This window comes from Tursiops truncatus, chromosome 11, assembly GCF_011762595.2.
Source record: "Tursiops truncatus isolate mTurTru1 chromosome 11, mTurTru1.mat.Y, whole genome shotgun sequence".
Taxonomy (NCBI): domain Eukaryota; kingdom Metazoa; phylum Chordata; class Mammalia; order Artiodactyla; family Delphinidae; genus Tursiops; species Tursiops truncatus.
In genome coordinates, this window is record NC_047044.1 from 91,556,135 (window position 1) to 91,687,831 (window position 131,697).

Consider the following 131,697-nt stretch of genomic DNA (forward strand, 5'->3'; position numbering starts at 1 on the left):
GTTTTCCTCTAGGAATTTTATAGTATCCAGTCTTACATTTAGGTCTTTAATCTATTTTGAGTTTATTTTTGTATATGTTGTTAGGGAATGATCTAATGTCATTCTTTTACATGTAGCTGTCTCCAGTTTTCCCAGCACCACTTACTGAAGAGGCTGTCTTTTCTCCATTGTATATTCTTGCCTCCTTTGTTGTAAATTAATTCACCGTAGGTGCGTGGGTTTATTTCTGGGCTTTCTATCCTGTTCCATTGATCTTTATGTCTGTTTTTGTGCCAGTACCATACTGTTTTGATTACTATAGCCTTGTACTATAGTCTGAATTCAGGGAGCCTGATTCCTCCAGCTCCATTTTTCTTTCTCAAGATTGCTTTGGCTATTTGGGATCTTTTGTGTTTCCATACAAGTTGTAAAATTTTTTTTCTATTTCTGTGAAAAATGCCATTGGTAATTTGATAGGGATTGCATTGAATCTGTAGATTGCCTTGCGTGGTATAGTCATTTTCACAATATTTATTTTTCCAATCCAAGAACACGGTATATCTTTCCATCTGTTTGTGTTGTCTTCAGTTTTTTTTATCAGTGTCTTATAGTTTTCAGAGTACAGGTTTTAGCCTCCTTAGGTAGGTTTATTCCTAGGTATTTTATTCTTTTTGATGTGATGGTAAATGGGATTGTTTCCTTAATTTCTCTTTCTGATCTTTCATTGTTAGTGTATAGATATGCAACAGATTTCTGTGCATTAATTTTGTCTCCTGCAACTTTATTGAATTTGTTGATGAGCTCTAGTAGTTTTCTGGTAGTGTCTTTAGGATTTTCTATGTATAGTATCATGTCATATGCAAACAGTGACAGTTATACTTCTTTTCCAATTTGAGTTCCTTTTATTTCTTTTTCTTCTCTGATTTCTGTGGCTAGGACTTGCAAAACTATGTTGACTAAAAGTGGTGAGAGTGGACATCCTTGTCTTGCTCCTGATCTCAGAGGAAATGCTTTCAGCTTTACACTGTTGAGTATGATGTTAGCTGTGGGTTTGTTGTATATGGCCTTTATTATGTTGAGGTATGTTCCCACTATGCCCACTTTCTGGAGAGTTTTTATTGTGAATGGATATTGAATTTTTATCAAAGCTTTTTCTGCATCTCTTGAGATGACCATATGGTTTTTATTCTTCAATTTGTTACTGTGGTGGATCACACTGATTAATTTCAGATATTGAAAAATCCTTGCATCCCTGGGGTAAGTCCCATTTGATCATGGTATATGATCCTTTTAATTATTGTTGGATTTGGTTTGCTAGTACTTTGTTGAGCATTTTTGTGTCTGTGTTCATCAGTGATATTGGCCTGTAGTATTCTTTTGTGTGTGTGTGTTGTCTTTGTCTGGTTTTGGTATCAGGGTAATGGTGGCCTCATAGAATGAGTTAGGAAGTGTTCCTTCCTTTGCAATTTTTTGGAATAGTTTCAAAAGGGTAGGTGTTTTAACACTTCTCTAAGTGTGTGGTGGAATTAGCCTGTGAAGCCATCTGGTCCTGGACTTTTGTTTGTTGGGAGTTTTTAAATCACAAATTCATTTTCAATGCTTGTAATTGGTCAGTTCATATTTTCTATTTCTTCCTGGTTCCGTCTTGGAAGATTGTATCTTTCTAAGAATTTGTTCATTTCTTCTAGGTTGTCCATTTTATTGGAATGTAGTTGCTTGAAGTAGTTGCTTATGGTCCTTTGTATTTCCGTGGTGCTGGTTGTAACTGCTCATTTTTCATTTCTAATTTTATTGACTTGAGTTCTCTCTCTTTTTTTTCCTTTTTTTTTTTTGCGGTACACGGGCCTTTCACTGTTGTGGCCTCTCCTGTTGCGGAGCACAGGCTCCGGACGTGCAGGCTCAGCGGCCATGGCTCATGGGCTCAGCCACTCCGTGGCATGTGGGATCCTCCCAGACTGGGGCACGAACACGTGTCCCCTGCATCGGCAGGTGGACTCTCAACCACTGCGCCACCAGGGAAGCCCCACATGTTTCTATTTTTTGCAGTTTTTTTTCCTTGTAGTTAATTTTTAATCTCATAGCATTGTGGTCGCAAAAGATGCTTTATATGATTTCAATTGTTTTAGATTTACCAAGGCTTGCTTTCTGGACCAGCATGTGATCTACCCTGGAGAATGTTCCACGTGCACTTCAAAAGAATGTGTGTTCTGCTGCTTTAGGATGGAATGCTCTATAAATATCAATTAAGTCTATCTGATCTAATATGTCATTTAAGGTCTGTGTTTCCTTATTGATTTTCTGTCTGCATGATCTGTCCATTGGTGAAAGTGGGGTGTTAAAGTCCCCCACTATTACTGTGTTACTGTCAATTTCTCCTTTTATGTCTGTTAACATTTGCCTTATATATTGAGGTGCTCCTATGTTGGGTGCATGTGTATTTACAATTATTATATCTTCTTCTTAGATCGGTCCCTTGATCATTATATAGTGTCCTTCTTTGTCTACTGTAACAGTCTTTATTTTGAAGTCTGTTTTGTCTGATACAAGTATTGCTACTCCAGCTTTTTTTTGATATCCATTTGCATGGAATGCCTTTTCTCATCTCCTTACTTTCAGTCTGTATGTGTCTCTAGATCTGAAGTGGGTCTCCTGTAGACAGAATTTATACAGGTCTTGTTTTCGTATACATTCAGCTAGTCTGTGTCTTTTGGTTGGGGCATTTAATTCGCTTACATTTAAGGTAATTATCGATATGTATGTTCTTATTGCCATTTTGTTAATTGTTTAGATTTGTTTTTCTAGGTCTTTTATTTTATTTTATTTCCTTACCTCTTTTGTTCTCTTCTCTTGTGATTTGATGACTATCTCTAGAGTTGTGTTTGGATTCCTTTTTCTTTTTTGTGTGTATATCTATCATAGATTTTTGTTTTGTGGTTACCCTGAGGTTTTGGTATAGCAGTCTCTCTCTATATATATTTATTTTAAGTTGCTGATCTCCTAACTTCAGATGCGTTTTAAATATTCTACATTTGTCCTCTCCTTCTCTCACGATCACTGGTTTTGATATCATATTTGTTGTGTGTGGATGATTTCCTATCTTTACTGTATGTTTGCCTTTACCGGTGAGTTTTCCTATTTCATAATTTTCTTGTTTCTAGTTGTGGCCTTTTCTTTTCCCCCTAGGGAAGTTCCTTTAGCATTTGTTGTAAAACTGGTTTGGTGGTGCCGAATTCTTTTAGCTTTTGCTTGTCTGTAAAGCTTTTGATTTCTCCATCAAATCTGAATTCTTGGCTGTAGGTTTTTCCCTTTCATTACTTTAAATATATTGTGCCACTCCCTTCTGGCCTGAAGAGTTTCTGTGGAAAAATCAGCTGATAGCCTTATGCGGATTCTCTTGTATGTTATTTGTTGCTTTTCCCTTGTTGCTTTTAATATTTTCTCTTTATCTTTAATTTTTGTGAGTTTGATTAGAGTGTGTCTTGGCATGTTCTTCCTTGGGTTAATCCTGTATGGGATGCTCTGTGCTTCCTGGACTTGGGTGACTGTTTCCTTTCCCATGTTAGGGAAGTTTCCAGTGGTTATCTCTTCAAATATCTTTTCAGGCCCTTTCTCTCTCTCTTCTCCTTCTGGGATCCCTATAATGTGAATGCTGGTGCATTTAATGTTGTCCCAGAAGTCTCTTAAACTGTCATCATTTCTTTTCATTCTTTTTTCTTTATTCTGTTCTGTGGCACTGATTTCCACCACTCTGTCTTCCAGCTCACTGATTCGTTGTTCTGCCTCATTTATTCTGCTGTTGATTCTTTCTAGTGTATTCTTCATTTCAGTTATTTTCTTCAACCCTGTTTGGTTGTTCTTTATATTTTCTAACTCTTTGTCAAAAACTTCTTGTAACTTCCCACTCTGTGCACCCATTCTTTTCCTGAATTCTTGGGTCATCTTTACGATCATTACTCTGAACTCTTTCTTGGGTAGATTGCATATCTCTACCTCACTTAATTGTTCTTCTGGGGTTTTGTCCGGTTCCCTCATCTGGAACATATTCCTTCGCCATCTCATTTTGCTTAAATTTCTGTTTGTACTTTTGTGTATGTGGTAGGTTAGTTACATTTCTTGACCTTGGAGAAGGGGCCCTCTGTAGGGGTGTCCTGTGTTTTCCAGCAGTACACTATCCTCTTGTCACCAAAGGGCCAGAGATAAGCTGGTCCCAGGGTAGGTTCTGACCTGTGTCTGCAAACTCAGTTCTGCAGGCTGTGGAATAGTAATTTTCTTGTTTCTGGTGTCTGCCTCCTGGCGGATGAGGCTGGTCTAGAGGCTCGTGCAGGCTTCCTGGTAGGAGGGGCTGACGCCTGACCACTGGTGGGTGGAGCTGGGCCTTTGCCCTCTAGTGGGCAGGGCCATGTCAGGGAGTGTGTCTAGAGGTGGCTGTGGGCTCCTCTTTTTAGGAACATTTTAGGCAGCCTGTCTGCTGATGGGTGGAGCTGTGTTCCCGCCCTGTTGGTTGTTTGGCCTGAGGCATCCCAGCACTGGCGCCTACAGGCTGTTGGTGGGGACAGGTCTTGGTGCTAATGACCCAAGCAAGATGTCTGCTGCTAGCAAGAGTTCACGTAGATGAACACTCCCTGATATCCTCACCACCAGTGTCTGCATCCCCAAGGTGAGCCACAGTTGTCCCGTCTCCCCAGGAGATTCTCTGAGACCAGCAAGTAGGCCTGGCCCAGGCTCCTGTGAAGTCACTGCTTTTGCCTGCGGTCCTCGTGCATGGGAGAACTTGTGTGTACCCTCCTCAAGTAGAGTCTCTGTTTCCACCAGTCCTGTGGTGCTCCTGCAGTCGAGATCCACTGGCTTTCAAAGCCAAATGCTCTCGGGGCCTCTTCCTCCTGACCCTGGACCCCTAGGCTGGGGAGCCTGACATGGGGCACAGAGCTCTCTTTCCTGTGGGAGCAATTCTGCAATATATTTATTCTCCAGCTTGTGGATCATCCACCCATATGGTATGGGATTTGATTATATCGTCAGTACGCCCCTCCTACCATTGTGTTGTGGTTTCATCTTTATGTCTTTAGATGTAGAATAACTTCCAGTCTGTTTTATCAATGGTTGTTCAACAGTTAATTGTGATTTTGGTGTGCTCGTGAGAGGAGGTGAGGTCAAGGTCCTTCTTCTCTGCCATCTTGTCTCCCTATCCTCAAGTTTTTGATGGTAGCAATAATCTCTGATGTTCCCCCCAGGGAGGTTCAAAATATAATAAGAAAAACAATTAGTTGGAAATGATTATGTATAGTATAGTAATAATTTACTTTTTTTTAAACTTTTTTTTTGGGGGGGGCTGCTGAGCTGCACAGCCTGTGGGATCCTAGTTCCCTGACCAGGGATTGAACCCAGGCCCCCCGGCAGTGAAAGCGCCAAGTCCCAACCACTGGACTGCCAGGGAATTCCCAATAACAATTTAAAATTAATTTTTTTTTTTTTTTTTTTTTTTTTTTGCGGTACGCGGGCCTCTCACCGTTGTGGCCTCTCCCGCTGCGGAGCACAGGCTCCGGATGCGCAGGGTCAGCGGCCATGGCTCACGGGCCCAGCCGCTCCGCGGCATGTGGGATCCTCCCGGACCGGGGCACGAACCCGTGTCCCCTGCATCAGCAGGCGGACTCCCAACCACTGCGCCACCAGGGAAGCCCTAAAAGTAATTTAAATATATGTAGGTTCCTATGCATATAATATGCATACAAATATATATTACACTATTGAAATGGTTATTGCCTGGTTGTGTAATTATGGGTAATTTTTTTTTTTTTACTTTTTCACTTTTTAATATTTTTTTATTACTTACAATGAAAATATATTCCCTTATGGTCAGAAAAAAAGAGAATTTGCTTTTGTATGGATCACAAAACTGTTAATGTCAGAATACTAATTTATCTAAATGAGATATATGAACCAAATCCTGAGAATAGTTGCTACCAGAGCTAACCTTAGCAGATGAAAATATTTGAGTCATGAATCACTGTACCAATTTCACAACAATTTCAATTAACTCATTAGTCTTATTTTATTATTTAATTAAATATTTCATTTAACATACATCCCGTATTTATTATCGTACATATATTTACAAAGAGTTTTAAAAGCTCTAACTTTCAAATAAAAGAAAATTAGTTAATGGAACCTATTTGTAAATGCTTTCCAAACTACTTTTGTGATGTGTGAACTATGTAATGCTAAACTAACTGGACAATTCAGTAATGCTGTGTTCAGCCACTGTGCTGTAAATGAAGACGGTTTATCACTGTCTTGCTGTGGTGAGGCAGAGTGTGTGCGACTGCACAGTCACCACTGTAGACCGAGACACCCCTCTCAGCGCTACCACTAAATATTTAGAGTTAATTGGAGAAAGAGCAGAAAAAGATAATTACTATTTGTTTTTCTCCTTTAAAGTTTCCTTAAGTTTTCCTCTACCTTCTGATCCTTTAAAATTCTAGGCTTGTAAATCATGGCTTATTCCTGGAGTCCCAGTGATTTTATTGCTGGTCAACGTAATGAATATAAAGCCAAGAGTGTAAAGACTTCTAACATGTGCTTTCTTCAGGAGTGCCTTTCTAGGCTCTTCGTGCTTGGGCATACTGGTGCTCAGTGGGAATGAAAGCGAGCTATTGTCATCGAGGATAAGTTCAGGGAAAGATTTTGACCCCCTGCAGCTGACAAGGCCTTAGATCATTAGACGAGTTATCTGAAGTGGGAAAACCCTTCCAGACGCCTTAGGTTTGGGGGAGAAAGTGAATAGAAGCAGGAAGGGAGCCCCAGGCTGGGCTTAAGAGTTCTTGGGTTTAGTCAGACTTTACTAATAAGTAGGTGTGTGACCTTGAGTTATCACTTAACTTCTTTTTGCATCAGCTTCTCAATATTCAAACGATATGATGTATTATATACTCTTGAGGGTCTTTCAGCTCTTCTATTCTCTGGCATCCCTCTTCCGAACTCCTACCTGGGCTTACCTCTAACAATAACCTTGCTGTATTCTAGTTACTGATATACTGTTTGTCACTCACACCTCGCCCTCCCTGCCTGTTCACCAGCCTGTAAGCTGCTTGAGATCAGGACCATGTCTTATTCAACTTCGTATTCTCAGCATCCAGTAACTGACATGAGCAGGGCATGTGAAAACACAATCTATATGTGATCAATTTGTGAAACTGTGGTCTGTGGAGACGCTAGTCATAGGCTCCATCGTCCTGAGTAGTGGGTGTAATTAGGATAAGAGGAATAAAGAGCAGATATCCACTAAGCCATTAAATGTTTTTATTTAGTATATTTAGGATGTGGTATAATTATGGCAATTTTGCAGTGCATGGAATGTTTAATTTACCTCAGGAAGTGGCCAACTCTGAAGGTGAACCCCAGGTTTCTCTTAACTTCATAACTCAGGCTCCTTTCACTCTAACATGCCTTTAGTGGCAATAATTGGTGGCATGGCCTCTGGAGAATAAGCTGATTGCTACAAATTTAGGAAAATAGACCATAGGAGTGTTTGGACTGGAAAGATCTTTTTTGAGATCCCATCTATGTAAAACGCACTTCAGCAGCGTCCTTATTTCTATTATTCACGCAAACAGCTTCAGAAGGAGGACTGGTACAGTGTATTTTATCAGATTTTTCTTTGTTCCTTGCATCTTTCCCCAGTATGCCTCCTCCTCAATTCCTCCGTGATCCTGCTTTTGCAATCTTGTGGTACTCAGTCTATACCACTCACAGAGCAATGCCATCCTGCCTGATATTGTAAATGTTTATGTACCTGACCTGACTCTAGCTCTGTACCTTCTACACCTTTGTACAATAACTGGTTCTGACACTGTGTACCAAGTAGAAGTTCAAAAAATGCTTTTTGAGTAAGTCTATCATCTATCTATCTCTTTTGAATTTATTCTGAAATTTACTTTAAAATATTTGTGGGATTTTTCTTTCCTCCAAGTAGAGAGGGATAATATGAGGGAGACCTAAAAAGATATGGTGATATTTTGTGGAAGCATAGTGGGCATGGTGATGTGTTGCCCAGACCCCCTTTCACTGAAGGATTGTTGCCACAACTACTGGGAGTGTTGTCAGTGGACAGCTTCCCTGGCAGTGTCTTCAGGATTACTTCAGCTCTAAAGAACTGATGCAGCCAAGGTCACACCCTTCCCAGGACAGCCCACATCCAGTGACTGACCAATCTGAGGGTATAAAGGCCTGGCCTTTTAAGCCCAATTTGGGACAGCTCTGATGGGCCATTTTAGCTTCTACTTGAGAAACAAAGCTAGGATTTTTAATTTAATTATTTTGTCTTTTTAAAAATGCAAGCACATTCATTAAAATTTTATGAGTAATCTAATTCAAAAAGACACATGCACCCCGATGTTCATTGCAGCACTATTTACAATAGCCAGGTCATGGAAGCAACCTCAATGCCCATCGACAGACGAATGGATAAAGAAGATGTGGTACATATATACAATGGAATATTACTCGGCCATGAAAAGGAACGAAATTGGGTCATTTGTAGAGACGTGGATGGATCTAGAGACTGTCATACAGAGTGAAGTTAAGTCAGAAAGAGAAAAACAAATATCGTATATCAATGCATATATGTGGAACCTAGAAAAATGGTACAGATGAACCGGTTTGCAGGGCAGAAATTGAGACACAGATGTAGAGAACAAATGTATGGACACCAAGGGGTGGGGGGAAGTGGCAGGGGGTGGTGGTGGTGGTGGAATGAATTGGGAGATTGGGATTGACATGTATACACTAATAAGTATAAAATAGATAACTAATAAGAACCTGCTGTATAAAAAAATAAATAAAATTCAAAAATTCAAAAAAGAATTTTATGAGTAATTATTACTAATCTACAAAGTATTTTTGATCATTATCTTGCTCACATAATTGGGTTGAAAACTATTTTCTTTAGGAAACTCGATCTAGAAAGAATTTCCTTTTTCTTCCTTCCGTTCCTTATGTTATATCAAAATTTAGTATATAATAAAAGTGTCTCGATGGGATGCTGAGCATTTGATCCTTCTCATGTTTAAAAATTGGATTCATGTAATACTTGCTGAAGGTACGTGATAGAACAGAAAGAATATGGGTGTTGGAGTCAGACTGAGGGTTAACCTACCAGCTAGTATATTGATACATAAAACACCTAGAACATAGCAAATAGTTAATGTTAGTTTACTTTTCTTTTCTATATTATATTTTATTAACTCTGCTGGCACCTTCACAATATTATCTCTTTGTACTCTTTTCAGCCAACATCTCTCTCCCTCCCCAGCCACTATTTCCAAACTTTAGTCAAAACAATCTTTTTAAAATGAAAATCTGGTAAGTCTCTTCTCTGCTTAAAATCCTAAGGCTTCCTATTGCTCTTAAGATAAAGAACAAAATTCTCACCTTGGCCTCTAACGTCCTGAATGTTCTGGCCCTGTCTGCCTCTCCAGATACGTCTCTCATTAGGCCGCTTTCCTTCATTCTCTCTAGTATAGCCTCTTTTACATCCTTCCAGGCCCTGCGTATTTTTTTTTTTTTCTTCATCTCTCTCTGCTGTTCCCACTGCCTGGAATTCTCTATTCCTGCTGATCCCTCCCCTTTGGTTAGCTAGCTTCTTCTCATCCTTTAGATCTCTGACCTTCCTTCCCTCCCTCCAATTTAAATCATTGGTCTACACTCTCGTACAACCATGTTCCTTCACTTTGGGGCACTTATGTAAATTTGTAATTAAGCATCAGTGTGATTAATGAATTGATTTCTGTCTTTCCCACAAGACTAAGTTCTACGAGAGCAGGAAGCTTGTTTACTGAATTCTCATAGTGAGTATGGTGATTGGATCATAGTAGATAGCAAGTAAATATTTCATGATTTAATCAACAGAACACAGCAAGGTATGTGTATGTGCATAATTTTTATTAGTATTTTTTAATAAATGGGGAAACTGATGCTCATTTAAGTCCAAAGTCATACCACTTGTGGGACTTCCCTGGTGGCGCAGTGGTTAAGAATCCACCTGCCAACGCAGGGGACACAGGTTTGATCCCTAGTCTGGGAAGATCCTATGTGCCGTGGAGCAACTAAGCCTGTGCGCCACAACTACTGAGCCTGTGCGCCACAACTGCTGAGCCCACACACCGCAACTACTGAAGTCTGCGCACCTAGAGCCCATGCTTCGCAACAAGAGAAGCCACCGCAACGAAAAGCCTGCACGTTGCAATGAAGAGTAGCCCCCGCTCACCACAACTAGAGAAAGCCCACGCACAGCAACGAAGACCCAACGCAGATTAAAAAAAAAATGAAAAACAAAGTTATACCACTCGTAGGTCCAGAGTACCTTACAAGTTTTAAAAAGCATATTTGTTTTTAAGAATATTTAAATACATTTCTCTTTCTCTTTTGTATTATCCATGTATTAAAATATTCTCATTGTTCTTGATCTAATGTCTCATTTTCTTCTCAATTGCTTAGAACTCAGAAGACTCTAATATACCTCTAAAATTCACATATGCCTTCTGACTTGTAGAAGACAAAGAGCTACAGTGACCCTGAAATATCAGTATAATTGTTCAGCCTGTTGACTATGGCCCTGGGAATGTAAGCTGATCCCAAACTGACATTCCGATCAATTCATCAAACATTTCAGCCACATCAGATAGTTTATGCCAACAATGAGATTTATGGTTGGGGCCTTGGGCCATGCTGAGTCATTTTGACCTTTGGAGGGACTGGGGACTGAGTAAGGTCAGTCATGTGGGCAATCTATGCTGACGTGACCAATCCCTACCAGGAACCCTGGATGCCAAGGCTCAGGTGAGCTTACCTGGTCAGCAGTCTTCTTTATTGACACACATTGTTGCTGGGAGAAGCAGCTGTCTGTAAGTGCTGTCCATATGACTCCACTGCAAAAAGAAAACTCGAAGCTTTTCCTGGTTTCCCTTGGACTCCTTCCACTCCTTTTACCTTTGCTAGTTGTAATCTGTATCCTTTCACTGTAGTAAACAGTAACCATGAGTGTAACAGCTCTTCCGAGTTATTGTGTGAGTCCTTCTAGTGAAATATTGAGCCTGAGGGTGGTCTTGAGGACCCTGGTCACAGCTGCTTAGCAAAGATGTATTCTTTGAGACTGGGTGGGTTTCAAAGTTGACTTTACCGCTTGCTATGTGATCTCGATCAAGTCAGTTAACCAAACTGCTCTATTTTTGCATAATTAAAACAAGCATGGTAACATCTATGTTACAGTGTTGGTGTGAGGATTAAATGAGATAATGTAAGAAATGTGCCTGGCATGTGTTTAGTTAAAGGTAGCTATTATTATCACGTTGGGCTAAGGGGGTATAGGAATGCAGATTATTAAGACATACTCTCCACTAGCTAGTAATTTAGTAAGGAGGAAATCCTAGTCATGGGGACTGTGGGAAAATTAGGTTATTTCCCACTTGGTCCACTCTTTGTAGACTGATAACTGGTTGAGTCAGCCACACAAACTCCCTCCTACTCAAAGGCACGGCTGTCCTGGGGTACGGACAGGACAGGCAAAGAAGGAAAGGGCTTTTCCATCTGGTTCCGAAGATATATCTAAGATTCATACACATGCATTTAGCCTATATACATCTCTTTTATCACACCAGTATTAGGAGATGGAACCTCAACAGGGTACAGTTGGTCTTTTTTTTTTTTTTTTTTTTGGCGGTATGCGGGCCTCTCACTATTGTGGCCTCTCCCATTGCGGAGCACAGGCTCCGGACGCGCAGGCTCAGCGGCCATGGCTCACGGGCCCAGCCACTCCACGGCATGTGGGATCTTCCCGGACTGGGGCACAAACTCATGTCCCCTGCATCGGCAGGTGGACTCTCAACCACTGCGCCACCAGGGAAGCCCCAGTTGGTCTTTTTGATTCTCTGACTTTTCAAGACAGCTCTGAATGTTCCTTTTAACCTTATTTTGCCTGATGACAACACTGGAGTGTAGGGAGAAACCATGAGATTGGCCTCTGCTTCTTCTCCTTTCCAGCCCCTCGCCTCACGTGCACACACACATGCCCACTGGGCCAAGTGAAGCCCTGACTTGTGGCATGGAGTCAAATCTGTGTTTCCTCTCATCCCTGATATTAGGATAAAAATCTCCAAACATCTAGGTCAGGCCAGGTTATTCCTCGTTTAAGGATTTCAAGGAAAACTAGAACCATATACAGTCTTAAATTTACCATAGGTTATATTCTGTAAATCAGTTGTCTCAATCTGAAAATCCATTTTCCATGGAAACCATGTCATATAATAATAACTCTTAAAAGTTTGTTTCGTTAGTACTGTACTTGACATATATATAGTCTTGCACTCTTTCTACTATAGCTGAACTTGGCTTTCATGTGTGGCACTGTGTCCCCTGATGTAGGCTTAGGACTCTGCTTTATATCCTGTTTTATCTCTGGGGACATAGTAAGAGACCCTCTCCCATTCTAACTCTCTGGGGGTAGCTCTTATGGATAAAACAGGTCAGGAGGTGGGTGTGGTGAGAGTTCCAGGAGATTATGAGAAGGGAGCATATATCTAGAAGGATGCTTTCAGAGATCTTAAATATTGAAAAAAAATTTTATTATCACACATAACAGTAGTTCCAGGGAAGGGCTACCCCAAGTGGCTTAATTATGTTAACAAAGACACAGACTTTCAATTTTTATACTCTGCTATTCCAGGTAGTGACTTCATTTCCTAGCTGGTAGCAAGACAATGGAAAGATTTCCCAGAATTCCCACAACAAACCTCCCTTCATGTCTCATTGGCCAGAATTTGGTCATTGGTTCATTTCCAAACCAAGCAGTAGCAAAGAGGATGGGATTACCATGATTTATAATATTATAACCTGATAGACAATGGCTGCTGGGCAGTCAATCCCAGTGCCCATTTTGGGCCACTTGCTGGTGTAGCCGGTGATAACTTTCAGTCTTTCTTCTGAGGCCTCAGGACTGACCCACTTGCTTTCCTCTTCCACTGGCATTGCTTCTTTCACTTGCTCACTGCTGTACAGAAAGGGACAGGACCAAAACCAAACATCTAAAAATTTTACCCCACTCACCTGATCTGAAACACTTTGGGGATTTTTATTTTAATTTTGTATTGTTTTTATCTTATTTAAGTCTAATAACAATGACAATCATGTGGTAAATTAAAACAGCTCGCTTCTCTCCCTTCCCCAAACACACACACACACACATACACACACCCACACACCCCACACCCCCACACACATGCACACACATTTTCTCCTGTATTCTCACTTCCTTCTTTTTTTACTTAGGTTGAGTATGGGAGTTTTAAGAGTGAATTTTTGGGTAAAGAAAGACTTCAATAGCATTTATTTGCATTTAGAGAAGAGCCAGACCTAGGGCTTTCCCTGGGTATTTCAGAGCCAGGCACACAGAGAACACTGTGGTTAGGAAACAGAGTGGGGATTTATGTTTTATTTTTAATATTTATTTATTTGGCTGTGTTGGGTCTTAGTTGTGTCATGCGGGAACTTTCATTGCGGCACGCAGGCTTCTCTCTAGTTGTGGCACCCAGGCTCTAGAGCGCGCGGGCTTAGTTGCCCCGTGGCATGTGGGATCTTAGTTCCCTTACCAGGGATGGAACCCACGTCCCCTGCATTGGAAGGTGGATTCTTAACCACTGGACCACCAGGGAAGTCCCCCAGAGTAGGGATTTAGTTTGAGGTAGATGTGGGTCTGGAGTTAGGAGGAAGGTCTTGGTCACACATTCCTCCTCCCTCCCATTTCCTATTGTTCCCACTAGTTTCTAAATAGCAAATCCTGCTCTGGGGCCGTGTAAGAAGCAGGGCAGGGTTTTGGCCTCACTGACGTGGAAGTAAAAGGAGTAAGCAGGGAATTCTCTGGCAAGGGAAGCTGAAAGAAAGGAGTTCCTGGGATAGAAATCAGAGGCTGCCGTATGAGAAGCCAAATAGCTTTTTGACAGGCTGGACTGAGGTCACTGGGAAACTGAGAAGCAACTTGCCTCCTCCCTGAGAATGAAGACCTGTACTGACCCCGTGTAACGCCACTTACCCCGATTTTCCCGTTCACATCTAGACTCACATCCGTGTTAGTTCCCCACAAACACACACCCATGCTCCCAGCACAAAGCAATGTGATTGTAGATATTTACAAATTCACACCTGCAGTAGAGCTCCGCTTCCATTAACACCCAATTAAATACACAAAGTACACGTTTTATTGTCACAAATGCCCAGAAAAGACAAAGCCCTTTAGTCGGCCTTGATTCAAAAGTATGTAAATGGAAAAAGTAATCTTTAGCCAATACCTGGAAACAATTTGGGAAAGACTGCACATATACACAAATTCAAGGATTATTGAAATTTTCACTCAAAAAAAGTCTAGATCTAATGATATGTGATCTCAGATGGAACCTAATTTTATGTGTTAATATTTTCAGTGTAAACCTACTGCTAATTGTTGAACAGCTGCCTCTTTAAGGAAGAGAAAAAGATGGGTTTATGCTGATTCTCTATTGCCTAAAATCAAGAGTCTGGTCTATATACAGTCAATGATGAGAAGGAGTATGGCTAAGACGAAAAAGAACTGAACCAACCCTCAGAAGAAATGAGGGTCAGTGATCCAAAACCTGGCCTCCCTTGTTATTTATTATGAGTTTGGACAAGAGTTTTGAAAAGTCCTAAAGAACAAATGTTCTGAAGCATCAAGTTTGTTTTCTAATATTTTCAACAATACAAAGTGAAACTGAATTCTACTGTGGACAAGGAAACTTACTCTCTATTTCCTTGGTGGTGCACTGAGGACTGTTGGCAAGGTAGTGGGGAGAGGAGAATGGGAGGAGAGGGTAAAGAAACAGGTATGGAAAGTGTAATCTGATTTTTTTTTTTCTCCATGTTGATTTATTCTGAGATACGTGGCTAGAGAGAAATGAAGGGAAGAAATAAACTGCTGGCAGGTGAACGGTTGTAACAACGAATTCTCCCTGCCTTTCCTGTCCCCACTGGGGATTCTTTCTCAAGCTTTGACAACAAAGGTATCCAACATCCATTCTCCCTTCTTCCTCCCTAACAAATTCTTGATTATGTTCGGACAACCATCCTTTCCCCTTCTAACTTCAGGAGAAGACAACCATATCTTCATTTCTGGGGGTAGATCTTCATTAGTTTAAGCCAATTAACAGATGACATTCTTATGCCTATTACTGGTCCCGGGGTAAGCATGGTGACCCAAGTTGGCCTAAAGAGATTGACGTGGGGGGTCTTGTATTCCATATATTCCATACTTGGTGGAGAGGTTATATTTTTCTATTGTCAAACTTAAAAAGAGAGTTTATAATCCCAATTGCCATTGGCAGTCATCTTTCAGCTACAAGGGGAACCAGGCTTAGGATGAACCTGAAGCCAAGAGGAACAGAACAGGGACAATACCTGAGACCTTGATTATGTCATTAAGCTGTACCTGGAGGCTACATTAAGAGCACTTCCTGTTGTATAAGGTGTTATGGGCCGAATTCTGTTCCCCCCAAATTCATATGTTGAAGTCCTAAACCCCAGTATCTTAGAATGTGACTGTATTTGGAGTTAGGGGCTTTAAAGAGATAATTAAGCTTAAATGAGGTCATAAGGGTAGTCCTTATGACTTGTGTCCTTACGAGAAGAGGGAGAGACATCAGAGATACATGAACAGGACACAGAGAGAAGACAGCCATCTGCACACCAAGGAGAGAGGCCTCAAGAGGAACCAAACCTGCCAACCCCTTGGTCTTGGCTTCCAGCCTCAAGAACTATCAGAAATAAACTTCTGTGGTTTTAGTCATCCAGTTTGTGGTATGTTTAAGAAGGGTTGAGCTGGAATTTTCTAATACTTGCATCATCATGTTGACACAGGATTCTCATGATCTCTGTCCCTGCTTCTTTCTGCAAGTCTACTTTATGCTGCTGTCCCACTTGCTTTCTCTGTTTCTCAGGACACAGAAGCCAGTTATTTCTGTTGCAGCCTTGGCTTTATATGGAATTTCTAGTAAAATAAATAAAAAAGACTGATTTGGGTCCATAAGTGCCTGTCCCAGAATACCAGAAGAGAAAATCAGATTGGTGCAGCCTGGGTCCATTTGGCACCCTTGCACCAATCAGCTGAGGCCTAGAGGACAGGAAACATAGCAGCTGAACGCTGAAGAAGGGCTTAGGGAAGTAGACTCTTCGAGAAGGGGAATGGGCACGTTCTCTTACAGGAGATATGGAGGCAGGGAGGAAATAATTGGCATTGAGAATATAGAGATCTTATTCATCATTATATTCCTGGTGCCAAGCACGTATAATGGACCTGAGTAAAGCTGAATTAAGCTAAGAAATAAAAGATGTCCAATTGCAGGTATGTAGAATAAATAGGAAATCTGTCTTTGTTTAGAGACACTGATTCTCCCCGGTCTGTGTGGTGTGTAGTCCAGATACCTGTGCCAAACCCAGGTCAGAAAAACTGCTTCCCTCAGCTGCTGGGAGTGTTGGCAGCTCTCAGCTCTCAGCTGAGTCTCTCTCAGAGAATCTTCCTTGGCTAAAGAGGAAGATTTAGGCAGTCTATATTTGCCTAGTCCAAGGTCACACCTTCTTCCTAGAGACAATTCGCACACCCAAACTGGTTGATGCAGGTGTGTAAAGTCCTAACCTCACTGCTTCAATTTGGGCAATTCTGGACGACCATCCCAACTCCAGAGCTCTGTTGGATAGCCATGGTCTTTGTTTTGACTGACTCACCGTTCAACTCTTCTCTCTACACAATCTTGTTTCTTTGTTTCCCCACAGGAGTTGATTCCAAGAGCAACTCCCAGTAAAGCCCCTGCATACAAATCTCTGTCTCAGAATTTGGTTCGTGGTGAATCCAACCTATAACAGTTGGTACCAAGAGTGTCTGAGAAAGCAGACTGTAAGAAAGGACTTTGGAAATGGATCTCTCACAGCCCAAATATCAACGAGAGCCCCATTAATGCTGGTAGAAATAGTGGATAGCCCAGGGCATGCAGTAGCAGTACAGTTTTAAAAACTTTCACCAGTGGTGAACTTTGTATAGCAGTGGACGGAATGTACTGTCTGTCAGGTGCAGTGTATCACTCATTTGAGAACAACAGAGGAAGCAGTAAATATAACCATTATGAAACTGGATGACTATTGCCAAGGGCCATGGAAGCTCTGTAGAGAGACAATGAAAGGGTAATTAATTATCAATTAAAGGATAAATATGAAAGCAAGAGGTCTCCTTTGTAGCATAAAAGAGACTCTCATCTCCTGGAGGCCCCCAAAAAGCTGAGGATGACAAGAGTAGCGAAGTTCCAGAGAGAGTTACATTCTCAACCACAGCAAGACAGGATTGGTTCCACTAACCATCACTCCCCAGTAAGCCACTGGGGAAGTTGTGTTCTCCATCTCTGAAAACACTGCAGATCTCAGAGGGATCACTTCCACTAGGGGACACAGCAAGTGTTTCATTTCAACCACAAGCTATGGCTGTCACTCAGTTACTCATTCTCCCCAGAGATCAGCCGTCAAGGAAAGGACTCACTATCCTGGGAGAAGTTATTAACTCTGATCGTTAGGAAAGGATATATTTGGCGCCCACCGGATCCACTTGGCCTCTTTATACTCCCTTGCCCAATTTTGACTGTAAATGACAAGTAAAATAGGGGATATCTCAAAATCCTGAGAAGGGGATATTGACCATGGTCTGAGACTCCTCAGGGATGAGGTTCTGGGTAAGCCACCTAAGGCCAGAAGAGTAAAGGGAATCTAGAAGCAGTAGTTGAGGAGAAAGATGATGAGTATCGGTTACGGTCTTGAGACTAGCTGCACAGTGGGTACTCGAGTTCATTTCAGTAATCTTTCTCTTACAAGGCTCTCCCCAACCCCTTGCCACCCAAAGGTCCTTTAAAATACTAGAGGAGCTGCTCTTAAAACTGACACGAAGCAAGTGGATCCAAGAGGCTCAGGGATAGACTGCGAATGCTGTATTGCACCACTCAGAGTCCCCCCAACTGCAGGACTGGAGCCCTCATTCCTCCAGCCCTCATTCCTCCAGCTGCTGGGAGTGTTGTCAGCCGACAGTCTTCAGCTGAGTCTTCCTCTGGGACTTGGCCTTGGTTGAAGAGAGCCACCTTGCCCGAGGTCTTGACCTGGTCCAGGAGTAGCTCGTATCCAATGGCTGGTTGTTGTGAAGGTATAAAGGCCTGGTCTTCTCGCCCCAATTTGGAGCAACTCTGGAGTGTCATCCTGTCCCTAGAGTTCCCTTTAGGATTAGCTGAGGGCTTTGTTGTGACTGCCTGAACTTACAGCCTGATACACAGGATCTGTGACATTTGGCTGGAAACTTTGCAGTGAAGTTGAGTATGTATGTTGGTATGATGTGCTGTTTACAAGTCCCACGCCCATATTCAAATAAGTTACTAACAAGGAGGTAGGCATTATGTAATTACATTGTTCCTAGAACTAAGTACAGGTAGCATTGGAACAATATTTTCTCTAAGACAGACTGGCTCACCAGCTATCAGCACGAGCAATCTTTAGCTAATCAGGAATTCAAAGGGAACATAAACATTTAAATGTAATGGAATTATACCTGGGTGGAGGCATAGAGGATATTTCTCTCCCCCAGTAACTCTCATAGTTAGTTAGAGAGCTAGCATTGTTAAGATTCAATTTTCATTTCTTCAGAAAATAAATCAAATAGAATGTTTCCAAGTAGGATCCAAGAGATTCTTTGTGTCAATCTGGGCTTCCCCGCTGCCTCACTCAACCCAGACATTGCTGTACACAGAAAATATCCTTCTGTCTTAAAATTAAATTTTGTCGGAAACACTAACAGAATTTTTGCTACATACGGTCTCTTAAAAAATGGGCAAGCATTATTAAAGTGACACATTATAACGTGTAGGCTGAAGATCTGATTTTTTTCTCTCCAAACAACGAAAACAGTAAGTACCTAAATAAAAGAAGTAACATAGTTATGCATAGTGTGGTACTAATCCGGCATTTAGGCTGCAATTATAGTTCTTCTTTTTTCCAAGTTTCAAAACCACTACAATTAAAAAAAATTTTTTTCATCTTTATTAGATTATAATTGCTTTAAAATGTTGTGTTAGTTTCTGCTGTACAACAAAGTGAATCAGCTGTATGTATACTTATATCCCCTCCCTCTTGGGCCTCCCTCCCACCCTCCCCATCCCACCATCATCACAGCACCGAGCTGAGCTCCCTGTGCTATAGGGCAGCTTCCCACTAGCTATCTATTGTATGCATGGTAGTGTATATGTGTCAATGCTACTCTCTCAATTCATCTCACCCTTCCCTTCCCCCCTGTGTCCACAAGTCCATTCTCTCCGTCTGTGTCTCTATTCCTGCCCTGCCACTAGGTTCATCAGTACCATTTTTCTGGATTCCATATATATGCATTAATGTACGGTATTTGTTTTTCTCTTTCTGACTTACTTCACTCTGTATGAGAGACTCTAGGTCCATCCACATCACTACAAATGCCTCAATTTCGTTTTTTTTACGGCTGAGTAATATTCCATTGTATATACGTACCATATCTTCTTTATCATTCATCTGTCGATGGACATTTAGGTTGCTTCCATGTCCTGGCTATTGTAAATAGTGCTGCAATGAACATTGGGGTGCAGGTGTCTTTTTGAATTATGTCAAAACCACTACAATATATTAGAGGAAAATTAGGCAGGAAAAAGAAAATTTCTTCTTTTCCTCAGAGGATTGAGGGAAGAGATGAGGAAAGGGGAAAATATGTGAGTAAATGTGGTCAGCCGAAATTGGAGTTAATATATCTCCATATCTAGAATTACTTATTACTTACCCAGACTGCTTTTTTTTTTTTGAGGTATGCGGGCCTCTCACTGCTGTGACCTCTCCCGTTGCGGACCACAGGCTCCGGACGCACAGGCTCAGCGGTCATGGCTCACGGACCCAGCCGCTCCGTGGCATGTGGGATCTTCCCGGACTGGGGCTCGAACCCATGTCCCCCGCATCGGCAGGCAGACTCTCAACCACTGCGCCACTAGGGAAGACCCCAGACTGCTTTTTTGATGAAGAACTCCAATAATTATCAGTATTTGGCAGCAGGGATTACAGATTGTGTGAGGTTAATATTTAATTTTCCTTAGATATGACTTCCAATGGAATGTCAATTTGTGTGTTCTTAAGAGTATTGTACTGGGCTTCCCTGGTGGCGCAGTGGTTGGGAGTCCGCCTGCCGACTCAGGGGACGCGGGTTCGTGCCCCGGTCCGGGAAGATCCCACATGCCGCGGAGCGGCTGGGCCCGTAAGGCATGGCCGCTGAGCTTGCGCGTCTGGATGACTGTGCTCTGCAACTGGAGAGGCCACAACAGTGAAAGGCCCGCGTACCGCAAAAAAAAAAAAAAAAAAAAAAAGAGTATTGTACTGGCTCATTTCTTTGTTATAACTTTTTTTGTTTGTGGGGAAACCAGGAATTTCTCTTATTTGTTTTATTTTCATTTCTTTGCTTGGTGAATTTGATTGTGCGGCATTTGGTAATTCCATTGTTCTGTTAAAATAACAATAATAATAAGCAGATTTTTCACGATGGAAATCTTTTGAGTTCAGTGGGAGGTGTTCTTTGGGCTACTTTTTATTTAGCGGGATATTCTGAGAGCCAGCTATGATGAATACATAAATAGAGGGCTACAGGTCATGGAAATATATCAAAATCCAGTGGCTTGAGGAAAACAAAATTTAATTGGTTTAAAAATCTTTATAATGAAGTTCCAGTGGTTGATTTCAACCTGTCAGTATGGGTTGGTCAATGAAATAATTACAGAGTTTTTTTTGTGTGTTTGTTTTTGTTTTGTTTTTTTGGCCATGCCATGCAGCATGCAGGATCGTCCCTGACCAGGGATTGAACCCAAGCCCCCTGTATTGGGAGCGTGGAGTCTTAACCACTGGACCGCCAGGGAAGCCCCAATTCCAGGTTTTTTAAAATAGTAAAAGTGATTTGCATTTTTAAAGAGAGCCAACTAAACTTGGCTGCTTCATAACAACATTTTTTGCTTAGAAAACAATAATGTTTTCTTAACTTCTACTTTGTTAGCTAAGTCTTAACTAATAAACTGTTTCTGAGCTCTGTTTTTTTCTCATTCATTCTATTTCAGCTCCCTGGAATCCCAGAAATTATGGTCTTTCTCCTTTCTGTCATTTTACCCCCACAAGACGTTTGGCATTTATGAGGCCAATCTCATCAGCTCTCAAAGCTATTTGGGATTTTAAAGTCATAATCTCAGATCCTACAAGGCTGTCTGTCCTGATTCCTTAGGAGGTTGCCAGCCTTCCTCAAGACATGAAGAAATGTATCTGGCACATAGTAGATGCTACATTTAATTTTTTGAGTAATTAATAAACTCACGTGGTTTAGAAACAAAAACGTATAAAAAGATTTACAGTGAAAAGTCCCCTTCCGGTTCCCCTTCCCCAGTACCCTCATCTACTTTTCCACAATCTCCCACAGATAATTCCTATTATTAGTTTTTGTTCCTTCTAGAGTTTCCTTACGTATATTCCAGTGCCACAGAGATCAACTGAGTGATTTCCAGCTTTTAACACCCAAATTTCTTATACTCTAAATGTGGTTCATAGGACTTCCCTGGCGGTCCAGTGGATAAGACTGCACTTCCACTGCAGGGGGCATGGGTTTGATCCCCGGTTAGGGAACTAAGATCCCACATGCTGCCCAGCATGGCCAAAAGAAAATGTGTTCACCATCTCCATCTTATTATCCCCTATTTACTCTTTTTTTCAAACAGACTTTATTTTATAGAGCATTTTATGTTCACAGCAAAATTGAGCAGATGGCACAGAGGCTTCCCACATACCCACCCTGCCCAGCTGCCTACAGCACACCCTCTCCCACTATCGAAATCTCACACGAGAGGTACGTTTGTTATAAATGATGAACCACATTGACAGATTATCACCCAAAGTCCATAGTTTACATTAGGGTCCATTCTTGCTGTTGTACGTTTTATGGGTTTTGACAAATGTATAATAACGTATCCACCACTGTAGTACCATACAGAATAGTGTCAATGCCCTAATAATCCTCTGTACTCTGCCAGTTTATCCTCCCTGCCTCCCTAACCCAAGGCAACCACTCATCCTTTCAGTGTCTCCATAGTTTTGCTTTTTCCAGAATGTCATATAGTTGGAATCATACAGTGTGTAGCCTTTTCAGATCGGTGTCTCTCACTTAGTAATATACATCTAAGGTTTCTCCATGTCTTTTCATGGTTTGAAAGTTCATTTCTTTTTAACACTGAATAATATCTCATTGTCCGGCTGTACCAATTTATCCACTTACTGAAGGACACCTTGGTTGCTTCCAAGTTTTGGTGATTATGAATAAAGCTGGTTTAACATCCATGTGCCTGTTTATGTGTGGACATCAGTTTCCAACTCCTTTGGGTAAATACCAAGGAGCATGATTGCTGGATCTATGATAAGAATGTTTAATTTTGTAAGAAACAGCTAAACTGTCTTCCTTTTTGCATTCCCACCAGCAACAAATGAAAATTTCTCATTTACTTTTGAACAAACTGCAGCCACTTTTCCACTTTCACCGCCTCACCAAGCTTCTTTTATTAGGATCATTAATGGTTTCCTAGTTGCTATCAATGGGCATTTTTTAGGCCTTATTTTACTTGACCTATCTGGTGATCGCTCACATCCACTTATCTCTCCCACCCCTTGATCTCGGATGCTAGTCTTTCTTGGTTTCCCTTTTACCTTTTAGATAGCTCCTTCTATTCTGTCTCTTTTGTGGGTTTCTTTTGTCTCTATTTATCCCTCAGTTGTTGGTATTTTAGAAGTTTTTCCTTTACTCACTTTTCTATCTCTGCATTCTTCAAAATTTCTAACATCAATTCAGGGAGTCTTGACTGAATTTCAGATACACATTTTCAACTGCTTCTTGGTAATCTTCACTTAGATATCTCTTAAACTGCAAAAATTCAGCATATCACTTCTATTTGTGGCCACCAAAAATACGCAAATCTCTGTTCTTCATTTCCAGCCCTGGTTAATGGTCCCTACCTGCTCACATCTGAAACCTGAGACCCTCTTAGATGCCTCCTTCTTGTTTAGACCTCCACATTCAAGACAACTGATTTTACTTCCTATGAATCTTTCCAGTCTGCCCTTTCTTTGCACTGCCCCAGCCGCTGCCTTAGACCAGCCCCGCATCATTCTTTCCTTGTACTTATACAATAGCCTCCTAATTGTTCTCCTTACTTCCTGTCTCACTCTCTTCCTTTCTCTCCTCCACACCAGTGTCTGGGTGATCTTTTTACAATGTAATCCTTGATTACATTGTTCCTCTTCAATTCTCACGGCCTTGAGAAAAAGGTGAGGTCTCCAGTGTGGTATGCAAGGTCCTTCATGATCTGACCCTGCCCATTCTTTGACCTCATTCTCAACTAAGTTCCTGAGACTTCACGTGCTTTCTCAGGCCTCCAGGGAATGTCACATCTCTGCCTTTGCCCCAGATGCCCTTCTCTTGTCTGCCTGGGCATTATCTCTAGTTGAAAGGCTCTCTTTTATTTGGGGCTTTTCCCCCTTTTACTTCAAACTCCCACTCCAGCTGAGTTAAACGCTCCTTTCTTTCTGTACCGTAATCCCTTATAAATGTCTCTGCAACAAGTTCTGGTCGTAATATTTTGTACTTCTTTTTTATTTCTCCAGGTGGACTTTTTATGGGCATAATGATTACTTTAACACTTATAAATGGCTTTCCCATATTCCCATTTCACTTAATTTCATGACACTCCCCCCTTTTTTTTTTTTTTTGTGGCCGTGCTGCGCGGCTTGCAGGATCTTAGTTCCCCGACCAGGGATTGAACCCAGGCCCACGGCAGTGAAAGCACCGAGTTCTAACCACCGGACCACAAGGGAATTCCCCATGGCACTCTTTTTGTCTTTAAATTGCATAGAAAAGAGCCTGAGACAAGGTTGATAATATTAATGCTTTATTTGGAGTGGAATCCCAGGGTAGCAAGAGTGAGGGAAGAAGGGAAGTAAAACAGGGAAGGAGGATAAGAAAGTATAAGTTGGTGTGTTATCAAGCTGGCCACTGCTTCACTAAGAGACATGGCCAGTGCTCTTCACACGGAGCATCTCCTGAGAGGTAGTATAGGTCCACTGTGCCTCAGAACAGACTGTTAGGTTTGGGAAGGAGGGGGAGTAAGGGATGCATTTGTCAGTGACTTCTTATTTCCTGCTTTTCATTGGCCAAAATCCATCCAATTATTTTAAAATTTGCCTGACTTCTAGATGGTGTTACCTGGCCCCTCTGAGTAGCTGCTGGGGATGCCCGAGGCATGGCATGTCTCACGGAGGGTGAGACAGCGGGTGGTGTGAGGAGAGGAAGCAAACAGGAGCTGGGCGGCGGCTCTCACTTGAGCAAGGAACCGAGGAGTGTGGGAGGGAGACGCAAGAGGGAGGAGCTATGGGGATGTATTATATGTATAGCTCATTCACTTTATTATACAGCAGAAACTAACACACCATTGTAAAGCAATTATACTCCAATAAAGATGTTAAAAACAAAAGCAAAAAATGAGGAGTTGGGGCAGGTTGCATCAGACCTATCTGGTACAGCACGGAAACTGGATCGAGTTCATCTGTGATGTTAGCAAAACCGGATTTTCATATTATTGATCAGGAGACTGAGATGAGAGAAACAAAGTATACTGTACAAAGTCACATAGCTATTATGGTTGAGCTCGAAGGTGTTTCAAAGTGTTTCCCCCTGTACATTTTGTGCTGCTTTGCACTAAACAAATGTACTTCTCAAGTTTCTATCTTTTCCTTTCTTATTTTTTCTCCTTCCTCCTATTTCAGTCCCCAGTTCGTAAGAGGAAGAAGCAAAGCAGTATACCCACATCTCATTTTTATAGAAATATAAAAATTGGGCAGAAATTGTTGAGGGTTATAGAAATTGTTGTTGAAGTATTCAGATAAACACCCAACATTATTTTTTGATGTGGAGGTTTAACTGCCTAGGCTTAAAAAGTTGGGCAGAAACTTTCCTTAGGATGGAACTTTTCAGTAGTGGAAGCAACAATTCTTTTCATTTACACATCCAAGCTAAATCTTTTTTGATCTCCTCAGGTGGAACAATTCTACCAAGCAAAGCAGACAGTACCACTTAATTCAGAATGTGTTTTTTGGAAGGAATAAATTTATGATGCTGATAGCAAAAAGTTTTCTCTCCTCTTCCAACTAACACCATTTTTTATACAAATATATTTTTTTTAAATGAATATTTCAGCTGGCCAGTTCTAAATATCCTTAGTCTTAAATTTATTTGGTAGTATGAAAGAAGGATATATTTTTAATTTTAACTTTGTCCTGTGTTTATTGCATTGGGTACGAAGAATAAAAAGCCATAGATTAGAGCTTTGAATAAATCACGGCCATTCTTAATTGACAGATTTTTATCCAGCTTGGAAGAAGGCGTCACTTTTTTCCTGAGGTCAAACAATATTTGCCTTGCTTTTCCATATGTTATCTCCCAGGCCTTCCAATCTAATAATGGGAAGGTTTGAACATTTATTCTCTATTATATAGACAGTATGAAAAGAAGTGGGAATGGTTTCAATGTTCAACACACAATCTGAATTTATTTTCCTTGTGCTATCTTTTCTTTCTTTCCTTTTTCTTTTCTTTCTTTTTTTAAATATTTACTTATTTATTTATTTTGGCTGCACCGGGTCTTAGCTGCGGCACGAGGGATCTTTAGTTATGGCATGCATGCAGGCTCCTTAGTTGTGGCATGCAGACTCTTAGTTGCGGTATGCGCAGAATTAGTTCCCCGACCAGGGATTGAACCCGGGCCCCCTGCATTGGGAGCGCAGAGTCTTACCCACTGGACCACCAAGGAAGTCCCTTTCTTTCCTTTTTCAAACACTGTTGACTTCTGATTTAGTCAGTAATTACAAGTCCAGCCTGGTCTGTCCAAATGAATAAAGCAGAATGGTTCAATAGTAGGAAATCACAAAAGGCAGAATTTTTAGAATGAACTACTCACTTGGTGTGATGTCCCTCTCCAAAACACTTATCTGTAACCCAAGTTCTAGAGCCCAATTTATTGCTGCAAAGGCCTCTGGAGGACAGTTTAAAGTAGACTTTACATCTTCCTTGCTCAGAACTCCTGAGAAATGGCTGGGGACTGAGGTAGTGATGGTGAGGCCGGTACGCGGGCCTCTCACTGTTGTGGCCTCTCCCATTGTGGAGCACAGGCTCCGGATGCACAGGCTCAGCGGCCATGGCCCACGGGCCCAGCCGCTCTGTGGCATGTGGGATCTTCCCGGACCGGGGCACGAACCCGTGTCCCCTGCATCGGCAGGCGGACTCTCAACCACTGCGCCACCAGGGAAGCCCGGCCTACCTGATTCTTAATTACCTAGCCTGAAAGTCCTCAGGTATATAAGCAATCCATCTAGGACCAAGGTGACACTGTTGCTTTATCTCAATTAGCTCTTGGTTTATCTTGGTTAGTTCATGATTGACAAAAAGGCAGAGGAAGCGCAAATTACCTCTTGCTTGAGCTGGGACATCCATCTTCAGCCCTTGGACATCAGCACTCTTGGTTCTCGGGCCTTCGGACACGGATTAAGTCTCTCCTGGTGTTCAGGCCTTTGGGTCTGAACTGGGACTACATCACTGGCTCCCTGGGGTCTTCAGTTCGCAGACAGCAGATTGTGGGACTTCTCGGCCTCCATAATTGCGTGAGCCAACCCCTCATTAAAAACCTCTTTCTGTGTATCTATATATATCTTATTGGTCTTGTTTGTCTGGAGAGCCCTGACTAATACAACATGGTAGGGAGGCTCTTATTAGAAGGAAGTTGGAGGCGGGGCAAACCTCAGGTGAACCCTATTCTAACTGAGGGCAAGAACCCATTAACCATTAGCAACAGCTGAGCAAGACCAAGGGCCATAGACCCTGTCTTCTTGCTGCCTCAGCTTGGTGGGTATGGAAATTCCAAGTGTTGGCAGTTGTAAGGTAGAGAAAGACTCTAGAGCCCTGGTGTCTACGGCAAAGAAAGGAAAGAAGTGGAACCAGCTAGCCTGAAAGGGGTAAGCAATGGTTAGCTTTATGAAGGGTTTCCTGATGCCAGTTAACTCTCTTCATTTTTCTCTCTCTTCTTTCCCCCAAAATAACTGTGCTCAATATAAAATTCTCTTGCATTGAGCCAGGTCTAGTTGTAGGTTCGGGAGAGTTGGAACCGGCCCCCATTCTATTATATATATTTTTCTTACTCATCTCCTCTTACTTCAGGCCAGAAAGCCTGTATAGTACCGGGAAATAAAATAATAAAAGCCAGTCTTTGCTGCTGGCTCTGCGCCTGTGGCCAAGTGATTATTTGCAAGACCACTGTTAGGGTGCCAGTAGGGATCCCTACTGGCACCTGCTAATAACATAATCACACAGGGTGATTTTATTATTTTTTTTTTTTGCGGTTCGCGGGCCTCTCACTGCTGTGGCCTCTCCCGTTGAGGAGCACAGGCTCCGGACTCGCAGGCTCAGCGGCCATGGCTCACGGGCCCAGCCGCTCCGTGGCATCTTCCCAGACCGGGGCACAAACCGGTGTCCCCTGCATCGGCAGGCGGACTCTCAACCACTGCGCCACCAGGGAAGCCCACACAGGGTGATTTTAGGGTGGCTGCAGGCTGCAAAGCTCTTTCTGACGTCAAAAGCAATTCCATTCTCCTTTAAGGTTGGTTTCTGCCTTTCTTGTCCTGTCTTCCTCTCACCCCAGTCTGTCCTAGGTCCCACCCAGTGTTATTATAAAGAAACAACAGATGATGATATATGGAGATCACCTGCCCAGCCAAGGGAAGTATCTGGGCGCCAGATAACAACTACTGAAGGGGCAGCCCATCTGTGGGATGCCCATGCCCTTTAAAAGCTGAGCTTAACGTCTCGGCTCCGTCTTCCAACAGGGTCTGGTTAAAGTGTGTAGAAACTTTTAAAGCCATTTAAGAGTAATTCTATGTCTGTTGAATCTAATAAAAAACGTGGGCTTGTATTTCTGTTTCAACTTATTTTATTTTTCACTTCCTTTTTCTATTGACTTATTCTTAGTTTATTTTGTAAATGTACCAGGGCTGAATGGAAAAAAACAAACAATAAAAATCAGTTGGTCCACAAGCATTCAGAGGAACAGTGCTCCAAGTCATGCTGGCGCCTACTTCTTCCCCAAGTTGATGCAGGGCTGCTCCTCCCAGAGCCCCAAATGAGGAGTGGTGCAAAGACCCCGCAGTTCCCAGTGTTCTCCCTCAGCCTGTCCAACACACCTCCAGGGAACTAGAAACGCAGCAGGGTGTGGAGGGGGGAGCTGCCATCCACCCCCTCCCTCCCTCCCCCTTCCAGTCCTACAGTCCCCTGGGTCAGGAAAGAATGTTTCTTTAACCTCTACTCTACTTAAATGTGATACAGTCTATCAGGTCTAGCCCTTGATATATTTAGTGAGAGTTAAACTTTACAGAATCCTTTCTTTCTCAATTGTGCATTTCCTAGCCTATTGTTATGCTGCAAAATTCTCTTGAGTGTGACAAGTTGAATAATAACTTCTGCTCTCTTCCTTCCTTCTTTGACAGCCTTGATCCAATCTGCACCTCCTTCTCCCCCAGGATACTTTGGGTTTACTAGGAAGAAGCCATGTTTCCAAAAAGGTGAAAGGGAAAATCACATTTGTCTTTTTTCAAAATACAGTTTCCTCTTCCACAGTGTTATGAATTAAGTTCCGGCAACAGCATCACTTCTGCCTTCACATAACTACCACTGACCCCAAACAGCACTCTAATAACATCAGATTTATTCTCAATACATAGCTTGATGATTTTTATAGCATCACCTGCGGTAAACACAGGCAGCCTCTCATTCTCACCTTTCAAGTCTCAGCCTAAATGCCGCCACCTCAGAAATACCTTTCTTGATGAGTGTCATTCCTTAGTTTCTACCTCATCATTCTGTTTATTTTATTCATAACTTTCATTACAATGTATTATGTTGCTTTTCAGTTTTAAGTAAACTCCAATTTTTTATTTTATTTTTTCTTAAGCATTTTTCCCAGCTTTATTGAGATACAAGTAACATATATTGTGTAAATTTAAGGTGTACACCATGTTAATTTGATATATTTATATGTTGCAAAATAATATATTAGCATCAGCTAACACCTCCATCACATCACATAATTACTGTTTCTTTTTTTGTGGTGAAAACATTTAAGATCTATTCTCTTAGCAACAACATGTAACACAGTATTATTAACTATAATCACCATGCTGTACATTAGATCCTCAGAGCTTATTCACCCTATAACTGGAGGTTTGTACCCTTTGACTAATACCTTCCTATTTTCCCCTGCCCTCCTAACCCCGGGTCACCACCACTCTACTCTTTTTCTATGAGTTTGGCTTTTTTAGATTCCACGTATAAGTGATATCACACAGTATTTGTCTTTCTGTCACTTAGCATAAAGTCCCCAAGCTTCATCCATGTTGTCCCAAATGGTAGGATTTCCTTCTTTGTTACGGTTGAATAATATTCCAGTGTGTGTGTGTGTGTGTGTGTGTGTGTGTGTGTGTGTGTGTGTGGCACATCTTTTCTATCTATTCACCTGTAGATGAACACTTACGTTTTCCATATCTTGGCTATTGGGAGTAATGCTTTAATAAACATGGGAGCACAAATATCCCTTTGAGATCCTGTTTTCATTTGCTTTGCATATAAATATACACAGAAGTGGGATTGCTGGATCATATGGTAATTCTACTTTTATATTATGTTGCTTATTTATGTGTTTACTTACTAATTGTTTTCCCTATAAAAATATAAGATCTAAAAGGCCAGGAACCTTTTACTTTAATTCATTATTGTATTCCCATTGCCTAGATAGAAAATGGCACTTAGCAGTGGTTTTTTTTTTTTTTTTTTTTTTGGCGGTACGTGTGCCTCTCACTGTTGTGGCCTCTCCTGTTGGTGGGGCACAGGCTCCGGACGCGCAGGCTCAGCGGCCATGGCTCACGGGCCCAGCCGCTCCGCGGCATACGGGATCTTCCCCGACCGGGACACGAACCCGTGTCCCCTGCATCGGCAGGTGGACTCTCAACCACTGCGCCACCAGGGAAGCCCAGCAGTGTTTGTTAAACCTTTGTTGAATAGGTGAAAGGGCACAAGAGAGCCCCTTGTGGACGCTAAGATGGTGAACCCCTACTGAGGCAGGGATGCATTGCAACATCGCTCCCATTCGGCTTTCTGTACTTGGAAGATTCAAGTCCTATAGGTGTGATTGCATCTTGCTGTTCAGGAAGCAGAGCTAGTTTCAGCTTGAGATGGTCAAGTTTCATAAAAGGAGAAGCTGCTAGGTGGTGGGGCCTCCCCAGGAGAATTCAGGTAGCTAAGGGGTGAGGGGTAGGATTGTTACAGCAGATAGTTCCTTCTTCCAAGAAGGGGATGAGTCACACACCCTTTTGTGCTTGAAAACACAAAAAGAGAATTAATGGGACCCTGAGAGAAGGTAGGGAAAGGGAAAATGGTTATGTGCCAGAGGTCCTCACTTTCTCTATTGTGTCTGTTGCCTAATTTGAGGATTATTATTATTATTTTTTTATTAAATCATTGATTTTTAATGAAGTTAAAATAATTAATTGCATTTTGTTTTCATAGCTCTCCAAGTTATAATAGTACATAAATATCACCCAGAGTAGACTTTCTTTTTTTTTTAAATTTTATTTATTTTACAGCAAGTTCTTATTAGTTATCTATTTTATACATATTAGTGTATATATGTCAACCCCAATCTCCCAATTCATCCCGCCACCACCACCCCCACACCCCTGCTTTCCCCCCTTGGTGTCCATATGTTTCTTCTCTGCATCTGTGTCTCAATTTCTGCCCTGCAAACCAGTTCATCTGTACCATTTTTCTAGATTCCACATATATGTGTTAATATACGATATTTGTTTTTCTCTTTCTGACTTACTTCACTCTGTATGACAGTCTCTAGTTCCATCCACATCTCAACAAATGACCCAATTTCATTCCTTTTTATGGCTGAGTAATATTCCATTGTGTATATGTACCACATCTTCTTTATCCATTCGTCTGTTGATAGGCACGTCGTTAGGTTGCTTCCATGACCTGGCTATTGTAAATAGTGCTGCAGTGGACATTGGGGTGCATGTGTCTTTTTGAATTATGGTTTTCTCTGGGTATATGCCCAGTAGCGGGATTGCTGGATCATATGGTAATTCTATTTTTAATTTTTTAAGGAACCTGAGGATTATTTTTGTGGCCCAGGAGGTGTCTGGGCAAGTGACCAAGGGAAATGATTGTTGCAAATGAGCATCATGCCAGTGCCCAGGGCAGTGGCTGGAGCAGAGGACCGAGTAAGTACCATATTCCAAGGTAAAGTGGCCCAGGCAGGCTGCCACTCTCCTGACAGCATGCCACTTTATGGTCACAGCTAAAGATGACACCTGCTCTTTCCCTGGGGTATTTGTGACTCAGAGAATCAAGCCAACACAGCTGCTACCCTGCAGGGCATTACCATTCACTGCTGCAGCCAGAAATCTGAGAGCAACCCTGATCTCTGCCCTTTCCCTTATTTTCCACATTTGTCAATAGTCAGTTATATTGATTCCATCTCCAAACCATCTCTTGACTCTGTTTTCCTTTTCTCCTTCTCCTTTGCCCAAGACCAAACTATCATCTTTTTCGCCTAAATGATTGCAAGGGCCTCCTGAGAGGTTATTCCAAACCAAATTTGCTTTCTTCTATTTTACTTTTCAGATTTCAGCCAACATAATCTCAATCGGGTCCCTCCCCAGATTAAATTCTTCAGTGGATCCTTCTGTTGTTCAGTGATCCCCACCTTTCTCCTTGGCCTCATCTTATTATATTTTCTGTTCTCCTCTCAGTACTTAAGATTTTCCCCTATATTTTTCCAGTTCCTAGAACTTACTGTGATTTTTGTTTTTTAAACTTTAGTGCTTTTGCACTGCAGTTTCACTTTGTCTAGAACGCATCCCTATGCTTCCTGCTGCCCGACACACCCAACAGGCAGTATCCAGCCAGCTCCTCTTCATTGTTCTGATCTTAGCTTTTATAAAAATATGTTTTATTTATAAAAATAGTTTTTCCCCAGCACACTTCTCAAAGAGTTATATGTGAGCAGGAGCTTAAGCTCCATGTAACTCATTGATGAGGGAGTCAGCAGGAATAATGCTCGTTCTAAGATGTGATGAAGAACAGGGGTTTGTATATTCTGATAAGAAAGAAATGTCAAAATAACAATGTTAAGTTGTATGCAAAACTAGTTAATATCCTATGAGTATTAACAACATGGTTTACTATAAAACCATGACACCTTACCAGGTTAATCTGTATTCTTTCAGGTCTGTCTTTTTTTTTTTTTTTTGTGGTACACGGGCCTCTCACTGTTGTGGCCTCTCCCGTGTCCCCTGCATCGGCAGGCAGACTCTCAACCACTGCGCCACCAGGGAAGCCCCAGGTCTGTCTTTAAAAATGTCCCTTGTCAGCAGTGAGTTATTTTTTTAAGTGATATTTTCTGAGAGACTCACATGAAAGTCAAATAGGCTTATTAAAAATATTCTTTGGTATGATATAAAAGTATGAAGTAATCATCATTGTGCCTTATTTCCAAGTTTGGAATCAATTATTCTTAATTTCAGAAAAGTCTTTCCTCCTTCCTCAGCCTAGATTAGACTCTCCTCCTGATATATGCTCCCAGAGTACCTATATGTATGCTGTGTAACCCTTATCACAATCATAATTATAGGCACCACTTCTATATTCTCTGTTAGGAATTGGCTCACGTGATTATGGAGACTGAGAAATCCTAAGATCTGCAGTTGGCCAGCTGGAGACTCAGGAGAGCCGATGGTGTAGTTCCAGGAGAGCCAATGGTACAAATTCCAGTCCAAAAGCCAGCAGCTTAAGACCCAAGAAGAGTCTAAAGGCAGGAAGAAGACCAGTGTCCCAGCTCAAGGTAGCCAAGCAGGAGGAGTTCCCTCTTACTCAGCCTTTTTGTTCTTTTCATGTCTTCACTTGATTGGATGAGACCCACCCACTTCAGGGAGGGCGCTCTGTCTTAATAAGTCTACAGATTCAAATGTTAAGCTCATCTAAGACACACTCACAAGCACACACAGAATAATGTTTGACCAAATGTCAGGTTAACACATAAAATTGACCATCGCGGATTATAAGCCCCATGGGAGCAGGGACCTCCAGATTTGTATCTGCAGCTGCCTTCAGCAGCTTCCATATGATGTCTTATTGGCATCTTAAACTTGAAGAAGGCTGAAATTGAACTCCTGATTTTTCCATCTATTCACATATAGCTCCATATTCCACCCAAATGTTCAATTCAAAGACCTATGTGATATTCTTGATTCCTCTCTTTCCCATCTCGCTTAACCATGTACCAGCAAGTTCATTTGGTCCTACTGCTAGAATATATTACGAATTCGTCTACTTTTTTCTGTCTCTACTGCTACCACTCTCATCTTCTGCCTGGTCCATTGTGGTAGTTTATTTGTTAGTCTCCTGATTAAATTTTGGATTCTAAGATTTCAAGAATTCAATTCTCAGTTTCCAGAACTTTTTCATCATTCCGAACAGAAACTCTGTACCTATTAAACAATAATTTCCATTTCTCCTCCCCATTCTCTATTCTATTTTCTGTCTCTATGAATTTATCTATTCTAGGTATCTCGTATAAATGAGTCCATACCATATTTGTCATCTTGTGCATGATTTCTTTCACTTAGCATAATGTTTTCAAGGTTCCTCCATGTTGTAGCGTATATCGGAATTTTATTCCTTTTTAAGGGTGAATAACGTTTCAATGTATGTATATAGCAAAATTTTTAAATCCATTCATTTGTTGATGGGTACTTGGGTTGTTTCCATGTTTTGGCTCTTGTGAATAATGCTACTATGAACATTGGGGTAAATCTGTTTGAGTCCCTGCTTTCAATTTTTTTGTATATATATGTAAAAGTGGGATTGCTGGATCATAATAATTTCATGTTTAACTTTTTGAGGAACCATCTTCAGGTTCACTTTTTCATATGGATAGCCAACTTTTCCAGCACCATTTGTTGAAAGGATCATCATTCCCCATTGCATTATCTTGGTATTCTTTTGAAAATTAATTGACCATAAATGCGTGTCTTTTTCTGTATCTCTATTCTGTTGCATTGGTCTGTGTGTCTACCCTTATGTCAATACACATGGTCTCGATCACTGTAACTTTATTTTAAATCTTGAAATCAGGTAATGTAAGACTTACAGACTTGTTCTTATTTTAAAAACTATTTTGGTTCTTCTAGATCCTTTGTATTTCCCTATACATTTTAAGTATCAGCATGTTAATTTCTAAAAAGCCTGTGGAGATTTTTGATTGGGATTGAAATTGAATCTGTCTTTCAATCTGGGGAAAATCGACGTCTTCACAATACTGGGCCTTCTAATCCATAAGCATGGCATTCTTTCTACTTACTTGAGTCTTCTTTACTTCTTCTCAGTAATGCTTTATAGGTTTCAGTGTATCGGTCTTACACATATTTACTTATTTGTCCCTAAATATTTCATATTTTTAATGTTATAACAAATGTTACTTCAGAAAATTTTAATTTTCAATTGTTTGTTGTTGACATATAAAAATAGAATTAATTTATGTATAGTGGCTTTCTATTCTGAGACATTGTTAAACTCACTTTTATTTAATTCCATGAGACTTTTCATATAGATAATCATGTTGTCTGCAAATAAGGACAGTTCTACTTCCTTTCCAAAGTGTATTCATTTTCCTTCTTTTTCTTGCTTTATTCCTCTAGCTAGAATCTTCAGCACAGTGTTAAATGAAGGTGGAGAGAGTGGACATGCTTCCTGATTTTAGGGGGAAGGGATTCAATCTTTCTCCTTTAAGTGATATTAGCTTAGCTGTATGTTTTTCAAGACACCCTTTATCAGGTTGTGAAAATTCTGTTCTATTCTTAGTTTGTTGAAAGCTTTTTTTTGTTTGTTTGTTTGTTTTATCATGAATGGGTATTGAATTTTGTCTAATGCTTTACTGCCACTATTAAGATAATCATATGGTTTTACTTTTTTTAATTTATTTTATTTTTTTACATCTTTATTGGAGTATAATTGCTTTACAATGGTGTGTTAGTTTCTGCTTTATAACAAAGTGAATCAGTTATACATATACATATGTTCCCATATCTCTTCCCTCTTGCGTCTCCCTCCCTCCCACCCTCCCCATCCCACCCCTCCAGGCGGTCACAAAGCACCGAGCTGATCTCCCTGTGCTATGCAGCTGCTTCCCACTAGCTATCTACCTTACATTTGGTAGTATATATATGTCCATGCCTCTCTCTCGCTTTGTCACAGCTTACCCTTCCCCCTCCCTATATCCTCAAGTCCATTCTCTAGTAGGTCTGTCTTTATTCCTGTCTTACCCCTAGGTTCTTCATGACATTTTTTTCCCTTAAATTCCATATATAGGTGTTAGCATACGGTATTTGTCTTTCTCTTTCTGACTTACTTTACTCTGTATGACAGACTCTAGGTCTATCCACCTCATTACAAATAGCTCAATTTTGTTTCTTTTTATGGCTGAGTAATATTCCATTGTATATATGTGCCACATCTTTATCCATTCATCCGATGATGGACACTTAGGTTGTTTCCATCTCCGGGTTATTGTAAATAGAGCTGCAATGAACATTTTGGTACATGACTCTTTTTGAATTTTGGTTTTCTCAGGGTATATGCCCAGTAGTGGGATTGCTGGGTCATATGGTAGTTCTATTTGTAGTATTTTAAGGAACCTCCATACAGTTCTCCAGAGTGGCTGTACCAATTCACATTCCCACCAACAGTGCAAGTGTTCCCTTTTCTCCACACCCTCTCCGGCATTTATTGTTTCTAGATTTTTTGATGATGGCCATTCTGACCGGTGTGAGATGATATCTCATTGTAGTTTTGATTTGCATTTCTCTACTGATTAATGATGCTGAGCACTCTTTCATGTGTTTGTTGGCAATCTGTATATCTTCTTTGGAGAAATGTCTATTTAGGTCTTCTGCCCATTTTTGGATTGGGTTGTTTGTTTTTTCGTTATTGAGCTGCATGAGCTGCTTATAAATTTTGGAGATTAATCCTTTGTCAGTTGCTTCATTTGAAAATATTTTCTCCCATTCTGAGGGTTATCTTTTGGTCTTATTTATGGTTTCCTTTGCTGTGAAAAAGCTTTGAAATTTCATTAGGTCCCATTGGTTTATTTTTGTTTTTATTTCCATTTCTCTAGGAGGTGGGTCAAAAAGGATCTTGCTGTGATTTGTGTCATAGAGTGTTCTGCCTATGTTTTCCTCTAAGAGTTTGATAGTTTCTGGCCTTACATTTAGGTCTTTAATCCACTTTGAGCTTATTTTTGTGTATGGTGTTAGGGAGTGATCTAATCTCATACTTTTACATGTACCTGTCCAGTTTTCACAGCACCACTTATTGAAGAGGCTGTCCTTTCTCCACTGTACATTCCTGCCTCCTTTATCAAAGATAAGGTGACTGTATGTGCATGGGTTTATCTCTGGGCTTTCTATCCTGTTCCATTGATCTATGTTTCTGTTTTTGTGCCACTACCATACTGTCTTGATTACTGTAGCTTTGTAGTATAGTCTGAAGTCAGGGAGCCTGATTCCTCCAGCTCCGTTTTTCGTTCTCAAGATTGCTTTGGCTATTCGGGGTCTTTTGTGTTTCCATACAAATTGTGAAATTTTTGGTTCTAGTTCTGTGAAAAATGCCAGTCGTAGTTTGATAGGGATTGCATTGAATCTGTAGATTGCTTTGGGTAGTAGAGTCATTTTCACAATGTTGATTCTTCCAATCCAAGAACATGGTATATCTCTCCATCTATTTGTATCATCTTTAATTTCTTTCATTAGTGTCTTATAATTTTCTGCATACAGGTCTTTTGTCTCCTTAGGTAGGTTTATTCCTAGATATTTTATTCTTTTTGTTGCAATGGTAAATGGGAGTGTTTTCTTGATTTCACTTTCAGATTTTTCATCATTAGTGTATAGGAATGCCAGAGATTTCTGTGCATTAATTTTGTATCCTGCATCTTTACCAAATTCATTGATTAGCTCTAGTAGTTTTCTGGTAGCATTGTTAGGATTCTCTATGTATAGTATCATGTTATCTGCAAACAGTGACAGCTTTACTTCTTCTTTTCTGATTTGGATTCCTTTTATTTCCTTTTCTTCTCTGATTGCTGTGGCTAAAACTTCCAAAACTATGTTGAATAAGCGTGGTAAGAGTGGGCAACCTTGTCTTGTTCCTGATCTTAGTGGAAATGCTTTCAGTTTTTCACCATTGAAGATGATGTGGGCTGTGGGTTTGTTGTATATGGCTTTCATTATGTTGAGGAAATTTCCCTCTATGCCTACTTTCTGCAGGGTTTTTATCATAAATGGGTGTTGAATTTTGCCAAAAGCTTTTTCTATATCTATTGAGATGATCATATGGTTTTTCTCCTTCAGTTTGTTAATATGCTGTATCACGTTGATTGATTTGCACATATTGAAGATTCCTTGCATTCCTGGAATAAACCCCACTTGATCATGGTGTATGATCCGTTTAATGTGCTGTTGGATTCTGTTTGCTAGTATTTTGTTGAGAATTTTTGCATCTATGTGCATCAGTGATATTGGCCTGTAGTTTTCTTTCTTTGTGACATCCTTGTCTGGTTTTGGTATCAAGGTGATGGTGGCCTTGTAGAATGAGTTTGGGAGTGTTCCTCCCTCTGCTATATTTTAGAAGAGTTTGAGAAGGATAGGTGTTAGTTCTTCTCTAAATGTTTGATAGAATTCGCCTGTGAAGCCATCTGGTCCTGGGCTTCTGTCTGTTGGAAGATTTTTAATCACAGTTTCAATTTCAGTGCTTGTGATTGGTCTGTTCATATTTCTTCCTGATTTAGTCTTGGCAGGTTGTGCATTTCTAAGAATTTGTCCATTTCTTCCAGGTTGTCCATTTTATTGGCATAGAGTTGCTTGTAGTAATCTCTCATGATCTTTTGTATTTCTGCAGTGTCAGTTGTTACTTCTCCTTTTTCATTTCTAATTCTATTGATTTGAGTCTTCCCCCTTTTTTTCTTGATGAGTCTGGCTAATGGTTTATCAATTTTGTTTATCTTCTCAAAGAACCAGCTTTTAGTTTTATTGATCTTTGCTATCATTTCCTTCATTTCTTTTTCATTTATTTCTGATCTGGTTTTTATGATTTCTTTCCTTCTGCTAACTTTGGGGTTTTTTTGTTCTTCTTTCTCTAATTGCTTTAGGTGCAAGGTTAGGTTGTTTATTCGAGATGTTTCCTGTTTCGTAAGGTAGGATTGTATTGCTATAAACTTCCCTCTGAGAACTGCTTTTGCTGCATCCCATAGGTTTGGGCTCTTCGTGTCTCCACTGTCATTTGTTTCTAGGTATTTTTTAATTTCCTCTTTGATTTCTTCAGTGATCACTTCGTTATTAAGTGCTGTATTGTTTAGCCTCCATGTGTTTGTATTTTTTACAGATTTCTTCCTGTAATTGATATCTAGTCTCATAGCATTGTGGTCGGAAAAGATACTTGATACAATTTCAATTTTCTTAAATTTACCAAGGCTTGATTTGTGACCCAAGATATGATCTATCCTGGAGAATGTTCCGTGAGCACTTGAGAAAAATGTGTATTCTGTTGTGTTTGGATGGAATGTCCTATAAATATCAATTAAGTCCATCTTGTTTAATGTATCATTTAAAGCTTGTGTTTACTTATTTGTTTTCATTTTGGATGATCTGTCCATTGGTGAAAGTGGGGTGTTAAAGTCCCCTACTATGAATGTGTTACTGTCGATTTCTCCTTTTATGGCTGTTAGTATTTGCCTTATGTATTGAGGTGCTCCTATGTTGGGTGCATAAATATTTACAATTGTTATATATTCTTCTTGGATTGATCCCTTGATCATTATGTAGTGTCCTTCTTTGTCTCTTCCAATAATCTTTATTTTAAAGTCTATTTTGTCTGATATGAGAATTGCTACTCCAACTTTCTTTTGGTTTCCATTCGCATGGAGTATCTTTTTCCATCCCCTCACTTTCAGTCTGTATGTGTCTCTAGGTCTGAAGTGGGTCTCTTGTAGACAGCATATATATGGGTCTTATTTTTGTATCCATTCAGCCAATCTGTGTCTTTTGGTGGGAGCATTTAGTCCATTTACATTTAAGGTAATTATCGATATGTATGTTCCTATTCCCACTGTCTTAATTGTTTTGGGTTCGTTACTGTAGGTCTTTTCCTTCTCTTGTGTTTCTTGCCTAGAGAAGTTCCTTTAGCATTTGTTGTAAAGCTGGTTTGGTGGTGCTGAACTCTCTCAGCTTTTGCTCGTCTGTAAAGGTTTTAATTTCTCCATCAAATCTGAATGAGATCCTTGCCGGGTAGAGTAATCTTGGTTGCAGGTTTTTCTCCTTCATCACTTTAAATATGTCCTGCCCAGTCCCTTCTGGTTTGCAGAGTTTCTGCTGAAAGATCAGCTGTTAACCTTATGGGGATTCCCTTGTGTGTTATTTGTTGTTTTTCCCTTGCTGCTTTTAATATGTTTTCTTTGTATTTAATTTTTGGCAGTTTCATTAATATGTGTCTTGGCATATTTCTCCTTGGATTTATCTTGTGTGGGACTCTCTGTGCTTCCTAGACTTGATTAACTATTTCCTTTCCCATATTAGGGAAGTTTTCAACTATAATCTCTTCAAATATTTTCTCAGTCCCTTTCTTTTTCTCTTCTTCTTCTGGAACCCCTATAATTCGAATGTTGGTCCATTTAATGTTGTCCCAGAGGTCTCTGAGACTGTCCTCAGTTCTTTTCATTCTTTTTTCTTTATTCTGCTCTGCATTAGTTATTTCCACTATTTTATCTTCAAGGTGACTTACCCATTCTTCTGCCTCTGTTATTCTGCTATTGATCCCATCTAGAGTATTTTTCATTTCATTTATTCTGTTGTTCATCGTTGTCTGTTCCATCTTTAGTTCTTCTAGGTCCTTGTTAAATGTTTCTTGCATTTTGTCTATTCTGTTCCCAAGATTTTGGATCATCTTTACTATCATTATTCTGAATCCTTTTTCTGGTAGACTGCCTATTTCCTCTTCATTTGTTAGGTCTGGTGGGTTTTTATCTTGCTCCTTCATCTGCTGTGTGTTTTTCTGTCTTCTCATTTTGCTTATCTTACTGTGTTTGGGGTCTCCTTTTTGCAGGCTGCAGGTTCGTAGTTCCCGTTGTTTTTGGTGTCTGTCCCCAGTGGCTAAGGTTGGTCCAGTGGGTTGTGTAGGCTTCCTGGTGGAGGGGACTAGTGCCTGTGTTGTGCTGGATGAGGCTGGATCTTGTCTTTCTGGTGGGAAGGTCCACGTCTGGTGGTGTGTTTTGGGGTGTCTGTGGACTTATTATGATTTTAGGCAGCCTCTCTGCTAATGGGTGGGGTTGTGTTCCTGTTTTGCTAGTTGTTTGGCATAGGGTGTCCAGCACTGTAGCTTGCTGGTCGTTGAGTGAAGCTGGGTGCTTGTGTTGAGATGGAGATCTCTGTGAGATTTTCACCGTTCGATATTATGTGGAGCTGGGAGGTCTCTTGTGGACCAGTGTCCTGAAGTTGGCTCTCCCACCTCAGAGGCACAGCAGTGACTCCTGGCTGCAGTACCAAGAGCCTTTCATCCACATGGCTCAGAATAAAAGGGAGAAAAAGTAGAAAGAAAGAAAGAAAGAGAGAGAGAGAGAGAGAGAGAGGGAGGGAGGGAGGGAGGGAGGGAGGAAGGGAGGAGGGAAGAAAGGAGGGAAGGAAGGAAAGAAAGAAGATAAAATAAAATAAAGTAAGATAAAATATATTAAAATAAAAAGTAATTATGAAGAAAAAAAGTTTTTTTTTGCGGTACGAGGGCCTCTCACTGCTGTGGCCTCTCCCGTTGCGGAGCACAGGCTCTGGATGCGCAGGCTCAGCGGCCATGGCTCACGGGCCCAGCCACTCCACGGCATGTGGGATCTTCCCGGACCAGGGCTGGAACCTGTGTCCCCTGCATCGGCAGGCGGACTCTCAACCACTGCGCCACCAGGGAAGCCCAAGAAAAAAAATATTTTTTAAAAAGAAAAACAAAAAACAAAAAACGGACGGATAGAACCCTAGGAGAAATGGTGGAAGCAAAGCTATACAGACAAAATATCACCCAGAAGCATACACATACACACTCACAAAAAGAGGAAAAGGGGAAAAAATAATAAATCTTGCTCTCAAGTCCACCTCCTTAATTTGGGATGATTCGTTGTCTATTCAGTTATTCCACAGATGCAGGGTACATCAAGTTGATTGTGGAGCTTTAATCCGCTGCTTCTGAGGCTGCTGGGAGAGATTTCCCTTTCTCTTCTTTGTTCTCACAGCTCCCGGGGCTCAGTTTTGGATTTGGCCCCGCCTCTGCGTGTAGGTTGCTGGAGGGCGTCTGTTCTTCGCTCAGACAGGACGGGGTTAAAGGAGCCGCTGATTCGGGGGCTCTGGCTCACTCAGGCCGGGGAGTGGGGGGGGGGGAGGGAGGGGCACAGAGGGCGGGGCGAGCGTGCGGCGGCAGAGGCCGGCATGACGTTGCACCAGCCTGAGGCGCGCCATGCGTGCTCCCGGGAAAGTTGTCCCTGGATTCTGGGACCCTGGCAGTGGCGGGCTGCACAGGCTCCCCGGAAGCGGGGGTGTGCATAGTGACCTGTGCTCGCACACAGGCTTCTTGGTAGCGGAAGCAGCAGCCTTAGCGTCTCATGCCTGTCTCTGGGGTCCGCACTTTTAGCCGCGGCTTGCGCCGGTCTCTGGAGCTCCTTTAAGCAGCGCTCTTAATCCGCTCTCGCTCACCAGGAAACAAAGAGGGAAGAAAAAGTCTCTTGCCTCTTCGGCAGGTCCAGAGTTTTTCCCGGACTCCCTCCCGGCCAGCCGTGGCGCACTAATCTCCTGCAGTCTGTGTTCACGCCGCCAACCCCAGGCCTCTCCCTGGGATCCGACCGAAGCCCGAGCCTCAGCTCCCAGCCCCGCCCTCCTCGGCAGGTGAGCAGACAAGCCTTTCGGGCTGGTGAGTGCCGCTCGGCCCTGATTCTCTGTGCGGGAATCTCTCCGCTTTGCCCTCCGCACCCCTGTTGCTGTGCTCTCTGCCGCTGCTCCGAAGCTTTCTCCCTCCTACACCCGCAGTCTCCGCCCGCGAAGGGGCTTCCTAGTGTGTGGAAACATTTCGTCCTTCACAGCTCCCTCCCGCTGGTGCAGGTACCGTCCCTATCCTTTTGTCTCTGTTTATTCTTTTTTCTTTTGCCCTACCCAGGTACTTGGGGTGTTTCTTGCCTTTTGGGAGGACTGAGGTCTTCTGCCAGCGTTCAGTAGCTGTTCTGTAGGAGTTGTTCCACGTGTAGATGTATTTCTGGTGCATCTGTGGGCAGGAAGGTGATCTCTGCGTTTTACTCTTCCGCCATCTTTCTTACTACTCGGTTTTACTTTTTATATGGACTGATTCTCAAATGTTGAACTAACCTTGGATTCCAGGATAAACTACTTAAAAAAAATATATATATATATACACACACATATATATGTGTGTGTATATATATATCTTACCAAATTTGATTTTTACATATATTTTTAAGGATTTTTGCATCTATGTTCATGAGGGATAATGATATATACCTTTCTTATAATATTTTTATCAGATTTAACTATCAGAATAATAATGACCTGATAAAATCAGTTGGAAAGTGTTTCTTCATCTACTTTCTCTAAGTGTTTGTGTAGAATTGGTATTATTTTTGTTTAAAAGCTTCACCATTGAAGCCATCTGGGCCTAGACATTTTTCTGTGGAAAGATTGTAGCTACAAATTTAATATCTTTAATAGCTATAGGGATATTCAGGTTATCAACTTCTTGAATGAGCTTTATTTTATTTTTTAAAGGAATTTGTCCATTTCATGTAAGTTATTAAATTTATTGGAATAAAGTTATTCACAATGTTTTCTTATTATGTCTCTAGAATCTGTAGTGTTACCCCCCTCTGGAATATTCCCTCTCAGGAATATCTTCGTTCCTGATATTTGTAAGTCGTGTGTTTTTTTTCTCTCTTAAGTCTGGCTGGAGGCTTATCAATTTTATTAAGCTTTCAAAAGAAAAGGTTTTTGGTTTTACTGGTTTTCTGTATTATGTTTTAAATTTTCTGTTTCATTGGTTTCTACACTTTTATTTTTTACTTTCTTCTGTTTGCTTTGGGTTTAGCTCTTCTTGTTTCTAGTTTCTTATAGAAGAATTTCAGATCATTGATTTAGACCCTTCTCCTTTTCTAATATAGGCATTTAATACCACCTACATTTCTCTCTAAGAACTGTTTTAGCTGCATCCCACAATTTTGATATGATGTATTATCATTTTTATTTACTTCACATATTTTCTAATTTCTCTTAGGTTTTATTCTTTGACCCTTGGATTATTTATAATTATGTCATTTAATTTCCAAATACTTGGAGATTTTCCAGACACCATTCTGCTACTGATTTCCAGTTTTATTTAGTTGTGGTTAGAGAACATACTATATATGATTTAAAGACTTCAAAATTTATTGAAATTTGCTTTATATCCAAAAGTATAGTCCATCTTGGTGAATGTTCCATGTGAATTCAAAAGGAATGTATATTCTGCTGTTACTGGGTATAGTGATCTATAAATGTCAGTTAGGTCAAATTGGTTGATAGTGTTGTTTAAGTCTTCTACAGCTATTTCTGTCTACTTGTGCTACTGTTTACTAAAAGAGGAGTATTTAAATTTCTAACATGTTTGTAGGTTTTGTTTTTTAATTAATTTATTTTTTGGCTGCTTTGGGTCTTTGTTGCTGTGCGGGCTTTCTCTAGTTGTGGAGAGTGGGGGCTAATATTTGTTGCAGTGCATGGGCTTCTCATTGTGGTGGCTTCTCTTGTTGCAGAGCACGGGCTCTAGGCACGCAGGCTTCAGCAGTTGTAGCACGCAGCTCAGTAGTTGTGGCTCACGGGCTCTAGAGCGCAGGCTCAGTAGCCGTGGCTCATGGGCTTAGTTGCTCCGCGGCATGTGGGATCTTCACAGACCGGGGCTTGAACCTGTGTCCCCTGCATTGGCAGGCGGATTCTTAACCACTGCGCCACCAGGGAAGTCCCAGTTTGTAGGCTTTTCTATTTCTCCTATCAGTTCTTGATTTATATATTTTCAGGCTCTGTAATTAGGTTAATATACATTTACAATTATTATATTTTCTTAGTGAATTGGTCTCTATCTTTAAGAAACATTTCTCTTAAACCTGGTAAAAACTTCTTGTTCTAAAAATCTACTCAATGTTATATTAATATTCACACTTTAGCTTTCTTTTGATTAGCATTTGCATTTTATATCTTCTTCCTCCTTTCTATGTTAACCATCTGTGTCTTTATATTTAAAGTGGGTTTCTTCTCAGAGTTAGTATGCAGCTGGGCCTTAAAAAAAAATTCAAACTGACAATCTCCACTTTTCAATTGTTTAAACCTTTTATATGTAATGTAATTATTTATATGCTTAGGTTTAAATGTACCGTCTTGCTAATTGTTTTCTATTTGTGTCAATTGCTTTTTCCTTCTTTGTTTTCTTTTGCTGACTTCTTTGGATTTAGATATTTTTTCTGATTTCATCTTGCCTCCCCTAGGCTTTTAGCACTTTTTAAAATTTTAGTGATTGCTCTGTGAAATGTAATATACTTTTTAAACTTTTTGCAGTCTACTTACAATCATATCCTACTATTTCATATACAGTATAAAAATGTTACAACAGTACATTTACCTTTCTCCCTTCCTTTCCTTTGTGTTCCTGTTATATTTTACTTCTACATATGCTGTATATCCACAATAATTGTTATTCTTACCATATAAAAATATATTTAATATTTAGTATATTTCAATTCTTACTGTACAAATATAAATATATTGTTATTCTACTATAGTCAGTAACCCTTTTTGACAACTTTACTGGAATATAATTGATGTAAAATAAAATACCCATATTTAAAGCATATAACTTACTAAGTTTTGACATAAGCACATACCTGTGAAATCAGTACCACAATCAGCATAACGCACATATTCATCACCTGCAAAAGCTTCCTTATGACCATATGTGATCTCTCCTTCTTCACTGTCTATTCCTGTTGAGATGATCATATGATTTTTTTTTGATATAACCTATTAATATAGCAAATTACAGCTTCAGTCCTCTAGTCCTTTCTTATGGTTCTTTCCCTGGTCTTGAGTATTTTCCTCACATGCACGCACCTTTCAAAACTCAGCTGAATACTTGATGAGACCTTTTGCAGATCTCTGAACTTCTCTCATGCTTTAGCTCACTCCTCTCCAGGACTCTGCCCTGCAAACTCTAGCCATTTCGCCTTTTAGGACACCCAGCATCCTCTCCCCGACTCATGGAGACTAGCAGGCTCTGCTTGGGTTTCCCCTCCCTCTGCAGCAGCCTGGAAACTGAGAGCTCTAGGTGTATAGATAGCAATGTTCACACTCAAAGTTGGGAGAACTGTCTGGCCAAGGCTATGAGGACGGGTGGGACAGGCAGGCATCAGAGAGAGATAGGACAGTGGATTGAGGGGATTGCAGGGCGGAGGGATAGTTATTTGGGGGAGGGAGATTGGATCATTGTAAACACCTTAGAGAAGAAGGTAAATAATGAAAAGCTGGGTGAAGGAAGGGAAAGGAACGTGTATTGAGCATAATTCTGGCTGCACAGGCTGACATAAAACCAGTGCTTCAGTCAGTCCAAAAATGATTTTATCCCAAAATTCACTCTAGGCCATTTGTGAACTAGGTGTTTCTCTTTAATCACTCTTTCTCCTCATGAAACTGAGTGTGACTCTTAGGGGCCCCTTAAACATCACTACGCTGTTGCTCAGAGGGAAACAAGTGTTACGTCTTCAGTAGGCCCCGATCCACTTAGGATCGAAGCTCCTTTAAGAACTCCAGGACCTTCTGGAACTGATTCAGATGCTACACTCCATGTCCTTGGCCACTGTATGTGGTAAGCCTGATTCCTCTTGCCTAGATTTCTCTAGAGAATCCTGCTTTTATACTAAAATATTAGAACTCTGTAGACTCCTGGGAGAGTAGGCACTTGAGGGCGATTCTATTGCAGGAGTAGGGAAGAGGCTGATAGGCAAAGCATAGTCTTTGGTGGACGGTGCAGATGCGGGGTAGAAGGTTAGGCAGTTGGCCAAGCCACGGAGGTCCAACAAGAAGCAACGAGTGGAACATTGGCAACAAGCGGGGCCCCAGAGGGCAATCCAAGAGTCCGGCAGATCCAGAGAGGCCGTCAGCAGCCTGCATCAGGGTTGGCTGATGCAAACACAGAGGAAACAAAGATTAATCACTCTCCTGGGCTCCCTGTTATCCCTCTCGAGTGCCGTGCCTATCATTTGCTCATTGGGTCCAGAGTTTTGGAACACAAGATTATTGGCGCTTGGCGGAGACTAAACTATTCACGCATTCTTTGACTTACCAGCTTGTAGAAACCATAATTCTAGTCTTTACAGCCTTTATAGGAGCTCTGCGTTTGAATGGGGGAATCTCACAGATTAAGGTTAAAATTAGGAGCAGTGAGAGGCATTTAGGGAGAGGACAAAGGGAGTCTTCTCCCCTATGCATTATAAAACTTAAAACATTATGTTCAGGGATAAATAATGAGACAAGAAATAGATACACAAACAGATTATTTTTTCTTGAGTAAGCATGTGCTTCTTCTAGTGTCAGCGTTTCAGGGCTTTGGGGGTTATGCATAATACCCTGTGTACATCACTACCACTGCATTTCCACACTGTCTAATAATCATTTATGCATCTGCCCCCCACACCAGACTGAACTCTGTGGATAGGAACTGAGTCTTATTAATCTCTATATCCCTAGCACCTAGCAGTGATGAATGATAAAATGTTCATCACTTTCTTACCAAGCATGTGTTATTCCAGAAGTGCTTTGAATTAGAAATTCCTTCACAGCGAACATCAGATCTTTCTTTTCCAGTGTAAGTAGGAAATAACTCAGAACAATACCCAACAGGCATTTAGCCTGTTGATGATGCTAATGATGACATCTAGTTTCCATGGCAACATGCACTTATCCTTACAGTGTTTCTTGGACTATGTGAAATTTGGAAGAAAAAATACATACTTCTTCCCACATTGTGAGAAAATCTTTTGTATTACAGTATTTCTGTCCATGTTCTCTTCTTTCTAAACGTGTTTATTCTGAGTAGTTGAGTCAATGATGTACATACTGTGGACTATAATGAGGTCAAACCCAGAAATGGTATTGGTGGTGGTGAGGGAGAGAAGCAGAGAATAAGGGATGTGGATTTTAAAAATGCATAGGTGGCAAACTCATTTCAGCACACATTTCCTTCCTTTCTTTTTCTTTTCCTGCATTTTCCTTCTCTGATCCTCATAACTCAACTAAATCCAGCTCTCTTTAAACCTTGAAATCACTTCACTTTCTGCAGAGACCATGCTGAAAACTGTGAAAGGGGGTATCTAAGCTGCTCTCCCACTCAATCCTTTAGTAGCTCCCATCGCCTCAGCCACAGTGTAAGCTTGTCCGCTGGCCATAGGGAGCCTTTTTTTTTTTTTTGCGGCGGGGGTGGGGGTTGGTCACACCGTAGCTTGTAGGATCTTAGTTCCCCAACCAGGGATCGAACTCGGACCCTTGGCAAGAGAGTGCAGAGGCCTAACCACTGGACCACCAGGGAAGTCCCAAGCCCTTCCTTAAAGAGCCTTCAGCTACTCTTTCTCCTATCTCCCAGCTCCTCCACTTCGCATCTTATGAGCAAGCTCTTTTCAAGTCTCTGAACCCTGTTGGTTAACCTGGAATAAGCTACCCCTTTCTCACCTGATGAGCTTACGTTTATATTTCAAATCTTGCTTTAGGCCTTCCCTTCTCTGGGAAGTCACTTTGGATTCCCTCTCACCTCTGGTTTAGGTGCTGACCCATGGGCTCCAGAACACCTTGGGTTCCTTGTACAGTTGAACTGAGGCCACCGTACTGTAAACTGAATCCCTCAGTAGACAGCGAACACTTTTAGAACAGTGTCTTTAATCTTTAAGTCTCAAGCCCCAGGGTAATTTAAGGCTAATTGGGTAGGTTCTCAACTAATGCTTCTGAATGAATGAATGAATGAATGAAGTGGCCCAATAATACCTGGGACTCCTTATGCTCACGTTCTACCCCCACTAGAGTTGTTTTAATACATTAGAGAGGTGTGATGTTGAAACTTAAACCTGTGGGAGAGTCAGAACATGTAACATTGCTAATAGGTCCAAATCTAAGAGGAAGCATCTGCCTCAGGTCTTGGCAGATTTCCTTGCCTCCCTCTCTTCTGTTCTTTTATCCAACAGATGTCTGAGTACTGCAACCTCAAGATGATTAATAACGCAAGCGTTGGGGGAGGGCAGGAGTTTTGTACTTCTTACCGGTACTTTGGACTCAAATCTTTCCATTCCCATGTGTGATAACAATTTGATTTTCCACTGTTGAGGTGTGTGCCTATATGGTTTAACTATGAGTGACTGTTAAGAATTTATCATTACTAGTTATGGAAGAAATGGCAGGTGGGCTTAGGCTCCTGAGAACCAGCAGAGAAGAAGAGGGACCAGGAGTCAGAGCCAGTGGTAGAGGACATTTAGGAAAGGAAAGCAGTTGGTTTTGAGGAACCTGAAAACAAGACAGAAGCAGTCCAGTGTGTCTTTGGTTGATGTCCTTACTGATTTAGGCATCTAAACGTATGACCATGACCTTCTGGGAGGCCTTGAAGTTACCGTAAGGAGCTTGACATCCAAATGAAAACTTGTATTTTCTCAGTCAATACATAGTAAAAATACAATTATTGGTATATGAGAGTTTCCATACTTAAAAGACTGGAAATGGATCTTGATAAACTAGTAGTTCTCATCCTGGGCAATAATTACACACTGATTTTGTATTTGTAAGCACCTTATAATGTACAAAGATCTTTTACTTACACTAATTTATTTTATTTACCACAATTCTGTAGGATAAGATAGGTAGGTATCGTCATTTTTCAGATACAGAAACTAAGACTTAGGCTGTGACCTGTATCTGGTCTCATGAGTTTGATTCCGATGAGCTGAGGTTGCAAATTCCACGGGTCTTAGTCCAGTGCTTTCTTCTCTACATCACAAATTTCTCCGTGGGGAAAAAAAAACGCATCCAGAACCAAAGATAGAGAAAGATGGGACCGGATATAAAATACCCACTTCTGAAAAACCAAAGAAAAGAAAGAACAGGGCTGGGAGCAAGGTTGGGTTCTTCTGCCTGACAGTGGTATTGCAAACTAAGGGATTCTGGAAGTAAGATTTGGTTATGAAATTGAACAAAGGTACATTATGAACAACTAACCATAAATATTTGTGCTTTTAAAAAATCTTCCCCATTCATTAAGACATGGTCTTTTTTGTTTTTGCATTCAAGACAGACCCAAAATTATGCTGTTGAAAATTTAGTTTTAGAATAGATATTAGAGATAATTGAAAAGGTTATATTCCCAAGGTCATAGATCTAAGAATGAACTTCAAACTTTTATTGTAGTACCAAAGAAAGGAACAGATGTGACACACATTCAATAAAAAAATGTAGTGCCTTTATTGAATCATTAGAATATTTATTCTAGGCAGAAGCGTAACAAAGAGTGTATAATTCCTACAGGAAAATCTGCATCTATCAGACCCAAACTGTGCTAATGTAAGCATTTTAAAATTGATCATCACACAGATGTAGAGAACAAACGTATGGACACCAAGGGGGGAAAGCGTGGAGGGGGTGGAGGTGGTGGTGGTGGGATGAACTGGGAGGTTGGGATTGACATGTATACACTGATGTGTATAAAATAGATAACTAATAAGAACCTGCTGTATAAAAAAAATAATAAAATTCAAAAAAAAATAAAATAAAATTGATCATCATCTCCTGTTTAGTTTAGTTAGAAGAGTAGGGAGTAGCAACCCATATAGAAATGGATCGTCTATGGAAGTCCTCCAAGTAGATAATAATAGAAATAACTATGATTTATTATTGTTTATTAAAGGCTATGTAGTCTACTAGGTATTCTATCTACTATCTATTTATATTATTAAGAAATTCCCCTTAGCTATTAAAATTAACCTAATTTTAAAAAAAAGCTTATATAAGAATTAACCCAGTTTTACCAAAAAAAAAAAAAAAAAAAAAAAAAGGAAGCTTAAATAAGCTAAATGACTTGTCCAAAGTCACATAGGCAAAAACAGTAGGAATAGAACAGGGATTTGAACTCAGAGGTGTCTGAACTATTAACGTTATTCTAGGTACTCCTAAAATAAGCAATGTGCAGTGTTCCCTGGAAACCTCTGAAACTGAAATCTAGGTCTGACTATTGTAAACACATCATCTTATGTTTAGCTGTCAATTCTGTGTACTTGATCCAAACTGAGAAAATTTGGGTGCATTCTAGATAGCAGTCACTAGGTGGAGCCAGTGCACTGAAAAGCTATCATAGGCTTTTTGGAGACCAGGGCAGGATTTATTCTTAGGAAGTCAGCAAAGGCTGGTTTTGATTGGAAAAGTGCTAAAAAGATCACTCCCTCTGACAGCTGGCTTTTTTTTCTTTTCTGGATAATGTAGATGAAGAGGAAGATGAGAGGTCTCTGGAGGTGTAGAGAATTGCTGGAGCTAAGAGCTATGTGGGATGAATGCATAATCAACGAATTCTGTTCTTTCCCAGAAGTGGTTTTAATAATCTGATGTGTGGCTGGGCTGGTGGGTTGTGGAAGCAGAGCACAGTATCACCCTGCCCTGTGTGGTCTTCCTTCTCTTAGAGATTCCAGCCTTTCACATGATATAACACTGAGCATACCTCATTGTGTCTAGTGTTTCAAACTGAATATGTCTAAAATGATGATAGTGATGATGACAGTAATAACTGCTATTATCTTAGCATACATGTGCACAGTACTTTATAGTTTGTAGATCCCTTTCACTTGCATTCATTACTGAATGATGGACCCTCTAGCTGGGGCTGAATCAGAAGACATGGGATAAGGGCAGGCTTGGATGAAAAAGTCTAGGAAGATGTTATACTAGTCAGGGTTCTCCAGAGAAACAAAACCAAAAGGAAGATATATATATATATATATATATATATATATATATATATATATATATGTGTATAATATTGAGAATTCACTGAGGGTCAAATTGTTCTTGCGCTTCCTGTCTCCTCCAGTTCTTTTTGCAACAGGACTGAGGAAAACAACTAGCCACCTGTAGAGTCATAAACAAAGATGCGTCAGGGAACAATATACTAAAGTTCACTTAGTGCTCTTCCCCAAGTTCCCTTGGAATCATGAGTTGTCTTTACCCAGATCCAGTGATTGGTTGCAGGTATGTTTCAGAGTTCACTCAGAGGCTGGTTTGTGTTGTTTCCACTTCCTGTATCAGTACAGGCAGTCCTTGTTTATGTCCACAATGCATTCTTGGAAACCACACCATATAGGGATCTGTGGTAACGCAGATCACTCTCCCGCTCAAGACCAGTGTTTTAACTGAAGGTCATGGTCCCTTTTCAGTTTCTCAAGGTGCCCACATTTATTGGCTCATGGTTCCCTTTTGTCTTTAAACCCAGCAATGGCTGGTTTTATGGAGACCGAGACACAGAGAGAGAGAGACAGATTGATTTAAAAATTGGCTCCTGTGATTGTGGAGCTGGCAAGTCCAGAATCTGCAGGGTTGGCCCTTAGGGTGAAGACCCAAGGAAGAGTCCATGTGGATGTTGCAGCTCAGGTCCAAAAGCAGTTTGCTGGCAGAATTTCCTCTTCCCCGGGGACCTTGGTGCTTTTTTTAAGGCCTTCAACTGATTTGATGAGGCCCATTCACATTTTAGAGAATAATCTACTTTACTCAAAGTTTAAATGTTAATCCTATCTACAAGTTACCCTCACATCAACATCTAGACATGTTTGACCAAATATCTGGGCACTGTGTTCTAGCTGAGTTGACATATAAAATTAACCATCACAAGTATGCAACAAATTCTCTGCTGGACTTGAGGGGAAAATGGTTTTTGCTAGGGTTCAAAGCTGTTCATTTCAACTTCAGCAAAAGCCATATATACTCACCTTCTGTTCTGCCCCTGAAGTCTTGATAAGCTGGCACTGCTATTCTGCATAACTATACAAAATATTTTAATATAAATATATTAAAAAATCAAGAATTCTATAAAGCATGGCTTCCAACCTTATCGTTCCATGTTATGATTATTAGGTAGTTTTGAGATTTCTTTTTTGTAGAAGTACCTAGCAAATGCAAGTAATGAGTAAAGTGCTATTCACGTAGAGTATAGAAGCATCAACTACTATTTCTGAATGAGTCCCTCAGAGAGAATATGTTTGGATTCCCTCATTTTACAGATAAATGGAGACATTAAAAGAATAAAATGACTTGTCCAAGGTCACACACAGATATTTCATGAGAGAAGCCAGGTCTTCTGCCTGCAGTTTCATTGTTCTTCCTGTTGCACCATGGGCCACCATATAAACCTGCAATAACACGCACTTGCAGCACTACAAATGCCCAACCAGTTGTGCTGTGCAACATGTGTCTAAATATGACCAACAAAAATAGGAAACGTCAGTGTCCGGGGGGGCAATGGTTAATAAAGAAAAAATACGAAAATGTTGAATCCTAGTCTTTCCCAATGAAGTGGAGATGCTAACTGGAATAAATCTCTCCTATATAGTGTGGCAAAGAGTGAGAGGAGCATAACTGAGCCTGCGGCTCCTATGAGCACTAGGCTTAGTAATGGTGCTGTGCTATCTGCATGTAGCCTATCAAGTCCTAGCAGGTGGCTTTGTGTCTTCTGCAAACTGAGATATCCCAGGTACACACCACTACAAAAATTATGTATACAAAATAATTAAACAATTTCTGTAAATAATTCTGCGAATACTTCTAAGTAAGTGGGGGTTACAGATCGGAGGCAGTGGGGGTCTGATCAGTTTAGTCAGCCAGGGAATCTTGGCACCCCATGCTGCCTACCAAGAGCCCCATTTAGACTGTTGCATCAGTTGAGGGAAATAATAAAGCTGACTTTGGATTAATATGTGGGGCTCTTGGAGAAAATGTGGTGCCACTTGAATATTCACAGTTTGGCCCCAAGAGAACTTACTTAAAAAGTGCTCTAAGTGAGAAACTTGAAGGAGACTGAGAGAAAGCAGACACCTTTATCAGAGTTGTAATAATAGCGGGGAAAGAGAAGTTCCCCATGTTGAATGGAGCATCTTTGGCTGGATGGAAAGGAGAGCAGTCTTCAGGTTTGTGAGCAGAAGCTACTTTACCTTTTATGATCGAGCCTAAGAAGTCATATAGTTCATTTCTGCCATAATCTTAAACTAATCCAGATTCAAGGGTTGAGAACCTAGACTTCGTATCTCAACGGGAAGAGTGTCCAGTCACGGGTAAGAGGATAGTATTGTGAATGTCTTTGGATAATACGATCCACTGTGGACACAGAAGAGTGAAACATCATGGCTTTGTTCAAGGAATACTTCATAACATTGGCATTTCTTCTTCTTCCTTCTCAAAACGGTAAGCAATAAACGTTTTCTTATACTTTCCGGGGAGAAGGATTCCCGTAGCAAATCTGGCTAGGCAAATCTCTCAAAATCTTAGGGCCTCAATATTCTATTTTTCAAACGAGTATAATCATACTTTGCCTACTGCCAGGATGCTTCTTTCTCCCCACAACTCCCAGCTTTGTTGAGGTATAATTGACATACAACATTTTGTAAGTTTAAGGTGTACACCGTGATGATTTGATATACTTATGTATTGTGAAATGATTACCACAATAAGGTTGTTAACATCTCATCACCTCAGGTAGTTGCTATTTATTTTGGGGGGGTGAGAACATTTACAATCTACTCTCTTAGTCAGTTTCCAAATTTCCAGTATATAATATGGTATTGTTAACTGCAGTCACCATGCTGTACATTAGAGTCCCAAAATTTATTCATCTCGTAACTGGAAGTTTGTACCTTTTGGCTGACGTTGCCCCATTTCCCTCACGCTGCAGCCCACTGGCAACCACCAATCTATTCTCTGTTTCTGTGGGTTTGGAATTTTTAGATTCTACATATAAGTGAGATCATACACTATATGGCTTTCTCTGTCTGACTTATTTCACCTAGCATAATGTACTCAGGGTCCATCAGTGTTGTTGCAAATAGCAGGATTTCCTTTTTCCTCAGGGCTAAATAATATTTCATTGTGTGCGTGTATATATACATATATATATGTGTGTGTGTGTGTGTGTGTGTGTATATGTATGTGCACCACATCTTCTTTATCCATTTATGGACACTTAGGTTTTATTCATATCTTGGCTATTGTGAACATGGGAATACAGATAATCTCTCTGAGATCCTGATTTCATTTCATTTGGATACATACACAGAAGTGGGATTGCTGGATCATATGGTAGTTATTTTTAACTTCTTGAGGAACCTCCATACTGTTTTCCCTTGTGGCTGTAACAATTTTCATTCCCACCAACAGTGTACAGGGTTTCTTTTTTCTCCACATCCTCACCAGCACGTGTTATTTCTTGTCTTTCTGATAATAGCCATCTCAGCAAGTGTGAGGTGATATCTCATTGTGGTTTTGATTTACAATTCCCTGTTGATTAGATGTTGAGCACTTTTTCATGTACCTGTTGGTATGTCTTCTTTGGAAAAATGTCTGTTAAGTTCCCCTGCCCATTTTAAGTTGGATTTAAATTTTTTCTTTCTTTTTTTCTTTTGACTGTTGAGTTGTATGAATTTCTTATACAATTTGGATATTAACCCTTTATCAGATAGATGGTTTACAAATATTTTATCCCATTCTGTAGGTTACCTTTTCATTCTGTTGATTTTATTGTACAGAAGCTTTTTAGTTTGATGTAGTCTCACTTATTAATTTTTGCTTTTATTAATTGTGCTTTTGATATCATACACAAAAAAAAATCAAGGCCAGTGTCAAGGAGATTTTTCTCTATTTTTTCTTCTAGGAGTTTTGCAGTTTCCTTATTTATATTTAAGTCTTTAATCCATTTCAAGTTAATATTTGTGAATAGTGTAAAATAGGGGTCCAATTTCATTCTTCTGCATGTGATTATCCAGTTTTCCCAGCACCATTTATTGAAGAGCCTATCATCTTTTTTCCCACTGATTATTCTTGGCTTCCCTGTCAAATATTAGTTGACTGTATATGTGAGAGTTTATTTCTGGGCTCTCAAATCTGTTCTGTTGGTCTGTGTGTCTATTTTTGTATCAGTACCATACTGTTTTGATTACTACAGCTTTGTAATATAGTTTGAAATCAGGACATGCGATGCCTCCAGCTTTGTTCTTCTTTCTCAGAATTGCTCTGGCTGTTTAGGGTCTTTCATGGTTCTGTCTGAATTTTATGGTTCCAGTTGTCTTTCTATTTCTGTGAAAAGTGCCATTGAAATTTTGATAGGAATTGCATTGAATCTGTAGATAGCTTTGGATAGTAAGGACATTTTAACAATATTAATTCTTCTGATCCGTGAATATGGATATCTTTCCAATTGTGTCTTCTTCAATTTCTTTCATCAAGATCTTATAGTTTTCAATGTATAGATTTTTCACCTCCTTGGTTAAATTTATTTCTAACTTTTAAATTAATTAGTTAATTAATTAGTTTATTTATTTATTTATTTGGCAGTGTTGGGTCTTCATTTCTTTGCAAGGGCTTTCTCTAGTTGCGGCGAGCGGGGGCCACTTTTCATTGCGGTGCGTGGGCCTTTCACTGCAGCTCTCTTTTTGCGGAGCACGAGCTCCACACGCGCAGGCTCAGTAGTTGTGGCTCACGGGCCTAGTTGCTCCGTGGCATGTGGGATCTTCCCAGACCAGGGCTCGAACCCATGTCCCCTGCCTTGGCAGGCAGATTCTCAACCTCTGCGCCACCAGGGAAGCCCCTCTATTTTATTGTTTCTCTTTATTTCTTTTTCAGATACACTGTTTTTAGTATATAGAAATACAACTGATTTCCATATAATGATATTGTATCCTGCAACTTTACTGATTAGTTCTAATAGTTTTTTGGTGGAGTCTTTAGGATTTTCTATATGTAGGATTATATCATCTGCAAACAGAGACCATTTTACTTTTTTCTTTCCAATGTGGATGCCTTTTATTCCTTTGTCTTGCCTGATTGCTCTAAGACTTCTAGTACTATGTTGAGTAGAGGTAGTGAGAGCGAGCACCTTTGTCTTGTTCCCGATCTTAGAGGAAAACCTTTCAGCCTTTCATAATTGACTATGATTTTAGCTGTGGGCTTGTCCTATAAAGCCTTTTTTAATGTTGAAGTGCATTCCTCCTACACCCAAACTGTTGAGAGTTTTTATCATGAAAGGATGTTGTATATTGTCAGATGCTTTTTCTGCATCTACTGAGATGATCATATAATTTTTAACTTTCCTTCTATTAATGTAGTTTATCACATTTACTGATTTGCATATATTGAACCATTTTTGCATTCCATGGATAAATCCCACTTGATCATGGTGTATGGTCCTTTTAATGTGCTGTTGAATTCAGTTTACTAATATTTTTTATTGAGAATTTTTGCATGTATATACATCAGGGATTTTGGCCGGTAGTTTTCTTATAGGGTCCATATCTGGCTTTGGTATCAGGGTAATTCTGGCCTTGTAAGATGGGTCTGAGAGTGTGCCACCTCTTTGATTTTTGGAAAGAGTTTAAGAAGGATTGGTTTAATTCTTCTTTAAATATTTGGCAGAATTAACCAGGGAAACCATCTGGTCCTGGGCTTTTCTTTGTTGAAAAATTTTTGATTACTGGCTCAATCTCCTTATGTGTTATTGGTCTGTTCACATTTTCTGTTTCTTTATAATTTAGTCTTGGTAGGTTGCATATTTCTAGGAATTTATCCATTTCTTCTAGGTTATACAATTTATGTTCATAGTGATCTCTTTATGACCCTGTGTATCAATTTATGTTCATAATAGTCTCTTTATGATCCTGTGTGTTTTTGTGGTGTCAGTTGTAATGTCTTCCTCTCTCATTTCTAATTTCATTTATTTGAGGCTTCTCTCTTTTTCTTAGGCTAACTAAAGGTTTGTCAATTTTGTTTCTCTTTTCAGAAAACCAGCTCTTAGTTTCATTGATCTTTTCTATGGTTTTTCTGGTCTCTATTTCTGCTCTGACCTTTGTTATTTCCTTCCTATTGGTAACTTTGAGCTTAGTTAGTTCCTGTTTTTCTAGTTCCTTGAGGCATAAAGTTAGGTTGTTGACTTGAAATCTTTCTCTCTCTTTTTTTTTTTGGGGCCACACTGCATGGCATGTGGGATTTTAGTTCCCCGACCAGGGATTGAACCCACGCCCCCTGCAGTGGAAGCGTGGAGTCTTAACCACTGGACTGCCAGGGAAGTCCCTCTTTTTTTCTTAACATAGGCATTTGTCTCTATAAACTTCTCTCTTGGAACTGCTTTTGCTGCATTCCATAAGTTTTAGTATGCTGTGTTTCCATTTGCATTTGTTTCAAGTTTTTTTTTTATTTCCCTTTGGTTTCTTCTTGACTCATTGGTTGTTGAGAAGTGTGTTGTTTAGTTTTCACACATTTGTGAATTTTCTAGCTTTCCTCCTGTTATGATTTCTCATTTTATGCCATTGTGGTTGGAGAAGATCTCTGATATGATTTCAATCTTAAATTTACTAAGACTTGTTTTGTGATCTATCAGTGATCTATCCTGGAGAATGTTCAGTGTGCATGTGAGAAGAATGTGTTTTTCCGCTGCTGTTGGATGGAATGTTCTGTCTACGTCTCTTAGGTTCATTTGGCCTAAAGTATGGCTTAACTCCAACATTTCCTTACTGATTTTCTGTCTGGGTGATCTGTACATTGTTGAAAGAGTTATTGATGTCCCCTACAATTATTGTATTGTTATTTCTTTTTTCCTTCAGAGTTGTTAGTACTTGCCTAATATGCTTGGGTGGTCTGATGTTGGGTGCATATATATTTACAATTATTATAACCCCTTGGTGAACTGACCCCTTTATTATTATTATCATCATATAATGACCTTCTTTGTCTATTATTACAGCTTTTGAGTTAAAATTTATTCTGTCTCATATAAGTATAGCTACCTCTGCTCACTAGGTTTCCATTTGCATAGAGCATCTTTTTCCATCCCTTCACTTGATCCCTCTCGTGACAGAATTCTTAAGCTTGTGTACCTTCTCTTGATCCTGCAAGGTACCAGGCAAGGTACTGAGAGGTGTTCCTTTTGGTTTCTCAAGGGCAATGCTGAAGCTTAAGTTTGTGGTCTTTCCCTGGTCTGCAGATTTAGGTCACCTTTCTGTGTGTGCTCACTAGCTATCTGCCAGGGCAAGCTCTTGCTGCCATCAGGAGTGCACACAGAGATCCAGCCACAGGGTAGGCGTGCGTGTACGTGAGGCACGTGGAGCTCTGGGGGGACCCATGGGCAGAGCACCCCAATGGCTCATGCGAGGGCTTCTTGATCGAGTCCATGAAGCCTTCAGTAGGATCCACATCCCTTTAATGCCCTCCCGGAGTTCTGTCTGCCACTCTCCCAGCCTCTTCATGCCTCCTAGTCATGCAGATCATGACAGTACTCTGGCTGGGGTGAGAGAGAAATACACTTCTTTGGCAGAGTCCTGCACATCTGTGGAAGCCAGGTACTCACTCACGTACTGTCTCCCCTTCAGTAGGAAACAGATGGTCTCTCTTGGCACTGAGCTGTGCTACTTTGGGGGAGGGGTGACATGGGTAAAGTCAAGTTGTTCCTCTTACTATCTCCAATGCATCCAAATTCATGTGTGTGTGTGTGTGTGTGTGTGTGTGTGTGTGTGTGTGTGTGTGTGTGTGTGTGTGTGTATATATATATTTTTTTTTTTTTTTTTTTGCTGGAACTTCACTGGACCTCTGGACTTCCACAAAGGCTCTCTTATCCATGGGTGATTATCTAAGACAGTGTTCTCCAGGGGCTCCTGAACCATAGCTGAGAGGGGCTGGAGCCAGTCTGTGGGCCACTGCAGAGTCCACAGCCTGGGACCAAGGTCTGTATGCCTATTGCCTGGTGCCTGGGTGGGTGATACTCCTCCCAAGTCCCTTGGCATGTGGTGCTGGATCCCACAGCTCCCACAAAGACATTTTTGTTAGTGGGTGTATGCCAACCTGCTGTTGTTGAAGGGGTAATACAAGTGAGGGCTGTCTTTCAGCCATATTGCTCACAGGAGGCTTTTGAAGGTCATGATAGAATACCTATAAAAATTACTTGAAGCTGGTAAAACACCATTCATATTCATCTGTTCAATCATCCATCCATTCATCCACCCAATCACCATCCATTCACCTTGATCAACCTATTCTTTCATTTATCAAATACTTATTAAACATCTACAATATGTCAATCTCTGTACTATGGCATGGACTCAGTGTAAGGAATTATTGGTTCTCTGATGAATATTCCTGAAAACCACTTTCTGAAGCAATGCCAGTAAATTAGAATCAGCACTCTCTCAGAAATATTTAACCAGTGTGTACAGACTAATTGGTCACTAAAGGTTAATGTCTTATTTTAATGTTCCAGTTTAACGTTTCAGCTTCTTTATCAAAGGTAGTGAAATTTTACAACCTTTTCAGAGAAATTCTGCTTTCTGCAATAGCAACACAGATAAGCTCAAATAATCTGCTTGGCTTGATCGATCGCAAGTAGCTACTTACCTGCTCTGTTTGGCCAGAATCGTAGGTTTGTTATCACAGCGTTTTCTCAATGTTATACATCTTTTAATGGTTGTCTTCCAGCATATTCTTGGGTTCACATTGTAGTACAGCGTTTCTTAATTTATAAGCAGACTGAGAATTAATTATTTACAATTTGTTTAAACAGCCGTATTGTGGACCTGTAGTATGAGATATAGTAGCCAAGATAGCAAAACCTACAACTTTTTGTTGTTTTATTAATTACAAAATATCATCACCACCCAACACCAAACAAATCCCTTCTGTATATATTATAAGAATTCTGTGAAATGTTATTGCAGTTCCATCTATCCCAGATCTCCACACAAATAAATCTTTGCAAGAATGTTTAGGCCGGTGTGATGTGTAGTGGTTAAGAGCATGGCTCTGGAGGAAGACAGATTGGGTTTGTATCATGGCTCTGCAGATACTAGCTGTGTGACCTTAGACAAGTTACTTATCTTCTTTAAGTGTCAGTGTCTCCGTCTCTAAGATGTGAACAGTAATACCTATTTATGTGGCTGCAATTGAGAAAACTAGAGAAAGAACGCTTATGAAGCTCTGGTAAGATTCTTTGCCTAAGGTCTCCATAAATACTGTTTTTTAGTATCTGTGTTATTTTGACTAAGCGGAGGGGAAGAGGTACCATGCAGTTCTTATTTTTTCTACATTTTAGCTGTAGATTATTTTGTGGTAATATATTTTGCATGTTTCATATAGAATTAGGTTCAGCTGTGAGTTACAGAGGGCTAAAACAACAGTGGCTTTAAAGATACAGACCACCCCACTTTCTGTATAAAAGTTAGGCTCTCCAGGGCTGGTGTGTAGTGGTTCTATTCCCTGAAGTTTCCAGGAATCAAGAATCCTTAGAGTTTACGCCTCTGCCATCTTGAGGTTTCAACCATTGTCCTCATGACCTAGGATGTTAGCTAGAGCCCCAGTCACCATCTTAAGATGCAGAGTGGAGGAATACTTGAAAAAGAAAGTGGATGAAAGCAAAGGATATGACAGTGACCTTTTGAGGGAGGTCTCCAAAAGCTGCCACATATTTTCATGTTTATCCAGTTGTCCAGAATCTAGGCACATGTTCAGACTTAGTTGGAATGGAGGATAGAAAACGTATTCTCTGTTCTGAGTGGATATTTGTTCAGCTTAGGATCGCAAGTCCTCCTACTGGGAAGGAATGGAGAGAACGGGTACTGGAGAACACTGGCAGACATCTCGCACAGTATGTAACCTGTGTATCAAACAGACTCAGCTCATTGTGGTATAAATGTGAATGATTTATTTGTCCAATAACTTCTACCAACTTTGCTCTGCTCAACCACCTTTTCCTCCTGGGAGCCAGCTCCCTCATGATATTTCAGTCTGGTTCCTTGTACTTACTCACTCTGGGCTCTTCAGAACAGTCTCACTTCGGTTTGTGAGCCCCAATCTCTTCATTTAAAAACATCTATCTGAAATTTAGTTCAAAACTCTCCTCCTCCTCGCCCCAGTTCATGCTGGATTAGTAGTTCCAGGGTAGAGGTTAGAGGCACCTGGCACCATGGGCTCCCTTTCATCTTCCCCTTTCCTTCTCCTACTTACCTCTCTGAGACTGAGTCAGGGACAAGCATAAGGGACACAGACGGTGACCTCTTCCTACCTTTCTTTTGACCATTCTCACTGCTCTGGCTGGTTGCTTGAAGGCCCAGTGGAAGCAGTAGGGATTCCTTTAAGCCTTGCTGACACGTCTCCATCCTGCAGGCTCCATTGGCATTGGTTGTCCTTTGTAAGCTTCATGGCCATCTGCCCTTCATGGCCTCCTACGCGGGGTCTATAGCCACTTGTGGAATCTATCTTCTGCATGCCTCAGGAAACAGGAACCCAACGGGACCATACGCCCCTCTCAACCAGGCTACGCCCTGGTGCCCTGCTCTGTGGTGTTCTTTCTCCTGCACTGGTGGCAGGTCAACAAGCCTGGTGGCCTCAGACTGCTTAGACATCTGTTGACTGAAAGAAAAATGTACAGTGTAAGAGTTGTAAGTTTCAGTTTTATTCAGGGACTTCACTGAGGACTGTTGCCTGGGAAACAGCCTCTCAGTAGCTCTGAGGGGATTGCTCCGAAGAGGTAGGAGAAGAAGCCACTATGTATATATGATTATGGCTAGGGAATGCGTGCAATCACATATACATCATGAGGAACAGATTTCTCAGTTAATAGTTTTAGTGAGTTTCTATGTATGGGAAAATGTAGGAATCTGGGTTCATTAAAATTTTTTCCTGAAATATCCCTAACTATCTAAGGGTGTTTTTCCAAAGCACAGAGTGCCTTATCTTGTTTTTCGTCCTGAATTCCTTTCAGGGTGTCCTGGAGGTCAGCGACTGCAGTGGGTGATGACTCGATCCTTGGAGAACTGGATGGTGAGCAACAGTCTTTGCTTTACACACTCAATGGGGGCAAGTCCTGCCCCCTTCTTTTTTTTCTATTGTGGTTAAATATATAAAAACACAAATTTGCTATTTTAACCTTTTTTCAGTGTTTAATTCAGTGGCCTTAATTACATTCACAATGTTGTACAACCATCACTACTATCTATATTTCCCAAAGTGTTTCATCACCCAAACACCCGTACCCGTTAAGCAAAAACTCTCTGTTTTCCTCCCTTCATCCCCTGATAACCTTGAATCTACTTTGTGTCTCTTTGAATTTGCCTATTCTAGGTATTTCATATAAGTGAAATCATACAATATTTGTCCTTCTTGTTCGGCTAATTTTACTTAACATAATGTTTTCATGGTTTATCCATGTTGTAGCATGTAGCAGAAGTTCATTCTTTATTGTGGTTGATGAACATTCCATTGTATGTATACAGCACATTTTGCTTATCCATACTTTTTGGCTATTGTGAATAGTGCTGCAAAGAACACTGGCATACAAATGTATGTTTGAGTTCCTGTTTTCAGTTCTTTTGGGTGTATATCTAGGAGAGGGATTGCTGGGTCATCCGGTAATTTTATATTTATCTTTCTGAGAAACTGACAAACTGATTTCCACAGCATCTGCACCAGCAATGTAGTAGGGTCCTAATTTCTCCACATCCTTGCTAACACTTGTTATTGTCCCCTTTTCTGATTATAACCATCATAGTAGGCATGAAGTCATATCTCATGCATTGTGGTTTTGATTTACATTTCCATGATGACTAATGATGTGAAGCATCTTTTCACGTGCTTGTTGGCCATTTGTATATCTTTTTTAGAGAAATGTTTATTCAGGTCCTTTGCCCATTGTTTTAAACTGGGTTGTTTGTCTTTTGGGGACTCTTACCTTCTTGTAGCTACTACAGCGAGAGAAGAAAGAGGAGAGCTTCTCTTCAGGCTGCTGAGTTATCCAAGAAGTCATCTTCTCACACCTCTGGTCTTCCTCTTGTGGCTGTTTATGAATCAGTTTGGGCTCTGTTGTCTCTGAAGTTGGAGGAGGGGGTGCAGTAATGTGATGCTCACAGCAAGAAGTAGGCTTTAAAAACTGCATTCCTGGTATTCACCTCTGGAGGTTCAAGAAGATCTTAATCAGATCTTACATGAACCTGTTTCACTTATGCGTAGAATAATTCAGTCTTAGGACAGGAAGAGACCTTAGAGTTCATCAGGTCCAACCCCATGATTTTACAGATATGGCCTTGCAGGTCCTGAAAGGTGAAGTAACTTTGCCCACTGTTCTGCTAGTTTATAAGTGATTTTTTAAATGCCTGGTTTATGTGTCACTATGACTGGTTGTAAAAGTGTGCCTTCCCTTTTTGTAATCTGGAAGAGGAACACATTAGAGATACGACCTATTTCTGTTTTCCCTTCTCCATGTGACAGAGGTTCAAGGGGAAAATATTTTTTTTTTTTTTTTTTTTTTTTTTTTTTTTTTGCGGTACGCGGGCCTCTCACTGCTGTGGCTGGCCTCTCCCGTTGCAGAGCACAGGCTCCGGACGCGCAGGCTCAGCGGCCATGGCTCACGGGCCCAGCCGCTCCGCGGCATGTGGGATCTTCCCGGACTGGGGCATGAACCCGCGTCCCCTGCATCGGCAGGCAGGCTCTCAACCACTGCGCCACCAGGGAAGCCCAAGGGGAAAATATTTTGCTGTCATTTCTAGCATATGGATGGTTTCTCGGCTTTTGGGGATCAGGCTGTTGTACCAAGTGAATACAGATGAGCATTACGCTTGCCTAGTACTCTGCTCTTTGCAGAGTGGTAGCATTTTCTTTCTTTCTTTCTTTTAAAGCAAAACTTTTATTTATTTATTTTTATAAACTTTATTTATTTAATTTTGGCTGCATTGGGTCTTCGTAGCTGCGTATGGTCTTTCTCTAGTTGTGGGAGCAGGGGCTACTCTTCATTGCAGTGCGTGGGCTTCTCATTGTGGGGGCCTCTCTTGTTGCGGAGCAGGGGCTCTAGGCGCGTGGGCTTCAGTAGTTGTGGCATGTGGGCTCAGTAGCTGTGGCGCACGGGCTTAGTTTGCTCAGCGGCATGTGGGATCTTCCAGGACCAGGGCTCGAACCCGTGCCCCCTGCATTGGCAGGCAGATTCCTAACCACTGCACCACCATGGAAGTCCTGGTATCATATTCTTACAACATCCTGACAATTAGGGAGCAGGTGAGTATTCCTACTGGATGGGTAAAGACATGACCAAGATCATCAGTAAACTGGGGGCAGCTTCCGGTGCAGATGACAGCCCCTCATCTCTGTGAAGGTAGTCTGGCTGTCACCCTACTGATGATCAGCAGGCTGCAGTGCAAGGAACATGAGGATGTAGAGTCAGAGAACTCAGGCCCCATTCCCCTGACCAACTGCTACCTTAGGCAAGTCACTTTATCTTTCTGATTCACAGTCTCCTCACCTGTAAAGCGGAGACAAAAATAACACTGATCTATCCAATTGTTGTGGGAATCAAGACAGAAAGTCGAATTAAAGTCTTTAATGAACATAGAGAGTTATACAAATGTTAGTGATTTCTGTTATCTGGCTGTCTAGGTAGGGGGTCACTTTGTGTATTATAAATAAGACTTTGTAAGGTTTAATGGCATTAGAAGCTTAGGAGAGTTTCAGAGGACTCCTGCAGCAGAAAAGATGACGTGCTCTTCATCCTTAGGTCTTATCCTAACCGTAACCATTGTTATTTAGAATTCAACAGACATAACAAGCTAAGTCTTCTTGAGATATTCTCCACTTTGTAAATACAAGCTTGCCTTTTACAGTTCTTTCACCCTTGGAAAGATGCAACGTTTAACTCATTCCACGTAGCATTTGAAAGGTCAGTTGTGAAAATCTGAAAATCTTTCTAACACACAAATCCAGTCACAACGCTCTTATTATTAAAACCTTTTTACTCCCCGTGGCTCACAAAGTACAAATTCCATAGCTGCAAATCCTTTTCCTGTCCAAGTGGATGAGAAATATGTAAATAGATATGATAATCAAACCCATGCCCTGGGTGTGCAAGGCCTACCGCGGTCCAGCCCTGGTCTGTGTGCTCAGTCTAACCTCCCGCCTCTGGTTCCCACACACCCACAGCACGGGCACAGCCCCTCTTACCTGGGACCACAGATGCCCGCCTGTCCTGGCTCTTCGTTTGCTGGGCCTGCCTCAGCTGCACAGATGCCCTGCTCCCTCGTCACTTTCGTGTTTACCCTTTAAGACGCAGCTCAGAAGCCACGTCATCTGTGAAACCACCTCTGACCTCTTCTTCCTCACAGGGAGGATTAATCATTCTTTCTCTGTGTGAAAATAAGCATTTCCCACGTGATTCTGTCTTTTGTTCTATTTCATTTGAGATTTTGTCTAGCTATTAGTCCTCCAGCATTTTGAGGGCTGAGCAGAATCTTCCTCTTTGTCTCTCTGCACCCTAGTGCCCAGTGCCACATGTGGAAACATCAGGTGCTCAATACATGTTTGCCGCATGAAAGTTTGCGGAAGACCATAGGGCAAGATACACTGATGAGATAAACGGGAACTTGTTCGTGTTGTCTGATTTAAAACTCGCCAGCAGTCCCTAGAGCCTGGAACTATGCCCATCATTGCTTTGGGTCTCCATCCCCTCCGTCCAAGACTGAAAAGATTTCTCCCTTCTCTAGTCATTAATTAGACATGAATGAGACAATACAACAAGGCCACCCTCCTGACCTCTGGTGTAGCCAATCAGTCTGTTAATTGGAGAGACAGAGCCTGTGACACCAGCAAGCTGTGTGACTGTAGCCGATCTCTCCTAGTCTCTGGGCTTCAGGTTTTGGAATCAGGGAGTTAGACTTCATATTCTCAGAGGTCCCTCTCAGTCCTGACTCTCTTCTACATGGTTGATCCTGGGAAAGCCGAATGAGGCAGAGGACAGGTAAATATATTTCAGCTGGGGTAGACACAGTGGCAGGAGAAGGGGCAGGATCGGGGTGGGTCAGGTATCAGCATGAAAACCCTGCATTCCTTCGAAACTACAGTGTCCTGGGAATTCCCTGGCGGTCCGGCAGTTAGGATTCCGCGCTTCCACTGCAGGGGCCCAGGGTTCCATCTCTGGTCGGGGAAATGAAAGCCACGCGGTATGGCCAAAAAAGAACAAAAAACCTAGAGTGTCCTGTTGTTGTTGTTGTCTCCTCGTTCCTCTCAGCACAAGAGTAACGGCTTCTAGCTCAAAACGCCTTCTTCAGAATGCTAACCGCTTCCCCATGATGCCCCCTAACCCTGGAAATGTTTCCTCACACCTGGTCACATGATCCTTCCGAATATCCCCTACCCACCCTTTGAGCTCTGTGTGCTCTTTTCTGCACCTCCCCAGAATCTCAACAAGTTAATGCCTATGAGATCAGAATGGGAAACAGCGGAAGGGTCAGATGAAGCCTAGCATATACTTACTTGGATGAGAGCAGAGGAGTCAGTGAAGAGGAATAAGAATGGGAGGTCAGTGAGCTCTCTGGATAGAAAAGAGGACGTGGAAAAAGGGAAGGGTCGGTGTTGGGAGGGAGGGCTGGGGAATGAGACAGACTTAGGAATTTTACTGCAGGTCTGTTGTACGGCAGCTTTTTTTTTTAGGAAGGAGCTTTCTGAAAGAAAATATAAGGTATGAGGATTGCACACCAGCACACAGGGTGAGGATAAGAATATTTCAAGAGCATAGAGTTAAATATTTTACAAAAGGCATTGTATTAATTTTGGTATGTCTTTTATTAAGTGAAAAGTAGAGACATTTATTGGATGGACTGGCTATAATTAAATATTTAGATAAATTCTAATATTTATTGCTCCAAAAGAGACAAAGTCCAACAACTAACCAAAACTGAGAAGCCTGCTATCAAGAAAAGGGCTAAAAGAAACATTTTGTCTTCTTTTATTTATTTATTTATTTTTGGCTGTCTTGGGTCTTCGTTGCTGCACGCGGGCTTTCTCTAGTCGCGGCGAGCGGGGGCTACTCTTCGTTGCGGTGCACTGGGCTTCTCATTGCGGTGGCTTCTCTTATTGCGGAGCATGGGCTCTAGGCGCTTGGGCCTCAGTAGTTGTGGCACACAGGCTTAGTAGTTGTGGCACACGGGCTTAGTTGCTCTGCGGCATGTGGGATCTTCCTGGACCAGGGATCAAACTCGTGTCCCCTGCATTGGCAGGCGGATTCTTAACCACTGAGCCACCAGGGAAGTCCCAATGTCGTGAAGCTTTTGCCGCATGTTTTCTTTTTGAATTTTATTTTATTTTTTAATTTTTATTTTTTTGAATTTTATTTATTTTTTATACAGCAGGTTCTTATTAGTTATCTATTTTATACATATTAGCGTATGTATGTCAATCCCAATCTCCCAGTTCATCCCACCACCACCCCACCGTCCACTTACCCCCTTGTCTTCTTTTATTATAGTGAAGAAAATGGGAGGCAAAACAGATTAAGGGAAAAGAACAAAAAATGAAAAGAGGACACAAAATGCCCAGTGTTAAGGGACCGAGCACCAGCCATGATCCAGTGACCCCAGCACAGCACTTCCCCCTCGATTTCCCACCGCAGCAGCTTCCCCTTACGAAATAAGAACAGGGTAACGCTGGCTAGTCAGAAAAATGTTGCTCAGAATTCAACTAAAGATAAGTAACAGCAAAGATATATCCAGTTCCTCGGCAAACTACTTGCTGTTGCATAGCAACAACTGCCTAGTTTTATTTCTGTCACAGTATTGCCATAAGGAAGCGTTGAAATTAAGTATTTTTAACAAATGTAAACAAACAAGCTAGCATACCTCACTGCACCCAGCCAAGCCACCTGCCCCCTTCTCAGTGAGAAAGGCAGCCTCTCAAAGCAGGAGATAATCAAGGTGGTCAAAGGAGAAACAAACATTTATTGGGTCCTTACTAATAATCTCTTTCTGATTTATCTCACTTAATCCTGACAAGAACCATGTGAGGCCCGTCTTGATCCCATTTTGCAGATGGGGAAACACACCTAGAAGCATACAGTAACTTGACCAAGGTCACCCAGCCAAGAAGGCGCAGAATTGGGTTTTAAACATTCCCCTCACCCTTTTCCTGTCTGATCAGTCATCTAGTGCTTTCCCATCACTGCAGTACAGTGAGGCCTGAAGCTGACTGTGGAAACAACTCTCACCCCTTCTGAAGGTGTCTGCAGCACACTAGTCATACCTCCAGGACATCTGGAAATGTTTGGACCCACATCTGACCCCTTGGGCCAGCTGTTTCATGGTACAGATTTACCTGAGAAAATCTGAGTTTATGATTAGTCTAGTGCAAGAAGTGCAGAGAAAGGCAGAGACTGTGAAGACACAGTCTTTCCTCAGGGCACTTGTGTTCTGATCTATTTGAGGGGAGTCACAATTCCTGGTATTGGCATTTACAGACAGGTGTTTAGGAGTTATTCAAGAAATAAGTTTTCTATGAACTGAGACATTGACTTTGGTCCTTTGCCTTTTATAAGAAGGAATAATACACCAAATGCAAGGAACCCAAGCTGTAGACATTTTTGAAATCTCCTCTGCTTACAACTTGGGGGTGCGTGTCATGGAAAGATCTCACTTCTGATTGCCAACCACCCATGTGGTCCTTACATAGAGGAGGAATTTAATGCAACAGACATTCACTGAGTACCTGTTGTACCAGGGTACAGAGCTGTATTATCCTGACCTCTGATCTCAAGAAATTCTTCAACCTCATTGAGGAGGTAAATAGCATACATACAGTTAATACTGTGTGATGGATAAATGTTATAACAGATGTAGGCTTAAAGTACAGCAGGGGCACAAAAATAGGTGTCATCCAGTCTGGTGCATCAGAAAACGTTTTTTTGGAAGAGCACCCACATGATCATGTTAATGCAGGTCTCAGGATCACTGAAGCATTCCACGTAAAAAGACAGCATGCGGTCATGAATCCACAGCAGCTCAGGAAGCCTGGAGTATAAACTGTTGGGAGGGAGATGACATTGGAGAGATGAGTAGGAGTCAGTGATGGTGTGGTATCTGTGTACGCTGGGGGTGGAGTTTTGGTACAAGGTTAGGCAGAGGCATTCATTCAAAGGATGATGCCAACCATTGACAGATTTAGAAGCAGGGGGGTAACCTGCTAAAATCTGTGCCTTAAGAAGGCATATCTAGTGGCAGTTAGGAGGAAGTAGATACAGCTGGGCAAGATTAGATGGAGAAAGATCAGGAAAACACCGAGTAAAACAAATTTGAAGAGATTTCTTTGCCAGAGTTCTCTTAAAAATGTTGAATGTGGGAATGAATACTGTGAAATGGCTCTGTTGTGGGTATTCTCTCTTTGTCCCTCCAGACCCACTCTCTACTCTTTCTACTATGACTCTAAGAGGCTGACCTTCTGAAAATGTCCCCTGCCTTTTGGTTTCTCGTTGGATTCAGTCAGTGGGAGTCACTAGCAGGAGATTCAAGGGTAGGCAGAGAGACAGGACAGGAAATTTACACCCCCCCCTCCACTGGGCCTTTGTCAGTAGCTCTACTGCGAGGTCACAGTTCTATCTGAGAGGTCTGTTTTCCATAGGCATAGCTGGCTCTGGGTCCTAGAGCTACAGTTCTGTCCTTACTCTCATCGCTTCAGACCCAGCAGTGGCTAGCTTAGGGGAGCGTAACTGTCTCTTGCTAGTTCCCTTAGCCTACTTGTAAGCAGATAGGGTAGGGGTCCCTGGAGAAAGAGAACCAGGCGTGGCTTTCTTGACTCAAGAAAAGCCCTTTGGGGCCTAAACCATTTTGTGATCTAAGCCTGGCCACAATGCTTGCCCTTGAACAGGTCTCAGTAATAATGATTTTAAGGAAACAAAAGAACAAACTGTTATTAAGCAAGAGAAGTAACAATAACAAAGATAGCAAATCAGTTGTAAGGACTCCCAGTTCTTTTTCAATGGTAAAGACTAGCCTGAAGTCTTTAGAAACTAGCTCTTCTTGAGCTGTTGTGCAGAATTTAAATCCCCCAGGCGCTTAAACCCCAGAACAATTGGAACCTAAGGGATGATGATGGTGTTGACCTTTTCTCACCCTGGATGACTTCAATCAACTAAAGCTTGGACTCTGTTGACCAGACTGCCCAAGCCCCTTCATGAATATGCATGTACCCTTAGCTTAAAACGTACCCAGTTTTGTTTTCCAGGGAGGCACTGCTTTGGGAAAGATTCCCTGTGTTCTCCTTACTTGCTGCAATTTATAATAAATTCTTCCTTCTCCCACTCTTTGGCTTGGATGTGTCTTTTGGCTTGACACCCAACAAGAGGGGAACCCAGTTTTCAGGTAACATGCTTACACCTTTGTAAAAAGTCCCTTCGTCATCCAAGTGTCTTAAGTTACCACGTTGGGATGTGATCCAGTTTCCTGCTGGGACCCTGACTAATACAATCATGGAAAACTCTCCTTGAGAAGCATCTGTTGGCTTCATGCTCGATGATCTGGGGCAGAGAGAATGAGCGTTTGAACCAAGACTGGCATAGCAAATATGAAGCGGAGGACACAGGTTGGAGAGATACTCAGGGAGGAGAACTGACAGTGCGGTTGGGAGGTGGGGAGGAGGTAAGAGAGCATCTAGGGTGGCTTCTTGGCTTCGGGCTGAGTTGGGTGGTATCGTTCACCAAATTACAGAACACAGAAGGAAGGACAGGTGCTAAGGAGAATATGAATAGTATTTGGGGGACATATTAAATTCAGACTGCTTCTGGGCCCTTTAGGGGGAGGGACTGTTGTTCATCTGCTGACTTGAATGAAGAACACGTGAAGCTCAAATTTTTTTTTCATTGCTGCTCGGAATTTTCCCTGTTTACTTTTGCCAGTCTTTTCCTCACAATCTTTGAAAATATACATATCCTTGGATGTGTAAATAGGTAGTTTCTGGTATCTTTTATTTTTTTTTTGAGAATAATTTCTTTTTTCCTGCTGTTTTGTTTTATTTAAAAAAATTTTTGGCCACTCTGAGCAGTTTGTGGGATCTTAGTTCCCTGACCAGGGATTGAACCTTGTGCCCTGGGCAGTGAAAGCATGGAGTCCTAACCACTGGACCACCAGGGAATTCCCTCTGGTATCTTTATTGTGGGCCATATTGATCTTCTTAAAAGGCCCACACTTGTCCCTGTTTTCTCTTTATCAAGCTAAAGCAAGGTCTCTTTAAGACAGACATGAAAAAGCCTTCAGCTGCCAGCCAGTCAGGCACTGCTAAGCGCCCACACCCCCTTCTAGTCTCCAGTTTCCACTGCAGAGGGCACACTGCCCATGCCTGTCACAAGGTGGCAGCCCTGGCCAACCGACCTGTGTGAACAAGTGGGTGTTGACATGAATCCCCCTGCCTCTGCCACCCAGTCCGTTCTCATCCCCATTGCAACCTTAGCTCAAAAACCTTCAACAATTAGAGAAAAGGAGTTCAAATTCCTTAGCCTAACGATCAAGTCACACCCAAAACAATGAAGGAGGAAGCAGAGGCCATGATATTTGTAATGGTAATGAATGGAATATCCCTAGGGGAGAAAGGAGCTTTTAGGGAATAAGCATGGGGATTTCTAGGTCCCATTCCATTGCCTGAGGGTGGGGTATGACTAACTGGGGGAAGCAGTGGATTTCCTTCTATTCTTTCATTTTTTTTTAGCCTGCAATTCTTTTAAAATGCTTATTGCAGATATTGTTCCTACTGTTCATTCAGCAGGCAAACATATACGGACTTTATTGTAATTTTTCATCACGTTTGTCTTTTATCCCTAATTAGATTTTTAAGTCCGAGCATTTTATGTTCCTTACAACCCACAGATTTTGCTGTGCTTAAAGCAGGTGTCAAACACTTGTTGAATAAATGGTGAATATATTGCTAAGTGTAAATCACCAACATAGAGCTCACCTTGCATGGAAAGGCCCGAGGCAAGCGCCCAGTTTACCCTTTAAGGACAGCTCTCATTTCTTTTAATCTTCATTCAGCTAATTATCTCAAGGTCAGTGAAGCTTGAGAGTAGGAAAAAGATTATTATAAAGAATGGAGTCGAGTTCAGTAGGTTAGTGCAGAGGCTCAGCTACTTGCTTGCTGTAGAACCTTGAGCAAATTACTTCATCCACTCAGACCTTATTTCTTTATCCATGAGATTAATCCATTATGGAGAGTCAGCACAGTGCAGTGAAAGGAGCTTGATCATCAATCAAAAGGTGTTGGTTCTAGTCCCTGCTCTGTTGTTAGTGGTATTATCTTAACCTCCTTAAGCCTCAGTTCTAAAATTCTATGTATGTGAACACTTAAATAACTGAAACTAAAACCATGCACGTGTGGATTAGATCTATTGCTGTATTAGAAATCACCCCTGAATTTGACAGCTTAAAAGAACAAATGTTTAGGATCTCATGCAGTTTCTGGGAGGTTCTGACTCCGTCTCTCACAGGGTTGCAGTCCCGTTGTAGATCCAGGGCTACAGTCATCTCAGGGTTTCACTGGGGCTGGAAAAGCTTGAGCTTCCAAGCTCATTCAAGTGATTATCGCAGGCCTCAGTTCCTCAGTGGCTGATGACTGGAGTCTTCAGTTCTTTACCATAGGGCTGCTCACAGCATCGCAGCTGTCTTCCCCCAGAGCAAGAGATCCAAGAAAACTAGAGCTAGAGATACAGGTACAGATAGATGGGGGAGCAGGGGGAACCCAACACTGGGCTGCAGTCTTTTATCACCTAATAATCTTGGAAGTGACCTCCCATCATTTCTGCTGTGTATTGTTGGTCACGTAGACCAATCCTGGTACAGTGTGGGAGCAAATTACTCAAGGGTGTGAACACCCAAAACAGGGATTATTGGGGGCCATTTCGAGGCTGGCTACCACAGTGCTCAACAGTGGAATTAACAGTCTTGTCAAGTACTACTCCTTCCCTTTCTCATCTCCCCTGATCTCTCCCCAGCCAGAGTATAATCTTGTTCTCCCCTGTGTCCCCCTGTGCCTGGCACATGCTGTGTGCTCACTATTCGTTGAGATGAAATGAATGAGTATTACACTTTCTCCATGCTTTTTTTTTTTAAAAAAAAAACATGAGACTGGAAGGAATCTTAGCGAGACTTTACTGTACCTTATCTCTTTACAGATATGGAAATCAAGGTCCAGAAAGGACTCCTTATTTGTTAGCAGTGGAGCTAAGGCTAGAATCTGATCTCTAAACTTCCCATTCTCTGTATTTTCTACTTCCCTCTCTCTTAACTTCAGTCTTTGTAACTTGGAATTATCCTTGACACAGAATTTAGTAGCTCTGTTAATAAATCATCTACCTCTGCCTTTTGTGCCATTGCCTTCGTTCCTCTTCTATTGAAATATTCAGTAATGCTTTCGTCTGATTTTCCTTCTATATTATAATTTTCTCTTTCTGATCACCTTCCGAGTCCCTGGCCCTAACCCTAAACATACTGAATGGCCAAGGTTTCATGGATATTAAATTCTAATATTAACCTGCACTATCATCTTCCATGCTCTGTTTATTTTTTATTCTTGTAATACAGTTCATAATTAAGTGTCTGAAAGGGTTTGTAGTTTAAAAGGCAAAGGCAAAAATCCTTTTGCAGCAGGTCCTGTTTAAATCACAGACCGCATTTTTGCTTCGTTTCTCCATTTCTTTCCCTTGTCTATTACTAGCCTCATTGGAAAAAAAAATTATTTGAGATCTTGGCATTTCTAGCGTGAAGATGCCTCTTGCGCGCTTGCTGATATATGAAGCAGCCTCCTTCCCTCTTCTTCCCTCTCCCCTCTCTGATGGTAGCACTTTTCCCGTGAAGCTATTACAGCAGGTTCCAACCACATTGCGTTATTTGCATGTGTCTCCCCTGTTGGACTGGGCACCCTGAGGGTAAGCATCATGGCTTACTCATAGTTTGTACACTCCAGTATCTCATGGTATAGTTCCAAAGAGGGTCTTCATACATATTTGTCAAGTTGAATCAACCAACTCTTCATGTCGTTTCCAAGATTAAAGTGTCCTCTTCCTAGTAGTGATCATTCTTACATAAGATCTTGTATTTCTCTGAGTTAGAGACAGGGATTGTTACTTTTTCAGGCTATCATTTGCTCTCCCTGGGGTGCTCTATAGTCCTAAGTCTGACCTGAATGACCAGAGCCATTTGAAAGCCCTCCCGCCCAAGGCAATGTACAGTTGTCCCTTGGTATTCGTGGAGGGACTGATTGCAGGAGCCGCCAGTAGATGCCAAAATCCGCGGATGCTCAAGTCGCGCCCTCCGTATGAGTGGTTCCACATCCACGGATTCAGCCGTCCTCAGTTCCGTAGTGCTGTACGTATTTATTGAAAAAAATGTGTGTATAAGTGGATCAACACAGTTCAAACCCGTGTCGTTCAAGGGTCACCCATAATTTGAGGTGTGCCTGGAAAACCTCTCCCCATCAAGTGTGGTCCTTTTTCAGATAAATCCAAACCCCTTCTCATTGGAGACTGAAGACTTATCTTACAAGAGGCTCCTTTTGAAATCCAGATGTCTCAAGGAGAGGCTGTGGCTTGTCTCTCGTCTGCTGGCACCTTAGCAGGGTTAATATTTTAGTATAAATAGCTACAAGAGCAAAGCAGATTCCTGTTAGAATGAAGTCCTCGGTCTGGAGTGGAGGTGGGGAGGGAGATGATGAAAGTGGGGGTGGGAAGAGCAAATACAGACTGCAGCCGGCCCTCCTCACTTATCCCGCATGGTGAACAGCAGCTGCTGCAAAGAGGAGGGAGAAGCAGAAAAATGCCCTTCGTCCTGTCACACTTGCTCTGGCTTCCTGCTCTTCTCTTTTTCTCACGTATACTTCGTGAGAATCAGCCCTGAGGGTGCCACAGCTACTTTACTTTGGTGACCACAGCAGCCTGGAGGGTCACTCTGCTGCATGCAGCTCCCGCAGCTCTAGGCAGGTTGTAGGGACACTTTCGCCTGGCAGAGGGTGCTGTGCTGGCAGCCTCCCTCTGTCAATGGCCTTTCCTCAGCCACTTCAAAGTTACCGCTCCAGAGTTAACAACTGCAAAGTTACTTGTTTTTCTGAGCTGCCACACAACGTAACCCATTTACTGGATGACAGATATTTACTTTTAAAGTTAAAATCATTAAAGTTAATTGAAGTTATTTTTGAGAATTTAACTTCCCCCCGCCCGCCCCATCTAAATTCTTAGATGGCGTTAAAGACTCAGGTGATGCCAGGAAACAGGGTTGGATGTTGACTGCCCTCCTTTTGCAGCAAGAAGGTATATTTGCTGCCCTTTACTGATGGCTGCGTCTTCTCCCTTATTCAGGCCACCACAGAGCAGGGGTAGATCTAGGGCCCCAGGAACAGGCTGTATTTTATGCCTTCGAGGATGTGGGTGTTCTCTGGCTGAGCACGTTCATGATGGCTCATTCCTCGGGTCTTAAGGAAGTGCTTAGCTCAAGGCAGAGTCTAGGTGAGAGGTGCTGGGCTGGATGTGGTACCCAAGGAGGGGGGCCTTCGTGGCCCACCTTAGTAGTTCCAGGCACGTTCTAGGCCTTGCCATGGTGATGAGAGTGTCTGTGCATGACTGGCCCATGACCAACCTGTTATCACCGATGTGTTCTGGGCAGACCCAACAACCAGCAGCATAACCCTCAGAGAGTCTTTCGCCTGTCCCATGGAACTTCTGCCCTGTTATTCCTGGGAACTGCCCTGGGATGGACACCAGATCCTTACCCCCGGGCTCCTCAGAAATTGCTCTCCAGTTGCATTTAGGCCTGTGAAGCAGGAACTGCTGGAGCTGCCTAATGCTTCTTAACATTTCAGTGTTGTTACATTTATAATGTTATTGAATTTAAAAATAATTGTATTTTCTACTTTGCAATTCTTATGTTCTCTTTCATTCAGCTGTTTAATAATGTCAGATGCTTAGAACCCAGATTAGAATTTCTTACAGTGGTCTCTGATTAAACCCCAATAGAAGTACAGTCAGGAAAACTCATAATATAAGGCATGCTGACTAAACTCTTGGAAGCTCAATTTACATTTTGTAAATCTTAAACTAATTTGAGGATTATGCCTTAAACTAAAAAGCTTTATGGGTACTTTGGCAAAATATTAACAATAGTAAATTTAAAAAAAAAACCCAAACTTAGGTAGTTTTGTTCATTCATTCATTACTTTGCCTATTTTCAAAAAATGATTTGAGACAATGTACCATAATTCTTTAAACCCACTGAAATAAAAATACAAGGATGAAGACAAACCAATGAAAGACACTGAATAATTATTCTGGACTGAGGGAAATGTCTACTTTTAAGTTCAAGACTTAGTTTCAGGTTTTCCTATAGCCAAGGCAAAAAGAGAAGCACATTCGGTTACATCTCTCTCATATCGATTATGAATAAGCATATTGGACAGATGTCTTCCTGGAGCTAAATTGTAAAAAAAAAAAAAACAAAACAAACAACAACTATATTGTGAATCTTTGGGGATGTTGATCAAGATAGTAGGCATATCTTCAACTAAATAAGATGCTTTTTATTTAGTATTAGGTATACCAAGTTTTGATTTGTAAAAAGAGGGCATGGTATTAAATTATAGTTTGTAAAACCATTTCTATAAAGAGCTAGAGTAGTATTCAGATATATAAGTTTCTGCTGAGATGACATGATATAGCTAGTCTGTCTTTCTTGAGCATCAGCAGTCTTCACTGGGTTTTTACTGGGAACTTAGAAATGGCACTTCAGAATCGAGGCTACTGGTGGGAATCTGAACCCCAGGTATCCTGTGTTATTTGAAATAATATTCGTATACATTAGAGACATGGAAAGTTGGTGTTTTATTATGCATTCTAAAGACTGACTTATCTTCTTATCTTGATGACAGACCACTCCAACTCTAAATAAATGAAAAAATACCTATAAAATATGAATAAAGCATCAGCAGACTTAATGAGATTCAGAAGTGTGAGTGCTCCATTGGTAGAGGCAATCTCCCGTGGGCCTTGAACTTCCCTAGACATCCTTGCTGAGTGTGCTAGATTGCAGGGCCTGCCCATCTCCTGGCGCTGAACAGTTTTTGTAGCTGTAGCCACACAGGCAACCGAGTAGGTCTAGGTGACCGCAGCGGGACTGCCTTGTACCTACTTGTTCTCTAGAGGGAAGGGGACTAACTAACTTCAAAATATTCATTATTGCTCCTTTTATTTTAAATTCATTTTAAGTATCTTTCTTTTCTGCCTGCTGCAATGTTTGCTGCCTGATCAAAAAGTTCTGGGCTTTAGGCCCTGGATTCCTCTCCTGTAAAGCAACCAGCTGTGCGTGCAGGTATCGTTTGGTCTCATCATGTCACCCCTGTTGGACTTGACAGCAAGGGGAACTGAGGCAAATCTGCTGATGTTCACGTTGCTCACTGTGCAGTGAGTAATAAAGACCTTTGTGTCTGACCCAGAAGTCTTTGGTCTTCTGTCCAGGAAACTGTGGTGGACTACATGGTCAGCTGGCGAGTAGAGGAAAATCTCAGACTCTTTACTGCTTTTGACAGTCTTTCCCAATGTCATCATGCCTTAATCTTCCTTCCTCTTCAGTTGCCTCTTTAAGGCAGATTCATTATGCCCATGACCGCTAAGAGTGTTTCCTCCCACCGGCAAGTTTATTTTCCCTTTACTTTATTTACAACCACCATGATTGGGAGTTATAGTCTGCAGCTTGAATGAGAATCGTGACAGTATAAGAGGCCCTGGGCGGGATATACAGTCCTTAGATACTCCTGTCACAATGATAATAGTAATAACAATAATATTTTCATCATTACGTATGAAAAAAATTGAGAGTCAGATTGTACAGGTTCTTCAAGGGCACACAGCCTGTGAGCAGCAGAAACGTAATTGAAACCTAGACCTGCTGACCCTTAATCATTATTCCGTATTACTTCCCCAACAGAAGTTTCCAGTTCAGTTCCATATTTCTATATATATATATATATATATATATATATATGTGTGTGTATGTATGTATTTCGTTAACCTCCTACCTACCCCTCCTTGCTAGGGATTAGTAACCTCTTTCTAATCTCAGCTCAAGTCTTATGACTGTTCCTGTGTTGTCTTCTCCCTTCGTCAGTCCTGTCCTCCCCCGCATTGGCTCGAGTCCCCTTCGCTTTGCTTTGGGCTGACAGTCCAATCAAGTAATGGTGGAACCAAGGAAGTTACAGTGACCCAGGGAATCCTCAGCATTTATTCATAATAACTGATGAAGTTAAAAAAATATTCTTAATCCCATCTCCAAAATACTCATTGCCACTCTTTTTATTTTTAATTTTTGTAAGTATCTTTGATTTTTTGGTCCACTTGTCTTTGTGTCTGCACGTTCTGTACAATGTTAAAACTGTTCTGCTGATGGGTGAGAGATGAGTCCCTTTATCTGTGATGTTGGGAAATTTATTGAGCGTCCATGAGGCAGATGTGGTGTTTGTGGTGGGAAGGGCCAGTTTCTCACTGCTCCACTTGGAAGAACACCTCTGACTCTGAATAAGAATAGAACTTTCGGGCTTCCTTGGTGGCGCAGTGGTTGAGAGTCCACCTGCCGATGCAGGGGACGCGGGTTCGTGCCCCGGTCCGGGAAGATCCCACATGCCGCAGAGCGGCTGGGCCCGTGAGCCATGGCCACTGAGCCTGCACGTCCGGAGCCTGTGCTCCGCAACGGGAGAGGCCACAGCGGTGAGAGGCCCGCGTACCGCTAAAAAAAAGAATAGAACTTTCCTCCATTTTCTTTCCTACGTTCCACTTTGAAATAGTTCACAGCCACAACTTGACCAAAGACTCCTATCTCCAGGCCAGTAGGTCTCCCAGGCAGATTCCTCATTACTGTTATGTTGAAATAATTTCTTATGACCTGATTGCAAGTTATAAAACTAGCAAAGGAATAATAATATTGATAATAATAATTATAATTATTATACTAACACCACTACCATTTGTTGAATATTGACAATTCACAAGGCTCAATACTAAAGTTTACAGGTATTATCTCATTTAATCGTTTTACCTCTGTATCTAAGGTGAATATTATTTTCACTCCATTTTACAGATGAGGAAATCGAGGTCTAGAGAAGTCAAGTAGTTTTCCAAGACTATTCAGCTAGCAGGTGGCAGAATTCCATCTTAGGTATTCAGATGTCAAAGCCTCTTTCTAAACCACCGTGTTCTAAAGAAGACGTTTCACAAAGTGTGGTTCTAAGAACAACAGCATCAGCATCACTTGGGAGCTTGTTATTAATGCAGATTCTCAGGTCTTATCTCATATCTACTGAATAAAAAGCTTTAGGAGTGGGACCTGGCAATCTGTTCAAATAAGTCTCCTCAGTCAATTCTTATGTATGCTAGGGTTTTGCAATCACACTCCAGAGCTTTTCCGTCTCCATTTAAGTATCCAATATCAATTCCATTAATATCGGTAATAAATAACTTATTTAAAAAGGGCACATTTGTTAAATATGAATTTGTTAAAATGCAGATTGCCATTAGACTGCACCATCAATAAAGTATATCCGGCAGAAAACCAGAACCTAAGTCTAATGAAGCCTCTAGTTCTAACTGCCAGTTTGCAGGGACTACAGGGGACAGAGAAACATGTTAAATGACACCATGGGAATGCATTCAGCAAAATCCAAACTGCGAGAAATTCTATAGGATTAATGACCTGGTTTCTTAAGCAAGTAAATTGCAGTAAAAAATATGAAGGAGAAATATATAGGTTAAATGAAAGGGAAGAGGCGTCAACCAAATGCAGTGTTTGGACTTTGGATCCTGATGAAAACAAAATTAAAAACCAAACAAAACCGTATAAACAATTTTTTTTTTTTTTTTTGCGGTACACGGGCCTCCCACTGTTGTGGTCTCTCCCGTTGCGGAGCACAGGCTCCGGACGCGCAGGCCCAGCGGCCATGGCTCACGGGCCCAGCTGCTCCGCGGCATGTGGGATCCTCCCAGACCGGAGCACGAACCCATGTCCCCTGCATCGGCAGGCGGACTCTCAACCACTGTACCACCAGGGAAGCCCTATAAATGATATTGAACAATCAGATATTTAGGAGCATTTAAATGCTAATTGGACATTTGATTATAAGGACTTAATTTTTAAAGCCAATGGTATTGTAGTTATGTCTTTAAATAAGTCCTTATTTCTTCAAACATACATACTAGGGTATTTACTGAAATAGAAGTTCCTGGGGTCGAGCCACTGGATTTAGGGAAGATTATGGTGTCTCCCCAGATTTTCCTGGCATCCATCCAGATTATCATTTGCGCGTCCATACCCCTCTGCCCTGTGTAGCCTCGATAGTGTGGTATGTAGCACAGGCTTAATTTAGCTCAATCCCATATCCTAGCTACACTTTCTAGTTTGAGGATGGACCAATTAAGCAGGAAGAAAGTTGTCTGGAGATTTTTTGGGAAAAAAGTTTCCTTGTTCTTCTGAGCAGACTCTAGGAAGAAACTCAGACTTGCTTTTCTAGGACACAGATGTGGTAGCCAGTTGCTCAGATGGCCTCCTGAAATCCACGCCTTGTGTAGTATCCTTCCACATTGAATTATGGCTGACCTGTGTGAACAGCAGGATGATAGAATACCGTGGAAGCAATGGTGCATGACTTTCGAGGCTAAAGCCACTGCAGGTTCCTTCCTTCTCTCTTTGACTTCCTGCTCTGGGGAAAGCTAGCCACCGTGTCAGGAAGACTCTTGGAGTTCTGTGTACAAGCCCACATGGAGAGGAACCAACTCGCCAGCATCAGTCTGTCAGCCATATGAGCAAACCACCTTGGAAGTGGATCCTCCAGCTGTAGGCAGTCCTTCAGTGTCTGCAACTTCAGCTCACATCTGACTGCAACTTCAGGAGAAATGCCTAGCCAGAATCCCACAACCAAACCACTACAGAATTCCACACCTTCCAGACATAATAAACGATTGCTGTTGTCTTAAACAATAGGTTTAATGTAATTTGTTGCACAGATACAAATAATGAATATACTAGAGAAAAAAACTGTAGCCTAGAGAGTTGTAAGTAGGCATCTTGTGACCATGGGAAGGAGCCAACTTGAGGTGAAGTTACACTTTTTTTTTTTTTTTTTTTTTGCGGTACGCGGGCCTCTCACTGCTGTGGCCTCTCCCGTTGCGGAGCACAGGCTCCAGATGTGCAGGCTCAGCGGCCACGGCTCATGGGCCCAGCCGCTCCGCGGCACGTGGGATCCTCCCGGACCGGGGCACGAACCCGTGTCCCTTGCATCAGCAAGCGGACTCTCAACCGCTGTGCCACCAGGGAAGCCCGGAAGTTACATTTTGGAAGGCGAAACAGAGAGGTTGAAAAGAGCTTGATTCCTCATTGTCATCACTGAAGCTCATCTCACTCTGTGTTTTGCAGATCATGAGCAATAAATATTTTATTCTTCTTTATTTTAATTTAATTAATTAATTACTTAATTAATTATTTTCTTTTGTGGTATGCGGGCCTCTCACTGTTGTGTCCTCTCTGGGATCTTCCCAGACCAGGTCACGAACCCGTGTCCCCTGCATTGGCAGGCGGACTCTCAACCACTGCGCCACCAGGGAAGCCCTAAATATTTTATTCTTAAAACCAGTTTGGGTTTCTGGTACTTTTAACTGCTTAATTGGAGTAGGAAATATGAGAATTTTGATGGCATGAGTTGAATGTAGGGAGAGTCTGAGACTAAACAGAAGGAATAATCAGTGAATGGAAAGGTGTCCAGAACGGGTGGGCTACTGTATTAGTTTCCTAGGGCGGTCAGAACAAACGACCACAATCTGGGTGACTTACAACAACAAAAATTTATGCGTTCACAGTTCTGGAGGCCGGAAGTCCAAAATCAAGCTGTCAGCAGGGCTGGTTCCCTCTGGAGACTCTGGGGGAGAGTGTGTTCTGCGTTCCTCTCCCAGCTGCTGTTGGCTGCCAGGGCTCCTTAGCTTGTAGGTGCATCACTCCAGGCTCTGCCTCTCATGTGTTCACATGACCTTCTTGTATGGGCACCAGTCATTGGATTTAGGACCCACGCTGATCCAGTAAGGTCACCTTCTGAGGTTTCAAGTCGTTATGAATTTGGGGGGGCGGGCACTATTCAACATGGGACTGCTATGCTTTATAATGTTTATTCATTCAACAGATTCTTATTGAGGGCCTACTGTGCGCTAGGCCCAACATTAGCTACTAGGGATAGAGTGACAAGACAGATGTGGCACATGTCCTATATGAAGCTCACAGTCCTTACAGTCCAGTGTAGAAGACAGCTATTAAACAAAATGGTTGCAACTATGATACAAAGTTCAAAACAAGAAACACTGGTGTGATGGCGTCACACAAGAAGAGATCTAAACCATCTGAGGTGGAGTGGGGGGTGATTGAAAAGGTCTCCTTGTGGAAGGGACATCTAAGCCAAAACCAAACAGCAGATAGATGTTAGCCAGGTGAAGAGTATACAAGCCAGATTACTACAGACTGGTGCTGTGAACGAGCATTTGCCTTTTTAACAAGCACTTCAGTAATGCTCAAGCATGATGGACTTCAAGAACCCCTGCCCTGGGGCCTCAGCTGGCCCAAAATATACCCCGGTCTCCCCATCCACCACCTGTGGGGAAGACTCTCTCTCTCTGCTCTCCCACTCGGCCCTGAACTAGGATGGGGCAAGGTCGGGGGAGGCCCCTTATTACTGAGCCTCCCCACCCATTTGGACACATGAGCCCCTTTCTACCACCATGCAGAATCAACTAAATCAAGCATGTAGCTTGGATCTAGGTTAGATTTTTCTCCTCTTCAGTGAGCTTTCTCCACTTTTTCCCTTCCTCTGACCCTGCTCTGTTTTCTGCCACAGACTAAGCCTGTAGCTTTGCATTCTAATTGCTAATTTATTTGCCATTGAATTGCAGAAGGCCAGCTTTCTCATGAAAAACGTCTTAAGTGTGTGTTGCACTCATTCAGTGTTTTCTAGGAGGAAAAGGCATCTACATTTTTCATTTCTTATCTTCATCAGCACTAAAAGTTTTTGTTTTTGTTTTGTTTTGTTTTTAAGTATCTTTCCATCAGAATAAAAGACATAGTCCACAGTAGCATTCCTCAAATATCACAACTGGAATAAAACCAAACACTGTAACAAGTTTGGGACTGTTTCTCAGGGAAACTCTAGTAGATTCTTACAATTTGGCTCCTTTGCAAGGTTAACGAGAGTAACGTTTAAAAAATATATGATCACAGATGTTAGAGCTTTTCAGAATCTTGGAGGTTATGGAGATTCGGAAAGACCATCACCTCCTTTATTTCACAGATGAGGACAAGTAAATCTGGAGGTGAGGTGAGTTACATAGTCATTCTTATTAGCCAGTTGATTCAAAACTCCTCTCATTCCTCAAAAACTGTTATTTATTTTTAATGACTTTGGTTCTCCAGCTTACTTCGCATTTATGCTCCTTCCAGTCTCTTCAGGTTTCTCCTCCTTATTTGTTGCCCTGTAACTCACAGGAAACCCAGCACCCTCCTTCCTCTGCGGAGTTGGTCCGGGGTCTCAGAGAAATGAGGGTCACCTTATAGCAGGACTGGGGGACTTGTGCCTACCTTGAAGCTCAGGCTTCGGAGTCTTTTTTGTTTTTTGAAAGGTTATGCATGTCTTCAACACACCGAAAAGAAAAAAATATATATTTTAAAGCCGTTTTCATTCGTTGTCTTCAGTCTAAAAATAGGGTGACAGAGGGATCGTGGGACAAGCAGCAGGAGCAGGGAGGAGTCGGTTGCCACAGTAACCAGTGAGCCATTTCGCTGCATTTGCCTTGACTGTGTGATTTCTGGGAGTTCTTCCCCCTTTCCTGCTCCTGTGCGTGGGGTGAGGGTAGGTGGTGGAGGCATTTTTAGATTATATAACATGGAACCAGATTCCTTACTTCCGGACTCTCCATGAAGATGCTATTCCCTTTTACTTCCCCACCCTGCTGCAAACAGCCTTGGGTCATTGGCTTTGCTGGGGACTAAGAGAAAAGATTATGATCACACTCATCTCCATGTACAGTAGTGCCTGTCTTGAACACTTCCCAATTTTTGACAACCTAGTTCCATAGAAATATCTGCCTCCACCCCCTCCCTTCCGATTCCGATCAGGTCCTCAGATGCCCTGGGCTCCAGCAGCCCACCAGGAGGCTACCTCCTGGAGCTCTCTTCTGTTCCAGAGAAGAGAGAGGCAGCCCTGTGTGCGGGTCATGTCAGGGAAGTGGCTCTGAAGCTGACCTGGTTCTGCTGTCCTGACCGCAAGCTCCACCCTTTCCCGATTTGCAGATGCTGGGATCCGGGTACAGCCCACATCAGAGTGTAAAGAGCACTGGCTTTGAAGGCAAACAGACTTGTGTTTGAATTGTGAACCCACCACCTTGGGCTAATCGTTATTTGACATTTTCGAGCCTGTGTCTGCCATGTATTAGGCACCGGATGAATGTTAATCTCTTCTCCTCCTTCCCTGGTTTTCCTGTCCATCTGTACCTCCTTCTCCCCTCCCAGCTGTTGTCTGGCTCTGGTTGACCGAGGCAGGCTCACTCCTGTATAGCGTTTTGGAAGAGCTAACGTATACATTTGAGGGCTCACCCTCTCCGTTAAAGGACCTTTTCTACCCGACTCTCCACAGCCCTCCTCCTCACTGGCTGCCTCGCGTCCTCACATGACATCCCTCCAGGCTTCAGACCTTTCCTGACTTCTTTTCATGGAAACACATCTGTTCTCGATCCCATTCATAAAGAAAGAGCACAGTAGGTGCCTGCATAGCTCATCAGGTTTAAATCAAAATGTAAAAGTGTGTTCAGTGTATCCAAATGTGTTAAAGTGATGCATGAAAAACTCCAATCCTTACTGCTTATTAGGGTGATCAGGAATGAACGAGAAGTCGAATGGGATGTATTAGTTAGAAATTTTTTAGTTGCAGTGATGGAAATCCAACCTGAACTCACCTAAGCATAAAAAGAATATATTAGCTAAAGTAAGTGGGAAGTTCAGGAGTGGAGCTGTCCACAGGATCCCAGAGATCCAACTACTAGTGTCAGAACTTTTTCTATTCATTAATTCTGCTTGTCTCTGAGTGGCTTTATCCTCAGCTTACCATAGTCAGACTTCCTCAAAATGGATAACCTGGCCTCAGATTTACGTCTTTCCAGCTTCTATGACCTAAGAGGCAAAACTTCTCTTCCAACCCAAATTGGATAATGCCAGGGAAAAGCTTTGGTTAGCTTGGTTTGGGTCTTATGCTCACCCCGGACCAATCCCTTTGTCCAGGAGAATGGGGTCCTATCTGACCACGTTGCGTCCCATGTCAGAGAGGTGACAGGCCACCAGGACGCATGATTCACTGGGGGAGGATCAGTTCTGGAATGCTGGTGGAAGGCAGAAACAACAGCGGGTCACTTCAGAAGAATAACTGAGATGAGGAATGCCTGACCAGTCAGAAGAGTGCTCGGGGGAGGCAGAGGTGGGTACAAAGCAAGTGCTTGGTTGCCTCTGAGGAAGGAGACAAGGCTCTTGCCCTCAGGGAGCTCTGAATTCAGTGCAGGAGAGAGGACTAAAAACACAAAGAGAAAGAGATGGAATTGGAAGCAGGGGCCAAAATGCACATACATAGCCAGAGAGGGACTGAGGGAGGACTCACAGTGAAAGCTTAAAGTTGCACACCCTGTGTCAGAGGAACCGCCTGTTGATAACAGCATCATATCTCAAGTTGGGTTCTGTGGACCTCCAGGGTTCCATTTGATGCTGCTAGGTCCTCAGAAGGAAAAATGAAAAAGGAAAAGAAAGGAAAGAAAAGAAAAGGAAGGAAAAGGAAAGGAAAGGAAGGAAAAGGACTCTGGCCATGTTTTGGATTTGGAAACTGTGGCTTAAGTTTAATTAGTTTTTAAAATTTTTCTGTTCTCTTTATTATAGTAACGCTCAGCCACACTTATTTGACAATAGAACAAACCCTCCTAACCACAGACCACTTACCGGCCTCTTGAGGTGGACCCTTGTTCCATAGATTGCATTTTGGAAACTACGCCATAGAGGTGTGCACACAAATCGTGGAAACAATTAGAACGTCACATTCAGAAGGACCTTTACAAGTGTCTGAACACTCCTTTTTTTTTTACATCTTTATTGGAGTGTAATTGCTTTACAATGGTGTGTTAATTTCAGCTTTATAACAAAGGGAATCAGCTATACACATACATATATCCCCATATCTCCTCCCTCTTGCATCTCCCTCCCACCCTCCCTATCCCACCCCTCCAGGCAGTCACAAAGCAGCGAGCTGATCTCCCTGTGCTGTGCAGCTGTTTCCCACTAGCTATCTACCTTACGTTTGGTAGTGTATATATGTCCATGCCACTCTCTTGCTTTGTCACAGCTTCCCCTTCCCCCTCCCCATATCCTCAAGTCCATTCTCTAGTAGGTCTGTGTCTTTATTCTTCATGACCTTTTTTTTTCCTTAGATGCCATATATATGTGTTAGCATACGGTATTTGTTTTTCTCTTTCTGACTTACTTCACTCTGTATGACAGACTCTAGGTCCATCCACCTCACTACAAATAACTCAATTTCATTTCCTTTTATGGCTGAGTAATATTCCGTTGTATATATATGCCGCATCTTCTTTATCCATTCATCTGCTGATGGACACTTAGGTTGCTTCCATGTCCTGGCTATTGTAAATAGAGCTGCAGTGAACATTTTGGTACATGACTCTTTTTGAATTATGGTTTTCTCAGGGTATGTGCCCAGTAGTGGGATTGCTGGGTCATATGGTAGTTCTATTTTTAGTTTTTTAAGGAACCTCCATACTGTTCTCCATTGTGGCTGTATCAATTTACATTCCCACCAACAGTGCAAGAGGGTTCCCTTTTCTCCACACCCTCTCCAGCATTCATTGTTTCTAGAATTTTTGATGATGGCCATTCTGACTGGTGTGAGATGATATCTCATTGTAGTTTTGATTTGCATTTCTCTAATGATTAATGACGTTGAGCATTCTTTCATGTGTTTGTTGGCAACCTGTATATCTTTTTTGGAGAAATGTCTATTTAGGTCTTCTGCCCATTTTTGGATTGGGTTGTTTGTTTTTTTGTTACTGAGCTGCATGAGCTGCTTGTAAATTTTGGAGATTAATCCTTTGTCAGTTGCTTCATTTGCAAATATTTTCTCCCATTCTGAGGGTTGTCTTTTGGTCTTGTTTATGGTTTCCTTTGCTGTGCAAAAGCTTTTAAGTTTCATTAGGTCCCATTGGTTTATTTTTGTTTTTATTTCCATTTGTCTAGGAGGTGGGTCAAAAAGGATCTTGCTGTGATTTATGTCATAGAGTTGAACACTCATTTTTTAAAATTAAACTCGTTAAGATAATTCTAGATTCACATGAGTTGTAAAGAAATATTACAGAAAAATCCTGTGTACCCTTTACCTAGTTTAATGGTAACATCTTGGGAAACAATAGTATACGGTGCCTATCAGGTTACTGACATTGATATGGTCAAGATATTGAACATTTTCATCACCATAAGGTCCTTCACGTTGCCCTTTTACAGTTATACTTACTTTCCCTCTGCCCCACCCCCCCTTAATCCCTGGAAACCATTTTAGGGATTTGATATTTGTCATTTCAAGAATGTTATGTAGTTAGAATCATACAGTATGTAACCTTTTGTGATTGGCTTTTTTTTCACTCAGCATAATTCTATGGAGAATATGTATACCAATAGTTTGTTCTTTTTTATTGCTAAGTAGTATTCTATGGTATGATTCTATCACAGTTTGTTTAACCACTTATCCATTGAAGGACATCTGGGTTCTTTCCAGTTTGGGGCTGTTATGAATAAAGCTGCAATAAACATTCATGTACAAGTTTTTGTGTGAACATGTGTTATTTCTGTGACATAAATACCCAGATCGCAATTGCCTGGGTGACAGGATACTTGCATGTTTACGTTTTGAGAGGTCTTTATGTCATTCAAGATACTAGTCCTCTGTTGGATGTACAGTTTGCAAATATTTTCTCCAGTTTATAGCCTGCTTTTTCATCTTAAGAGAGCCTTTCACAGAGCAAATAAATTCTTTTAAAGCCAAATTTATCCATTTTTCCTGTTGTGGATTATGCTTTTGGTGTTAAGCATAAGAACTCTTTGCGTATCCCTAGATCCTGAAGATTTTCTCCTATAAAAGTTTTATAGTTTTATGTTTTACATTTAAGTGTGTGACCCATTTTGAGTTAATTTTTGTATAAGGAGTGAGACTTAGGTCAAGGTTTATTATTGTCACTTTTTGCTTATGGATGTCTAATTGCTCCAGAACCATTTGTTGAAAAGGATATCTTTCCTCTATTGCATTGCTTTTGTACCTTTGTCAAAAATCTGTTGGGTCTGTTTCTGTGCTGTCTATTCTGCTCCACTGATGTGTGTGTCTGTCTCTCTGCCAAACCACACAGTCTTCATTACTATTGCTGTATAATAAATATTAAAATCAGGTAAACGGATTGGTCCTGATGTTTTGGACTGAATGGTTTTGTCTCTGCCACTCCCCAAATGTATATGTTGAAGCCCTAACCCCCAGTGTGGCTGTGTTTGGAGATAGGGCCTATAAGGAGGCAATTAAGGTTAAATGAGGTTTTTGGGTAGGGCTCTGATCCAATAGGATGAGTGTCCTTATAGGAAGAGACATCAGAGGGCTTTCTTTCTCTCTCCTCCCTCATACACACTCAGAGCAAGGGCCATGGGAGGTGAGGGCCTAGCAAGAAGGTGGCTATCTGCAAGCCAGAAAGAGAGCTTTCATCAGAAACTGAACCCTGCAGGAATCTTGATCTTGGACTTTTCAGCCTCTAGAACTGTGAGAATATTAATTTCTGTTGTTTAAGTCACCCAGTCTATGCTGTTTTGTTATGGGAGCCCTAGTGACTAATATATTCACTTTAATCTTTTTTTTTCCAAACAATTTTTAACTTATCCCAGTTCCTTTGTCTTTCCATATATGTTTTAGAATAATCTTGTCTATACCTAATAAAAATATTGCTGGGATTGTGATAGGAATTATGTTAAACTTTTACATTAATTTGGGGGAGAATTAACATCTTTACCAGGCTGAGTGTTTCCATCCGGGAGCATAATACGTCTCTCCATTTATTTAGGTCTTTAATTTTTTTCACCAGTGTCTTTTAGTTTCAGCATACAAGCCCTGTACATATATATATATATATATATATATATATATATTTTTTTTTTTTTTTTTTTTTTTTTTTGCAGTATGCGGGCCTCTCACTGTTGTGGCCTCTCCCGTTGCGGAGCACAGGCTCCGGACGCGCAGGCCCAGCGGCCACGGCTCATGGGTCCAGCCGCTTCACGGCATGTGGGATCCTCCCCGACCGGGGCACGAACTCGCATCCCCTGCATCTGCAGGCGGACTCTCAACCACTGCGCCACCAGGGAAGCCCCATATATTTTTTTAAGATTTACACTTAAATATTTCTTTTTATAAAAGCAATTTTAAACAGTATTGTATTTTTAATTCTGATATTTATTTGTTCATTGTTAGTATATGTAAATACAAATGAATTTTGTATGTTTATCTTGTGTCCTGTGACCTTGCTGGATTCACTTATTAGTACTAGGTGGAGTTTTTGTAAATTCCATGGGATTGTATATATTCACAATCATGTTATCTGCATATAGGACAGTTTTCTTTCTTTCTAATCTGCATGCCTTTTATTTCTTTTTCTTGCCTTATTATACTAGCTAGAACTTCAAACACTATATTGAATAAGAGCAGTGAGAGTGGGCATCCTTGCCTTTTTCTTGATCTTAGGGTTAAAATATTCAGTCTTTTACATTAACTGTAATTCTGAAGCTTGTTTGTAGATGTTCTTTATTAAATTGAGGGAGATCCTTTCCATTCCATATTTCTGAGAGGTTTTTTTTCTTTCTTTAATAAATGGTGTTGGGCTTCCCTGGTGGCGCAGTGGTTGAGGGTCCACCTGCCGATGTGGGGGATGCGGGTTCGTGTCCTGGTCCGGGAGGATCCCGCATGCCGCGGAGCGGCTGGGCCCGTGAGCCATGGCCGCTGGGCCTGTGCGTCCGGAGCCTGTTGTTCCGCAACGGGAGAGGCCATGGCAGTGAGAGGCCTGCATACCGCAAAAAAAAAAAAAAAAATGGTGTTGAACTCTGTCAAATGCTTTTTCTGCATTGATTATGTCAATGTGAGTTTTCTTGTATAGCCTAATTTGATGAATTACCATTATTTTCAAATATTGAACCAGTTTTACATCTCTGGAATAAACCCTGCTTGGTCATGGTGTATAATTCTTTTAAAATATTGCCAAGGACTTCCCTGGTGGCGCGTGGTTAAGAATCCACCCACCAATGCAGAGGACACGGGTTTGATCCCTGGTCCGGGAAGATCCCACATGCCACAGAGCAACTAAGCCCAGATGCCACAACTACTGAAGCCCGTGCACCCTAGAGCCCATGCACTGCAACTACTGAGCCTGTGTGCCACAGCTGCTGAAGCCTGCGTGCCTACAGTCTGTGGTCCACAAAATGAGAAGCCACTGCAATGAGAAGCCCACGCACCATAGTGAAGAGTAGGCCTCACCACAATTAGTGAAAGCCTGCGTGCAGCAACAAATGCCCAACACAGCCGAAAAGAAAAACTAAATAAATATTGCCAGTTCTGAAGCAGAATCTGGCCTCTTTACTCTGAAACTGAATTAAATATCAGAGACAGAGTTTTGGGTGAAGTAGAAAAGAATAGCTTTATTGCTTTGCCAGGCAAAGGGGGCTACAGTGGGCTAATGCCCTCAAAACTGTGTGTCCCTACCTAGAGGGGTTAGTGAGGAGTTTTACAGTAATGGTTCAAACAGGGCGTGATCAGCTCATGGACATTCTTCTGATTGGTTGTGGTGAGGTAAGTGGGAGCATTACCAATCTTCTGGTTCCAACCTGTCTGGGGTCTACATGCTTGTGGGCAGCATACAGCTAACTTCTCCCACCTGGTGGGGGTTTCAGTATCTGCAAAACAGCTGAAAGATATTGTTATGTGTATCCCTTGAGGGGGAGCCAGAACCCTGCCGGAAGGCTGCACTATCGTTTCTTGTCTGTTCCTCCCTTGTCTCTGCATTGCATCCACTCCTCTCCCTTCCCTAATTAACAACTGTTTGAACTTGCCCATTGGAACTCAGGGAAGGTCATGGAGGCTGAATGAATCCTGTTTCCTCTAATCAAGAAATGGGGGACACAGAAAGGCTTTTGGAGCTCCACAGGGTCCGGCTCAGTTTTAGCTCTATTTGGTAACACATTGTTAAGTATTTTTGTGTCTGTATTCGTGATGGACATTGGATTTTAGTTTTTTTTTTTTTTATTGTCTTTTTCTGGTTTTGGTATGAGGCTAATACTATCCTCATAAAATGAATTGGGAAGTGTTTCCTTGTCTTGCATTATCTGGAAGAGATTGTGTGGAATTGGTGTTACTTCTCCTTTAAATATTTGTGGAACCATCTGGGCTTGGAGATTCATTTTTTGGAAGTTTTTCAAATTATGAATTCAGATTTCTTAATGATTCTAGGACTATTCACATATTTATTTTATTCTGCCTAAGCTGTGATGGTTTGTGCTTTTTTTCTGGGGAATGGCTTCATTTCACCTAAGTTGTCAAATGTATGTATAGAGTTGTTTGTAGTTTTGCCTTATTATCTTTTTGAGGTATGCAGAACCTGTAGTAATATATCCAGTTACATTCCTGATCCTGGTAATTCAGTCTTCTCTCTTTTTCTTCTTTGTATGTCTTGCTAGAGGTTTGTCAATTTTACTGATTTTTGAAAAAAACCTGAAATCTTTTATCATTGATTTTCTCTACTGTCTTTCTGTTTTCAATTTTATTTATTTCTGCTTTTATCTTTATTATCTCCTTTCTTCTACTTACTTGGAGTTTATTTTGCTCTTCATTTTCTAAGTTCTTAAGATGAAAGTTTAAATTATTTATGTGAGACTTTCCTCTTTTCTAATATATGCATTTAATGCTACAGATTTCTCTCTCAGCACTGCTTTAGCTGTGTCCCACAAATTTTGGTATGTTCTATTTTCATTTTCTTTCACTTCAATGTATTTTTTAAAATTTACCTTGAGATCTCTTCTTTGAAATGTCCTGTTTGGGTTATAAGTATTTGGAAATTTTCTTTTTATCCTTCTGTTATTGATTTCTAGTTTGATTCCATTGTGGTCAGAGAACACACTCTGGTTTAGATTCTTTTAAATTTGTTGAGGTTTGTTTTATGGCCCAGGATTTGGTCTATCTTAATATATGTTCCATGGACACTTGAAAAGAATATATATTGTGCTGTTGTTGAGTGGAGTGTTCTATACATGTTTACTGATCCTCTTAGTTGATGGTGTCAGTGAGTTCTTCTATGTCTGTGCTGATTTTCTACATAGTTTTTCTATTAATTATTGAGAGAGGGGTGTTGAAGTCTCCAACTATAATTTGAATTTGTCTGTTTATGTTTTCAGTTTTATCAGTTTTTCCTTCACACATTTTCCTGTTCTTTTGTTTTGTGCATATATTTACTGCTAATTTCTATCTTTTAATTGGTGTATTTAGACCACTTATATTTAAAATAACTGTTGATGGATTAGGGCATAAGTCTGCCATTTTATGTTTTTGTTTCTGTTTGTTCTCTCTGTTGCTTTTTGTTTCTCTGTTTCTCTTTTTTCTGCGTTTCTGTGGGTTACTTGAACATTTTTTAGAATTTCAGCTAGATTTATTTATAGTGCTTTTAAATGTATCTCTTTGCATAGTTTAAGTGGTTTCCCTAAGTATTATTACATTCTACATCCATACCTTATTACAGTCTACTTCTATCATCATATTATCAGTTTGAGTGAAGTGTAGAAACCTTACTTCCCTTTTTTTTAACCCATTCCCATTTATAATATAATCTCTTAAATATTTCCTCTACATATATTCAGAACCAAATAAGGCCACGTTATATTTTTTGTTTTGATCATCAAACATAATTTACGAAACTCAAAAGGAGAAAGAAAACCTATTATATTACTCAGTTTTTCTTACTCTGTTCTTTCTTCCATCCTGATGTTCCCAGCTTTATATTTTTAATAATTTCCATTCTGTTTAAATAACTTCTTTTAGAATAAATCTGCTGAAAATAAAGAATAGATCTGCTGGCAACAAGTTCTCTTAGTTTCTCTTCATCTGAGAATGTCGTGATTTCCTCTTATTCTTGAAAGATATTTTTGATGGATATAGGATTCTAGATTTACAGATTTATCTTTTAGCACTTGAGAAATGCTGTGCCATTTTATTCTGGCCTCTAAGGTTTTGGTGAGGAATCCAGTGTCTTTTGAGTTGTTTTTCTCCTATTGATAAGGTGCCATTTTTCTTTAGCTACTTTCACGATTTTTCTTTAGTTTTCACAAGTTTGACTATGATGTATCTTGGTGTAGATTTCTTTGGGAATAATAAGGCCTTTAAGATTTGGGCATTTTCAGAGCCAGGTTATTCAGGGAGGAAACAGTATTTTCACTCTTTTTAAGTCAGGGAGAACCTCACCTATAGGATTGTCTATCCTGTAACTGTAAATGCTGGTGTAAATATTTCTGGCACTTGAACTTAGAAGAAAATTTATCTGTTCCTTAAGAGCGGGGTCCAGAGTCCTCTGGATGTCCAGTGGTTAGGACTCGGCACTGTCACTACGGTGGCCTGGGTTCTGTCCCTGGTCGGGGAATCAAGGTCCTGCAAGCCATGTGGCATGGCTAAATAAATAAATACATAAAGAGCAGGGCCCATAGTGATTTTTAAAAAATATATCGACAACAGCATCTAACAGTGGCCATTACCAGCTTGATTCGTAAGTGAACTTTATGAACAAATATCCCCCCGAGAGAGACTGCCCCAGCTGGGTGGACTGAGCAATCCTGTTTTCCTCCTTGACTTAGAAATTTCTTACCTTGATTATTTGCCTTTCCCTTGCCACAGAAGTTCCCTGTTACTCAACTTTGAGTGTAAAAGCTGGAGTGACCCCAAGCTTGGTTCCAGGCTCTTGACTTTCCTTTACCTCCCTCCCTCTCTGTGCAACCATATCTAATTTAATTGTTTTAAACAACATCTATATGCTGATGGCTCCCTTATTTATATCTCTAGTCCTGATTTCTTTCTGAACTTCAGACTCAAATAGAGTTGGATTAATCTCTACCATATTTGTAACTGTTTTCTATTTGTTGCTCTTGTTCTTTGTTTTTATTTTTGTCTTCCACTCTTTCTGCCTTTTTTGGTATTAACTGAGCATTTTATATGATTCCATTTTCTTTCCTTTCTCTGCATTTCAGCTACACTTCTTTTTCTTCTTTTTTTAATTGCTTTTTTAGTGGCTACCCTCAAGTTTATAATATACATTTGTAATGAATCCAAGTTCACTTTCAAATAACACTAAGCCTCTTCATGGGTAGTGCAAGTATCTTCCAGTAACAGAATAATGCTCCTTCCCCTTCCCAAATCTTGTGTCATTGCTGCCATTCATTTCACTTATACAAGCATGCATACACACACACACACACACACACACACACACACACACACACACACACACACAATTGAATAAATTGTTGTTATTATTAAACAAGCTGTTATCTGTTCTGTTAAGGATAAGAAAAATAAAAGTGTTTTATTTTATTTTTTTAGCTTTCATTTATTCCTTCTCTGGTGCTCTTCCTTTCTTTATGTAGATCCAAGTTTCTGATGCGTATCATTTTTCTCAGAAGAACTTCTTTTAACATATCTTACAAGACAGGTTTACTGGCAACAAATTCTCTCAATTTTTGCTAGTCTGAGAAAGTCTTTTTTCTACCCTTCACTTTTGAGGGATAATTTTACAGAGTACAGAATGGTAAATTGGTGGTTTTTTTATTTCAATACTTTAAATATTTCACTCCATTCTCTTCACATTTGCATGGTTTCTGAGGCGGCACTGGATGTAATTCTTTATTATTTGGGGGGGGGGGCGTGTTTATCCAGTTTGATGTTCTATGAGCTTCCTGGATCTGTGTTTGATAATTAATTTGGAGAAATTTGGTCATTATTGCTGCAAATGTTTCTTTTATTCCTTTTTGTCTTTCTTCTCCTCTGGTATTCCCATGATATGTATGTTACATCTTTTGTAGTTGTCCCACAGTTCTTGGATATTCCATTCTATTCTGTGTTTTTCAGGATTTTTTCCCTTTGCTTTTCCAACTTAGAAGTACCTGTATTGATGTATCCGCAAGCCATATCCAGTCTATAATAAGCCCATCAAAGGCATTCTTCATTTTTGGTATGGTGTTTTTGATCTCTAACATTTCTTTTTGATTTTTTCTTAGAATTTCCATCCCTCTGATTACATTGTCAATCAGTTCTTGCATATTGTCTGCTTTACCTGTTACAACCCTTACTATATTTATCACAGAGGTTTTAAAACGCCTGTCTGATAATTCCAACATCGCTGCCATATCAGTCTGGTTCTGATGCTTGTTCTGTTTCTTCAAATTGTGTTTTTGCATTTTAGTATGCTTTGTAGTTTTTTCTTCATAGCTGGACATGAGGTACTGAGCAAATGGAACTTCAGTAAACAGGTCTGAGCTGTTGGGGGCAGAGAAGCATTCTCTTGTCCTGTGATCAGGTCTCAGTCTTTTATTGATCCTGTACCCTGGACTGGGAACTTTCCCAGTGCTTCTCAGCCCTCTCCCTGCCCCCACAATGGGACAGGATGGGTAGAGCGGGCTAGAATCGGCTATTTCCCTTCTCCTAGGTTAATCAGGCTCTGATAAAACCCCAGCAGGTTAGGCTCTGATTAAATAGTTTCTCTTGGAAGAAGGCCTTGTTAGGAACAGAATCTTCTTGAGTGTTTCAAAATGGTTATTTCCCCATCCCTTTGCCAAAAGCACAAGGGAATTTTTTTTTCCAATATTCACTCTGGTAGAATTCCTGGCAGTAAAACTCGAAAGTGTAGGGGGCCCTCACGACTGGTTCCCTTGGTTTTTTTTAACTTTAAGACTTGTCCACACTGAGTCTCCTCAATTGATCAATTACAATTAAGATTTTTCTACCCCAGCACTGTTTCTTATAGAAGTTTCTGCTCATGGGTTTCTACTCTGGTAAGTTGTGATTGCCTGTATTCACTTGTCTATCTCTCCAGTCTGAGGGGCAGAAGTTTGCTCTGTGACCTAACTTCTCTGCTTGATCTAAGAAAAGCTGTTGATCGTTCAGTTTGTGCAGCTTTTTGTTGTTAGAATGGAATGATGACTTCCAAGCCCCTTTCATGCTGGACTGGAAACCAGAAGTCCAAACTCATGTATGCTGATGCCCACCACCACACCAGTCCCGTGTCCTAACCACCAGCAGGTCTCGTGGGTTCTACCACCAATACAGAGCTGAATCCATCTACTTCTTTCCCACTTTGACTAATCAGAACAGTCAATTTAGCATTATCTTTTGCCTGAACAACTTCAATAGGTTTCTAAATCATCACTTGGCTGTTCTACTCTTGTGTGCCTATAATCAGTTCTCCATTGGCAATGTTGAGTAATCTTTAAAACAAAAACCAGGGACTTCCCTGGTGGCGCAGTGGCTGAGAACCTGCCTATCAATGCAGGGGACACGGGTTTGATCCCTGCTCCGGGAAGATCCCACATGCCCTAGAGCAACTGAGCCCATGCGCCACAACTGCTGAGCCTGCGCTCTAGAGCCTGTGAGCCACAACTACTGAGCCCACGTGCTGCAACTACTGAAGCCCACGTGCTGCAACTACTGAAGCCTGTGCGCCTAGAGCCCGTGCTCCACAGCAAGAGAAGCCACTGCAATGAGAAGCCCATGCACTGCAGCGAGGAGTGGCCCCCTGCCTGCTGCAACTAGAGAAAGCCTGCACACAGCAATGAAGACCCAATGCAGCCCAAAATTAAAAAAATAGAAAGCAAACAAACAAACAGATGTAACTTCCTTTTAGAACTTACCAATGGCTTCCCATTGTACTTAGAATAAAATGCATTTTCAAGTAATGTTCTACAGGCCCTACCTGATATAGCCTTCCTGCTTCTCTTAACTTATCTCTACCTCCTCAGCCACTGCACTCTAGTACAGACCTTCCATTTGCTTCTTGATGTGCATCTTATCAGCTTGGGCTGCTGTAACCATGACCATAGACTGGGTGACTTAAAAAACATATATTTACTCCTCATAGTTATGGAGGCTGGAAGTCTGAGATCAGACTGCGGTATGGTCAGGTTTCGGTGAAGGCCCTCTATCTGGTTTACCAATGGCTGTCTTCTCATTCTATCTTCACATAGCAGAGAGAGAGCGAGCGAGCTAGCTGTCTGGTCTCTTCTAAGGGCACTAATTCCATTCATAAAGGCTCCACCCTCATGATCTACTCATCCCTGAAAGGCCCTACCTCTAAATACCATTACATTGTGGATTAGATTTCAGCATATCAATTGGGGGGGGACACATAAAAATTCAGTGCACAGCAGTGTTCTAAGATTATATCAGCCTTGGGGCCTTAACACTAGCTCTTCCTCCTGCCTAAAATGTCCCTCCCCAATTCTTCACATGGTTGGCTCTGCCTTGTCATCCAGATCTCAGTGTAATTTGTGCTTCCTCAGTGTGATGGTTAGTTTGTGGTCAACTTGGCCAGGCTAGAGTGCCCAGTTAGTCAAGCAAACACTAATATAGGTGTTGCTGTGAAGGTACTTTGTAGCTGTAGTTAGTATGTACAACAGTAAACTTTAATAAAAGGAAATTTTCCTGAATAATGTGGGTGGTCCTCAGCCAATCAGTTGAAAAGGCTTAGGAGCAAAATTGAGGTTTCCCTGTGGAAGAAGAACTTCTTTCTCAAGACTGCAGCATCAGTTCCTGGCCGATTGATCCAGCATGATGGTTTGCCCTACAGATTTTGGAGTTGCCAATACCCACAACCACAGAAGCCAGTTCCTTGAAATAAGTGTGTGTGTGTGTGTGTGTGTGTGTGTGTGTGTGTGTGTGTAGTGTGTGTGTGTGTGTGTGTGTGTGTGTGTGTGTGTGTAGTGTGTGTGTATGTGTCCTCTGTTTGGTCTGTTTCTCGGCTATTTCCTCAGTGACAGTGCACCTGACCTGTCACTCTCTGTTAGCCCTTCTCCATGTCACTCTTTAGCACATAACCCTGTTTCTGTTTTCGTTTTCTTTAAATTCATTGATTAATTTATTTTTGGCTGCATTGGGTCTTCGTTGCTGTGCACGGGCTTTCTCTAGTTGCGGCGAGCGGGGGCTACCCTTCATTGCAGTGCACGGGCTTCTCATTGCGGTGGCTTCTCTTGTTGCAGAGCACGGGCTCTAGGCGCACGGGCTTTGGTAGTTGTGGCACGCGGGCTCAGTAGTTGTGGCTCGCGGGCTCTAGAGTGCAGGCTCAGTAGTTGTGGCGCACAGGCTTAGTTGCTCCACCGCATGTGGGATCTTCCCAGACCAGGGATCGAACCCGTGTCCCCTGCATTGGCAGGCGGATTCTTAACCACTGCACCACCAGAGAAGTTCCTCAGCTGACTGTTAACTGAGGCAACTGGACCCCCTAGGCTCTCATGCTCCAGCAGGCCAGCCCAGGTATGTTCTTGTGCCAGCAGCAGAAGCCCTTTTTCACGGTTATACATGTGTCAGATCTGCTAACGTCCCATTAGCCAAAGCAAGTGACATGGGAAAACCATGAGAAATGTACACTCATCTGGCAAAGTGGCATTGATACAGGGAAGGCAAAGAACTGGGACCATCAATGAGATTAATCTATTCAATTCCTCTCAGTCACTATCACATCCCTCACACTGAAGAAACAGAAGGGGCTCAGAACCTCAGCTGGACTCTACTGTGGGCGAATGGGAATCATTCTCCTGGGTCCTCTAGGAAGATCACAGGACTGAAACCAGAGGACTGGGTTGGAATCCAGATTCTTCCATATCTTTGTGATCTTGGTCAATTCACTTCAGCTTCATAAACCCCATCTGTTAAAGGAGTTAATATTATCTTTTGCACAGCATTGTGAAGATCAAATTTGATGATTAGAGCATGTATAGCACTTGGTGTGGTATCAGTTCAATAAATGTTTTCCTTATGCCAAAGACTGGCTATTCTCTTATGTATTCAAGTGGTAAAACTTCTCTTTTGCCTTTGCCTTTTACTAATAAGAGGAAGATATTCCTCATTTTAATCAAATGGGTGGCACAGTCATCTGTAATATTTGAGGCATACACATATTTGCAGATGGGTGAAGGATGGCTCAGAAGCAGTGATAAGTTCGTATCCTAGAGCACCCAGTATTATTATAGTTGTTTCAAGTCCCAAAGAAACACAGTATTTATGAGTTAGAGTTTTTCCAATTAAATATATTTAAAATTTCTTCTTTATTTGTACTATCTCAATATAGTTTACTCCAGCTGAATTGTGTGGAGATTCTTATTCATTATTTAAGGTCCCTCTTAAGAACACAGATGTCAAAGTCTTTCCACTTCAAGGGATAGACAGGGCCCAAGACTAATCATGAGACAAATTTAAACTCCATTAATTGCCCAAATATGTAAGAGGCTGCCTTAAGAGCAAATGTGTGGCATAATAAGTAAATACGTTTTCCCCATTCACTTGCTCCAAATCCATTTAGGAAAAATAATCAGGGATAGTTCTTCAAGTTTTTATTTTAATGTTAGTAAAAATGTAGCGGGACCATTAAAAACATTTGGTTATAAAGCTTAAAGATGAACATATCTTATCAGCCTCTTTTAAAGGTTCTTTAATGTATTCTTGTCTGTTGAAGCCGAAAGCAATGTCTAAATTTAAGTTGGTTTTTACTAGCATTGCAAACTCCATCTGTGGCGAGTCTCAATAGCTGTAGCTGTCCTTTCTGTCCCTCAAATGATGTGAGGTCCATCAATCAGATGGTGGGGGAACAAAGGGGAGGGTTGTGTATTATTACCGTCAATCATGTTTTTCAGTGAAACATGTTTAATGTTATAGAGAATGTCAGTTTGTAATCGAGTGTTTCATGTTAAATAGTCTGAGAAATAATCAGTTCTTCCCATTTTCTCCTTAATACCATTTAAGAATTTCTTGACTACTCTTACTCCTATATTTCAATCAGATGTTAAGTAGAAATGGCAGTTGTGTTGTTGTCTGCTCTAGGTTTTATTTAAAATTTTGATGTTTTGTCTGGTATGCATTTTTTTCATTATTTTTAATTTAAAGATGTTGCCTCAAAACATTGTCTCAATTACTGAGCTCTTAGGCATCCCCCTAAATTTTGAACCTCCGGCAGAGGCCTTAACTCACATACCCCTCCACCTGTTCCTGGGCGGTTTTACAAGGCAAAAAAATATGAGGTTGGATTTTGTAGTCACTTCCAAAGTAGCTTTTCGGAGAGACTCAGGATCCCTTCTCAGGTGATTAAAAAGGAATTGTAGCAGTTAGGTGTTGTTCCCTTCCAACCACGCCAAAACTTTTTAGCTAAAAACGACCCATTTATTTAGCTCACAATTTCGTGGGTCAGCAATGAAGGTTGTGCTCAGCGGGGCAGTTGTTCTGGTTACAGCTGGGCTCTCGCATTTGCCTGTGGTTAAATGTGAGTCAGGTAGGCAGCTTTGCTGATCTTGGCTAGCAGGGTGGGGACTAGGTGAAACACAAGTGAGGGGTCGGACTTTATCTTATAGGTAATGGGACAGAGAAAAGTTTTGTGTTTGGGAATAATAATAATAATGTTTTCATTAGATTTGAATTTATAAAGCCCACTCTGAGTAAAATATGAAGGTGAAGTGGAGAGAAGAGTTAGAAGGCTGCTCCAAGTGAAATATTTTGAGGGTCTGAACTAAAACAATGGCAATGGAAAAGTTAAGGAAGTTAATGGCTGTACTATATTAATAAGGGCATTCATTTGACCCAGGACCACACTTTGCATTAATGTCTTTCAATCTGGAACAGCTGTTCAATTTTTCCTCAGTTTTTCTGACCTTGGCACTTAAAAATAATAAACCAATTCTTCTGTAGAATGTCTATGAATTTAGAGTGTTTGGCCATTTTGAATAATGTGGCTGTTAACATTCTCACTCATGTATTTTGGTATATATACATATATATATATTTTTCTCTCCTTGGCAGTATACCTGAGGATGACATTTCCGGTTCAAAGACTATGTTTATTATAAATCTTGTGGACAACGTCAAACTCTTTTTTAAAATTTTTAATTTTGTTTCATTAATTAATTAATTTTTGGCTGTGCTGGGTCTTCGTTTCTGTGCGAGGGCTTTCTCTAGTTGCAGTAGGCGGGGGCCACTCTTCATCGCGGTGCGTGGGCCTCTCACTGTCATGGCCTCTCTTGCGGAGCACAAGCTCCAGACGCGCAGGCTCAGTAGTTGTGGCTCACGGGCCTAGTTGCTCCGCGGCATGTGGGATCTTCCCAGACCATGGCTCGAACCCGTGTCCCCTGCATTGGCAGGCAGATTCTCAACCACTGCGCCACCAGGGAAGCCCTCAAACTCTTTTTTAAAGTAGTTGTACCAATTTAGAACCCATCAGCAGTGTATGAGAGTTCTAGTTGCTCCATATCCGTGGCAACATTATGGTATTAACAGACTTACATTTTAGCCATTTTGGTGGAGGTGTCAGAACATTTCATTGTGGATTTAATTTACATTTTCCTGAAGATGAATGAGTTTGAGCACATTTTCATATATTTGGATATCTTCTTCTATGTAGAACCTCTTCAAGTCTCTTTTCTACCTGATTGTCTTTTTATTGTTATTGAATTTGTACAGGGTCCTTATAAATTCAGGATACAAGTCCTTTGTCACTTATATACGATGTAATACTTTCTTTTACTCTGTGCCTTTCTTTTTCACTTTCTTAATGGTTTATTAGATGAATAAAAGTCCTTAATTTTAATATAATCCAATCTAATAAATTTCTCTTTGAGTAATAATACTATACGTGTCCTGTTAAAGACATCTTTCCTACTCCAAAGACACAAAGTCTTCTTATGTTATCTGCTTTTTTTTTTTTTAGTATTTGATTGTTTTACTTTTTAAGTTTATTTTTTACATATATTTTTTTCTTATTAGTCATCCATTTTATACACATCAGTGTATACATGTCCATCCCAATCTCCCAATTCATCCCACCACCACCCCCCCGCCCCCCGCTTTCCCCCCTTGGTGTCCATATGTTTGTTCTCTACATCTGTGTCTCTATTTCTGCCTTGCAAACTGGTTCATCTCTAAAATTTTTCTAGATTCCACACATATGCGTTAATACATGATATTTGTTTTTCTCTTTCTGACTTACTTCACTCTGTATGACAGTCTCTAGATCCATCCACGTCTCTACAAATGACCCAATTTCATGCCTTTATATGGCTGAGTAATATTCCATTGTATATAAGTACCATATCTTCTTTATCCATTCGTCTGTCAATGGGCATTTAGGTTGCTTCCATGACCTGGCTATTGTAAATAGTGCTGCAGTGAATATTGGGGTGCATGTGTCTTTTTGAGTTATGGTTTTCTCAGGGTATATGCCCAGTATTGGGATTTCTGGGTCATATGGTAATTCTATTTTCAGTTTTTTAAGGAACCTCCATACTGTTCTCCATAGTGTCTGTATCAATTTACATTCCCACCAGCAGTGCAAGAGGGTTCTCTTTTCTCCAAACCCTCTCCAGCATGTGTTGTTTGTAGATTTTCTGATGATGGCCATTCTGATCAGTGTGAGGTGATACCTCACTGTGGTTTTGATTTGTATTTCTCTAATGATTAGTCATGTTGAGCATCCTTTCATGTGTTTGTTGGCAATCTGTATGCCTTATTTGGAGAAATGTCTATTTAGGTCTTCTGCCCATTTTTGGATTGGGTTGTTTGTTTTTTTAATTTTGAGCTGCATATATATTTTGGAGATTAATCCTTTGTCTGATGATTCATTTGCAAGTATTTTCTCCCATTCTGAGGGTTGTCTTTTCGTCTTGTTTATGATTTCCTTTGCTGTACAAAGGAAGTTTGCACAGTAAATTTTTTAAGTTTCATTAGGTCCCATTTGTTTATTTTTGTTTCCATTAACTTTAAGTTTCATTAACTTTAAGTTTCATTAGGTCCCATTTGTTCATTTTTGTTTTTATTTCCATTACTCTAGGAGGTGACTTAAAAAAGATCTTGCTGTGATTTATGTCAAAGAGTGTTCTTCCTATGTTTTCCTCTAAGAGTTTTATAGTGCCTGGACTTATATTTAGGTCTCTAATCCATTTTGAGCTTATTTTGTGTATGGTGTTAGGGAGTGTTCTAATTTCATTCTTTCACATGTAGCTGTCCAGTTTTCCCAGCACCACTTATTGAAGAGACTGTCTTTTCTCCATTGTATATCCTTGCCTCCTTTGTCATAGATTAGTTGATCATAGTGTGTGGGTTTATTTCTGGGCTTTCTATATTCTATATTTCTATATTTCTGTTTTTGTGCCAGTACCATATTGTCTTGATTACTGTAGCTTTGTAGTATAGTCTGAAGTCAGGGAGTCTGATTCCTCCAGCTCCTTTATTTTCCCTCAAGACTGCTTTGCCTATTCAGGGTCTTTTGTGTCTCCATACAAATCTTAAGATATTTTGTTCTAGTTCTGTAAAAGATGCCATTGGTAATTTGATAGGGATTGCATCGAGTCAGTAGATTGCTTTGGGTAGTATAGTCATTTTCACAATATTGATTCTTCCAATCCAAGAACATGGTATATCTCTCCATCTGCTGGTATCATCTTTAATTTCTTTCATCAGTGTCTTATACTTTTCTGCATACAGGTCTTTTGTCTCCCTAGGTAGGTTTATTCCTAGGTATTTTATTCTTTTTGTTGCAATGGTAAATGGGAATGTTTCCTTAATTTCTCTTTCAGATTTTTCATCATTAGTGTATCGGAATGCAAGAGATTTCTGTGCATTAATTTTGTATCCTGCAACTGTACCAAATTCATTGATCAGCTCTAGTAGTTTTCTGGTGGCATCTTTAGGATTCTCTATGTATAGTATCATGTCATCTGCAAACAGTGACAGTTTTACTTTTTCTTTTCCAATTTGTTTTCCTTTCATTTCTTTTTCTTCTCTGATTGTCGTGGCTAGGACTTCCAAAATTATGTTGAATAATAGTGGTGAGAGTGGACATCCTTGTCTTGTTCCTGATCTTAGAGGAGATGCTTTCAGTTTTTCACCATTGAGGATGATGTTTGCTGTGGGTTTGTTGTATATGGCCTTTATTATGTTGAAGTAGGTTCCCTCTATGCCCACTTTCTGGAGAGTTTTTTAATCATAAATGGGTGTTGAATTTTGTCAGAAGGTTTTTCTGCATCTATTTAGATAATCATATGGTTTTTATTCTTCGGTTTGTTAATATGGTGTATCACATTGATTGATCTGCGTATATTGAAGAAGCCTTGCATCTCTGGGATAAATCCCACTTGATCATGGTGTATGATCCTTTTAATGTGTTGTTGGATTCTGTTTGCTAGTATTTTGTTGAGGATTTTTGTGTCTATATTCATCAGTGATATCAGTCTGTAACTTTCTTTTTTTGTAGTATCTTTGTCTGGTTCTGGTATCAGGGTGATGGTGGCCTCATAGAATGAGTTTGGGAGTGTTCCTTCCTCTGCAATTTTTTGGAAGAATTTGAGAAGGATGGATGTTAGCTCTTCTCTACATGTTTGATAGAATTCACCTGTGAAGCCATCTGGTCCTGGACTTTTGTTTGTTGGAAGATTTTAAATCACAGTTTCAATTTCATTACTTATGATTGGTCTGTTCATATTTTCTATTTCTTCTTGGTTCAGTCTTGGAAGGTTACACCTTGCTAAGAATTTGTCCGTTTCTTCCAGGTTGTCCATTTTATTGGCATAGAGTTGCTTTTAGTAGTCTCTTGGGATGCTTTGTATTTCTACAGTGTCTGTTGTAACTTCTCCTTTTTCATTTCTAATTTTATTGATTTGAGTCCTCTCCCTCTTTTTGTGATGAGTCTAGCTAATGGTTTATCAATTTGGTTTATCTTCTCAAAGAAGCAGCTTTTAGTTTTATTGATCTTTGCTATTTTTTTCTTTGTTTCCATTTCATTAATTTCTTCTCTAATCTTTATGATTTCTTTCCTTCTGCTAACTTTGGGTTTTGTTTGTTCCTCTTTCTCTAGTTCCTTTAGGTGTAAGGTTAGATTGTTTATTTGCGATTTTTCTTGTTTCTTGAGGTAGGCTTGTATAGCTATAAACTTCCCTCTGAGAACTGCTTTTGCTGCATCCCATAGGTTTTGCATTGTTGTGTTTTCATTGTCATTTGTCTCTAGGTATTTTTTGATTTCCTCTTTGATTTCTTCAGTGATCTCTTGGCTAGTTAGTAACATATTGTTTAGCCTCCATGTGTTTGTGTTTTTTACGTTTTTTTCCTTGTAATTGAGTTCTAATCTCATAGCGTTGTGGTAAGAAAAGATGCTTGATATGATTTCAGTTTTCTAAAATTTACTGAGGCTTGATTTGTGACCCAAGATGTGATCTATCCTGGAGAGTGTTCTGTGCGCACTTGAGAAGAAAGTGTAATCTGCTGTTTTTGGATGGAATGTTCTATAAATATCAATTAAAACTATCTGGTCTGTTGTGTCATTTAAAGCCTGTGTTTCCTTATTCATTTTCTGTTTGGATGATCTGTCCATTGGTGTAAGTGAGGTGTTAAAGTCCCCCACTATTATTGTGCTACCGTCGATTTCCTCTTTTAGAGCTGTTAGCAGTTGCCTTATGTATGGAGGTGCTCCTGTGTTGGGTGCATATATATTTATAATTGTTATATCTTCTTCTTGGATTGGTCCCTTGATCATTACGTAGTGTCCTTCCTTGTCTCTTGTAACATTCTTTATTTTAAAGTCTGTTTTATCTGATTTGAGTATTGCTACTCCAGCTTTCTTTTGATTTCCACTTGCATGGAATATCTTTTCCATCCTCTCACTTTCCGTCTGTATGTGTCCCTAGGCCTGAAGTGGGTCTCTTGTAGACAGCATATACATGGGTCTTGTTTTTGTATCCATTTAGCAAGCCTGTGCCTTTTGTTTGGAGCATTATTTATTTATTTATTTATATTTTTGCGGTACGCGGGCTTCTCACTGTTTCAGCCTCTCCTGTTGCAGAGCACAGGCTCCAGATGCACAGGCTCAGCGGCCATGGCCCAAGGGCCCAGCCGCTCTGTGGCATGTGGGATCCTCCCAGACCAGGGCACGAACCCCTGTCCTCTGCATCGGCAGGCGGACTCTCATCCACTGCGCCACCAGGGAAGCCCCTTGTTTGGAGCATTTAATCCATTCATGTTTAAGGTGATTATCGATATGTATGTTCCTAGTACCATTTTCTTAATTGTTTTGAGTTTGTTTTTGTAGGTCCTTTTCTTCTCTTTTGTTTCCCACTTAGAGAAGTTCCTTTAGCATTTGTTGCAGAGCTGGTCTGGTCGTGCTGAATTCTCTTAGCTTTTGCTTGTCTGTAAAGCTTTTGATTTCTCCATCGAATCTGAATGAGATCCTTGCCGGGTAGAGTAATCTTGGTTGTAGGTTCTTCCCTTTCATCACTTTAAGTATATCATGCCACTCCCTTCTGGCTTGTAGAGTTTCTGCTGAGAAATCAGCTGTTAACCTTATGGGAGTTCCCTTGTATGTTATTTGTTGTGTTTCCCTTGCTGCTTTCAATAATTTTGTTGTCTTTATTTTTTGCCAATTTGATTACTATGTGTCTCGGCATGTTTCTCCTTGGGTTTATCCTGCCTGGGACTCTCTGTGCTGCCTGGACTTGGGTGGATATTTCCTTTCCCATGTTAGGTAAGTTTTCGACTATAATCTCTTCAAATAGTTTCTTGGGTCCTTTCTCTCTCTCTTCGCCTTCTGGGACCCCTATAATGTGAATGTTGTTATGTTTAACGTTGTCCCAGAGGTCTCTTAGGCTGTCTACATTTCGTTTCATTATTTTTTCTTTATTCTGTTCTGCAGCAGTGAATTCCACCATTCCATCTTCGAGGTCACTTATCCGTTCTTCTGCCTCAGTTATTCTGCTATTGATTCCTTCCAGTGTATTTTTCATTTCAGTTATTGTATTGTTCATCTCTGTTTGTTTGTTCTTTAATTCTTCTAGATCTTTGGTAAACATTTCTTGCAGCTTCTCGATCTTTGCCTCCATTCTTTTTCCGACGTCCTGGATCATCTTCACTAGCAATATTCTGAATTTTTTCTGGAAGATTGCCTACCTCCATTTCATTTAGTTGTTTTTCTGGGGTTTTATCTTGTTCCTTCATCTGGTACATAGCCCTCTGCCTTTTCATCTTGTCTATCTTTCTGTGAATGTGGTTTTTTCCTTCTTATGTTATCTTCTGGAAGCTCCATTGTTTTGCCTTCACATTTAGGTCTGCAAATTTACCTATAATTAATTTGTATGTGGTGTCAGGTAGAGGTCAGAATTAATTATTTTTCATATAGACATACAGTTATTCAACTGCAGTGTTTGAAAACTGTCCTGTCCTCATTGTTCTGCCGTACTACTTTTGTCATAAAACAAGAATCCATACATATATATCCATTTCTTTTTTCTGTTTCTGTTCCTTTGGTCTAATTTTCTATCCCTGCCCTAATATCTATACTATCCTAATTATAGCAGATTTATAAAGTCATGATATCTTGTAGAGCAAGTCCTACAACCTGACTCTTTTCTTGTTTTTTAACATCTTTATTGGAGTATACTTGCTTTACAATGGTTTAGTTTCTGCTTTATAACAAAGTGAATCAGCTATACATATACATATATTCCCATATCTCCTCCCTCTTGCGTCTCGCTCCCACCCTGCCATCCCAAGCCTCTAGGTGGTCACAAAGCACCGAGCTGTGCCCATTTTCTCTTTCTTCCTTCCTTTCTTTCTTTCTTTTTTTCTACCAGCTGACTCTTACTGTTTCTTTCTTCTTTCTAGTTTTTTACCCTGTTTTTCCACTTTTGCCTTCAGTCTCCTGTACTTGTCTGTCCTGTAAACCAGGACCCCGGTTACTCCCTTGGTGAGAATAGGAGGCACAAGAAGACAGAGATGATGAGCAGTGTGTCCACGAACCGTGCATTCATCTGAGGTTTCTGTCTCTACACTCCCATCCCGCGGGGGAGGGGGAGAAGCTCTTGAAAAGCCAGGAAAAGAGAAGAAAAAACGACTTCCCTAGATTTCAGGATCACAGAGTCCTGAGTCATTTTTGTTTGTCAATTACCAAGTGAGATTTTTGCAGTTATAAACATTCAATAAAAGCTGAAAAACAAATGTTTGCCCTTCAGAGATGATCTTTGTGCCTTCCTATCCCCCTTGCTCTGTTCATTAATTACCTGAGGAGTTCTGATGCTGATTGCTGAAAGGACTCCCAGGACTCACATCGTTTATACCCATGGAAGAGTTTTATTACAAGCAAAGGATACAGGACAATATCAGGAAAAGGATATGCGTTTAAAGTGCCTGAAGATTTCATGTCCAGCTTTCTTTGTCTGCTCACTGCTAGGCTGGATAAGACATGCTTTGTCTCCAGGTCTCAAACCACCACTATTGTGTGTGCAAAGCACGTATTGACAGAAAGCCCCAAGGCTGCTCCTGGTCAGGGTCTCCTGTAGTGAGCTGGTCATATTAGACATATTACATTTATGTGATCAGACTTAACTGTCAAACTTACCTGGCTCCACCAAACCAAGTACAAATCCTAAATCCAATCAGTAAACAGTGCTGGTGCATGCTACTCCCAAGTAACCACAGACCCACGATTTGTCTTTCCTTAATATATTACATAGTGTGGGCGAAAGGTTACTATTATTATGTGCCAGGAAGCTCTGGAAATAAGCGTCCCAGAACACCTGAGGTTGTTGCTAAATAACTGATGAGAAGGATAATGTCAGGACTCTTCTCAGTTTCCAGAGCGCCCAGAATTCTTTGAAACGCTGTACGTGTGAAACATCGTTGTTTAATTGAGCTATAAACATACGTTTCCCTGCAAATAAACTCAGCCAAATTTTGAAATACATTTTTGGGAAGTAACTACTTATTTTGGAAAGCACAGCTTGTTTTTGTCCATCCTCAGACTAAGACGGCTTAATCTCTTCTGGCTTCTCTGAAGGCTGTTAGTGTATTACTAATTTTTCCCAATTCCCAAACCCCATACAGTCTTTTCAAAGCTCTCATGCCCTGTAACATCTCTGCATCACCTTCTGCTAATGCTGTAGGTATACCTATATAATTGATCTAAATAACCTGGAACGGTTATTTAGATAAATATTTGGAACGGCTAAAATAATAAGCTTTATTTTTTTCCTGTTATACTCAAGATAGTCTCTTTACCAAAAATGCTTTCCTTTTTTCCTTTCCTTTTTTTTCCTCTCCACCTTTTAAATTTTTTCTGTCCTTTAAGGTATGACCCCAGATACCTCTTCCTTAATACGGTCTTTCCCAAACGCCAGTCACCCCTGTCTGACTTTCTTCTGAATTCACTGTCATTTATTGACAAGAACGTTAGGCATATGTAAGAATCCTCTTGATTCTGTCGCAGTATGACTTTGAACAAGACACCTCAATTTATCTGGGCCTGTTTCTCTCATCATACAAATCTTAACCAATGTTACAAATTTTATACAAGTTTTTTGTAACAAATATCATTTAAAAATTTACTCTCCGTAAGTAAGATCTTCCCACTCCTCCCCAGTTCTGCTTCTGTTAAGAGTTTGCTTCAAATATAGAAACCCATGTTTCAGCGGTAGGATTATGTGCCTTTGCTCTTTAAGTTCTGTGTTATTAACAAGGTTCCTCAGTAAGCCTGCATCTTACTCCTTGCCCTTTCTCACTTCTCCCACCGCTTGATTTTAGCCCTACAAGTTTTGTTTTGTTTTTGTTTTTGTCTGTGTGTGTGTGTGGTGGGGTCTGCTTGCTGTTATTTGTTTTTTAGTTTCTTTGCACCTTGCCCCTACTTTTCCTCTGCTTTGCTGCACAGTCCCCTCAACTCCTCCAGCTTTCCTTAGCTAACTCTTATTCAGCTAAAATGTTACGGCCACGATGGTCTTCTCTGTCCCCCTGCAAGGGTGGGTGCCTTAGATTTACTTTCTATTTCAGTTGTCCCACTTGTAACTTAACAAGCGTTATCTGCCAGAAAAGCCTGATAGCACTGTGGTTAAGAGCTTGGGCTCTAGAGACAGCAAACCTGGTCTGAATGTTGCCTCTTCCACTTCTTAGCTGTAATAGTCCGGGCAGCTCTCATCACCTCTTTAAGCAAAAAAACAGATGTGACTCACTTGGCATATACACTGGACACATGTGGTATATTTTTAATATTATTAGTCAGCAATGGTTTGTATCACTGACTGTGGTCTCCTTGATTCCTTCCAGAATACTTGCCAAGTTATAAATAGTTACTGAATAAGTGAACAGAGTGTATGAAAAGATTAAAACATTTTCTTGTGACAAAAAAGTTTGCTTCAGATCCTTAAAGGTATTTATATACCCATTTATTTTATTTTATTTTACATCTTTATTGGGGTATAATTGCTTTACAATGGTGTGTTAATTTCTGCTTTATAACAAGGTGAATCAGTTGTACATATACATATGTTCCCATATCTCTTCCCTCTTGCGTCTCCCTCCCTCCCACCCTCCCTCTCCCACCCCTCCAGGCGGTCACAAAGCACCGAGCTGATCTCCCTGTGCTATGCGGCTGCTTCCCACTAGCTATCTATCTTACGTTTGGTAGTGTATATATGTCCATGCCTCTCTCTCGCTTTGTCACAGCTTACCCTTCCCCCTCCCCATATCCTCAAGTCCCTTCTCTAGTAGGTCTGTGTCTTTATTCCTGTCTTACCCCTAGGTTCTTCATGACATTTTTTTTTCTTAAATTCCATATATATGTGTTAGCATACGGTATTTGTCTTTCTCTTTCTGACTTACTTTACTCTGTATGACAGACTCTAGGTCTATCCACCTCATTACAAATAGCTCAATTTCGTTTCTTTTTATGGCTGAGTAATATTCCATTGTATACACGTGCCACATCTTCTTTATCCATTCATCTGCCGATGGACAGTTAGGTTGCTTCCATCTCCTGGCTATTGTAAATAGAGCTGCAATGAACATTTTGGTACATGACTCTTTTTGAATTATGGTTTTCTCAGGGTATATGCCCAGTAGTGGGATTGCTGGGTCATATGGTAGTTCTATTTGTAGTTTTTTTTTTTTTTTTTTTTTTTTTTTTTGCGGTACGCAGGCCTCTCACTGCTGTGGCCTCTCCCGTTGCGGAGCGCAGGCTCAGCGGCCATGGCTCACGGGCCCAGCCGCTCCGCAGCATGTGGGATCTTCCCGGACCGGGGCACGAACCTGCGTCCCCTGCATCGGCAAGCGGACTCTCAACCACTGCGCCACCAGGGAAGCCCTATTTGTAGTTTTTTAAGGAACCTCCATACTGTTCTCCATAGTGGCTGTATCAATTTACATTCCCACCAACAGTGCAAGAGGGTTCCCTTTTCTCCACACCCTCTCCAACATTTATTGTTTCTAGATTTTTTGATGATGGCCATTCTGACTGGTGTGAGATGATATCTCATTGTAATTTTGATTTGCATTTCTCTAATGATTAATGATGTTGAGCATTCTTTCATGTGTTTGTTAGCAGTCTGTATATCTTCTTTTAAAAAGATATTTCTAGGGCTTCCCTGGTGGTGCAGTCGTTGAGAGTCCGCCTGCCGATGCAGGGCACATGGGTTCGTGCCCTGGTCCGGGAAGATCCCACATGCTGCGGAGCGGCTGGGCCTATGAGACATGGCCGCTGAGCCTGCGTGTCTGGAGCCTGTGCTCCGCAATGGGAGAGGCCACATCAGTGAGAGGCCACATAACGCAAAAAAAAAAAAGAAAAAAGATATTTCTATATTCACAAAATACATGCATACAAACACACCTGATACACACAAACACGTTCACACATTTGTGACTTCTTATAATAAGCAATATATATTATAGACATTTTCTCTCATTTTAAAATAGTTTTTATTACTTTAAATTAAAAATAGTTACATACATTGAATTTTGGGGGTGTACAGTTCCGTGAGTTTTAACACATGTATAGATTTGTGTAACCAAAACCATATTTAGAATAGAGAACATTTATGTGCATCACTCCCAAAATTCCCTTTTGCCGCCCCTTTGTAGTTAAACCCTTTCTTCCCCTTTAACCGTGGCAACTATTCTTATAATTTTGTCTTAGCCAGACTGTCTTGTACAAGCACACCTCATTTTATTGCATTTTGCTTTATTACGCTTCGCAGACATTGAGTGTTTTTTTTTACAAATTGAAGGTTTGTGGCAACCCTGCCTCGATCAGGTCTGTTGGCGCCATTTTTCCAACAGCGTTTACTCACTTTGTGTCTCTGTGGTACATTTTGGTAATTCTCGAAATATTTGAACCCTCCACCAGCAAAAAGATTATGACTTGCTGAAGGCTTACATGATAGCATTTTTTAGCAATAAAGTGTTTTTTAATTAAGGGATGTACATTATTTTTTGAGACATAATGCTCTTGCACACTTAATAGACTACAGTGTAGTGTAACAACTTTTACATGCCTTGGGAAGCCAAAAAATGTGTGTGATTTGCTTTGTTGTGATACTCGCTTTATTTCAGTGGTCTGGAACTGAACCCACAAGATCTCTGAGGTGTGTCTGTAAATGGAATTATACAGTATGTGACATTTTGAGAATGGGTCCTTTCACTCAGCATGATTGCATTTACATAGAAAATCTTAAGGAATCTACTAAATAGCTTCTAGCACTAATATGTGAATTTAGGAAAATTACAGGATACAAGTTCAACATTAAAAAAATCAATCATATTTTTATATACTAGCAATGAATTTTTCTCATTTCTTCATACGTCAAGTAATTTGGATTGCATCATTAGCATTGCATCATTTGACTGCTATGTTATGAGACTCTGTATCTTGTTTGAATCGTATGGAGAAGGTGGATTTTTTTGCTTGTTTGTTTTGGTAGGCATATTAGTTATATACTGCTATATAACAAGTTACCCCAAACCCAGTGGCTTAAAACAGCACACATTTGTTATCTCACAATTTCTGGGGGTCAGAAATCTGGGGGAGACTTAGCTGAGTGGTTCTGGCTCTGGGGCTCTCATGATGCCGCAAAGTGTTTGCCTGGGCTGCGGTCAGCAGAGGCTTGCCTGCGACTTGAGGATCCACTTCCAAGCTCACTTACGTGGATGCTGACAGGACACTTCAGCTCCTTCACACTCCACGGGGTTCCTCATGACATGGCTTCCCTCAGATGGAGTGATCCAAGAGAGAGTGAACCCAAGACTGCAGCCACAGTCTTTACACCCTCCAACGTGGCAAATAATCACTTCTGCCATATTCTGTTGGGCCCACAGACCAACCTTGGTACAGCGTGGGAAGGAACAACACAAGGGTGTGAATACCATGATGTGGGGTGATGGGGGGAGGAAGGGAGGGAGGGAGGGAGGAGGGAGGGAGGGGGAGGGGGAGGGAGGGGGAGGGGGAGGGAGGGGGAGGGGGAGGGGGAGGGAGGGAGGGGGAGGGGGGAGGGAGGGAGGGAGGGGGGAGGGAGGGAGGGAGGGAGGGAGGAAACCAGAGGACCTCCCCTGTTCTCTCCATACTATACGAGGCCCCACTTCTCACTCCTCAGACCAGAAAGGGAGAGCTTCTCTTGGCACTCTTGCTCTCTGTGCCACGTCCAGAGCTCTGCGATTTGAGTTGCTTTTAGTCCAGGCTGGGAGATGAGGAAGGAAACAGACAAACAACCCCGGAAATTCACCACCAGATCATTCATAATTCAAGATCTCTTTACTCAATCTTCCTGTTCCCATTCACTTTTCAGAGTCTTCAGATAATTTCTCCATGCATTTTGTCCAGGTTTTTATTTCCATTCAGTCTAGGCTTGCCAGATAAAGTACAAGACATCCAGTATAAGTTTTTAGTGTAAGTTTATCTCAAATATTGTGTGGGACACACACTAAAAAAATTAACCGTTTATCTGAAAATCAAATATAAATGGATGGTCTGTACTTTTATTTGCTCAATCTGGCAATCCTAATTCACTGGGAGACGGGGTAGGGTGTCCTTACTCCATCTTTCCCAGAGAGGAACTTCGTCTTACGATGTTTAACAGCTGCCTACTGTTCCCTTGTACGGAGAGACATAATGTATTTAGCCACTCCACTATCGATGGCTATTTACGCAGTTTCGCGTTTTCTTCTCTTTCAAATAATGTCACAGCGACATTCATTTATGTTTACCTTTGTGTACTTTGAGGCTGTTTCTTTATGCCAGATAGCGAAGTGCCACTGCCCATCTCAAAGGGTTGTTGTGAGACTCGAATGATACAATGAGTGTGACTATGCTTAGAAGGCTGTTGAAGACTGTAGAAATAACTTCTCAGCGCTTGCCTTGTACTGAATTGCAATGGACTTACGAGCATACCTGCTTAGCTTTCCTACCCGATTAAAAAAATTCCATGTGCAGATGGATTTGTCTTTCACAGCTTTGTAATCACCTCCGCCAAGTTCTGTCACAGTACTTTGCCGTTAAATGACTTTAAATGAATGCTAGCTGAATAAGAGAATGAAAATTTGCCCATTTCTTCTAATATTCTCTCCCTCCTTGTTTGTTTGTTTATGTATTTATTTATTTGGCCACGCGGCACGTGGGATCTTAGTTTCCCCTACCGGGGTTCGAACCTGCTCCCCCTGCATTGGAAGTGTGGTATCTTAACCACTGGACAGCCAGGGAAGTCCCTCCCTCCTCTTTTAGATGTAGATCATTAATTATGTTTATCTTAGTTCTCTTTTCTCAATTCACCTATTTTTAAAAACTAATTTCCGAAAATCATTGATCTTCAAGTTCTCACATGTGTTTTTGCCAAGTTTCCTGGTGATTCAGATGATTAGCCAGACCCACGAACTCCTGACCTAATAATGCACTGTCCCAGTAATGCAGGCATTGGCATTTTTTCTACCCTATCAGAGACTGAGGGTCAGCTGACCTTGCCTCAAACCAGGTGGGGAACTCACTCCTCCAGGATTCCCATGGTTGCAAATGACAGAAAATTCAACTTAAATTAGTTTAAGCGTAAAGGTGGGTACACACGGCTGAGAAACCCAGAGGTAGCACTAGCTTGATCTGATGGCTCAGATGATGTCACCAAGGTGATCACATGGGTCCGCCTTCCTAGGTAAAAAGCTTCACGCCTAGGGGGCCCCTCCCACTCTGGATTTTCCTTCCAGATGGCAAAATGGCTGTCGCAGTTCTAGATCTTCAAACTATACATTCTAGAGAAAAACATCTCTTTAAGTGACTCTTGAAGAAGAGAGAGGAATTTTCTTCCCAGAAGTTCCTGCAAGCATTGTCTCTGATTCCTAGTCCAATTAGTCTGACCAGAGGAATGGGTTACACTGATTGGCTTAATCTGACTGGCTTAAGTCACACCAGCCCTTGGTTTGGGAGGGTCTCATTCTTCCAAACTCTGCATAAGAATGAGAAATAGCTTTTTCAGAGGAAATTCAGAACACTTTTAGGCAATGGAAAGGACGCTGGGTAGCCAAGCAATGCCAAATGTTTTCTATAGGATCCTTCTACGTTTCAATTTCATTTCACGTATCTACTGAAAGCTCCTTATTTTTTCTCATCTCAATAAGTTTATTTCTCTGCATCAATACCAAATCCGTTTGATAGAAGCCTGCTCAGTGGTAGTTCTATTTAATGAAAATGTTTTTCCAAGAGTCAAGTAATTTCCTTTCGACGCAGGTGAATTGTAATTACTCATTTAAAAAAAGAAGCAAGTCTCCTCAACCATCACCATTGAAGATTTTACCATTATCCACCTTTGCATTAAATACAAAGTGAAAATACCAACTTCCTTATCCACAGGCAGATTTAACATATGGTTGCAGGTGGTTTCTCACTTTTAAATTGAACTTAATTATAATGATTTGCCTGGGCAACAATTATCCTAAACTGAATAGGAGAGGATAACGCGCTTTTCATTAAAATGCAGACTCAATTGGGCAACTGAAAGCAGCTACCATGGCTGGGGGCAACAAATTAAAAAAAAAATGGACTTAAGAAAGGCCAACAGCCAGGAAGAAATGAGTATGTTCTCTCATTCCTTGGTTCTGTTACCAATGCCTTTAAAAAATAATTAAGAACAAAAAAATAAACAAGCAGTAGCAGCATCAGAGATTTGCAAACCAGGGAGAGCATAACCTATTCCACTTTCTAAGTAGTTCCCCTGCCTGAAGCAAAAAGAGCATGAGCTACTGATAGGAAAATTGATACAAATGAAAGGGATGGGGGTTTAAAGCTAATAATCTCTGTTTTTTCCTCTTCACCCCATTTTTTGTTGTTCACTATATCATCTACAGTGACAGCCCACTGTAGATGGGCTGTCACTCCCCCTGTTGATAAACAGAAAATGTCTTGATCTAGCAAAGAACAGGCCAATATGGATAACTCAGCTCCCCCAGGAGTGTGTTCATAGAACCATACCGGACAGCGGTCCTTGCTTCCAATGGGATGTCGGCTAAATGCTTCCAGGTAATTGTTCTCTGGTTATCGCACAACCATAAAGTCTTTGCAAGTCTCCTCCCCCCAAATTAATCCCCTCACATAACATCCAGTGGAAAAATAGTACAGAAAGTTTACTTGAATTTAGCAGGATAACATTTCATGACTTAGAAGCCAATCTGAGATAGAAATACAAGATTCTTTGGTCTTGGTCTTTGATTTTAATTTTTAATTTTAGACCTATATAATTTTTGCAATCATATTCATACCAGTGGGCAGCCAAAGCTTTAAAAATGTGCTAATGTTTTAGGTCCGTCTAAGAATGTTACATTGCAGGGGGGAGCTTAAGTGTACTCACAGTCAAGTGTTTAAGGCGTTGGCACTGAATAATTTTAATAAAAGAACACAAGGACTTCTGTTTTATGAAGAGAGGCTGTAGAGGACATCTGTTGATTTGAGGCCTCCTTTCCCCCTTCTTTTGGAAAAAAATTCCTCAGATTTCTGTTGGAGACTCACCCTTTGTCTCACAGCCCCTGTGGAAGGTGGGCATGTGATTCAGCTTGGCCAAAGAATACACTCAGACCCCTCGACCACAGGGATGTGATCAAGGATAAGCACCTGAAACAAGTCAGGCCAACCAGAGTGGAGCCCAGAGCATTTATCCTTCAAGCTCCCCTCCAACTCCAGGGAGTATAGGGCAGGAAGTTGCTGACAATTTTTCCTGCCACCAAGTGGACACCGTCAATGAAAGCAACATGAAGGAGAGAGGAAGCCAGTATGGAGAGAGAACAGGCTCTGGTGACAGAGTTTGAGTCCTTGGGTTAGCCTGTGCTGGAAGCCAGCTCTAGGCCTGTTCCAATAGCTAGCAAGGGCCCTTTTTACCCAAGCTAGTTTGAGTTGGATCTTCTGTCATTTGGAACCAAAACGCTCTTAAACTGATACTAATGTATTCTAGTCAAGTTATATGTATAAGACTTTTCCTTAACGGCAAGATTATTGTCCCATTAACTCTCACTATAAAGCTTTCTCTGAGAGGTATTTCCATAGGCTTGGAAATGAGCTCGGTAACACGGCATCACAGGAGCCTGTGGTCAGTCAGCAAGCGCGCTGTGTTTTGCAATCAATGGGGATTTTCTCCTTTTAGTCCTATGCTGGCAGTTTGGTTTGGTTTTCATCTTTCTTTAGTCTGAAGACTTGCAATGGTTAACAGTGAGCTCCATCTGTACATATTGCCATGTACATGTACACCTAGTATGTTAGCACTCAGGGCATCACATGATGTAGGACAAATTTGTTCCTCACTTCGTTGATCCTGTAAGCTCAGCCTTTGGTATAGTTTATGTGAATGAAGGTTGTTTTCATACACACATTTAGTGAGTCTGAACCTGGGCCCTTTTTAGCTCGAGGGCAGGAGAAGGAAGGAGACACTGAGTGTCGTAGAGTTGTGGAAGTGACTGTCGGAGCCATTCTGCTTCCTTGGGTGATGGTAAGAGTAGTGGTTCAAAGCTGGACCTGAGCGTGTGCTTCTAAGTGCTCTGATCTGGGAAGAAGGATGAGAGTACCTCTGCTGTGAGGCCTGGACTCAGCAAGGGAGAGGGTTCCCACCAGTGCGGATACACGGGGGTGGGATGGGAGGGGCTCCAGGTGTGTTGGGAAGGTGTAACCACTGTTTCCTTTCTGGATCACTGGGGCAGCAACCGTGGGCTCTGTCATTAGTCATTAGTGATGGATGTCATTAGTGATGGATGTGTAGGTCAGTGGAGGTAGTGGGACGTGATTCCTTGTCTCATCGAAGGACAGAAAGCAGAAGGGTGTGTTATCTACAATAGCGCAATGATTTGGCTCTAGAGCTAAGAGGACTGGGTTCAAATTCTTTCTTTTTATTAAGAGAATTTTTTAAAAATATATATATTTATTTATTTGGCTGCACCAGGTCTTAGTTGTGGCTCATGGGATCTTCACTGCTGCGTGCGGGATCTAGTTCCTTGACCAGGGATCGAACCTGAGCCCCCTGCATTGGGAGCGCAGGATCTTAACCGCTGGACCACCAGCGAAGTCTCTGGGTTCAAATTCTAAGTCAGTTTTTGCAAGCTGTATGGCTTCTATATGATGGAAACAATAACAGTACCTACCTCACAGGTGGTTGTGATAATTAAAGGAGATAATTCTCATGAGAGCAATTAGCACAGTACCTGGCCACAAGATAAGTCTTCAGTAAATGTTAGCTTAAACAGGTGAACAGAATACGCTATGTGAGATTTTTCTAAAGTAAAAAAATCTTTCTGTACTCAACTTCCATTTGCCCACGAACCTCCCAGCAGCTACTTACCATCTCCAAGTTTCCCTGTCACACGGTTGAAAAATGGCTCTAGATCACATTGCATTTCAAATCATCCAAGAACTCTGCAGCAGGCTCAGGATCTGAAATTAACTTTGCCTTTGCCTTTATATTGTTCATGCTAGTTGCTCTTCAAGTATAATTATAATCAGAAAGCTAGCACTAAAAATAGTACCAATTCTCATTTCTCCTCAGTGTTATCTGCTGCCATAGTGTTTCCCAAGCATGTTTACTTACTTGATTCACGACAGTGAATCTCTTCTCTTATTAGCCTGGCAGCCATAGTTGGATTCCACAGCAGCACTCCGGGCAGCTGGTAAAATCTTTATTACCGGTGAAGCACTGGAGGCCCGAGTCGCTGTTCCCCCCCACCCCGAGAAGCTCAGTGGAAGCGTGTATCATGGTGAGAGTCTCCTGAACAATGTTGCTGTGGAAAAAAAGAGAGGCCCAGAGTAGGGCCTTCCCTCTGACGATTTCAGAACTCTCTTCCCTCTAAGTAGAATGACAGCGTAGCCCTCAGATTTCTCCTTGTTCTCTCTTTGCGGCTCATGTGTGCGGTGTGTGCTTTGTGTGAATTTAGGGCCAGGCAGAGGCCGGATTGACAGCTCCCGGCACATGTCGCCCCCTCTCTGGTGTCTCTCCCTCACAGCTTGGCAGTAAAAGAGAGGAGTCGCTCGAGAACTCTGTCTAAAGTGTTTTTGATTATTCCATGCCAAGATGTTGACCAGTCAGGTAAATCAAAACACTGTAACACCGGAAGCATTTTACCCTGGAGTTTTGACCCCTAAAATGTCTCTTTGTCCATCACAAACCTGAAGAGTTAGATTGAGATGATTTGGGGTCTCGATGGTGTTGTTAGGTGAGCACCAATTGATGTTAATTCGGTAATTATTCAGTTCTTTCCTCTTCCTCTCTAACAAACACCCCTTCTCCATTTAAAAAAAAAAAAAAATCATTCATCCAGCTGCGAGAAGAAGCAACAGGCAGCCTGAGGCCATGGCTCTGTAATCTGTGAGCTCCAAATGTTGGCTGTGAAGCTGGGAAGTTTGCAGCCGAAGCTGCCAGTGAAGCAGCATGAGAGGGTGGGGGGCAGTGGGGAGGGGGAGGGAAGTGTGTGAATGTGGGAGGGAAGGGATAGAAAGGGAACAAAGTCAGAACAGGAATGGAAGCAAAAAAAGCAAAGCCAACCAAACCAAACCAAGCCATTTCATATTCCAGTTCTACAGTCTTGGGAAGGAACAGTGTGCTGAGACTGGCCGGGCACTAGAGCAAGCGTGAGAGGCACAGAGGTTCTAGCCCTGGTGCTGCCCATCACCAGCGGTGGGATCTCCGGCCAGGCTCTGGGCTGTTGTTACCACGTGCGTACAATGGAGGACACTTACTGCTGCCTGAGACATCTCCTAGGATTGATGAGAGGCTGAAATTATATGGAAATTTATGAACCCCCCCCCTTTAAAACCAGAAAAGGTTAATATCAAATGTAGCATGTTATCAGTTCTTTTCCAGAGAATGTGCATCCAACGTGCCACAAGTTCCTCTGTTTCTTCCCTTTCTCAGAAAATATAATGCTTACTTGAAGGCATCTGAGGCTTTACTCGGAATCTTCCATTGTCAAGTCACTGGCTCGCATTTTATCCTTAGCAAAGAAGTGAAGGCATGGACCCTGTTCTGCCACTAATTCACAAAGGTAAGAATGGCATGGAGCAATTGGTCACACGTAGCCTGCAGCCAGGCTTTCGCACTGGAGATTACTGTCCAGTTGGCAGCCTCTCTCTGGCTAACCTCCAGGCATGACATGGAGGGTGGTCGTCACGTCCTGCCACGTGCTGGGTGGGGAGGGGCTCAGTGTGGAAGAACATGGCTGGTGGGCTGAGGAGCTCTGTGGTCCCTCCGTGTGGCTTAGATTAGACCTGTAATGAAAACCATTTCCTGTGGCTTGAGGAGAGGGTGGGAACCCTCCGCATCCACACCGCTCAGACTTAGCAAACTACGCTGCTGCCAAGTGTTCGGGAAGTCCCCCATTTCTGCCCTGGAGCTTGCTTGGTATAAGCCTCTGGGGCTTACGTTCCACACAAATCTTATTCAAATTAAGGATCAGGTCAGGGATTTTTGTAATACTCCCTTGTCTGACTGCTCAGGCAAGATTTGGGGAACCCCTATAACTCCCCTATAACTTTCTGTTCCTTATGGCATGCTGGGACAGGGAGATAGAGCATCTCCAACGTGATCTTTTTCTACCAGTCATGGCAAGAGAATGCTATGTGCATTGTAATCATTCGTCCTTAGTGACAGTCTTCCCTCATTGTTTTAATGTCCAAGCTCTTCATTTCTCACACAGTATTAATTTATCGTGTGCCTGTTAAATGTATAGCACCACAGAACCAACAGGTGTTTGTTAAGTATCTTGAGGACCGTGTGCTCCCAAGGGGTTTTCATTGCTGGGCCTGAGACATATGAGATAGTTCTCTAGTAATGTGGTATGGGACATCTTGATGCCAAACGAGTGGTGGAGAGAATAAGCCCTATAGGAGCTCAGAGGATGACGAGATCCATGCAGACCAGCGTGGCCTAGGAAGAGTTCACAGAGGAGAGGGGACTTAAATTGGGCCTTGAATGAGTGTCAGTAGAACCTGGAAGGCACGGAGAAACTGAAGGACGTATCGTATGGGGGACCCAGGGGGAACAAAGGTACAGAAGCACACCTGCACAGGGTTGAGACTGACTCAAGAGCAGAATGGCGGTTCAGCGTAGTGGTTAAGAGCGTGGGCTTTGGAGTTAATCTGCTACCTATTATCTCTGTGACCTTGGGAAAGTTAGTGATCTCCTCTTAGCATCATTTTTTGTTTGTTTGTTTTATAAAATGAAGAGAATTCTTGGCTTGAGTGGGTTGTCATGTGGAGTAAATGACATAATGTGTATAAAGTCTTTAGCACAGTACCTGGCACATAGTAAGCCTTCAATAAGTGGTAGTAATTATTAGTTATACTGATAATAACAGTTGGGTTGTGGAATTCATCTTTTTTTTTTCTGGGGAAAACGAGAAGCCACTAACGATATGTGTACAAGGGTATGACGTGATCAAAGCAGTCTTTTTGGAAGGTGAATGAAGCAGTGGTATAAAGAATTTGCAGAGAGAGAAGAGGCTAGATATAGGAATTCCACTAGAAAACAACTTTAATCATTCAGCCATCAATTAATGACCTTAATCATGGTGGAGACAAGGAAGAGATGGAAAGAAAAGAGACTTACATTGACTTTCACAATTGGATGTAAGGGATGAGACTGGAAAGTTTCCATGATCAGAGTGTATTGTAAGCTTCTTGAGGACAGGAGCTGTATTTTAATTGTCTTCATCCCCAGTGCTTAGTACATTGCCTGGTACACTGCAGTCATTAGTAAATGCTATTGAATGAATGAGTGAACAAGAGAGTGAGTGAATAAACGAGAAAAAGAAAAATGAATTCTAGGTCATGAGCATAGGTTGTTGAAAAAACGGCAGTTGCCAATGACCAAATTCACTCCTTTCTTGGAGTCTTTTTGGTATCTATGTAATCTTTGCCCATGATACGCAAGCATAGACATTTACGTACTAAGTAACACAAGGTCCTATCAGTAGATAATTGCTCCGTTCTAAGGAAATGGCTCTAACTTTAATGAGTGTGGCTAAAGGGAGAGCTTTAGTTTAGGGATTTTTGTTTGATTTTGTTTTTTAACTTGAATAGAGATTTTACATATGCAGTATGTTTTCTTTAGGATTACTAAAACTAAAACCTATGCAAAATTTTATTTATAGAGTGGGATTAAGAGATCATCTCCATTTTTACATTTGTATGATTCTGTCCCTTTTCTCCTTTTTCCAATTCACAAGAAATTGGAATAAATTGATTTGTTTCTTTAGACCAATAACTTTTACGGAAAACTCAACTCTTTGGTTTCTGAAGATGGAGGAAGAGATTCGAATATGATCAAGAACCAGGGATTTTGCTCTTATCCAAATGTGAACATTCACTATCAGTCTGTAGGCCACAACCTGAAACTATTTTCTAAAATATATCAACTCCCTTAGATTTAAATTCACTCAAAGGCCTTGTTCGTATTTTTCAGAGAACCAAAAAAGAGACTCAGGCACGATGACATCTGCCCATGGGACACCTAACTTTAATCCTTGGTTCAGCCTTTGCGGAAATTATCATGACACTGTAAAGTTTGGTAACCCTTATTTCCTGGACATTTACTAAGGTCATTTTCCCTTTTTAGTAACAAACCTAAATCAAATCCCAGACTTGTCCTGAATGAAATAGGTGAAGTTTAGCCACAGGACCATGTGAGCTGTTACTGAAAACAAGATGCCCTCAGGAGCTGTTCAGCAGCGTTCACCTTTCCCTGCACAAATATAATAGAAAATGATTTTGTTACCTGCAGCCTTTTCTCTGGGCCCTGAATTGTGGTAATTATGTAAGATTCCAGCTCTTTTAACTAAGATTTCTCATATAAAATTAGTATATTATAGTAATGTGTAGAGGGGTATAGATTTTTGACGTCACAGGGAACAAGGAAATAGAATGGCCAGAGCTGCCCTGGTGGGCAGTGGAGAAACGACCTTGTACTGGGTGCCACAGACCATCAAATGCCCAGTTTCCTAAGAAACCAATTGCAGGTATCATCATCTACACTTTCTTCCTCCTACTGCCACCACTAAGGCCTATCCCAACAGCACAGGGTTGATGTCCATGTGATAAGAGCACAGGGCGGGAGAGCTCTCATCAGTGAAATCATTACTGACAGAGACTTGCTTATATCTGATGTTAGCACTGATCTGGGCAGTAGGTGGAACCATGAAGAAATGTAAGATACCAGCTTTTCTGATCTCACTATAAAATGAGACCCCCCGAGGAACCCATAGGAGCCAGCCTTGGGCTTCCACCTAGCCAAAGGTGGGATTGGGACCTGCGTTTAGACTTATTTTTTAGGAGCCAGGAACAAAAACCAACTCAAGGCAGCTTATGTGGGAAAGGGGATTTATTGGATGAATACTGAATTATGTCACAGAGTCTAATGAGGAGTTAACACCTACTCTTCAGGGAGGGTGAGGACCAGTGTGTCTCTGGGGACCTCAGAGTAGTCATAGCCTTTCTTTCAGAGCCATACCGTTAAACAGACTCAGTTCTCAAAGATTTCCAGTCTCTGGGTTTCCATTCAATATTTCATGTGCACCACTGAGAGACAAACTTGCCCAATCTGTACTAGTATCCATTCTTGGATATCCATTCTTGGACTAATTAATTATGGCCACCAGGGCAGAGTCAAGCAACAGAAGTTTGGCTCCCAGAAATCACTCCTATGGTGAGCTTGAGCAGTTCTGTGAGACGTTAATATAATAAGCGTATGCTATTTATCTATTAACATCCTATTACTCTGCAATAAGCCTGGGGAATTGAGAAAGCATTCCTTAAAAATGGAGGAAACTCATCATTCCCTGGTGCATTAAAGATGGCTTCAGATCTTTGGGGAATGTCCACTATTTCCTCAAAATAATGGGCCATGAATTCCGTCACCCCTAGTTTATCAGTTATGTATATGCTGCATAACAAATAAACCCCAAACTTAGTGGCTTAAAACAGCAACTGTTTTTATTTGCTCATCCTTCTCTGGGTCAGCAATTTGGGATGAGCTTAACTGCCCACTTCTGCTGGTGTCATCTAGAATCACTCATGTGGCTCAGTCTCCTGGAGGCTTGAACGGTGCTGGATAGTTCAAGGTGGCTTCACTCACCTGCTGTTCGGTATCGAATTTCAGCTGGGACCCTTTCCCCATGGTCCTTCATCCTCAAGCAAGAGAGCTAGGCTCCCTCACATGGCATCACCATGTTTCAAGAGGCATCTTGAGGCCTGGCCTTGGAAGTTCCACTATGTTACATTGCTGCATTCTACTGTTCAAAGGAAATCACAAGGTCAGCCAAGACTCAAGGGTGGGGGAAATAGACTCTGTCACTAGAAAGAATAGCAAAGTCATGAGCATACAGGGATAAAAGGTTTTGTAGCCATCTTTGCAAATAATCTGCCATGCTTGGGACCTACCTTAAAACAAAAGCAAAAAACATTCAAGCAGTTATAGCCAATATCTAGACATGGAAAAAGTTGAATGACATGGTATTATAAAGTCCTTGTGAGACGTTAGTAGCCAAAAAAACAAAAAATTAAAATAACCCTTAAAATTCCTGTAATTCACAGGAAAGTTGTGAATAATTCACATACAAAATATTGAGATAAAGGGGGCTTGGATTGTAGACCCAGTCTTGTTACTGATTTTCTGTGTTAAGTTTACAAAGCACTTAACCTCTGAGTCTCAGTTTCCCTATGGATCAAATAAGGAAATGTATAAATCACACGACTTCAGTGAGAAAGAGTTTTGTGAGCTGTAAAGATGCTATATACATGAAAAAGGCATTAAAAAGAATTCAAATCATGAAATCTCATTTCCTTCTCTCCTCTAGTTATGTGGTTTAAAACAAGGAATGATCTTATGCTTATGTTGCTACAAAAGATATGTTTTTACAAAAATTTTCTTTCATCTAAATGCTTTTTGATGATTTGCCAGTGAATGTAGTGCAATCTATGGTCTTTCTAAGTATACAAAAATGCGTGAAATTAAAACACCCAAGAGGAGAGTAATTGGATGTATCCATTTGGGGAAAAAAGGAAAGCGTGTGGAAAAGAAAATGAGCTTAAAAGCATAAGAGAGACTGTGTCTTTTAGACTGTGTAAGAATAATTAGGTGAGATTCCTCTGTGTGGAAACTCTTAAGAGAAAATGATTTGAAATGGTAGAGTCTGTGCCAAGCTAGGTATGAGAGCTGAACACACAGTTAACTTTAAAGAAGTAAAAGAAAAAACTTCTCTAAAATGCATCTACTAATTTCCGTAGGGAATGGGTCATGCTGAGTATGAAAACACCAAGTTTTAGCATTTCCAGAGAAAGAGGTGGTATGGAAAAATGAGTTAGGACCTAGGAGAGCCTTGTGAGGCCGTTTCAGCAAAGATGTGAGTATGTGAATATATTCTCCAGAATTTCCTAATCTCAGCTGGTCCCTTGCAGCATCTGTGATACACTCCATCACATCCCCTTAGTGCATCTGACTCCAGCACACTCCCATATATCCTTGCTGGCCAGTGTTCTACATCAAACATGCTGAACATCCATTTGTGCTGTTTTCTCACTGTCTATGCACGCTCAGCAATGGAGAGAAGGTTATCACTCTAGTGTAGGGATTGACAAACTTCGGCCCATGGGCCAAATCCTGCCTGCCTGTTTCTGTAAATAAAGTTTTATTGGAACACAGTCATGCCCATTCATTTACATATTGTCAACGGTTACTTTCATGCTACAGTGGCAGAGTTGAGTAGTTACCAGAGACTGCACGGCCTGCGAAGAGGAAAATGTTGAATATTGGACCCTTTACAGAAAATGTTTGCCAACCTCTGCTCTAGTTGGTCAGTTTTGAGGCACATTCTACACAGTTCCTTCATGTGTCCCCAGTTAGATGGAAACCAGTTGCCCACAGTGGTAGCCAGCACATTACACGCACTTTATGGGCTCTTTGACCTTCCTTCTCTCTGTTTCGCTACTCCCTACCTTTTGTTTCCCAGGATCACTTTCCAAATAAACTACCTGCGCCTGGGATCTTGCCTGTAAAAGTAAACTAAGGTAGAACTCAATCCTCCTTGGTAGTGCTTTTTCATCTTATATTTATGAGACTTTGCTCCATTATGTGACTTTGTGACTCTTCACACATACCGTGCATAAAACTGAAATACACACGTAACCTATCACTGACACAAATGTTCCATGAAATAATATTTATCTTTGCTGCCAGTAACATGTGCTTGTGTTTTCTATTCCATTTTACTCTCCTGTATTTCATTTAAAAACTAGGCTGGCCATGACCAATTAACCTGACTTCAACACAGCCCTAGAGGTCTATTTACAGTTTTTGAACCCATAAGTCTGTGAGTGGCCACATCCAAACTTGCATGGGCATTGGATCCACAAGGCTTTGATCCAGACTGCCTGGCTAAAGAAAAGCAGATTAGGTATCTGGAAGATGTGAGCAGGAACTCTTATCTGTAAAGGTAGAAATGCATCGGCTTCATCCTGAGAAGAACAAAGGGAATGAAATGAGGGAATAAAGCAGTGAAGAAAGGGAAAATTGCCTTTAGGATGAAGGAGGAAGATAGAGGAAGAGAAAAAACCCAGTGGAAAGGTGAAGCTGCAAAGAACATCCCTTCATTTTCATGTTGTATAAAACCGCACCCATGTGGAAAAGGCACAAATAATGACATTTGAATGAATCTAGGTAGTCAGTTCAAATCCTTCCTTTGTTTTTAAATGGATATCTTCTACCAGTTATAATTTATGTCATCTTCATGTCTTTACCCATGATTTCAGATGACCTCTTCCTGCTTAATACCATACTCTCTGGATTATTCTCTCTCTTTTTTCTTTCTTTCTTTTTTTTTTTTTTTTTTGTGGTACGCGGGCCTCTCACGTTGTGGCCTCTCCCGTTGCAGAGCACAGGCTCCGGACGAGCAGGCCTAGTGGCCATGGCTCACGGGCCCAGCCGCTCCGCGGCATGTGGGGTCTTCCCAGACCAGGGCACGAACCCGTGTCCCCTGCATCGGCAGGCGGACTCTCAACCACTGCGCCACCAGGGAAGCCCCCAAATATCTTTTGAAAAGGATTCTGAATCTGGAAATGGTGTTGAAACTTGGCTGGATACAATTCAACTTTAAATATATATATATATATATTATATATATATTCATCTAGAATGCCTGCTTGCTTTGATAAACTGTGAGCTTTTGAAGGAGGAAATGGGGATGGGATTGGGGAAGGGAAAAGGGAAAGCTGGCCATCTTTCTGAACAGAGAATGAGGAGGAGTGAATTGGTTTCCTAGGAGATAAGGCTCTTCTTTATTTAAAGTTTTTCCACAGAAAGATTTCTGTATTGGTATCTTCTTCTTAGTCATAAGGAGTTCACCACCAGAGACGCAGCTCAGAATTGCTTTCCGTCGGCAGCTGCCAAAGGCGAGCCTAATCGTCTGGTCTTTGCTCCGTATTTTCTCTGCTGGAGCCTAATAAACATAACTAATACTACTGACTGCAATCGACGTTTGAGTTATTTAGTCACCTATCACTAGCACAGGAACCTTTAACATTAGCTCCACTGGGGGAGCAGAAGCTCATTCTCGTCCGTGTGATCTCGCAAACAGTTGCCCCACGCCCTGCCACCTGAGTCACTTTCTCCCAACCAGGTTTTCTCAGATTCCCTGAAAGGAAGAGGGAGCACAATAATCTCTCAGCTCAAAGACTTTAATATCAGTAGCATTTCTCTTCCAAGGCTTTTTTTGGCTTCAGAATAATTAAAAGTAAAAGTGATTCAGATATTTATATATATTCTTTTCGTGTGTGTGTTTTTACATCTTTATTGGAGTATAATTGCTTTACAATGGTGTGTTAGTTTCTGCTTTATAACAAAGTGAATCAGTTATACATATACATATGTTCCCATATTTCTTCCCTCTTGCGTCTCCCTCCCTCCCACCCTCCCTATAAAGTAACTCTTTATCAAAGAAGAGATTGCGACCCCACCTCCCTGTGTACATGCAATCAGGCAGAGCCAGATTCCTTTGCACACAGCGTTTATTTATCTGGTCATTTGGAGGTAATTGAGACAGTCTCAGGTAAACCTTGCAGCAGTCAGAGGTTACCCCATCCTGCATTTCAGAATTTCCCCATCTCTGGTGATGACAACTCTTCCCAAAGATCAAAGACAGTCTATACCAACAGCACTGAAGTATTGCACTGCAGTAAACACGTTCCCAAGTGTCTGTCCAGCCCACACCTCTCTTCTCTGAGGGCAGTCACCCTCCTACTCCCTCAAGATGGGACCCCACTGTTTACCTGTGTTCTGTAAGTATCTGATCTTCTGGTATCCATTGATTCAACCAAGGTAGATTTTCTAACTCAAGCAGGGCTAGGTAATTCTTCCTTCCAGTGAGTTTAAATTGAGAACAAAAATTGCTGGTTTCTATCTGAGCTGGCTCCGTGAATGAAGATGTCAAGAGCTGTAGAGTAGTCATGCAGGAGGCTGAGAGAAAGAGAGAGAGAGGGAGAGGCTGGGTTGAGGTGGGAACATTGAGTGCCGCTCATACAAATCCTTCAGTGACTGGATTGTAGTTGTTACTGGTATTTCGTTTCAGAGTCAGCTGAAAACTGTGAAGATGGAGAGGGTCCTTGGAGAGAAAAGGATGTGTTTAGTACAAGCCTTGCTGAACTCCTACAACTCCTTTGTTTTTTTCTGGGCCTTGGAATAATAAACCAGTACTTGACAGCTTCTACCTTAGAAAAAGCATATCAAGCAGGATGTTGTTGGGACCCCTAGTGTAGAAAATTTGGTGAGGAAGCTGTACCATTTAGTTCCCCTCAAAGCCCTGGCCGCCTCCTTAACCCAGAAAGCATGTAGTCTGCCGGCAGGGTCTGCTCAGGGTCGATTTGAGGTATTTATAACCCAACACTTGCCATGGAAATGAGTATTTCCTGCGAACGCGGCGGGATTCCTGCAGTTTTCCCAGTCGAGAGGAAACGCAAGCTTTCTTTTTCCTGGGCTTTGCAGCCTCTCCCTCGCCCTATCCTCTCTGCCTACCTGTTGCCCCTGTGCTGCCTCTAGTCTTCCAAGAGGTCAAGACTGCAGTGATGTTAGTTATTTTTGTTCTTCACTGTGGAATCTGTGTCACAGCTAGAGCCACTAGAAGCACATTCCCAGGGACTGCTCAGCACAACATATGCCCAGGGGCCACCTGGGTCTGCGTGCCCTTTGGCTTCTGTTGGGTGTGTCTGCAGGACCAGGATCACATCTGCAAGAGTGCAGGTCCCCTCATCTAACTGCTGCAAGGTCTTCTTTCACTCTGTGCTCTTCCCCTCCGCCCCCAAACTGCCATCTGTCTATTCACCCAGAGTCCACCTTCAGCACGTCCCCTGGCTCCTCCAAATGGCCACCCTTGCTCAGTGTCTGACTTCTTTCCTGGCCTTTTTCCTTTCTCCCCTCCCCTCCCTTTTCTTTGATGCATGGTGATCGGGTAGAGCTGTCCATCCACAATTTGCCTCAGAGCTTCTGCTACTGGCCCTCCAGGGCAAAAACTTTAAGGAGGGAAGAGTGAAAATGGCCCTATTTGCCAGGATCTCAAGGGTGGGACAGGGAGAACTTGGCAATATGGCCAGGAGCACCCAGCACCTCAGCGGTGGACTGTTTGGGTGGGGAATGAATGCTGAGATTAGAACACGTAGCAATGGCGTTAGAGCCAGGATACTGATCCTGGAGATGGGCCATGTATGAACATTGACAGAGAATTCAGGAAAGCTGGGGATATTGGTGTAATTTGTTAATACCAGAGAACAAATGGCATAAAAATTATGCTAATTTTAGTAATTTATGAGAATGACTTACCCTTTATAACTAATTACTGCACGCACCACAGCGATTATGCACATCATTAATAGGTGTCAGATGAACGTTATTGTAGGTTTCATTTGATCACTAAGTGCTAAGTCCCATAGATGCAGGCTGTCTTCTTGTCTGACATTGGCCTCTGCTCACCACCTTCAACAATTAGGAGAAGCACTACTGAGTTAGGACAGGGAACTCAATCTGCTCTTTTTGCAAGAGCTCATGAACATGGTAACACCATTATTTATTTATTTAACAGTGTTTTTATTTTTGAAAATGATACGGTTGCAACTACTATGTGGTTTTTTTTTTTGGATTGCATTGAAAAGATCAAGATTGACCTCTGTTCCATTCTTCTAGTGCTGTGCTGTTTATTATCCACATGTGGTTATTTAAATTAATTACATTAATTCCTCAGGAATGCTAGTCACATTTCAGGGGGTCAGTAGCCTCATGTGCCTGGTGGCTATCTACCACACAGTGCATATATAGAACATTTCCATCACTGCAGAAAGTTCTGTTGGGCAGTGCCGCCGGCAGCTTGGCGGTGGTGAAAGTGAGGTCTGTCTGTCATGGAATGACTAGGTCAGCTGGCTCTGAATTTTCTGTATAGAGGAGGGGACCGGGAAGCTCGGGGCCCCAGCTGTGAAGGAGGTGACAGTGAGTGACAGAGAGGAGTAGACTCTCCCATGAGCAAGCTTCACTAGCTCCAGGGAGCTCAGGCAGGGGGTGGGGCTGGAGGGGCTGTCTCAAACAAGGGAGATCCCATCACTGCTCCTGGGAGG

General features: G+C 41.4%; 1 long non-coding RNA gene across 1 annotated transcript; it reads left to right on the forward strand.

The window, feature by feature from the left end:
- The first annotated feature begins 31,349 nt into the window (after positions 1-31,349).
- Positions 31,350-121,071, forward strand: LOC141275786 (uncharacterized). The gene is made up of 4 exons (XR_012324077.1): positions 31,350-31,469; positions 32,907-33,091; positions 62,371-62,429; positions 120,968-121,071. It is a non-coding gene; the product is annotated as an uncharacterized lncRNA (long non-coding RNA).
- Positions 121,072-131,697: the final 10,626 nt, after the last annotated feature.